This window comes from Lagenorhynchus albirostris, chromosome 4 (assembly GCF_949774975.1).
Source record: "Lagenorhynchus albirostris chromosome 4, mLagAlb1.1, whole genome shotgun sequence".
Classification (NCBI taxonomy): Eukaryota; Metazoa; Chordata; class Mammalia; order Artiodactyla; family Delphinidae; genus Lagenorhynchus; species Lagenorhynchus albirostris.
The window spans coordinates 82,407,507-82,551,685 of record NC_083098.1 but is presented as its reverse complement, the minus strand read 5'-3'; the positions used below and the strand labels follow the sequence as shown (position 1 = coordinate 82,551,685).

Genomic DNA, 144,179 nt, shown 5'->3' with positions numbered 1-144,179 from the left:
GCTCCGGACGCGCCGGCCCAGCAGCCATGGCTCACGGGCCCAGCCGCTCCGCGGCATGTGGGATCCTCCCGGACCCGGGCACAAACCCGCGTCCCCTGCATCGGCAGGCGGACTCCCAACCACTGCGCCACCAGGGAAGCCCCAAGAAAGCAATTTTGCAATCTTATTTTCTGCAGCGAGATCAGAAAGATCTTTCCTTTAGCATGATTGATTGAAAAAAATTGTTACTGATAATTTAGGAAATTTCCTTTCAGATTCATATGACATTCCTGGTAATTAAATTTTTACAATTATGGTCAAATCTGAGAAAACTGCAATCAAGTTTCTTTCATGTATGAACTATAAGAATATATGAAGGCCTTTGAAATAAGTGTTCTTATGTAGTGAGTCCATGATCCTTGAATCGAAACTCAAGGTAGTTGGACATTATTGAAACCGTGTGACTCAGTCTTTTAATTGAGATCACACACCTGGTCTCAGGACTTAATGAAGTTCAGGTTCTTGATGTCTCATCACAGGAAGAATTCAGTGAGAGACAAAGTGATAGGTAAGAAGTGGAATTATTTAGAGAGAAACACATTCCACAGACAGAGTATAGGCCATCTCAGAAGGCAAGAGGCCCCAACATATGGGGTGGTTAATTTTTAGGGACTGGGTAATTTCATAAGCTAATGAGTGGGAGGATTATTCCAACTATTTTGGGGAAGGGGTGGAGATTTCCAGGAACTGGGCCACTGCCCACTTTTTGATCTTTGATGGTTGGCCTTGGAACTGTCCTGGCGCTGGTGGGTGTGTCGTTTAGCATGCTAATGGATTACAATGAGTTTATAATGAGGCTCAAGGTCTACTGGAAGTTGACTCGTCTGCCATCTTGAACCTAGTTGATTGTAACCAGTTTTTGTCATGTCCTATGGCCATGTCATTCTTTTAAAAGTTGTGCCCTGCCCCCTTCCCTCCTGTTTCATTATGAGTTTTGTGTTATCTTCATTGACAGCAGTATTGCACATCCAAATAGCAAGAAATTTAAATTTAAATATTTTTCCAAAGTATCCATATGATTTACTCCTCTTCATTAATTAGCTTATTAAGTAATCTGTGGTGGCACATTTTTAATTGCATTAGCTGCATTATCAAGTGTGCTGCTGACAGGAGAGAAATTCCATTTCAACTAAGTCTTGACAAAAACCCAATCATTCACTTACAATTTTGCATGTCAGATGATTGGAAGAATTTTCCATGGAACAACAGAGAATAGTTCTGAAACTATGAGCCTCAGTATATGCTCACTGTAACACATCAGCAAGCTAAATGACACACCCACAGGCGCCGGTGACAGTTCCAAGGCCGACCATAAAGGTCAAAAAGTCGTCGGTGGCCCAATTTCTGGAAATCCCTCCCCCTTCCTGAAATAGCTGGAATACTCCTTCCACTCATTAGCCTATGAAATTACCCACCCCTATAAAAACTGACAACCCCATACCCTGGTGCCTCTCTCCTCTTCTGAGATGGGTCACACTCTGTCTGTGGAGTGTTTTTCTCTCTAAATAAATCCACTTCTTACCTATCACTTTGTCTCTCACTGAATTCTTTCTACAATGAGACATCAAGAACCTGAGCTTCATTAAGTCCTGAAACCAGGTGTGTGATCTCGGAAGACGGTGGGTTTTGGCTGGGTTCAAGACCCAGCCACATGGGTTCAAGTCCCAATCTGAGGTGCACGGTTTCAGTTCCACATATTTTAGCCTTTCTTTTACTGCAAGATGCTGTAAGTCATGTTCAGATCACCTCTACTCTTGCACCTTCATATCACAGCACTAGTAAGTCCACGCAGTGGTACGAATATTCTTGGAAGCCATTCCTAAGCCTGAATGTCTTAACATAACCAAATACCTATACATCAAGGTGACTAGGGACCACCTAACTATATCCCACTAAACCTAAACTAAGTGTGTTTGCAAGTCAACTTTCCTTTTGCTAGATTCTCAAAATTCCTGCAGCCACTAGGGCCCTTTGACACAAGGGAGATAAGAAGCTAGAATAGAAAGAGATAGTAGTCTTAACTGTAAACACAACGCAGGGTCTTGGAAAGAGCCCACACAAGTAAAGGAAACTGAAGCATAAACTTCTTTAACTTCACAGTAAATCCACTTCTGATGAAGACAGAGCTGCTTTGCAAAACTCAATGACCACATGTACTCCAAAGCAGGCCCTTTTCCCCACCGCTGTTCACGACAGAGTACTGGCATGTGAGCACTGGAAGGCTGGGAAGGACTGGAGGCTTAGCTGGACAATGCCCTTTGGCATGGACATTGAAGTTTGCACTAGGTACAGTGCCCAAGGCAGAGCTTTGCCAAAGAGGCTTTCAGGCAGAGGATTAGGATTACGGCAGCTGCTGTAAGGCAGAAATTCAGCCATGTGATGACTGAAGCTGATAGACTGGTTTGATAATAATGCTAATGATAATAGATAGATAGTGTTTGTTTTTACTTTCCCCAACTTGGCAAACAAGGAAACTCAGTTCTAAAAAGGGAATTACTGGGACTTCCCTGGTGGCGCAGTGGTTAAGACTCTGTGCTCCCAACGCAGGGGGCCCGGGTTTGCTCCCTGGTCAGGGAACTAGATCCCACATGCATGCCGCAACTAAGAGTTCACACGCCATAACTAAGGACCCTGCCTGCCACAACCAAGATCTGGTGCGATCAAATAAATAAGTAAATAAATATTTTTTAAAAAGGGAATTCCCTGGCAGTCCAGGGGTTAGGACTTGGCCCTGTCACTGCCAGGGGAACTAAGATCTCACAAGATGTGCACTGTGACCAAAATAAATAAATAAATAAATAAAATGGATAAAAGGTTTTTTCAAGTATAAGTGAGGTGTCCTTGGAGGATTTCCAGGCAGAACTGGTGAACATATTAAAAGCAAGAGTTTTAGTATACATGTGATACCTGTGCATAGAATAAAATTCTGGGACTATCTCTAGATAGGTTATGGTACCTCTTTTTTTTTTTTTTGGTCACTCCGTGTGGCTTGCAAGATGTCAGTTTCCCAACCAGGGACTGAACCCAGGCCATGGCATTGAAAGCCCAGAATCTTAACCACTGAGCCACCAGGGAATTCCCTATGGTAGCTTTTAATAATTATTATTGCTTATCTATTATGCCAAAATATTTTGCAAACAACATGCATCTCTTTTGTAGATTACTTTCAGAAACATGCTAATTGTTGTACATCTAAAAAGAAATGCATGGGTTTCTCCCAAAATATTAGGTAGTGCCTGTGGAAAGCTGAACTGGGAGATGTACCCAGAAATATCAGTGTGTGGGAAGATCCAGACCAAAGACCTAGAATCTGCCCCTCATTTACAGAAGTGGAAAACCATTTATGCCTTGTTAAGGCAATGCTGTCATGTTTCAGCCTCCTGTGGCAGCTCAACTAGAATGCAGGAGCATTATCAGGACGTGCTGCTAAACCAGCTTGGGGCCAGAGTAAGCCAATATGATTGACCCTTCCCTAGCTTACTGTGGGACAAGGTGAGACTATGGATAACAGGAATTTATCCGTGGCATAACACCTAATACTTATAGGTTTCCTTATTAGTCTACAAGCTGTGCAGAAAAATAGATTTCCCAGGTTTGGTTAATAGCCCAGAAAGGTAACCTGGAACCCTTGCAGTAGGGATGTCTTGGATTTAATTAACCATTTTCTGGTTTGTTCTCTCTCCCATGCATGCATTTGGCTTGTCTTTGGGCTTTTTGTTTTTTTAATTTATTTTTGACTGCGTTGGGTCCTTGTTGCTGCATGTGAGCTTTCTCTGGTTATGGTGAGCAGGAGCTACTCTTCGTTGCGGTGAGTGGGCTTTTCATTGCAGTGGCTTCTCTTGTTGCGGAGCACAGGCTCTAGGCGCGTGGGCTTCAGTAGTTGTGGCACGCGGGCTCAGTAGTTGTTGCACACGGGCTCTAGAGCACAGGCTCAGTAGTTGTGGCACACGGCCTTAGTTGCTCCACGGCATGTAGGATCTTCCCAGACCGGGGCTCGAACCTGTGTCCCCTGCATTGGCAGGCGGATTCTTAACCACTGAGCCACCAGGGAAGCCCTGTCTTTTGCGCTTTAATTCTTACTGTTCTTTTACACATATTCCACACATTAGCCAATGAACTACCACTAGTTCCCGTGCATGCTCACAATATACCCTCAGCCTGGAATGCCCACCTACCCAATCTCTGTAAGTTCAAATCTAAATATCTCTCAAGTGCTTGCTCAAATGTCCTCCATGAAATCCTCCCTGAGCTGTCATTCCTATGAAACTTCCAAAAGCACTCGATTGGTAATTTTTTATAGCACGTTCCTTTCTTATTTGCATTAGTTTCTGTATCACACATTGCCTACTAAAAACAAAGTTTAGCATTTTTTGTTAAATACCTAATTCTGTAAATAGATTAGGTGCTCAACAAATAACTTTTAAGGCTCAAAGACCTAAGTGTAAGAGCTAAAATTCTTAGAAGAAAAACTCTTAGAAGAAAACATAGGGGGAAAGCTTCATGACATTGGATTTGGTAATGATTTCTTAGATATGACATCAAAAGCACACAGAACAAAAGAAAAAATAGATAAATTGGACTTCATTAAAATTAAAAACTTTTGTGCATCAAAGGATACTATCAACAGAGTGAAAAGGCAACCCACTGATGGGAGAAAAATGTTTGCAAATCATGTATCTAATAAGAGATTAATATGTAGGATACATAAAAAAACTCTGACAACTCAAAAACAAATAATCAAACAACCCAATTTAAAAAATGGACAAAGGACTTATATATTAATTTGCCAGAGCTGCCATAACAAATACCACAGGCTAGGTAGCTTAAACAACAGAAATTTATTTTCTCACAGTGCTGGAGGCTGGAAGTCCAGGATCAAGGTGTCTACAGGGTTGGTTTCTCCCAAGGCCTCTCTCTTTGGTTTGCAGATGGCACCTCCTCCCTGTGTTCTTTTCTCTGTGCACAAACATCCCTGATATCTACCTGGTGTCTTCAAACCTCCGCTTCTTATAACCAGTCAGATTGGATTAGGGCCCACTCTAATGGCTTCGTTTTAACTTAGTTACCTTTTTAAAGGCTCTATTTACAAATACAGTCACATTCTTAGGAGGTGAGGGTTAGGGTTTCGACATATGAATTTTTTTTTTTGGTGGGGGGGACACACTTCAGGCCATAACAGACTTGACTAGACGTTTTTCCAAAGAAGATATATAAATGGCCAATAAGCACATGAAAAGATGCTTGACACCACTAATCATTAAGAAAATGTAAATCAAAGCCAAAATGAGATACCACTTCACATCCGTTAGGATGTTTGCTATTAAAAACAAAACAAAACAGAAAACAACAAGTGTTGGAAAGGATAGGGGGAAATTGGAACCCATATGCACTGCTGGTGGGAATGAAAAATGGTGCAGCCACTATGTAAGATAGTATGACATTTCCTCAAAAAATTAAACATAAAATTACTGTGTAATCCTACAATTTCATTTCCGGGTATATATCTGAAAGAATTAAAAGCAGGGACTCAAACAGATATTTGTACACCACTGTTCATGGTGGTGTCATTCACCATAGCCAAAAGATTGACACAGCCCAAATGTCCATTGATGGGTGAATAGATAAAATGGGGTATATATATACAATGCAATATGTAGCCTTAAAAAGGAATGAAATTCTGATACGTGCTACAACATGGATGAATCTTGAAGCATTATGCTAAATGAAACATACCAGATACAAAAGGACAAATAGTGTATTATTCCTTTTATTTTTTAATTAAATTTTTGGGGATCCGTATTTTTTTGTTGTTGTTTTACAATGTTGTGTTAGTTTCTGCTGTACAGCAAAGTGAATCTGTTACACATATAAATATACCCACTTTTTTTTAGATTCCTTTCCCATTTAGGTCACCACAGAGCATTGAGTAGAGTTCCCTGTGCTATACAGTAGGTTCTCATTAGTTACCTATTTTATATATAGTAGTGTATATATGTCAGTCCCAATCTCCCAATTCATCCCACCCTCCTCCCCCTTGGTAACTATGTTTGTTTTCTACATCTGTGACTCTATTTCTGTTTTGCAAATAAGTTCATCTGTACCATTTTTCAAGATTCCACATATAAGCGATGTTATATGATATTTGTCTTTCTCCTTCTGACTTAATCACTCTGTGTGACAATCTCTAGGTCCATCTGTGTCCCTGCAAATGGCGTTATTTCGTTCCTTTTTATGTCTGAGTAATATTCCACTGTAAATATGTACCACATATTCTTTATCCATTCCTCTATCAATGGACATTTAGGTTGCTTCCATGTCCTGGCTATTGTAAATAGTGCTGCAATGAACATTGGGGTGCATGTATCTTTTCAAATTATCGTTTCTCTGGATATATGCCCTCGAGCGGGATTGCTGGATTATATGGTAGCTCTACTTTTAGTTTTTTAAGGAACCTCCATACTGTTCTCCATAGTGGCTGTACCAATAGGATTCCTTTTATATAAGTTACATAGAATAGTCAAACTCATAGAGACAGAAAGAAGAATGATGGTTGCCAGTGGCTGAAGAGGAGGAATAGGGAGTTATTGTTTAGTGGGTACAGAGTTTCAATTTGGGAAGGTGAAGAATTTCTGGAGATGTATGGTGGTAATGGTTACACAACAATGTGAATGTATTTAATGCCACTGAAATGTACACTTAAAAATGGTAAATTTGGGACTTCCCTGGTGGTGCAGTGGTTAAGAATCTGCCTGCCAATGCAGGGGACATGGGTTCAAGCCCTGGTCCGGGAAGATTCCACATGCCACGGAGCAACTAAGCCCGTGTGCCACAACTACTGAGCCTGAGCTCTAGAGGCTGTGAGCCACAACTACTGAGTCCACATGCCACAACTACTGAAGCCCACACACCTAGAGCCTGTGCTCCTCAGCAAGAGAAGCCACTGCAACGAGAAGCCCGCGCACCACAACAAAGAGTAGCCACCGCTTGCCGCAACTAGAGAAAGCCCGCACGCAGCAACGAAGACCGAACGCAGCCAAAAAACATAGATAAATAAATTTATTTTTAAAAAACGGTAAATTTTATGTCATGTATATTTTACCACAGTAAAAAAATTTTTTTTGATTAGAGAGAATCATGAAGACAGGGCCTTGGATAGAGCCCCTCTGATTCACACCCCTCACCTTCAGGGGGAGTAAACTTGAGCAATCCTTAAAAACCAGGATTTATCTGGTTCATGAAAATTTGCCGGATGAGCATTTGTTGCCTTTGTTAACCCAGGATAGTCTTCTAGAGAGCTAACTTGAATTCTTCACAAATAGTTTCGTTTATTTCCTCTTTCCTTTTCCTTCCTTTCAAAAGGTATTTACTGAGGACCTCTCCTGTGTATTGCACTATTTGGGAGATATGGAGAAAGAATGGCAGTATAGATAGTAAATACACAGACTCTGGATTTAAATGCCAGTTTTGCCCCCCCATTATCTAATGGGCACATTACTGTGGGTACCTCAGCTCCCACATCTGTAAAATGGGCACAATAATACTACCCATTTCATAGAGTTTGTGTTGAATATCTTCTGTTTGTCCCTCCAGATCCACTCTCTACCTTTCTCTGCTCAGTTCTTAGCCCTGGGAAGCTGATTACATGAGCTGCATCAATGGTCACCCTTGCTCTTTAGCTGCAATTTGGATTTGGGCAATGCGGATCCCTGGTAGGAGATCAGAGGGAGATAGGAACAGAGTTGTTTTGTTTTGTTTTGTTTTTAATCCCTGGCTTTCTCCCTGTGGGGTTGCTGCAGAATGGCTGCCTCTTAGACCAAAGGTTATAGCTTTGACCAAGACAGCCCTCTCCACATGGCTCTCTTTTCCTGAGCTTCCATAAACATTCCCTCCCTTTACAACGTCAAGTCTAGTAGGAGGGGTCATGTTCATATTAACTAGCTACCACAGAGGACATGAGTGCCAAGAGAAGGGCAGTGCCTTTTGAGTAACTCAGCACAGTGTTCTGGTTCTTCATCATTAGCAGCCAGATCCCAGAGGGCATTGAATATGTCATAATAAATAGTTTGAAGACGACCCAGCCAGCCCTAGAATGAAAGCTGTAAGAGGACACGGCCCTCATCTCTTTTATTAACTATCCTCTCTCCAGTGTCTGGTACCTAGTTAGTGATCCTTCGATATTTAATGAATAAATGAATGAATATTGAAAAAACAGCTCTGAATAAAATGGAAGGAACTAGTGCTTAAAACTGACTTCCATTTTATGTTTGTATTATATGCTCAGTGCCTACTTTTACAAGCTGCTCTTACTAAGCTTATGGTCAGTGATCAATATATGTCTCTTGTTATACAATATGGGTAACAATGATACTGATGTCAAGGAAAAGGAGAATTTCTTATTGTCTTTAAAACTGTAGTTGAATTCATGGACAAATAGTCTAGTGATTTGCATTGAATTTTAAAGTTTTTTTTTTATTTTTTGGCTGCATTGGGTCTTTGTTGCTGTGCACGGGCTTTCTCTAGTTGCGGCGAGCAGGGGCTACTCTTCATTGCAGTGTGCGGGATTCTCATTGTGGTGGCTTCTCTTGTTGCGGAGCACGGGCTCTAGGTGCTCGGGCTTCAGTAGTTGTGGCACACAGGCTTAGTAGTTGTGGCTCAAAGCCTCTAGAGCGCAAGCTCAGTAGTTGTGGCGCCCGGGCTTAGTTGCTCCGCGGCATGTGGGATCTTCCCAATCAGGGCTCGAACCCGTGTCCCCTGCATTGGCAGGCAGATTCTTAACCACTGCACCACCAGGGAAGTCCCTGTTTGTTTGTTTTGTTTTTAAGGTTCTATTGCAGAATTTTTTCAATTAAAAAAATCTGAATTTTATATTTTGAAAATGTTAACTACAGAATTTTGTTCTTCTTATATGAATTATTTAATTATCAAGCAGTAATAAAAAATGAATAAATATCTTTTAAGCCACCATAACAGTCAAATTCCTATTATAGCCATAAAGATAACAAATATAACAATATTACTTAAACTATGGAATACCTAGCTGGTGAAATGCTAGGTAGCCAATAAAACTTAAGTAACAATGACATAGGATTGCTTATTGTATTACGTGAAAAGAGTAATATAAAAAAATTTTTATATGGATGAATATTACAATGTAAGAGAAAAGTCCAACAAACACTTAGGCATTAATAAAAGCTAATGGTTGTCTGGATGGTTGTACTGTAAATAATTTTTCCTCTTACTTTAAAATTTTTTTTCCAAATTTTCTAATATAAGCATATATTATTTTCATAGTGAAAAAATATTAAAGCATAGTAAGTCTATCATCTAAAATACAAATTATTTTCGTTACTAATGGAGAGAAGATATACAAATTAAAAAGAAATAAAAATTATTCCTTTCGACTCTGATGAAAAGGATAAATACACTTAAATACCATTTAGAACACAAACTGACTTTTTCAGGTTTCTAACAAGCCTGCAAATTCCATTATGTGATACTCATTTTACTATTATTATTATCATCATAATTTATTACTCATTTTTATTTTACTGAAATTTTGTTATAATTAAAGCACAGATGGGTAGGACAATCTTAATCTATAGAGCTACTGTCCAGTTCCTCTGTGTCAAAGTAGCAAATGAAAAGGATTTGGATTGGTAATGTTAGCCTAAAACAATAAAACAGCCAGTTATTTGACCAGCAAAACAGGTTTATGCAGGAGCAGGAAAAAATTGTTATTTGGGACATGCAAGTATGGTGAACTACATGCGAGCCCTTTAAAACAAAGGAGGGGAAACTCATAGAAGAGAAGGGGAAGTTAGGATAAGCTGTTATAAACAAAAAGTACATTACAGGAATTTGGGAGTTCGAGGTACAGTGGCCTTTCACTGGCTGAGTTGTGACAGTCCGTCACTGGATGAGCTCTTGCCAGGCAAGGAGAATATCTTTTTTCCTCTGGCTGATGGTGGTAAAGTAGTGTCACTTTCTGCTGGAGATGCGAAGTACATCTCTTCCTATTGGGATCAGTATTGATGTTGAGTGGTGTGTGCATGAGAGCTCCCCCTTCTGGCCTCCTGACTCCATTTTAGTGAGCTTTCCCTTTATTAATTTTCACACTAATAAGGTTACGTCGAGTTTATTGTCTCGTATTTTCCTTGTTTCTTCTAGACTACTGGAAATTTTGATCTACTGTGATGTTGTGTTTCAATAGGTAGGGTAAAGTAAGTTACTCTGTCAGGGTGAGTTTAGGTGCCTGAGATGAAAGAAAATAGAGCTAGGGTAATTGCTACTCATCAGAACAGAGAACTCTCCAACATCCTTGTGAAGAGTAACTGGACTTTACCAGTTTAAATTTTTACCCAGAAACGTTTACATTTTTTATTTAATCTTGCCGAAACACTATTTGTCAGTCAATGACTAGAGGTAGGGTGAAAGCTAATTGTCAGCTTTAAGATGTAGGTTTTAAAACTTCTGGGATCCAGGTAGAGTAACGAACAGATGATTTGAAACAATTCCCTTGAATTGATTGTTATACAAACGTGAGTTTCTTTCAGCATTAAATTAAATATGATCTTATTTTGTGCCTCAAAAAAAACAAAAAAACGTTTCACATGTCGGGGGAAGTAACCTGATCTTTGACTTTCAACCAGTAGGCAGTACAGTCCCAGCCAGGTCCATCTCCTGCCCATGCTGAAATTATAGGAAGATAGAAGAGGTGGTGGATATCCTCGTTTTCTGAAGCCCTAGAAAACATCTCTAGTGTGTATATATATGATCAGGCCACCCAAGATGGCTGTTCTCTTGCTCTCTGTCCATCCCCTGCTCGACCAGTGCCTGCTTCACCCTACTCACCTGACCGACCTTCCTACGTACTTGCCCCAGGCCCCAGCTAAAGATTGTTCTAACTTTAGCCACCAAGGTAGCATATCAAAGGGGTGGTGAGGGGCATACCCCTCTACTAGTTTCCCTGGTAAACGATGAGCCAACCTGATGTCAGCTCCCCCATAACTGGTAACCCCCAATCCCCTCCACGGTCCCCACCTCCAACCCCCCCCCCACCCGGAACACTACTGCCACGTCCTGCCCATTATCCACGGTAGGGGTGTCACTCCAGGACCTTGCTTCAGACATGTAAATCCCCCTGTCCATTAAACCAGTGAAGTCTCTGTTGCTGACTCCATGCTCTTTCTTCTATCTTAAAGCTGGGCAAGTGCAGGGCTTCCGAGCCTGTGGGGTGTAGCCCAACATATATATATATATATATATATATATATATATAAAATTTCTATCTCTAGTAGCTAAGTGTCTGATATATTTTCAAAACAAGGTAAAACTATGACATATTATAAATGTATAATATTTATAAAATAAGAAATTATGTCAAAGATTTTATGTCAAACATATGTCAAAGATTTTCTGTAGCTCATTAAGTGATGAGAGAACTGGGAAATTTCTTAAAAGTGGTTCAAAGGAGAAGTCAAATTTATATGGAGTAAAGAAATGTTGAATGAATTTACAAATGGAAGCAAAACTGGATTTTTCTACAGGAGTGGGTGGGTAGGGAAGTCAATCCCACCTCCATCCAGGCAGAATTTTTTACATGTCTGAGGATGTTAAAGGCAGAATAGTCCTTGCCTCCCCCTACCTCCAAGATGTCCACATTCTCATCCTTAGAACCTGTAAATATGTTAGGTTACATGGCGAAGGGGAATTAAGTTTGCAGATAGAATTAAGATGGCTAATCAGCTGACCTTAGTACAGAGAGAGTATCCTGGATTATCCAGGCGAGCCCAACACACACACACACACACACACACACACACACACACACACAAATTAAGACCTCGCACTATAACTGCAGAGCTTATGGAGCTTACTTTGGGGCAGCAAATAAAAGTAGGAATGTATTCCTAATGAGATGAGTGACTCAGCACTTACCAATTGCAAAAATGCTCTATCCAACCACAGGATCATTAATCACTGATGGAAGCAGAAATGAGCAAATTGATGACTTGATGGTTCAGTAGAATTCCCCTTGAAAACTGGGAAGAGCCAAATCATCAATAACTCTGGAATCAATTCTTGCTCCATCAGCCAATTTCTAGCCAAATGGAGTAATGGCCTCTTGGTAGCCAACTGCTTCAGCTACAGGGTTTGTGTTACAGCAGAATTTTCTTTCTTTCAATTAAAATAAGCTGGGTAAAACTTAGAACTTGACTCTCATCCTATGGAAACTCTTATCAAGTAGAAACTGACAGGCACTGAAAAAAAAAGCAAAAATATAAAAAGCAAGAGCTAAAAAAATGATGATTGAAGTGGAATTATATTGTTTTTGCTTTCCTGGCATTCATACCTCATTCTTTTCATAGCAACACACTCAGAGTTTCAGATGAGGCTGATGCCACACATATTCCTCTTACTACTCCATTTAAACAAAGGTGGGTGAATGACCCAAGCCTGGCCCTTCTGTCTCACCGATTGGTTTAAGAATTTATAGGACCAGACTTGACCTACTGAGAATCAAGCTTGGACCATTATTTGAAAGTACCAGGCAAGAAGCACTTTCTATGGGCTGGTCTTGCTAACCTGGTGGAATACGAATTGGAGTTAAGGGAGGATCAGCTTGACAATGAAGTCAACTCAGAAGTAAGCAGAAACCAGAACACAGATTCCTTTGATATCATTTGTACTCTTAGGCCCAGTCATGCCTGTTACAAGATCGTTTAACTCTGGTCTCTTCAAAGTAGCCAATTATCAATATTTTGTACCTTTTCCCGCTTAAGTCCATTTGGGCCTAATTTCTGTAACTTGCAATCAAGAGAGTCCTGACTAAGATGACCATGTAGATTTGGGAAGTTATCTCAGTACTGTTAAAAGATAAACTGAGGTATATTAAAAATGTTAAGAGTTTATTTCAGCAAAAATCAATTCTAATCCAGCACTGCCAAACCAGAAGTACTTAGAAGCTCCACTGACAGGAACTAGGGGAAAGGCTTTTATAGAAGAAGGGCAGAAGCAAAGCAAGGAAACAGCTTAAATGTTTGCCTTATTTGGAAAAGCTTAGTTGGCTGTTTGCAATTGGTTGTCCTTAGGTTTTGATTTCTTAACCTTGAGGTATGAACAGGCTTAGGTTTTGGTTTGCTTAGTAGGCTGATAAGGTATTAGAACCACCTTGGTCTAATGGTCTCCTTATTTAATTAACACTACCAAACAGATGGATGGAAGAAGAAAGTAAAGAAATACACTAGGGGAAAAAAAGACAAATTCCAAGTGTTAAAACAAAAACAAAGAAGGGGGTTAAATATCATTCATACATTAAACATAACACAAATCACAAAACTATTCACAATACTTCCCACAGAAGAGAAATGATAGATGTCACGGCATTCAATAGTCAACATTAACAGCGAAAGCTCTTACAGAACCAAATGCCTTGGCAAAGTGGTTTCAACTTCTCCCACTATGACCTCAGTATATTTTATGCTGTCCCTAAATTTCCTGAAACACTGTCCTGGGATCCATATCAGCATCTATAGTTTTGTTTGAAGTCTGGGGGAATGACGCAGAAATGGAGAAAATACAGTCTGACTTTGAGAGCCTTAAGCTCCAGGGAAAGACAATAGAAAAAGAAAATCTGTCACTAAAAGTGAGCACCATTTGTAAGAATGGTAGTTATCCCCTTATTTTTATCCATTCAAAAGAAATTATTTCTTCTTTGAAATCTTTCTAGAACCTCCATTGTAGGCTGTACATGTAGATGTAGATCTGTGGTCCTTTTTAGTGTATTTTCAGCACATCTGAGAATGCAGAAGAGGCAAAGAGAATGAAATCAAAATAACTCAATTGTTAGAATAATATGATTAAGTTGATTCAGTCAGGAAAACAAAGTCAAACTATTAAAAAGAGTTTTGATGGGGAATATCATCTTTCATAAATCAGCAAGATTTGGAAAGCAACCTTGTTTGTGCCCCCTTTTCATTTATCTTAATTTAGCAGCTTCATGGAGCCAGGCCTGGCAGTTTCTAGTTCAGCTTGGGGTCTAAGGTTGTGGGACAGATTGTTCCTCCATCCATCCCCCATGTATTCACTTAGTATTTTGATTCAGCTTTGAAAGGGAAAGGAAAATTTTCAACTCATAACAAAGGACTAGTACCAAAACATAATTTTAACATTTAAACATAAATTTTTAAAACTCCAACAAATAATAATGGATAATAATAATAAAAGACAAACAACACAATAGAAAAGAAGAAGAGAAAAAAGAAGAGAAAAAGAAGAGAAAACCTAAATGGCCAATAAAGTTGTGAAAAGATGCTCAACCTCATTGCTACTTAGGAAGATGCAAATTAAAACAATGATATGCCATTTCATACACATAAGATTGGTGAGAACTAAAAATAACAAGTGTTGGCAGGGATTAGGGATATTCTCATACACTAAGTACAACCACTCAGAGGAGTAAATTTGCAATTATTTTTATATGCAAGGTTGAAGATACCCTATGGCTTACCCATTCCACTTCAAATATTTACTCTAGGGCTTCCCTGGTGGCGCAGTGGTTGAGTCCGCCTGCCGACGCAGGGGAGACAGGTTCATGCCCCGGTCCAGGAAGATCCCACATGCCACGGAGCGGCTGGGTCCGTGAGCCATGGCCGCTGAGCCTGCGCGTCCGGAGCCTGTGCTCCACAACGGGAGAGGCCACAACAGTGAGAGGCCCACGTACCGCCAAAAAAAAAAAAAAAATTGTAGAAGGATACAAAACTGTACTGTATTTTATTCTCCATGTACCTAGGTAATAAATACATATGCAAGACAACTATAAAAACATGAACAGAAAGTTCAGTGAAGAGGTAGCTCTGGATAGTTAGGATAATGGAATGGGGATGGGTTTCAACTGTATATGTATTGTTTTATAAAAAAAGAAACAATATAAAGTAAATATGGCAAATGATTAACTTCTGTGACACATGTACCCCTGAGAGTACAAAAAGGTTTTCTAAAAGATATACTGGCACTGATAGTTTTAATGGAATGGACCAAACCATAACTTCCATGTACTTGTTTTCCTAAAAGTTATCTTTCTAAGAACTTGTCACGCTGGTTCTTTCTGACCTCCTTTTCACATTTTGAAAGGCATCTTACTCAATCTTCTGAGTCTCAGTAGCTGTCAAATTTTCTAGAGCACTGAACAAAGGGACAATTTAAAATATCAGGTTAGATACTGAGAAAAAATTTGACTCAGTAACCATGTAAACAAATCCTTTTGCAATCTGGGTGACTTTTGCATGGGAGGAAAAAAATCTTTTCCCTCTACCCTTGCTAGTTTCATTGGCTGGGGTCCTATAAATTAGACTGACAAAAAAGAGTAACAAGAAAAACAAACTGAAATTTCTTAACATGATTCATACACATGGGAGTAACTCAAAGGGGTGGTTAGAACTTGGGCTTATATAGCATCTCAACAAGAGAAGTGACAAAATAAAGGAAAAGGACTTTTGAGTTTCTAGGGTAGCAAATTGTGGGAAGGCAAATATATATGGGAACTAATGGAAAATAAGGGTTAGTTAGTAAAGTTTGTTATGTACAATAGATTGCTTTGGTGCCGTGTCTGGGCTGGTAAGGGTAACTTTTGTCCTTCCTGGTAGAGAGAGGAGGGGGAAGAACTTTACAAATTTATGTTCTGTTTTTAGACAAATGGAGGAGAGGGCAGAGAGCTTGTACCTGCTGCTTCTCAATTTCCTTCAGCTTAAAATAACCCTTATAGCAAAGTGGCATATTCTGCTGCTGTTCACTTTCAATTACTTGTTTTCAATACTAGTGGAGGACCAAATTGAGTTGTCAGTTGATTGATCGTTACATACAATACCTGATAATAAATTACTGTATGATTTTTGGCATATTAAAACTCAGAAGTCATTATATTGCTATAACAAAATACCTTCTGTTCTCTTCTAAACTTTTTTTTTTTTTTTTGGTCCTCGTCGTTGCGCACACCTTCTCCAGTTGCTGCGAGCGGGGCCACTCTTCGCTGCAGTGCACGGGCCTCCCATTGTGGTGGCCCCTTCCGTTGCAGAGCATGGGCTCTAGTCGCACGGGCCTCAGTAGTTGTGGCGTGTAGGCTCAGCAGTCATGGTGCACCGGCTCAGTTGCTCTGCGGCATGTGGGATCTTCAGGGACCAGGACTCAAACCCATGTCCCCTGCATTGGCAGGTGGACTTTTAACCACTGTGCAACAAGGAAAGTCCCTTCTAAACTTTTTAATATGGAAAATCTGAACACAGAGATGAAATCAGAGAATAAGAATGAATACTCATATCTTCCACTTTGATTGAACAATTGTTAACGTTTTGCTACATTTGCTTTTGTTCTATCTGTCCATCCATCTACCTAGTTTTTTTTTTCTTAAACTTTTGAATACAAGTTGCAGACATCCAGAAACTTTACCTGTAAATCACACACCCCTCAAAAATAATTAACAATAATCACATAATGTCATCTAATATCCATTCCATAATCAAATGTATATAATTGTCCCCAAATTTCTTTTATTGCTAGTTCCCAGTCTAGAATCTAGACAAACCACGCACTTGGCTATTATGACTTTGTACATGCTTTTAATTTGGAATAACTCTCCCACCTTTTATAATGATACTTACTTTTTAAAAAAGTTTTATTGGAGTATAAATGTTGTGTTAGTTTCTGCTGTACAGCAAAGTGAATCAGTTACACATTATACATATATGTACTCTTTTTTAGATTCTTTTCCCATATAGGCCATTACAGAGTATTGAGTAGACCTCCCTGTGCTATACAGTAGGTCCTTACAGTTATCTATTTTATTTATAGTAGTCTGTATATGTCAATCCCAATTTATCCCTCCCACTCTTTCCCCTCTGGTAACCATAACTTTGTTTTCTACATCTGTGACTCTATTTCTGTTTTGTAAATAAGTTCATTTGTACCATTTTTTTAGATTCCACAATAAGCGATATCATATGATATTTGTCTTTCTCTGTCTGACTTATTTCACTCAGTATGACAATCTCTAGGTCTATCCATGTTGCTGCAAATGGCATTATTTTGTTCTTTTTCATGGCTGAGTAATATTCCATTGTACATATGTACCACATCTTCTTTATCCATTCCTCTGTTGATGGACATTTAGGTTGCTTCCTGATACTTACTTTTTGAAGGGTTCAGGCCAGTTACTCTGTAGAAGGTACTTCATTTTGATTTTTATCTCATGGTGTTGTTTAACTTGTTACTCTCTTTACATTTTCTGTAAACTAAAAGTTAGGTTTAGATGGGCTGTATTTGATTTGGAGTAGATAATCTGTCAAGAATTTCTTTAGAAAATGTTGTGAATATTATGTCACATCAGGAGACAGTGTCAAGATAACCCACTACATTCATGGTGCTAAATTTAATCTCTTGATTAAGGTTTAACTGCCATGTTGCTCCATGGAAAAGATTCAATTTTTTTTTTTAACTAAGGAAAATTCTAATACCTAAAGGAAATGGGAGGAAAGGGCTGAGGGAATGTCATAAACAAAGATATATAGTGGTATGTAGGACCCAGCTCATACTGGCTTGCAAAAGCTGACTGTCAAGTTCTTAAGAACTGGTGAGCTGGCTTCTATGCACAGCTGCTATTAAAATTTTTAACTGTATACATTTACAATAAGTTATATTAAAAATAGATACTATTCAAAACTCAGTTCCTAATTATTTTTACTACAGCACTATATTGTATACCATTATCAATGTTAGATATTTTATTTATTTCTATAGTATCTACACAATGGAAATATTATATAATGGGGTGTAATGTTTGTCTCTTCCCAACTACATGTTCAGTGACATTATGTTGACAGTTTGAAATTGATCATGGTGGGAGCATTTACACCATGGAAATATCAGCAAACACCATAAATCAGGGGTTGATTTATTGTTTTGTTGATAGTCTAGACTTAAAAGTGATGAAGATAATGTTAATAATATAGATTAAACTTAAAAATGTGTTATGTCTGTAGCTGTTACATTGTGAATAGCATTAAAAAACTGAGTAAGCAGTCTTCCAATATTCAGAAACTATTATTCAAGTCAGCAAAGAAGCTGATCACATTACTTTTGAAAGAGTAAAGTTTCAATATATGTCACTTTCATCTTACTGCTTAAAAAAATATCAAGCAAAAAAAAAATATCAAGCAACGTTCATGGAACTACACTGGTTCATCAACTGCAACCATATGTTGCTATGTCTACAAGAGCTCAGCAAAAATCAACAGTATTCTGTGAGAATCAATTGGCTATATGGAATTTACAATAGAAGACACTTATATTTTAGTATTTTTATAATAAGAGGATCCTTTAAATCAGTAAAACATATATATGGACTGAACTGTGTCCCTCCAAAATTCATATGTTGAAGCCCTAACCCATAATGTGACTATATTTGGAGATAGGATTTTTAGGAGGTAATTAAGGGTAAGTGAGGTAATAAGGGTGGACCCCTAGTTTGATGGGACAGGGTGGCCTTATTAAAAAAGGAAGAGATCTCCCTCTCTCTCCGTCTCTCTTTCCCTCCCTCCCTCCCTCTCCTTACACATGCACCCACCTGGAAGGTCATGTGAGCACATAGTGAAAGGGCAGCCACTTACCAGTTAAGAGAAGAGGCCTCAGAATGAATCCTACCTGCCAGCACCTTGATCTCGGACTTATCAGCTTCCAGAACTGTGAGAAATAAATTTCTGTTGTTTAAGCCACCCAGCCTGATGTTTTGTTAGGGCAGATCAAGCTTAGAGACACACACATATATATACACACACACACATACACATGCACTCCTGGTAGGTACACAAATAATTATAAGAAATGTTAGAGAGTGATAACAATAGGGATGGAATAGGATAGTTATAAAGGTAGTTGTAGAAGTCCCACTAGGGGATTACAGATAGGAAAACCCAGGGAACTTTGGGAGACCACTGTTAATAATAATTATTAAGTTAATAATCGTTCAAGAAACATTGTGGGGACTTCCCTGGTGGCACAGTGGTTAAGAATCCGCCTGCCATGACATAAATCAAGGCAAGATCCTTTCTGACCCACTTCCTAGAGAAATGGAAATGAAAACAAAAATAAACAAGTGGGACCTAATGAAACTTCAAAGCTTTTGCACAGCAAAGAAAATCATAAACAAGACCAAAAGACAACCCTCAGAATGGGAGAAAATATTTGCAAATGAAGCAACTGACAAAGGATTAATCTCCAAAATTTACAAGAAGCTCATGCAGCTCAATAACAAAAAAACCAGGGGCTTCCCTGGTGGCGCAGTGGTTAAGAATCCACCTGCCAATGCAGGGGACATGGGTTCGAGCCCTGGTCCGGGAAGATCCCACATGCCGCGGGGCAACTAAGCCTGTGTGCCATAACTACTGAACCTGTGCTCTAGAGCCCACAAGCCACAACTACTGAGCCCATGTGCCACAACTACTGAAGCCTGTGTGCCTAAACCTGTCCTCCACAACAAGAGAAGCCACTGCAATGAGAAGCCCGTGCACCACAACAAAGAGTAGCCCCCACTCACCACAACTAGGGAAAGCCCACGTGCAGCAACAAATACCCAATGCAGCCAAAAATAAATTTTAAAAATTAAATTAAAAAAAATAATAAATAACAAAAAAACAAACAACCCAATCCAAAATTGGGCAGAAGACCTAAATAGACATTTCTCCAAAGAAGATATACAGATTGCCAACAAACACATGAAAGGGTACTCAACATCACTAATCATTAGAGAAATTCAAATCAAAACTACAATGAGATATCATCTCACACCGGTCAGAATGGCCATCATCAAAAAATCTAGAAACAATAAATGCTGGAGAGGGTGTGGAGAAAAGGGAACCCTCTTGCACTGTTGGTGGGAATGTAAATTGATACAGCCACTATGGAGAACAGAATGGAGGTTCCTTAAAAATCTACAAATAGAACTACCATACAACCCAGCAATCCCACTACTGGGCATATACCCTGAGAAAACCATAATTCAAAAAGAGTCATGTACCGGGCTTCCCTGGTGGCGCAGTGGTTGAGAGTCCGCCTGCCGATGCAGGGGACACGGGTTCGTGCCCTGGTCTGGGAAGATCCCACATGCCGCGGAGTGTTTGACCTCATAGGGTCAGACACTCTCCTGCTCCGTAAGAAGGAGGAACTGCTGATGTAAACCTGATGGCTACTCGAAGAATGAGGAAGAAGGGGGTCGTTTCTCCCTCCTCCACTTTCCTTTGATTATAAAAATGTAGCCCACTTAATCCTTGCGGCAAAGCTCCCTCGCCTACCTGCTTGCATCTCTCACAAAGGTCCTATATTAATAAAGCTACTTCTTGCCTATCACTTTGCCTCTCGATGAATTCCTTCTGCGCTGAGACACAAAGAACCTGAGCCTCAGTAAGTCCAGACATGAGTTGACTGATTCTAATTAAAAGTCTGTGGGTTCAAGTCCCATTCTGGGGTTAGGCTGGGTTCGAGTCCCAGCACATGGGTTCAAGTCCCAATCAGAGGTGAACCGTTTCAATAAGTGCTATAAAAATATGGAGTAAATGATATGTGAGGAGTGCAGAAGATGTGGCATTTTACCTTAGATGGGTAATCCAGGCTGAAGATCCTGAGGACTTGAACTTGGGCAGTGGCCTTAGAAAAACAGAAGTTTACTGCAGTTTCTTTTTTAAATATATATATATATATTTATTTATCTGTGGCTGCGTTGGGTCTTTGCTGCTGTGCATGGGCTTTCTCTAGTTGCAGTGAGCAGGGGCTACTTACTCTTCGTTGCGGTCTGTGGGTTTCTCATTGCGGTGGCTTCTCTTGTTGCTGAGCACGGGTTCTAGGTGCACGGGCTTCAGTAGTTGTGGCATGCAGGCTCAGTAGTTGTGGCTCGCGGGCTCTAGAGCACAGGCTCAGTAATTGTGGCGCATGGGCTTAGTAGCTCCGTGGCATGTGGGACCTTCCCGGACCCAGGCTCGAACCCATGTCCCCTGCATTGGCAGGCGGATTCTTAACCACTGCGCCACCTGGGAAGCCCCTACTTTGATTTCAAGATGGCACCATTTGACTTGTCAGCTACAGCAGACTAGCTCCTAAACTACTCATGGCTACTGGTGGAAATCTACACATCTAAGAGAAGTCAGAGTATTACAGAGTCATGGTTTTCAAGTGGGGTACCAGCTGCCTGTATATCTCTAGTCAGCTTCCTGCCCCCAAACCCCTCAGATTTTATTCTCAATGTCCTGCTCTTCTAAGTCTTCCTTCTCTACAGCTCTTCTCTAGGTCTCAAAAGATGACCTTCCGGGCTTCCCTGGTGGCGCAGTCGTTGAGAGTCCACCTGCCGATGCAGGGGACACAGGTTCGTGCCCCAGTCCGGGAAGATCCCACACGCCACGGAGTGGCTGGGCCCGTGAGCCATGGCCGCTGAGCCTGCGCGTCCGGAGCCTGTGCTCCACAACGGGAGAGGCCGCAACAGTGAGAGGCCCGCGTACCACAAAAAAAAAAAAAAAAAAAAAGACCTTCCTTCTCCAGCACACCCATATCTAGTCAGTCATCAAATCTTGGATGGCCTCTCCAAGTCATCTTTCCTCTTCTCTTCCCCCATAACACTGCCTGGCTCAGAATCCCATCACTTCTCTGCTATATATATGCAATGGCCTCCCTATTAAGCACGAAGCTTTTGATTTGCCTCTCTGATCATCCTCTTATCCTGCTTCCAGAGTCATCTTTTTATGTCTCACAATGTCACACTTCTTAAAATTGTACCATGGTTCTCCGGATTTCGGGTCAAGTTCAGATCCTCTCTTTAGCACACCTGCTGGCCTCTCTAACCCAGATCTTGCACAATGCACATCCTCCCCAGAACACACACACACACACACACACACACACACACACACACACACACACGCCTCCCGCGCCCATCCCCGCCTCCACTGGCATGTTCATTGTGGTTATACTGAACAAGTTCTCTGTCCTGTTGCTTCACGCGCTTTCTGTTGCCGTCTGCAATACCCTCCCCCATGTAGCTACCTTCTCCTTGAACCACCTCAGAACCTAGGGCCAGAATTAGATTTTCCAGGAACCCTTCCCAGACCCCTCTGATTAGGGCCTCCTGTGATTAACTCGGCCTCTCTGCACAGGACACAAGCAGTGTGCTGTGATTTCATCTTGCCTATCTCTCCCGCAGTCTGTGTCACAACCATCTTTTTATCCTCCTTGCCAAGTATGGAGCCTGTCACACAGCAGGCCTCAGGAAGTGCTTGCTGAAAGAACTAATGTTAGAAGTAGCACCACAGGGCCTTGCGAGCCCCTGGAACAAAACAGCAAAGAAGACATTTCTGAGGCTTCTATATCAGGGAGTAGAGAGCCTTCGTGGTTTGCCATGGGCAGGGAGGACCATCTTTGAGCTGTAACGATGAGACAAAAGCTGCTTGGCCAGCCCCGCTTCTTAGCTTACAGTGCAACTGGCGTGCACGACACGGAAAGCCGAAGCCAGAAAAACGACACTTCCCGTCATGCCTCAGGGCACCGCTGCGGGTTTCCCCTCTGCGTCACCGCCTCTTCCCCACGGAAGTGAAAGGAGCACCTCCGGGTTCGGCAATAACCTGGAGCCGGCGGCCTTACCTCGGCCCTGTAGGGCCTTGTTCCGAAGCTCCGCCTTCTCTCCGCTCTTTCTAGAAACCCAGCTTTGCTCTTGGCGGTGCCGGACAGGTATTTCCTGGCCGCTGCGGGTACCCGTGGGACAGTCCGTTGCACTGAAGCGGCGAGTCCTTTGCTCTGAGGAGGCTCGGAAGCTCCCGCCGGGAGCAGGAAAGCCAGTTCCCGGAGTCGCGGACCCGGCGCTGACCTTCCTTCGCTCTTTTCCCTTTCCGATTGCAGCGTCCCAGACGCGTGTGTGAGACCCCCATGGCGGATACGGCCCCGAACGGCCCCCGAGGGGCGGGCGCAGTGGTAAGTGACCGGGCAGGGCCGTGTGGCTTGATTTGCAAGTTAGGAAGGAGCAGGAAGTGTTGGAAGTCGGGTCCGAGGCGTTGCAGAGGCTCCTTGCTTTGAGGACTGGGATTACTGGTGCGGGTGGGGGTGGGGAGAGGGCCGATCGTGAGCGAAGACGTTAGAGGGAGCTACAGGTTTCTGTTTCTGAAGCGACACCAGGCCGGCCTGGAGCAGGTGGTGCTCACCTGCATGCCCACCTGTATGCTGCGGAAATTGAGCCTTCTTGCTTCTTCCCACCCCTCGGTCCCTGTCCTGTGTCCTAAGGTTGAAGATGCCACCTGAGGTCGAGGCGTGACACACGCCTTGTTCCGCACACGCGTGTTGGCCCAGAACCGTTGTGCCCGTTTTTAAGCAGAAAGAGGGGAGCGGTCGTTCTCTTTTCCTTTCGTCGTTTTACGAAGAGAAATGTTACTATGCTTTTGTAACTTTTTTATTTTTAAGTTGCAGGCCTGCTGCTTACTAGTTTCTTGTACCAGAAGCATAATTGTTCTCTGATTTTAAACACTAAGTATGTGAACTGAGCCGAGTGACTTTTTTCTTTTCAGACATTTGCAACGTCTGTTTATATGCACACTTTTTCTTTTTTTCTTCCCTTAATTTTGCTGAACCATTTGAGAGTTGCTTACATCATGATCATTAACCCATAAGTACTTCAGTATTCTTCTACGTGACCACAGTGCAGTTATCACAGCAATTTTTGCAGTTAAATTTGGGAAATTTAACGTTGATACGTGTTATCAACCTAATACACAATTTATATTCAGATTTCCTCAGTTGTCATTTAAAGCTTCTTCCTCCTTATCCAGACTCAATCAGGAAGTGTGCATTGTGTTTCCTGGCCTTTGGTCCCTTTTAGTCTGGAACAGTTTCCTTGTCCTCCTCCCATTTTTGTCTTTCGAGAGTTGAGACCTGTTGTTTTGCAGAACGCTTCTCAAATTGGAGTTGTCTGATTCCCACCCCCCCTCCCCCTACAGATGACTAGGTTCAGGTTAAACATTTTGGTAGGAATATTAAATAAGTGATATTCCGTTCTTCTCAGGGCATTATATATATCAGGAAACATTTTATGTTGATTTATCTCATCATTGGAGATAAGTTTGATCGTTTGGTTAAGGTGGTGTCCACCAGAGTTTCTGTTGTAAAGATAACTTGTTTCCCTTTATAAATAAAAAGTGTTCTATGTCATGATACTGTAAGATTGTGTGAATAATTTTTCACCTCAATAGTTTTTTCACCCAAAGATGCATTATATTTTTTGCCTGAATTATTTGTAACATGGTCAGTCAGTTCACTCTTAAAATGTAAACCAATACGCTTTTTTAAACCTTTTTTAAATTGTGTAGTAAAATGCACATGCATAAAAGTGTACAAGATGAAATGCACAGTTTAGTGATTTATCACCAAATGAACACCGTAAACAAATAGGTTTTAAAGAAAATGTTCTAAAATTAAATTTCAAACTATCACGTAGAATCTGAATATTTGTAGAGAAACTGAGCATTGTAAGCTGGATTCATCCTTCCACTTGACTACTGGTGATCATTTAAATTTAGAAGAGTAACAGTAGTAGGATTGGGTAGAATAAAGTGGAGGCATATACCTGAAATTACCTGCATACTGTTTGAAAGCATGCAATAAAATTAAATAAAAAGCATCCTTGAATTTTAAAAGATACTTGCATTTTTCCCCAAAACTTTTTTTATATCTTCTTTCAAATGATAAATAAGTTAGATTGCTCTGAGCAGTGTTTAAGACTCCAGGTTAAGACCAATTAGTGAGATTTGAAATCCTTTTCATGGAAACACTGTTTATAAAACATTAAATAGAATACAAAATACCAAAATTTATCACACATAGTAAAGATAAATATTGTTTTTGTGAGATTTTTGTTTATTTTATATACTCACATATGTTTGTATTGGGTCTTGATGTAAAAATTGTTTGTGTAGGTTCTATCAAAAAATGTAAAAGCCACTTTAGAATTTGAATACACAATATAGTTTGAATGAGAAAACTGATTTTAAGTTATTGCATTCGTGATGATGGACACATCTGTTGGCAAAATGAAGCAAAAGAAAAGATAGAATGAGGAAAAAATGGAGAAGAAAGTGATATATGGAAGTTTAATCCAGGGCCGCAGAAACCAGGCTAAGACTTGTCAGGGAGCTTCAAGAGGATGAAGAAAGTCATAAAATCGGAGGTGAGAATAATGGCACAATGTCACGTGCCATTAACACCTGACAGCCATATTTTGAGCCCCTACAGTATGCCAGGCTTTTGTGTGTACGTTGGCAAATCATCCAGAGGCTAAGTGACTATTACCATGGTTTTACATTTCTCCTTTGTAAGGCTGATATAGTCCAAATTGGCTTTGTGTGATGCCTTTTTACTCAGACCTGAGACTTGCCTGTTTGAATTTGAGATTTTTTCCTAAGAATAAGCATTATGGTTCTCTTGAGAGCAATTAATTCTTATTTAATGTTCTTTTAAAGTAGGTGAAGCCAGTATTACAAGTGTTGAAGGAATACAGACAATTGTAGTTAAATTTTTCTTGCCTAATTAGTCTTTTTTTTTTAATGTCAACTGGTATTTTTCTATTTAAGTACTTCCTATCCTTTCCATATCAAAACTATAAGGAGGGGACTTCCCTGGTGGCGCAGTGGTTCAGAATCTGCCTGCCAGCGCAGGGGACACAGGTTCGAGCTCTGGCGCTGGAAGATCCCACATGCCGCGGAGCAACTAAGCCTGTGCGCCACAACTACTGAGCCTGCGCTCTAGAGCCCACGAGTCACAACTACTGAGCCCACGTGCCACAACTACTGAAGCCTGTGCACCTAGAGCCCATGCTTCACAGCAGCGAAGCCACCACAAACAGACAAACTTATAAAAAAAAAAACGATAGGGAGTTTGGCTTTGTTACTGAGCATATACATGAAACAGTTGCCCTAAGAGTTTACACTTAATGATCTTAAAAAAAAATTGCTACAGGGGCATTGAGACATTTTGAATAGGAATAAAACTACATAATATTCATCCTTAAAAACATAATTTGCAAGCTTAATTTACTACAGTATTTTTCTTTTTACATTCAGCAATTCTTGATGGCCAATAAACTGGACACGGCAATGTGGCTTTCTCGCTTGTTCACAGTTTACTGCTCTGCTTTGTTTGTTCTGCCTCTTCTTGGGTATGTATTATACATGTTTCTGCCTTTGGTATTCACTTGTTCACTTTTTCTGGAATACCTTTTAGGTGTCATACTTGTTAAACTGCAAGGGGTTCAGGGACAACTAAGACACAGGTCTCATCCTTAAGGCACTAATATTCTAGTAATACCAACTGGAGGTATATTTTATATCATGTGCTTTGTGAAAAGTAACATCACATTGAAAATTGAGAGAAAATGGATGTGGGGATGAGATAAGTTCATGGTTTTTTGCATTTTTGATTGTTAAAAGGAAGAATGACTGCTTTATAAAATTCAGTGGGGTATTGTACATCAACTATGCTTCAAAAGAAATAAATAAAAATTCAGTTGGGTATATATATAAAGTGATGCTTCTAAAAAGGTATAGTAGGGTCAAGCAATTTTTTTTTCTATTGAGAAGTAATAAATTTAGGTATTGTGCAATTATGATGCAATTCACAAAGGAGGAAGAGACACAGTAGTTGTTTACATCTCATGATAACCTCTCCCCTGGTAATTTGCAGGTTGCATGAAGCAGCAAGCTTTTACCAACGTGCTTTGCTGGCAAATGCTCTGACTAGTGCTCTGAGACTGCACCAAAGATTACCACACTTCCAGTTAAGCAGAGCATTCCTGGCCCAGGCTTTGTTAGAGGACAGCTGCCACTACCTGTTGTATTCACTCATCTTTGTCAATTCCTACCCTGTTACAAGTATCCTTTTGTACCTTTTTGACAGTGAAATTGCCTACTGAGTATAGGAGATCTCTTCTTATTATTTTTTGCTACAGGAAGGATTCAGCAATGAGGGTGTTCCGTGAAGCCTGGGTTGGTTGGTTTGTTGGCGCTTCATTTGAATGAAGATACATTAAGTGTAAGAATTTCTGACTCTGAAATGTGAAGTCCAAATTTTGAAGAGCTGATTGGGAATTTTAAACTTTGTATCTTTGATCTTGCCTCTTGTAAGCCTCTTTATTAGCAATGGGTATTTAAAAATTCAGATTCAAAGCACAAGCCTATGGAGGACTTATTTTAATATATGTTTCTTTCATTTAATTCACACATTCTTTGGGAAAATGCCCAGATGCCTTGCCTTAAGAAAAGAGAAGTCATCAGCTCTTTCTTTCAACTCCCAGTGAGCTAGAAACAAATGGAAATTAATCAAGAAATAACTTACTTAAGCTGAGAATGGGATAATTAATAAGATAAATAGAAATTAGTATTTACTATGGATAGAGTAGAATATAAGGACACATGGATACTCTCTGGAGCCAATGAGAATTAAATAACTCATTTGGAATTTGTATGTTTATACATTTCAAAAATATGTTGTGGGATAAAAGTAGGTATTCTTAAAAAGGAGGGGAAGGGATTCTGCAGTTTGGTATGTTTGGGAAGCAATAGGTTAAACATTGTTAAATAGATTTCTTTACTGTAGGACCTTTGATATGGTAGTGTGCATTGTGAGACCTAAGAGTTATCAGTGTTCCCTAAACTTAATCATTTTAATAGGTTGTCCACCCCCCCACCCCTGCCCCCCTATGAATCATCCCTCAGAGGAGTATTCTGTACTTTCAAAAGTACTGTTCTTAAGTGTTCTTGAATAATTATGATACAATTGTACATAATGGAAAGCACTATAAAATATATCTCTAACACTAAATACTGCCTATTTAGATAATATTTTCTATGTTCATGAAGTATCAAATTTTAAATAGATTGTTTATAAGTTTTAAGGAAAAGAGAATAGGAGGAAAGTGACATTTTTTTGAACACCTATTTTGCCAGTATATACAGACTTGACATACTTAATCCTTGCAACACTCTGAAAAAAATTATGGTGAGCATTATATTATTGATAAGGCTAGTGAGACTCAAAGAGTTTAAAGTAACTTGCCTGGCATCACATTGGCAAGTGAGTAATGTAGGTAAAACTCACTAGGTAATTGTTGTACTACAACTGTAAATGATAAGCACGTTTGTTTGGCATATCATCGTGTTGACCTGCTTTTGTCAGCCACATTCATTGAGGTCCTTTATAATCACCAATATTAAAATTCTTGCTTTTCTGAGATATAATGGGAAATTATATAGAGGTTCATATTTCTGCCCTTACTAGCTTAAAATTTCTTTGAAAAGAAAAACAAATGATAGAAGCTGTGTTTTCTAGATAATTAATGTAGAGCAAATTGAATACATCAATACTGACCTCTGGGACAGTTTTATTGAGTGAATCCTGAGACGGTGCCAAATGACTCATGACAGTGAAGACAACCTCTCTGCCTTGTCTATGCAATTAGTTATTTGCTAGGCCATCTCTAGGGAATGTTGGAGATTAAGGATTTAATGTTCTTTGAATTCTTACAGGGAGGGGAGCGGGGAGTATGCAGTGGGAATAACAAACTATTAATTGGCAAGAAATACTAATCTGATTGCTAAAGTAGTTGGGTATTATGTTTATAAAGGTGATCCCAAAGTCATGTTGTGATCTTTGCTCTTAGAAAGATGTTGTATTGTCCTTTTTCTATTGTACACTCTTCACCCCTTGTGTTTTCTAAATAGTTTAAATGTAACAATGAATGCTAAGGTTATGAATCTCTTATCAAGGATTTGTGAACTATAGAATGTTAGAGATGTAAGACTCATTAGAAATCCCTAGGTTTGATCGCTGCAAATTCATATGACAGAAGATGGAACTTGGCCTAGGGAAATGAAGTTAGTGTCAGAGCCAAGAGTGAAACCCAGATATCTTGACTCTGAATTAAGGATTCTGTTAAAAGTGTAAAACTCTGTGTGTGTGTGTGTGTGTGTGTCTGTGTGTGTGTGTGTGTGTCTGTGTGTGTATGATCTCTACTCAGGAGATTGGCATTTTACTTAAATTTTATGAATGGCACAGGAGAATTAGTGAGGATATTAATTGGAGAACATTTATATTAGAGAGTTAGGATTTTTATAATACTTGGCTATAGGTCATTGTTTACTAGCCACCTGGAACTTAGGAACCTTTGGGTCTTAAATGATGAGTTGTGGTTATAATGAATTTGATACTCAGGTTATGCTGTAGTGGTCATTTCCCTCACACCAAGCTTTCAGTTGGTGTAGAAAAATATAATGGTTTATTTCTTAGAAATTGCTACTATTTTTAGGACAAGTATTTTTGCCCTTCATAATTAACTGTCTATATCATTTCATGGAAATAACTTGGCCAAGTGGGGTTTTTTTGTTATCAACCTAGCAGAAATTGGTGTAAAGTCTTTTGAGCAATTTCCATTTTTCAGAAAGCTGAATGAAAATTGTATATTTTATGTATGACATAAAGCCAAACAGTGAAACTCAAATATAAGGATTCTTTGCTCACATCTGTAATTAAACTGATGAGACGCAATTGACTATATACAAAACCAAATATACACTGTCTTTTTTATTTGTACAAATTGAGAACACATTAACTGTAAAAGCTTGATTGGAACAGTATCTCAAAATAATGGGGTCCTTGTAGGAAAGAAAGAATTAAACATCTTTAGTTGAGGAAAATTTGAGAACTACTCTTTAAACCACTTACTCTATACTCTTTCCTAAGCAACTGAGTTGATGAAAGCAGTACAAAAGACTATTTTGGTATTTGAAGGCTAAGTTATTCTGTCCAGGATGACCATTGTAGGGTTAAAAGCTGTATTACTTAACGCTTTGAGATGGCCTAGATTTCAACTTAATTTAGCCAATGTTCGCAATATTTTATCCAATAGGAATAGGTGAAAAAGCTTTTTTCACTATTTTCTTCATAAAAAGAACTATGAGGTTTAAAAAATGCAAGTTGACTTTCTTCTTTACAGATTAAAAAAACCTTCATTTTATAAAGTGTATCAGTAGACCAAAAGCCATCACTGAACTCATTTTAGCAGATGCCATTTTAGATCTGTATATTTGAACATAATACATAGCCTGTTTTGCAAAGTGCTTGATGAATTTTTAATGTTTTCCTTAATTATTTTCTTCAGTGAGTATTTTCCCAGTCTTGCTATTTTCTTTACTTCATGCTGCCACATACACGAAAAAGGTCCTTGATGTAAGTAAAATTGTGCTGGCTTTGTTTTTTGTTTTTGACTCCTGGATTTACAGATAGTTAACACAAATTTGAGTTTTAAGACATTTGGGCATTTGTCACAAAAAGGTCCTGTATTCCGTACAAACTTGCTCTAAATTCGTGATTTGAAAGTTTTGGTATTTTTTACTGTTTAAGTTTCGATAAAATAGTACATTTTGTAGATAAGGGGTTGTATTCAAGTTTACCCCCCAGTTCCTGGAGTAATTTCTGAAGTTTGAAATAGATCTTTTTATTTAAAAAAAAATCATATATTTTTGATTTGATAAGTTGTCAGAGATCTCTTGTTCTGTCAGTAATTTTAACATACCGTGTGTGTAGAGTGTACCAAATTTCTTTTACACTGACGTTCAGTACTGCTACTTTCCTAGAATTTTTTTCTTATTACTGGGTTGGATCATTAAGCCTAATAACTGCAGTGTGCCAGGCAGATTGACTGCATGTGCACTGAAATTTGAATTAAAATATCCAGAATTGTGCCTTGTGTTGGCCGCCTTATTTATCCCTATAGCTCTTGGATCACAGCAGTAATTGGACTCTGTAATTTCTACCTTTAATCAACTAAGGAGTCACAGATACTTTAACTGTATTTCTGGGTAGCCAGGTTTTGTTATGGTTGGAGAGAAATAACCACCACTTTTCTTGAAATAAGGAAGATAAAGTGTCTATGAATGAAAAGGACTTTTATTGAAGTTGTTTCTCTATTTAACTCTACAAATATAGAAAATACAATAAAGCAGGAAAATACGTTAACTGTTGTCCCTAAATAATTTGTACATTTTTATATCATCATTTTCAAATAATTGTCTTTTGGTTGTATTGTGTATTGGATATGCAATTTATCTAAAGAAAGAAAATAATTGAGTGATCGAAAATTCTTTTGTTATTTCTAATGTTTGTTTTCTTATGTTTTAGGCAAAGGGTTCAAATAGTTTACCTCTGCTGAGATCTCTCTTGGATAAATTAAGCACTAATCAACAGAATATTCTGAAATTCATTGCTTGTAATGAAATATTCTTGATGCCTGCTACAGTTTTTATGCTTTTTAGGTAAGAATAAAAATATACTTATTTTAGGAGGCTGGTGTCTAAGTGAACATAATAAATGTATCAACTCAAATTTTATCCTGCTTACATGTGTTGAAGTACATACTGAGATTCAGAGCTTAAGATGGATTTTAGCAATCATCTTTTCAGATGATAGTAGAGAACCTGAGAGGATAGTAAACTCCTGTAGTTTACTATGATAAACCTAGGCATTTGTCTTCTTTATTATTCCTTGTGATTTATCATTTAACATTTTGAAAATTAATTTCAGAATAACTACTTTTGAAAGAATCTTAGGAAGGCTAGTTTAGTCCATTCTAACATTATTGAGATGATTTTTCCCATACTAGAGAAAAATCTGAAAAATTAAGGTCTGGTATTATTAGTTGCTTACTACCACCTCCATATTTTGTTCGTATGTTAATTATAGAAGGAATGCATGAATAAAGAAAGCCTTCCTTTTTTTTTTTTTTTTTGTGGTACACGGGCCTCTCACTGTTGTGGCCTCTCCCGTTGCGGAGCACAGGCTCCGGACACGCAGGCTCAGAGGCCATGGCTCACGGGCCCAGCCGCTCCGCGGCATGTGGGATCCTCCCGGACCGGGGCACGAACCCGTGTCCCCTGCATCGGCAGGCAGACTCTCAACCACTGCACCACCAGGGAAGCCCTTTTGGGTTTTTTTTAATAAATTTATTTTATTTTTGGCTGCATTGGGTCTTCGTTGCTGTGCGCAGGCTTCCTCTAGTTGAGGCGAGCGGGGGCTACTCTTTGTTGTGGTGTGCTGGCTTCTCATTGCGGTGGCTTCTTTTGTTGCAGAGCACGGGCTCTAGGTGTGCAGGCTTCAGTAGTTGCAGCATGTGGGCTCAGTAGTTGTGGCACACAGGCTTAGTTGCTCCGTGGCATGTGGGATTTTCCTGGATCAGGGCTCAAACCCATGTCCCCTGCATTGGCAGGTGGATTCTTAAGCACTGCGCCACCTGGGAAGTCCCTTTGTTTAGTTTTTATTTTATATCAAAGGCATCAGTTGTCTGCATCTTGCTTTTTTCGTTCATACAGTATGTTTTCATGACCTATTTATATGACATTCATATTTCTGGTTTGTTTCACTTAATGGCTGTATAGTGTTCCATCATATTATTATGCTATATTTTATTACCCATTCCCCTGTTGATGGCCATTTGTTTCCAGATTTTTACTTTTCCAAATGTTGATGCAGTAAACATTTTTTTTACCTGTCTGCTTATACTTTTGTGCGAGTCTGTACTTTTGCTGAGTCTAAGCTAGGTGCATTTTATATTTAATAGACCATACCAAATTGTCCTCTAATAGGTCTGTATTACCTGTTTTCCATAATCTCATTAATTGGTAACAAACTTGTTTTTGTCTATGAAATATTTCATTTTAATGTTCATTGCCTTGGTTAACTAGTTAGGTTTTTATATACCTGACAGTTAACTCCTTTCTTTAGCAGTCTTTCTTTAAGCTGGTAATAGAGTTTTCTAGATTTCCTCATAAATGCATCTGTACCATTCTTATAAATAACATCTTTCTCTGAAAACTCCAGGATCACCACATGTTGCTTAAGTTGTGGGGTTCAAAACTAGATAATATAATCTAAATAGGGTCCTGGAATGATACAATGGGAAGACTTCTTATTGGGTGTTTGGGAGCTGGATTCTAGTTGATTTGACCACTAACTTAGCCTTCTGGGCCTTGATTTTCTACACTTAAAAAATTAGTAGTAGTTGAAATAAGTAATTGCCAAAACTCCTTCTAGTTGTAACGTACCATGAATGTTGGGTATAGAATTTGATGCAACTGTATTTGTCGATTATTCCACTCTGAAATTTTCACCCTAGAAGTTAGTTCATCTCTTTTTTGTGATCCTGATCATACACTTAAACATTTTAATTGGTAAAAGGAACCTTTTGCCCTCTTACTTTCTTGCTCATTTTTCTTTTTCTTGGGTCATCTGGTCTTGAGTCACATGAGGTTCTGTGATTTGTTTCATGTACCTGGGTGAAAGTTAAAATGTAGCTACCAAAACTAACTCTTTATGTGGAGGTAATTGGTGACTATATCTGAAACCGCCACATTCTGGTTAATAAACAAAATAATTTGTTCTCCTTTTAGGTAAGCTTAAGAGAATTATAATGAAATGCTGAGATGCCAGGCACACTTAAACAAAAACCTCATTTTTGGGACTTCCCTGGTGGTGCAGTGGTTAAGACTCTGCCTGCCAATGCAGGGGACACAGGTTTGATCCCTGGTGTGGGAAGATCCCACGGGCCGCGGAGCAGCTAAGCCCGTGCACCACAGCTACTGAGCCTGCACTCTAGAGCCCGTGAGCCACAACTTAAAAGCCCACACACCACAACGAAGAGTAGCCCCGCTCGCTGCAACTAGAGAAAGCCTGTGCACAGCAGTGAAGACCCAACACAGCCCTCCCCCACAAAAAAAAAAGCCTCATTTTTGGAACTGCAGTGAATTTTTTGTTGGAGCACCAAGTTTTGACTATACTGGTATATTAAGTCAATTGTGCTACTTAATCTTTTATTTAAACACTTATTATGTACAAGTTGATTTTAATTTTTAAGATTGTAAAGGAAATGAGAATTTACCAAAAATATTTAAATAGGGGAATCACTTTGTTATTCTAAAAAATTAAAATTAAGTAATAAAGTTTTATTCTATCCCTAATAAGAAAAGCTATTCATGTTTCAAGTGTGTCACTTGACTACAACGCAAACTGTAAAATTAAAAACAATTTTAAGTCATTATTCCTTAAATGCTACCTTTCATGATAGAAACACAGTCTGATATTAGAAGGCTTTATTAAGTTAAACTTGTAGCAGTAATGCATAAAGCTCTGTATTTAAAAGTGAACATTCTATGAGTTTTCTTATACATGTAGTGTATGAGTTTATCTTACATATACACACACACATGTGCAAAGACAAGTAAAAGGATGATCGTTGTAGTTTTATTCATTAGTAGAGAGCTTGTTACATAATAGTACATGCATAAGATGGAATATTTGAAGCTGTGAAAAGAATGAGGTAATTTATGTGTTGTGATAGGGGATGATCTCCAAGATATAATAAGTTTAAAAGTGGTTGAGAACTGTGTAGGGTATTCCCCATTTATATTTTGGGGTGTGTGTGTTTAAAGACATGTATATTTCTTTCTGCCTCAGTTTCTTCATCTTTAAAATCAGAATGATAATACCACTTCCCTCCTAGAGTTAAATGGATTCAGTGCATTACAAAATGAGCACTGTGTGTTAGTCATTATGTACACTTGTTTATGTAAATTTCTGGAAGGATGCTATGACTTTGAGGAAGGAACTAACTTGGCTGATGGAAAATTTGTTTTTCATTGAATATTCTTTTCTACTTAACGTTTTCTGTAATATGTGAATTTCTCAATTTAAAGAGTTAAAGTTTTATATGATTTATTGGGGAAGGTGGATATTACATTTAGTTATAAGTTTGTAATCATGTAAATTTTTTATTATGACAGTAATATCACATAGTTTAGGGAAAAAAAGGCTAAAAAAGGGAATTCCCTGGCGGTCCAGTGGTTGGGACTCCACGCTTCCACTGCAGGGGCCCAGGTTTGATCCCTGTTTGGGGAACTAAGATCCCGCAAGCCTCATGGTGCGGCCAAAAATAAAAAAGGGGTGGGGGGTGAGGGGTGGGACTAAAAAAAATTAACCTAAAAAACAAACCATATTTAGCATCTTAGTGCATTTATTCCCCAAAAAAGTTTTAAAATATAGTTGTAGTAATATGTATAGCTTTATATTCTGCTTTCTTCAGAGTTACTGTGTAGTTTTCATAGTCAAGATTTTAAGTAGTTGCATACCAGGTCCATCAAACATACGATTTACTTAGCCCTGCTACCTAACTATCCATGTTAGTTTGTTGCTGCATTTTATCTGTAGTTATTTTAGTGAATATCTTAAGATAGTTTTTCCTAGGAAAGTATTCCAGACTTAGAATTTCATAAACATATATATGACTGTTGAGGTATTGTCATTGTTTTTTAAATGAAGAAAAATAGTGTAGGCTATGTAAATTTACTAGTGACCCTGTGTGCTTTTATTAGTTTTCTTATTTGCTTATATAAAATAAATTACTTTTCGTTTTAAATATCTTATAAAGTTTTAAAACTTTATTATCAGTTATTAGTGGTAATTGTTGAAGCATTTATTTAGTATTTGCTGGTTTATTTAAAAGCTTTTAAAAATTTAAAAAAGTAATACCTACATAAATACATGAATAACTTGGATTTAGATATGATAGATAATACTGTGACCATTTGATGAATGAAGACACACACATTCTCCAATTAAATTGCCTTTAAATTTTGAGAGTGTACATATGAATTGATGATGTGTATTTATTGCCCTTGTATTTGTTTATTTCAGTGGTCAAGGAAGTTTGCTCCAGCCTTTTATATACTATAGATTCCTTACTCTTCGATACTCCTCTCGAAGAAATCCATATTGTCGGTAAGCTGGTGACTAGTTTAAACCAGTTTTATTTATTAAGAGTATTGTGAAATACAGTATTTGTAACTTTAAGAGTTGTTTAACTTTTATATTAGAATTTAGAAGCAAGCAGTGTTTTTGTGAATTTAAGTTTTGGCCTTAGAACTACCTAGGATTGATGAGGAGGTGGTTGTACTTCTTTTCAGACACTAAGACTAGACTTTTCTTGACCACTTCTAAAACAGTGCTAAAGCTTAAGGAGTTTTAAAATGTGTAGGACATAAGTCCCACTCTCAAGGCACTTTCCTAGTTGAAGAAACAAAAAACACATGTCAAATAATAAGAAAGGAAGCAGTAGTTTAGGATATGGTATTCACGTGTCAATCTATGATGAATTGTCATGTTTATTCTACTATATCGGTACTATAGTCCACAACAGGGGAGAGATCATTGAGCCAGAAGAGAGAAGAGCCCAGGAAAGTTTCACAAAATAGAGATTTTAATTTGTTCTAGAAGGATTAAAGCCTTTGAATAGACAGAATAAGGAAAAGCATTTTAGGTAGGAAAACAGAACAAGTTCAGAGGCAAGAAGATAAAAGCAGAGTTTAAGGGGCATTGAGTAGACCTATTTGACTATAAGGGAAATTCTGAATGGTGAGTGCTTGGAGCAAAGATTTAAAAGGTATATTGGAGTCATATCATAAAACTTCTTGAGTTTCAGGGTAAGAAGTTTGGAACTTACTTTTTGGATGTATAGGAATGATAGTTTTGACATGATCATAATAGTTTTCTGATAGCCTGTGCAGAATTGTTTGGAGTGGAAAAATGAAACAGAGAAATACTTTAGTAAATTATCATAATATTGAGGAACGGAGGCTTAAATTAATGTACAATAAATTGTGCCTTCTGATCTCAAAAATTAGAAGAAAACAAAAATGAATAGCTTTTCTTTTTTTAAAAATATATTTATTTATTTATTTTGGTGGGCTTTTCATCATGGTGGCTTCTCTTGCAGAGCACGGACTCTAGGCGCGTGGGCTCAATAGTTGTGGCTCACAGGCTCTAGAGCGCGTGCTCAGTAGTTGTGGCACACGGGCTTAGTTGCTCTGCGGCATGTGGGATCTTCCCGGACCAGGGCTCAAATCCATGTCCCCTGCATTGGCAGGCGGATTCTTTAACCACTGTGCCACCAGGGAAGTCCCTGAATAGCTGTTTTTAATAGCTTCTTAAATATGTTACTCAGATACTAATGTTAACATAGTTTTTGTTTTCACGTTTAAAATAAATTCATCATGTAGTAGAATTCAGCCAGAAATCCAGTGAGTGTGTTAGCATGATCTCTATTATATTTTCACAAGCAAAGTAAAAACTGAATTTGAATGCTGGTCCATCATTTGCCAGGTCCATCATTACGACTTCAGGCGAATTACTTAAATTTTAATTTCTTCACTGACAGAGAGAAAAACCTCCTTCTGGAGGTGAAATGAAGTAGTGTTTTTAAAAGTGCTTAGATTCTATTAGGTTCTTAATAGTTTATTTTCCTTTTTTTATGCTTCTTATTCTCCTTTGAAGGGGTTTTTATGTTCTCACAAACAATGTCTTTTTCACAGTACTTCCTAAAATAGAGCTTATTTTCTTTAGACATAGGTTCTTAATGAGTTCCTAGTCAAAAATAAACCTTTAATTTTACTTGATTCCATGAGTTTTTCCCTTTTTCTTTCTGGTTCTTGTATTCATTTTAGACATCATATTCTGGTTCCCTACACTGGCATCCAGTTTTCATCAGTAGATTTGTTTTTCTCTGCTTCTTTATATCCTCTTCTTCTCTACTCCTGTTTTCTCCACATATCCTTAAATCATATCATTACCTATAAAAATGTAGAAGTATTCAGTGGAATAGAAAAGAAAGGATAGCAGTGCTATAAGATAACCCAAATATGTGCTAATAAACATCTCGCATTAGTACACATTTTAATCAAAACAGTGGAAAGGTAACGAAAAATATTTGGGCTTATAAATATTGATAAGCAGGCTATAAAACTACATTTTCTACACTATACTTTTTTTTTGTTAAGGGTTATGAGACAGTCTATATAGCCAGTTTGTACCATGTTCACTTATCACGATATTTATTCTCAAGTTAGCCGTATGAGTCCTTTGTTCATGTCTAGTGTAGATTGTGCAGAGCTGTGCTAATAGAACAGCCACTAGCCACATTGACCATTTAAATTTAAATTAATTAAAATTCATAAAATTTAAAACTCAGTTCCTGAGTCAACACTAACCATATTGTTAAGTGCTCAGAAGCCATGCGTGGCTGATGGCCGCTGCATTGGACAAACAGACATTTTCATCACCACTGAAAGTGCTGTTGTTTATGCCAGGGATAGAACCATGAATACGAGAACGAGGCATGCCTCATCGGTAACCTGAAGGGGTTTAACTAGAGTGTTTTCAGGATGCCCTCTAACTTGATTCATTAGCCTCATTTATTCTGAAGACAGTGATTGTGTGTTGATGATAACAAGTTTAGTGTGGGATTGAAATACCTGCGTTCTAGGGACTTAGAGCTGAGTGAATTACATAGCTACATAAGTCAGTATGATGATGAAGGTGCTGTGAAGGCACACAGTGCAGAGGGAGACAGATGAGAATTCACGGAGGAGGTGGTAATAGAAGGCCAAGCCTTTTGAAGTCTGAGTTCTGGCATGTGGGTGCCTGAATGCGCTTGGCATGCCAGTAGTTGTCACTTGAGTTGAGGAGGTATATAGGGAAGTAGTGAAGATCTGTGCCCAGAAAGGGAGACAGGAACTAGATCATGTGGAAGGGTTTGGACTTTATTCTAAGGTAGGAAGAGCATTTGAAGTTTGTAATGTGGAGGGGTTGAGAACACGATAAGGTCTGATTTAGAAATACTATTCCAGAAGATGGATTTCAGGCTCACCAAAAGGACAAAAAGACCAATTTGGAAACTGTTAGAGAAGTCCAGAGCCTGAACTAATTCAGTGGTAAAAAAGGGATAAATTTGAAAGCTATTTAGGAGGGTTGGAACTTGGGGCTTAGGGAAGAAGAATAATATAAAGAAGACCTCCAGGTTTCTGGCCTGGGAACCTTGGAGAGTCATGAGTAATGCGGCTGTCACAAAGGTAGGAGATACAAGAAGAAGGTCAGGTTTTTAGATAAATGTGCATCTTTCCAAATTTCCTTCCTGTTTTTATGTGAGAGTGTATTACATCCTTTTAAAAAACAGATTATTGCCTTCTCCTAACCATAAAAATAACACAGAGCATACAAAAAGGTAGAAGTTGTGTCTTTATGTAGGATGAGTCAGCACATAAAAATATGAACAGCCAAAATTATCCTTGATGATTCTTTAAAGCACTTATAAATTACAGTACAGTATACATGATTTTGTGTCTACTAACCTGTACAATATGTGTGATGTGTGTGTGATTACAGTATGTAATAAAGAGTACTTCGTAGGCAAGTGACACAGTTAAGGCAAAGTCGTGATCCACAGGCAGCGTAACATGGGCATCATGGCAGAGAGTGGTAGGAGATGAAGCAGGAAAATTCAACTGAGACAAGATTGCAAAAGGCACGGGATGTTGAGGAGGTGGGATTTAGTCTGAAGGCAAACAAGAGCTTATTTGATCAATGGAATGATCCAGTTGGGAGGTAACATTTATTGAGCATCTTCCGTATTGTCTCATTTAAACTTCACTGTGACTCCAATAAGTACGTAGCCCCATTTTTCAGATGAGGAAAGCTCTAAGAGGCAGTATGTTCTTTTAAGGAAATAGTAGGTGGGATTGCTCATATTATATAATTTTCACTTTCTTGGTCTCTTTTTTAGAACTAGTTGAATTTGCCTAAGTCAAATATGAAAATTATGTGACTCAACTGTAAAGAAGATACAGATCATCCCTAATCTCAGCCCTCAGAGAGAGCCATTTATTAAATGCTTTTGTTAAATGATTTTTTTCCCCAAAAAAGGAAACAGGTGATTTGGGGAATTTTATTTTGTATGCTCCCTACAGTGCATCCTGGTTACTTTTACTTCATATTCTTTAATGGCTGTTGGAAAGTCCTTCATTAGCATTTGCTCTTGCATTACGTTGCTTTTTCATTGGGTTCCTGAAAGAAAACTGTTTTATGTTGCAGGACCTTGTTTAATGAACTGAGGATTGTTGTTGAACATCTAATAATGAAACCTGCTTGCCCACTGTTTGTGAGAAGACTTTGTCTCCAGAGCATTGCCTTTATAAGCAGACTGGCACCAACAGTTGCATAGTTTAACATCCAGCTAAGTTATATATAATATAAATAAGCATTGTTAGCTGCTGGTACTTCTGCTATGGATGGTTAATTCCAGGTGTAAAACTGACCTCAATGCAATTTACATAATTTACATAAATGCATCTCGAAAGAAAAATGATCATTTTCCTGGCATGTTAAATCAAGCCTTTTAAACACTTTCTGAGAAACTTTATTGTAATGTATTGTTAATAGTTAGGGAAGTTTGAATCTTGTGATAAATGTATCAAAAATTCTTTAGATGCTGCTGTGCCTTTATCATGAAGTACATTTATTTCTCTGGTAAAAATAGCTCTAAAATTTGTTTTCATCTAATTGGTAACCTGAATTTATATCTGGCATGAGTTCATTATAGTAACATTAACATGTAAATTCAGTATATTTTGAGACAGTATTCTTTTGCCATTCAGTAATTTTGGTTGATGATTTGAACAAAAACACTTCCCACTGTATTTAATTTCAAATTGCTTTTAAATTGATTTTGTGCTGCTTTGTTAGGACAGATTTATTTTAGATGTACCATTATAATAGGAATTCTATATGTATCTTATACTATGACCTTCCAAAATTTTATTTTCATAATTACTTCTGTGGCTTTGAATATTTTTTTTTTTAAAAGGCCCAACTGAAAGCTTGTTAACCAATTGGGTAAATATTTGTGGTCACCTAAGCGTTTTACATCAGAGAGCAATACAGTAGTCGGACAGTTTTCCTTTCACAGACCCATTGAGTAACATTTCTCAAATAGGAAATCCTTCTTTTAGAAATGTGGATACATAGGTTTTAGTATTACTGTAGTTTATACAATTACTTAGATCAGATTCTTGACTGTGAGTTTTCTCGGTTTCTTAGGCTTGATTTTCATAGACAGTTGCAGCAATTCAGATGCCTTTTGAAAGGAATGTAACTGAAGATTGAGCGCATGATTAAACTTTGTATCTGTTCTGAAATAATAATGAAGATTATACATACTTACCCATCAAATCTGACTTAAAAGGTTAAATAGAAAGGTTTATAGGAAAGGTTATTGCCTGGGAATGGAGCCAGGGGAGGAGTTGTGGGGGAAATAGTACACGTTTTGGTGGTGTAACGCACAGCTGTATTTGGGGGGGTTGGATGTATTATGCAACTGTGATTTGAGTTGTATAATATGTTAAATGTGTTCGTTGAGCTTCCATTAACTCCTTTTTAAAATTCATTCTGATCTTTATTGTTGCATGATTGGACATGTTTAAAACCTTGCAAAATGTAAATACAGAGTAATGTAACGGTTTTTTGTGACCAGTTTTCTTCTATGTGCATGTAACTCGGATTTCTCCAGTATACTCTGACTTATCAGTAACATCAGTTTTCTTTTTCAACTTTTTGATCTATAGAAATGTGATACCTACTTGATAGCTCAACTGTCACCAGCTATTTTTGTAATTTTGTAATATTTATCTACTAAGTTAGAGAAGCCTCGTAGTATACAGTTGATTGTAGGGGTGGGGCAGTCTCACTATCACTATGTATCACTATCTGATGGTTTTAAAAACTAAACTTTCTAGAGCAATAAAGTAATTATAAGGTTAAGTAAACAATATATTATTGATTTCTAATGACGTTTTTAAAAATTTGAATTGTATCAAGAAATTTTGGCAGCTGAAGGCATACTTTTAAGTTACTAGGTGTTTTTGTTTGCTTTTACAATTTTTTTTAATCTTGAGATAATTTTAGATTTGTAGAAGAGTTGTAAAAAATAGTAAAGAGAGTTCCTATATACCCTTTACTCAGCTTCTCCTTGTGTTAACAGCTTCCATAACTATACAACATTTATTAAAACTAAGAAATTAACCCTGGAGCAATGCTATTAACTATTAAGGTACAGAACTTATTCACATTTCACCAGTTTTTCCATTTATTAATTTTCTTTTTGTGTGCTCTGTTTCTACCATGATGTTTCTTTGAATGATCTATAAGTATGCCTCTGTTTTTGGTTTTTCCTCTTTATGTTGAAAATTACTATTGGTCAAAAGGATTTTCCTAAAGGAAATAATTCATGTTTAACAAAAAGAATATAACATTAATACTATTACAATTTAAAACCCTCTGTGCTTCAAAAGTCAATGCTTTTATCACATAATGGAGTTATATTTCTGATATGCTCATGTTCTTTAAAGGAAGGCTTGATTTATAAACAAAATACTACTAAACTCATGAAAAAATAAATCTTACAATTTGAGCATTACTAGATGTTTAGTTAGCATGAACATGTAGTTAGGAATTTTGCAGTATGAATACATACAACTAGCTAATTTGACATCTGAAATTATAGGGTAACTTGCATATCTATCAAATTAAAATTAAGGAAATAGAGTATATAGAATGAATGTACTAGGAGAAGTTATAGCTGCATAGCTGAATTTATTTTTACTTACAGGTTTAAAAAAAAGTTGATTTAACATCCAGAATATCTAATTCTTTAGGAAGTGGTATAATGCTGCTGTTCTTCTAGTACTTTTAGATATTAAACCTTCTTGGACAGGTGGAACAAAATCTACTTTATTTCTAACAAAGATTCTATATTCCATTTGTATACTTGATTCCTCATGAATTTTAACTAACATCAGTCTAAAGAGAAATTTCATAAATAACAATTAATATTTAAATTATCTTGGCGTAAAATTCACGAAGGTAGATGCTCCTAGAAGAAGTAAGCAAGAAAAAAAGCTAACCTTTTTTTTTCCCCCGGAACGCCAGCCCCTCACTGCTGCGGCCTCTCCCGTTGCGGAGCACAGGCTCCGGACGTGCAGGCCCGGCGGCCACGGCTCACTGGGCCCAGCCGCTCTGCGGCATGTGGGATCCTCCTGGACCGGGGCACGAACCCACATCCCCTGCATGGGCAGGCGGCCTCTGAACCACTGCATCACCAGGGAAGCCCAAAAGCTAACCTTTTTTAAAAAAGAAAATGAATTTAGTTATTTAGGAACCTCCCTTACGGGGAAAATCAAGGCATGCTTAACATTAAACCAGAAGTTGTGAAGGATTTATGGTCTGTTGTATAACTAAGAATTGTAAAGCTATCAAAATACTTCTTTTCCTCCTAAAAATCAGGATCAAAAATCAGTTTAGGTTTGTGAGTTTAGGACATGAATATTATTCATCCGAAAAAGGAAAATAAGTGTGTATATAATGCTACGAGCAGAACTGAGAGTTTTTGTTCTTTTTAAGTTTGAGATAAGAATAAGATAAGAATAAAATTAATTTTGAGGGATTGTGGTAAAGATCCTTATCTAATGCTAAGGAATCTGTTTTAATTAATATAGTTCTGAAGCTCCCATCCACCCATCTACCCAAATCCCCTTTTGATCTGCTACCCTCAGTGCTGTCACCCATATTGAGACTGATTTTTATTCTGTAATGAAAACCTCAAGGGAGAAAGTAACCACAGTTATGTTTATGAGCAGTAGGTGGCACTCTTTCCTCAAGTAGTCCTCAGCTGTTTTACGGGCCATGTTGGAAGGTTAAATGCCACTAAATCCTGAGTCAGCATACAACTAAGGACCTGAATTCCATGACTCTTTAATATGTAATTATTCAATATTCAGTAAATATTTAGTAAGCATTTATTATGAGTACATTTTAAAAATATTGAAATGTTCAAAAGCTGGAAGAAGTACACTGTTAATATCTGCTTCCTAGGTAAATAGTAGAATAGGCCACAATTATTGGTGTTATTCAGATCATGGTCTCTCTGCGTTTTTTTGTTTTCATAAGTGCCTAAATTACCTAAACACATCAATTATAAAATTGTTCTTTCTCCTTCATTTCAGGTATGTAGAAAAATGGTACTTAAAATTTGTTCATGGTCATTTTGTAGGTGTACAAGGTGTAACTAGTTCCATCTCTTAAAATTTAGACTTTTCACAATAATACAAAAGCATATTGAAATTTTTGGATATTAGGAAGGGTACCTAGATTTGTAAATTCAGTTTGAGTTACAGAGACAACTGTTGATAGTTTCACTTATCATCTCGTTGGAATTTCTCTAGAGTTAAGAGAATTCTACATAGGTTATATGATAGTGTAGCTCAACAGATAATATACCAAAGGCATATACGTTTTATAAATCCAGGAGTTATTTCCAGAGATTGTTGTAATGGGCAGGCCTGTTATAATATTCTGGGTGGAAAGTTGTGACTGGATCTGATACTAAGGATAAGAAAGGAGCTGCTAAAAGTTTGGGAGGTTTCCTGGTAGTAATTACTCTATGACATGTTTATCTTCAGAGGTGGTATTTGGGAGGGTTCTTAGAAAGGAACACATCCCTGTGTGAGGGATTAACTATAGAGTAGTCTCTCTCCTGTTGTGCAGCACAAATAGGAAAACTGACCTGCACTGAATTTGAGTTGATGTGACAAGAGATAAAGTACAGTATTTTTTTAGTCTAAAACAGATTCTTTTTCTTAGAAAATGATAGAGAAAAGTTATTATTGGGTATCTTTGCTGGAACCTAAAAATTAGCTCACATTCCAGAGGAAGGAAAGGCCCAAGAATCATTTCACTTTTTCCATCATAGTTTTCCCGAGCTACTTTTTTGATATGCTCAGTACTTTTAAACTAACCATTTTTTTTTCTTGGTTCATGAGAGTTTAGTTCCAACCTAGACTATTTTCTTTTGTAACTTTAAAATAAGACAAATGCTTTTGATATGAATTTTTGCTTGCGTATGTATCTGTAAGTTGAGACCAAATGGGCAAAGTCTTGGGCAGATAACATTTGTGATATGTATATATTGAAACAAATGTAAAAGGGTCACAAGGATTAGAAAGAGAGTCATAAAAAACTGCTTGATATATAAATGCATTACTTCTGGTGCTCTATATAATGGGATATATTGAACTAAAAAATCTGTATACACAGTATGTCAGCATTTCTTAGTAACTTCTTTTGAATCCATTTTTAATATCTAATATTATACAGGTTGGGGAGTTACATACTCTTCAGGCCAATACTATCCAGACTGTATAAATTTATAAAATAAATTGAAAAATTCATCATTCCCCTGTATTCAAGATCAAAGCACATAAATGCTAATGTAGGGCTCAGAGGGGACATAATATTGCTCCTGAATATTTGAGAAAATGTGAACTCCTTTCAAGAAAATCTAATAAACATAATAATCCTAGCCTGCTGACACTAAGGAAAAAGGACCTCATTCACTCTTTCTTTTATGCAGTGATTTACTGGTCCCTACTGATTCTCAAATTGAATCACCATACTAAATTATCTGTGCTGGTACCTGTGAAAGTAAGCCCTGGGATCCATATTTGTTTTGTGTTCTGCTTAAATCAGCAAGAATGATAAATTTGATGGTGTGAAATTGGAAGTGTCAAGGGCTTTCTTTGGTGATTGAGCAAAATAATGTCTCCACTTGTAATTTATTGTGACCCTTTTTCACTGTATTTGCTTTGTATATCTAATATTTATTTCAATACAAATTAAATTGTTGTTCCCTCATCTGTATTGTTATATCTAAGATTTTATTGATGTAAAAATCAAATTGCGTAATAAAAAAAATTTTCTCTGGATTTAAGCTGATTTGAAAATGTTATGTTGCAAAAAAACATTTAGCATTTAGCTTTCCATTGCTCTTCCTTGCCTTATTGTTAGAATAAGGTGAATTTGAACTTCTTTTTTTGTCTTCAGCTCATCGCAAACAATAGAACTGGTGTAATTTTGTGATCTAGTATGAAACTGGAAAAAAAAATGTGGGCTAAGGTGAAACTGGAAAGAAAAGAAAAATTGTAGTGCATCTCTCGGCTGTTCACTTGCTTGCTCTCCTGTACTTCTTTGTCTAGTGAAATTTACAGCCTAGTGGCTGAATTATTTGTAACCCTAAAATGATTCACAATACACAGTATATTCAGAGTCATAAATCAACACAGGATAACATAGAGGAATATATTTCCCTTCCAGATGTTTAGAGTTGGCAGATATTTTGTGTGGCAATTTTAATAACTGGTACTAAGCAAAACACTGAAGAAGCGAGTTAAATCCTTGTCCACTTAGAGATTGTAGTCTAAGAGGCATTATGGAAATCAGTTGTATAAAGGCAATTTTGAGAGGTGAATAAATATTGAATTCGTAAATGAGTTGTCCTTGTAAGGGGAAAAATGTTTGATAGCTCAATAAATTGAGTGTTAGGAGAATTGATTTCCTAAAGATTCAGTGGTATAGGCTCTTAGGAACATATATTGTTAATTCATAATGCTCGTTCCCTGAGCATATGGGGATATTTGAAGCTGTTTAGGAAATAATTCTGAGCTTTGGGGAGAGAAAGGTCATGTCATTCCCTAAGCCTGGTTGAATGGAGTGACTGCTCAAGGAAGTGGTCAGCCATTGCTTATCGGGGAAGGAGAGTTTCGAAAGCAGAAAAAAGGAGCAGTCAAGAAACAATAGTGCAGCTGTGGGGCAGGGTCCTGGTTCCTCCTTAAGGAATAGAACAATATCTTTGAGTTCTGTAGGAACTATGGCCCCCACTTGGGTGGAGAATGGTAACTTAAGGCCGAGCACAAGATTCCTTGAACACGGCTCTGTTACCTCACCATAGACCAATCAGAAGAAAGTGCACACGGGAAGTCAGATCCCTCTTCCCCAAATGATTCTCCCTTAAAAAACTTTCATAGTCAAGCAGAATCTTCAAAGTTGATTTTTGGATACCAGTCCGTCTTCTCCCCAGATTGCTTCCTGAATAAAGCAACTTTTCCTTTCCAACCAGCACTCTCATCTCTTGAGTATTGGCATTCCAGCGGCGAGCAGCAGAACCTGAGTTCGGTAACAACACCATCTTCCTCCTGGGAGAAGAAGCTGGAGATTGAGTTAATAATTGATCATGCCTATATAATGAAGCCTCCATGAAAATCCCTGAACTGTGAGCTTTGGAGAGCTGCCAGACTGGTGAACATACTCGTGCTGGGAGGGTGGCGCAACCCAAATCCATGGGGACAGAACCTCCTACACTTGGAACCCTTCTGGACTTCCATGATGTCTCTTCATCTAGCTGTTCATCCATATCCTTTATTATATGATAAACGTAAACACATTTCCCTGAGTTCTGTGAGCTGTTCTAGCAAAGTATCAAACCTGAGGTGGTGATTGTGGGAATGCTGAATTATAGTCAGCCAGTCAGAAGAGTAGGCGACAACCTGGGACTTGCAATTGGCGTCTGAAGTGGGGACAGCACCATGAGCCTGAGCCCGTAACTTGTGGGATCAGATGGATGGTGTCAGACTGAACTGAACTGTAGGACACCCAGTTGGTGTCTGTAGAATATCGCAGCATTGCTTGGTGTAGGAAACCCCACACATCTGGCATCTTAAGTATTATGAGTGTGAGTAAAGGAAGAAGTAGTGTTTGTTTTCCTTTCAGTGGACACAGTTAAGTAATGGCATAGGTAAATAACATATCCAGAGTACAATACGAAAGAATGAGGAGGCTCTGTGATGTACTGATGTGGAAAAATCTTTAAGATATAAGATTAAGAGAGAAGCAGATGTATAGTGGCATGTCTGTGTATAGATTTGTTGCCTACCCTGGGGACTAAGGTGAGGGTAATTTCATTACTATTTTATAAATCATGAATTTTCCATCATGCATTATACTACTGATGTATACATTATAGGCAAATAAAATTTAATAAAAATAATATAAACATTAAAAAAAAAGTTGTCAGCCAAGATCCCCGAGTTATCAGTCTAAACAGGCGATTTGTCAACAAAGGTTTGGTTCTTTTTAAACTTCTTATGGTGAGTTTTGAACATACATAAAAATAGAATAGTATGATGAACTTCCATATTATTATCACCCAGCCCTCATTAAATCCTCCACCATGGCTACCCCAGTCTATTCACCTCTATTTACTTTTTCTTCTTGTTTAAATAATTCACATTATTCTATACCACTGAGTAAAAATTACATTGTGTTTCTAAAAGATAAGGATCCTGGGACTTCCCTGGTGGCACAGTGGTTGGGAATCCACCTGCCAATGCAGGGGACACGGGTTCAAGCCCTGGTCCGGGAAAGATCCCACATGCCACGGAGCAGCTGAGCCTGTGTGCCACAACTACTGAGCCTGTGCTCTGGAGCCCGTGAGCCACAACTCCTGAGCCCATGTGCCACAACTACTGAAGCCCACGAGCCTAGAGCCTGTGCTTCGCAACAAGAGAAGCCACCGCAATGAGAAGCCTGTGCACCGCAACAAAGAGTAGCCCCCGCTCGCTGCAACTAGAGAAAGCCTGTGCGCAGCAACGAAGACCCAACACAGCCAAAAATAAATAAATTTATTTTTAAAAAATAAAAGATAAGGATCCTTTTGAATATCAGTATTAAAAAATTAACAGTAACATAGGTCTTTTAGATTGGGTGTCTAGAAGTGATTGACTAACAGTAACACTCTGACATGAAAAAGGCTTAACACAATTTTATAACAATAAGCATAACATAAGGGAAAGGGAAAATTCTAGTGTTTTTCAGTGAAAGGAAGACTTTTTCCCCTGTGTTGCTGCCCTCAGAGAAAGACACAGAAACCACCACCCTTTAGGGAAAGAGGTAGGGAAGATTTTGCCTTCCCACTTCACTTTCTCCCTGCAAAAGGAGATAGTGTGTCCAAGGATTTTTTTCCTTGAAAACATGGAGAGTGTGGGACTTTGGCAGTCTTACTGGAAACAGAGAGGGGTTAGGTCATTGCTTCAAAGGAAGGGAGTGCTGTTAACCAAAGATGGAGATAAATAACATTAGAACCATTGTTCTTATTAAATTACCTTTAAAACTATAGATATTTCCAAATAATTAAATAGTGGAATTCAGGTCAATTTATTCCCAATTTTTAAAAAATGATAGCCTTTAAAAAGAAAACAGTAGTTTATAGTATTTTTTCATTTAAATTATTTAAATTTGGAGCTCTACAATTATTTATTCCTAGACTTCCAAGAGTAATAGGCCATTTCATTTAAGTAACAAACTACAAACCCTCAAGACAAAGAAATGAAACTTGCAGTGATCCAGAATAAAATGGGTATCATTTTTTGTCATTAACTTATAAAAAATACAGTTGTATGTGCAGGATTCTCTGATCTGAAATAATGGTCCTTGATACTGTGAATTATCAGGTTCATGTTTTACAGTTCCATTTAGTAATATACAAAGTACGTAGTTCATCTTTTGAGGTATTTACAAATTACCTTTGTCTGAAAGGCTAAACTTCCCTTTAGGGCTTACTGTATTATTAGACTTAGTTTGAACTGAAGTTTTTAATATGAACTTTATATTTTCCTTTCCTGAGGATGATCCTCAATTTCAAAATAAAAGCAGAACATTTCTTACAAAAATGTTGGAACAGTTTTTAGAAAAATATTTTAATTTGGGCTCTGATATTTTTAGTTATATGGATATATTGCTGGGAATAAAATATTCTTTCAAAGTGAGTAATTAAACATTTACCCTTATAATTAGAACCTACCAGAGGGCTTTTTTTCTTTCTTTTTTTTTCTTAACAGAAAGGATATTAACTTACTGTGGTAAAAATCAAAGAATCTGTAAGGTTTATTACAACTCCATTTGAGCTTTTATGTTCATTATACTTGCTCTAAAGTGGTTTTGTGCAGCTATAATTAACTATACATATTTATATAGTACTGATATGCTTTTTAAAATATTTATTTATTTGGCTGCACTGGGTCTTAGTTGCAGCATGCGAGATCTTTGTTGCAGCATGCAAGATCTTTGCTGCCGCATAAAGGCTGTTAGCTGCGGTATGCGGGATCTAGTTCCCTGACCAGGGATCGAACCCTGGCCCCCTGCATTGGGAGCACGGAAGCTTAACCACTGGACCACCAGGGAAGTCCCTGAAATGCTTTTGATAACATCCATATCTTTTAACCTTTCTATAATAAGATGCACAAGCAACTTTGAAGTTAGTTTATAAAATCATTCCTACTCTATTTTCTATATACTGGTAGTTATCAGATTCTCAAATTTTAAAACTTTAGAATCTTATTTTAATTACACTACAAGCAAAGTGCCCCTTGGTGGCAAGTTTTTGGAGAAATAATTCTATTGGCTCTCATTTTGCCTGTAATAAAAAGCCATGGGCAAGGGGTGGAGGGAGAGAAACATTGCTTGACTCTTGATTTTATTTCCAGTGGTTTTTACATTAAACTCCCAATCAAGGATATAAAGGCCTTCTTACTAATGATTTCTACCTTTTAATGTTAAAAAAAAGTTTTTAGACCATTTTCATTGGTTAATAATCACTATTAGTTTCCAAGGTACCTAAGTGAGCTAATGAATTTTTCCATTATATTTATGAAACAAGTAGACTTTTTATCTCTGTTTTATGGCTGAGAAACCGAATTTCCACAGACAGGTCAGTGGGAATTCCTGACTGATAATTTGTGAAGGAAATCATTAGAGCCCTCATTCAGCCCACGTTCACTGAGTGAGTGCACATTTTTATAGTCTAAGTAACAGTCTTGTGACAACTTATGGATGTTCTTTGGGATACCATCATAATTTGGGTATCATAAGATTAGTTCTTTTTTAAAATTTTGTAAAATAGGGACTTCCATGGTGGCCCAGTGGGTAAGATTCTGCGCTCCCAATGCAGGAGGCCCAGGTTCGATCCCTGGTCAGGGAACTAGATCACGCATGCATGCCACAACTAAAAAGAGCCCACATGCCACAATTAAGAAGTCAGCATGCCGCAACTAAAGATCCTGCATGCTGCAACTAAACCCAGCGCAGCCAAAGTAAATAAATATATATCTTTAAATAAAACAAAAATTTATAGAATAAATGGTTCGATACTTAGGAGATGCCTCCGTACATGGGCTGTTTGTCCAACCTTAAGGAGGTCATCTTGGACACTCTTACGTGTCTTCAAAGTTTTGAGCAAGGATAAGAGGAGGTAGATGCTCTTCTTCTGTAAGTGAACTGTTTTTGGTTGTCATAGGATTCTCTTATAAATGGATCTCCTAACTACCATGCCAGGAAAAAAGTATTGCATATTAATTACACCAAATACCCATTTTTTTTAACCTTGAAATAATACATTATCACTCACAGACATCAGTAGAACTTAACACTGGTTAGTTATTTCAGTGTCATTTCCATATAATCTTTTAGTTAAGACTGTGTAGCCCATCTCCTATATTTTCATTGTTTATTCTTACCATTAAATGGAATATAAAAAAGCCCTTTGAAAAATGCAAAATTAATTTGGGTTGTAATTAACCACTTAGTAAACCTGGTTGTAAATCACAGTGCAAAGTCACATAGAATCTTTTGAGGATTTTTTGTTTGGTTTTGGTTTTTATTGTTGCTACTGATGTTGATCAAGGCTTTTAAAAAGAAACAGATGGCCAGGATCCCAGGTTTTCAACTCAGTATTTACTGTTACCCAAGGAAAATAAACGGAAGGGATAATGCCACAAACACCAATGTATTTAAGTTTCCTAACAAGAATAGGTGAATTGGCCAGTGACAGGAATGTCAGGAGGAGTGGGAAGACTGAACTGAGACAGAAAGTACCCGTAACGACATTCAAATTCAAGTTAAGAAAACGTTCTAAACACTGCCAGTCTCACACTGTGGACCCAATTTAGCTATGGGCCACCAGCTTGTGGTCTCTTCCTGGGCCAGTTCACACTGTTAATAGTAATGGGTTCTGTACTAGACCCATTTGACTTCCGGTCCTGGTGAGTTGGGCTGGATTACGTTAACCCCAAGAACTCATTCATTTTGCTGACGAAAACAGGCTTAAAGATCTTCTCTATCTCTTTCCTTTGTGCTCCACCCTTGTCACAGGCCTTGTCCCGACTCAGATGCCTTTTGTGAGAGAAAATACCTAGGTTTGAACTCTATAATGCTTCAATCTTCTTCATACTCTCTTGCCAATAATTCTCAATTTTGACCAGAGAGAGGAGGGGAAGGGAAAGGAGAGTAGGCACCTCTTAAGTAAGGAGAGATCCTCAGGCCCCTGTGGCCTAAGGCTTAGTTGAGTGACTCCATGACACCTTTCCCCTTTATACTCTGAGGTACAGAAAGACAAATCAGGAAGAAAGAACTTCTCTCTAAGCCTAGAGCTCAGCTTAGGTGAAAAGCCCACCAGCACACTTGGAAGGCCAATGGGCGAAACATCATTCCACAGGCAGTCCTACTTTTTCCCTCTTCTCACCTTATCCTTGTCTTTATTTCCTTTTTCTCCAAGCACGTTGACATCATTTGAACCTTTCTTTTGGCAGTGTCCTCAACACTTGCCCCATGGTCCTGCTGTATCCACCTGGCAAAACCTCAACCTCTAATCTAAGATAATACCTAATACCTCCCCAGCTTCTCTTTCACAGCACAGTATTTTTCCTTTACACTTTTTATTAGTGTTGTTCAATCTCGTATATTCTTTCTTATTTCTCATCTGCTTTTACTATTATTCGAAAAGGTATGTCAGAGTCTCTCACTGTGATAACAGATTTGTCAATTTCTCCTGGTAATCCTCTCAATTTTTGCCTTGTGTATTTTAAGGCTATATTATTAGGTGTAGGCAACTTTAGAATTTTATCCTCCAGTTGAACATTTTATATCATGGCCCTCTAACTCTAGAAAACAACTTTTGCTTTAAAATCTGTTTTGTTTGATTTTAATCAAGTACATCAGGTTTCTTTTGCTTAGTTTTTGCCTGACGTGTCTGTTCCCACTCCTGTTCTTTATGCTTTAGATGTGTCTCTTATAAACAGTTATTCTGGATTGTTCTATCGTCAGCTCAATCAAGCTGGGAACTACATTTTCCCAGAATTTCCTTTTCTGGGTTAGACTTGGCTCCCAAAAGGAATTTGTATGAGAATTGACAGGTAGATGTGAAGGAGTGGCCTTTACTTTGAAGGTTTGTAGACAGGGTGATGAGTAACTGCAACAGATGCCCAGCAGGGTCCAGTGTGTTTTTCTCTTTGTGCTCCTTACAGCTCTTCCTCCTGAAGGCTGCTCCAGGTCGGCCTCCACTGCTTGGCTGCGGACCCAGAGGTGGTAGACTCACAGGGGCAATAACTTCCCATAGAACTCTCCACAAATTCCTATTCCATATCCGCTTCGTGATAGATGGGATACGCTTTGTTTCTCATTTTTTCCTTATAGTATTCAACACGCATGGCAGTGCTTAGGAGACTAGTCAGTATCTTTGATTATCTCCCCTTTCTGGATATTGAGGTCTCCACCTCCTCCCCCAATTGTATAAAATCTACTTTCAGTATAAATTCCTTGTCTCGTCACGCAAAGTTCTGCTTCCCTGACTGAAACGTGACTAGCAATAATATATAGCTAAACTTTTAAAAATGGTTTGATAACTTTGTTTTTTAACTGCATAGTTTAGTCCACTTATAATTACTGTTATTACTGATATATGTGGGTTTATTTCTAGAGTCTTATTTTGTGCTATTTGTTCTGCCTTTTGTTTCTTTTTTCCTCCTTTTTTTTTAAAAAAATTATTTATTTATTTTTGGCTGTGTTGGGTCTTCGTTTCTGTGCGAGGGCTTTCTCTAGTTGCGGCGAGCTTCATCGCAGTGCGCGGGCCTCTCACTATCGCGGCCTCTTTTGTTGCGGAGCACAGGCTCCAGACGCGCAGGCTCAGTGGCCATGGCTTACAGGCCCAGTTGCTCCGCGGCATGTGGGATCTTCCCAGACCAGGGCTCGAACCCGTGTTCCCTGTATTGGCAGGCAGATTCTCAACTACTGCACCACAAGGGAAGCCCTTTTCCTCTTTTCTTGTTTGTGTCTTTCGTTGTTTGTTTGTGTGGTTTTTTCCCTTAGATTTTTTTTTTTCAACCCATTTTTCCCACTCTACTATTTTGGAATTTATACACACTTGCCTTTTTTTTGTCTTTTTCTTTTTCTCCCCATTAAACTTTAGAAATTCGAGCATGCAACAGAGTTTTGGGTTAAAAGGATTTAAATTTGCTTCTGCCAGGTGCCTTGGGGCATTACACACTGGGACCACTTAAACTCAATTCTTAGCTCTTAGCTCTTTTTTTTCCCCACACAGGAAGTGTAAATTTAGGGTACAAATGTTATGAATACTGGCTTGTGGTTACGAATTCTTAGGGAAGATTTTTCTTCCCTCCACCTGACACCAAGGTAGAAAAAGCCAACTTTCCTAGCTGTCTCTAGACTTCAAATGCAGTTGTTTGTTATGCAAACTTCTGTTAGATTGCCCTCCTTGCGTGGGGCCTCTTCTTTACCTCCTGCCTTTAGTGTCCTGTTCTGGCTCCCACCCCTTACCCTAAGTTTACCAGGAACTGGAATAGATTACCTGTGTGTATTCACTCATTCTGAAAATTCTTTACATTTTGCCATTTTGGGGTTGCTTTTAAGGTGTGTGTGAGGGGGGGAATTTTTTTTCCTGTTTAACATGATTTTTTTAGGTTGATTTGAGAACTAGTCAGCATTAACAAGAGAAAAATGAAAAAAAGGTTCCTTTGGTGGTGTTTCATTCTGAAAAATCTGAAGGACCCAAAGCCTCCTTCCCAGATAGATGGAAACTAAAGGCTCCTTTATTGCCAGTCCAAGATAATGGGAGGCAGGAGATAGCGAAAGATTTGGGAGAAGGGATGAATAGAGAGGGAAAGTGATGGTGGAGAGGTAGAATCTATGCTATGATAGGATGAAAAACTCCATGGGAAAAGTAAATAAAGGCTTTGCCACATACTCTGGCCTCTTTTTTATTCAGGATGTCTCTGGTTTTCTTTTTGGTGATGGATTCAGGTGACATACTAGCTCACATGTTAAAACATAATGAAGGAGTTAAAATACATGCAACATCAGGAGTAATGTCAAAAAGTCCACACACGGTGGTTCCAATCTTTACAGACATTCTTTTAATTTCCTTGGGCCTCAATTTCCTAATTTGTATAATACGGCCAGTAGAGGATTATTTTGAGGATTGTTTGAGGTGAACTTGTACACTGTGAAGTTTTGTACAAATAGCTACATTTTATATTATGCTTCTCGTTTTACCTTAGGAGATTCTGGGACTCCTGGAATTTAAAGAACTTTCTTCAAAATCCTACTTGATGAGTCAGTGTTGATTAAAATTTATGTTGCCATGTTTTAAGTCAGCACCTTTCAGGGAAAAAAAGAAACTCTGGACCCTTTAAGAGAATGTTGTTCTGTTTCCCTTATTAAAGTAGAAAGCCTTATGTTGATAGGTGGATTTTTTTTTTTAACCTCTCACAATTCCAGGGACATAAAAGTTTATGCAAGGGACAGAAAGCAAAACTGCTATTACTTGGCAAAGTCAGATCAGCCTCTGTAATTGCAAGAGTTCTCTCCAGAAGTACTTCTTCAAAATCAGTAAATGATTGAAAGTCCTCTCCAAAACATGCTCTTTCTAAACGATCCCAAATGAATTCTTAAGAAGGATGGAAAAATAGTCTAAGAAATGCTCGAAACTAAATTTATCTGTTAATGTGCAGAGAATGATGCCCAGAATTACAATTTTATTTTCTTTAGATATGGGTATGACCTGAGACACATAGGAAGTAGCAGAGATAAGATCACTGGAAAGGGCTTCCCTGCTGGCGCAGTGGTTGGGAGTCCACCTGCCGATGCAAGGGATTCAGGTTCGTGCCCCAGTCTGGGAGGATCCCACATGCTGCGGAGTGGCTGGGCCCGTGAGCCATGGCCGCTGAGCCTGCACGTCCGGAGCCTGTGCGATCACTGGAAAGCAGTAGAGCATGGCCAGGATCTAGGGCTCTGAGATCAGACAGACCTGGTTTCAGTCACTTCTTAGCTGTGTGATTTCTGTTTCTCCTGTAAAATGGGGATAATAATATCCTATCCATTGTGAAATGATACAATGAGCTCAAGCATATAGAGTGTTTAGCATAGTGCTTCACATAAAGGGCTCAAAACATTTTGGCTGTCATCGTCGTCATCTATAATTTAGGACAATTCTGTGGAGTGCTATACTGAATAAACTGAATAGTTGTTAACATAATTTCCCACTTATTTATATCCCAAATAGTCAGAAAATAACTATAATTATTTTCCAGGTACTGTTTAGTAATAATTGATGTTTGTAACAATGACCACCTCCCATTTTCTCCCCTACCCAGGTACTGTAAAATTTTGAATTGTCACTAAATTTTGGAGATTACATGATATTGTGATATAATGGTAAGAGAACAGAATAAAGCTCAGAACCGGGGTTTCAGTACTAACTACTTCTACAGATCTATGACCTTGGGAATCCATTTAAACACTTTCCACATATGTTCCTCTTTTGAAGAACAGAGGGTAATATAGGATCCAGATCACTAATGTATGTATGACAGGACTGGGTTTTCTTCCCTACCACTTCCTTCCATTTTTCTAGAATATTGAATTCTAAAGCCTACATTATTAATAGAAGGGTTAAGGTTTTTTTTTTTTTTTTTTTTTTTTTTTTTTTTTTTTTTTTGCGGTACACGGGCCTCCCAATGCCGTGGCCTCTCCCGTTGCGGAGCATAGGCTCCGGACGCGCAGGCTCAGCGGCCATGGCTCACGGGCCCAGCCGCTCCGCGGCATGTGGGATCTTCCCGGACCAGGGCACGAAGCCGTGTCCCCTGCATCGGCAGGCGGACTCTCAACCACTGCGCCACCAGGGAAGGCCCAAGGTTTTTTGTTTTTTGTGGTTTTGTTGTTAGTTTATTTTCCCAAATAAAGTTCATCTTTTTTTTTTTCTTCTGTAGAAGAGTGTTTTTAAAATGTTACCTAAGGCAATGAAGGAGAACAAGTATCAGTGCAATGAGGAAAGTTCTAACTGCAATAGATATTTTATCTGGGAATCAGACCCCCGTGAGGACTACCCCCCCACCTCAAGCATACTCAAGTTTTGAAACCTGATCACTATCAAAAGCAGAACCACTTGGAGCAGAGAAAGATTGACAGCATCCTTTGAAGGCAAGACCCGGGAAAAACTGGAGCTGAGACTTTAAGGAAAGAGTGAATGTATCAGAAGGAGTAAGAGGGACTTCCCTGGTGGCGCAGTGGTTAAGAATCCGCTTGCCAATGCAGGGGACTCGGGTTCGGGCCCTGGTCTGGGAAGATCCCACATGTCACGGAGCAACTGAGCCCATGCAGCACAACTACTGAGTCTGTGCTCTAGAGCCCGCGAGCCACAACTACTGAGCCTGCGTGCCACAACTACTGACGGCCACATGCCTAAAGCCCGTGCTCCGAAACAAGAGAAGACACAACTTTGAGAAGCCCGCACACCGCAACGAAGAGTAGCCCCCGCTCGCTGCAACTAGAGGAAGCCCGCGTGCAGCAACAAAAACTCAACACAGCCAAGAGACTGCGTGTGTGTATGGAGCGGCACTGTCCAATAGGAATATAATGCAAGGCACACATGCAAGCCACATATATAATTTTAAATGTTCTAGTAGTTGGGAATTCCGTGACGGTCCAGTGGCTGAGAATTCCTGCTCCCAATGCAGGGGGCCTGGGTTTGATCCCTGGTCAGGGAGCTAGATCCCACATACATGCCACAACTAAGTGTTCGCATGCCACAACTAAAGATCCTGCATGCCGCAATGAAGATCCCACATGCCACAACTAAGACGGGGCTCAGCCTAAATAAATAAATATTTTAAAAATGATAAAAATAAAATGTTCTAATAGCATATTAAACCAGTAAAAAGAAACAGGTGAAATTAATTTTTTTAATATGTTTTATTTAACCCACTATATCTAAAACATTATCAACAGTTATTAATTATTAATAATTTTACATTCTTTTTTTCATATTAAGCCTTCAATATATATTTTATTCTTACAGCACATCTCAATTCAGACTAGCCATATATCAAAGGCTCACTCTCCACATATGACTACTGGTTAGTGTATTTAACAACACAGATATGGAAGGTATGAAGGAGATTGTCAAAGATTCTCTGGTGACCTTGGTGTTACCACATGCTGTTCCCCCAGAGTCTGGGACTAAGACTTCATGACTGTGAATGGAGCTTAGGGACAAGTTGAACAGATTAAAACACTCCACTGGCTTGTGTACTTATGGACTTTGTGTTGTTTGGATTGCATGGCCTGAAAATGAAGTGCGATTGAACATCCTTTAGGATTTTGTGTGTATATTAAATTGACCAACATTAAGACTGCTTTATTATAGAGTAAACCACCTTGCTCTTCCATTATATGGTGTATTAGTCTGCTCAGGATGCCATAACAAAATATCACAAACTAGGTGACTTAAACAACAGAAATTTATTTTCTCACAGTTCTGCAGGTTGGGAATTCCAAGGTCAAGGTGCCAGCAAAGTAGATTTCATTCTGAGGCCTCTTGGTAGCCACCATCTCACTGTATGGTCAGGTGGCCTTTCTTTGATGTGTGTACTTGGAGGGAGAGAGAGAAGGATATTTCTCTCTTCCTCCTCTTATAAAGCCACCTATTGGCTTAGGGCCCTAACCTTATGACCTCATTTAACCTTAATTCCCTCCTAAAGGTCCTGTCTCCAAATACAGTCACATTGGGGGTAGGACTTTAACATAAAAATTTGAACAAAATCCACCCCAGTTAGTTAAACAGAAAAGGATTTTTTTGAAAGGATATTGGGCAGCTAACAGCATTTTTTAAAAGGAGGGGAGACTCAGGCTTGGAAGCTCTATAACCAGGAAACGACACAGCTTCCTATTTCAGTTTCCATTGACACGGTCACTATTGCTGGGACACGCCCCTGGGCTTCTGTCTCTACTGCCTCTGAATTTGTGTATTTGTGCCTCACATCTCTTCCCTCGTCAAAACGTGTTCCATGAGATGCCATGCTTTTCCCATTATTTTCTTGCAAGTTGAGGCCTCTCACAGATTTCTGATGGTTGGTTGGAGCCTCTGTCACATCTGTGGGCCCTAGCTGGAAAGGAGCCTGGGAAAGCAAATGCCAGCCTTCCACCTTGGGGAGTTAAACCCACAAGGTGGGAGATTCTCCAGATATTGGGAGTGTGTTCAAACTATGCTGGGCAGCCACAAAATATAAATGTCCTTCACTGGCACTGAGTTCTATCATTCGAAAAAATATTCCAGGTCAAGAGGCCTAAATTTAGTTTAAAAAACTTTGTTTAATCCAGAATTTGTTTCCAATAACAACTGTTAAACAATCTGTCTGCTTTCAAATTTACTTTTCTTTATTCCTGACCTTGCTTCTAAGCTTTATCAGTTGCATATTTTCTCATTTGACATGTTGGTAAGTAACAGCCAAAACCCATTGCCTCGGTTTCATCATGGACTGGGGGGTGGAGTATGGAAAAGGAATAAGAGTGTGAGCCCATTATCAAAAAAACAGCAGGGGTGTAAGATATTGGGCCATCTCAGAGCGTCATGCCTATTACCATAAAATCCACAGTATTCAGCAGCAAGGTCCGTGAGAAGCCTGTTGCCCAGTTCAAATGGTATATTAGATTCTATGACTAGTCTTGAAACCCCATAACCACTTTTTCGATAACCTTTAATATTTCTTTCCTTTTCTTTTTTTTTTTTTGAAAGCAGGAATGACCCTGCTAAATTATTAGATATTTAAGTTTAGAATTCACTGTCATTTCTGCACAATTCAGTTGCTGAAATAACATGTAGCAGATGCTACAGTGCAAGTTAATGAATAATTATTTTTTGTACTATGGCCTCTGACTGTAACATCTGTCACAACCCTGTGGGTTTAGTAATTATTCTTTTGACACTTTCTCAATTTTTTTTTGGCGGAGCCGAGCCGCATGCAGGATCTTAGTTCCCAGACCGGGGATGGAACCGGCGTCCCCTGCCGTGGAAGCACAGAGTCTTTACCACAGGACGGCCAAGGAAGTCCTCTAAAATGTTTTTAGCTTTAAAAAAAAAACCAAAACACATTGTTTTTTAATGTTTTGCTGCAGTCTTTAAATTTTGCTTTTGTTTGTTTAATTATTTTCTATCTATTAAATTCTTCCATTTGTCCTAATTCTTCAGAAAGTGTAGTGGCTCTTTATGGTCTACTTTTGTAGAGGAATGTGAAATTCTTCAATTGATTTTTTTCTTATTGTAAATAAGCCAAACCCAGGGTCAAGCTTATTTACCATTTCTGGGGCACAGTTTAGCCTTCAGCTCTCAAGGGCATTATTTTCAGCTTGTTACAAGCTATGCTTTGGCTTCCCTTCTTCAAAGTTGGCTCTTTCTTAACTAGGAAACAGGGCAGAGACAGGATTATTTTCTTCCCATTTCAGTTTCTCTATAACTGCTGTGTCCAGAAGTAAATATGGCATAGCCAAAATTAATACCAGAATTGACTCAATCCAACCTCTTTTTAAAAAAAGGCTAAAAATAAAGGCCTGGATATTTTTAGAAAGATCAAATAATCAGTGTCAAATTTCACAGAAATCTGATATATATATAGATTGATGTCACGCAAAAGTATTTCCAGCAAGCTACTGAAAGACAAAAGAACAAATGTTGGAGGTGTTAGGAGATAGTGGAGTGAAGTTGATGGGAACAAAGTGGCTGTAATGAAGCATGTCCACGCTGCTGAAATATTTGGAGGATGGGTTCACAAGAGGCTGAGAATAAAACAAAGCTAGAATCTAGTCCTGTGTATCTTTTTACCTTCCCATCCCCACTTGCATAGATATTGGAGGCAAGAAGATGAGGAGTACTCCCTGTTCCTCTCTCCCTAATTCCCACCAGTGATGCTGAAATGGGGAAGTGGCTTCAGACATGGACAGACCTGGTGGATGGGAAAACCTGTCAGTATCAAGATGCATATGTGAGGATTTAGGAGTTAAAAAAATACACACACAGGGCCTTCCCTTGTGGTGCAGTGGTTAAGAATCCGCCTGCCGACATGGGGGACCGGGGTTTGAGTCCTGGTCTGGGAAGATCCCATGTGCCATGGAGCAACTAAGCGCGTGAGCCACAACTACTGAGCCCGCGTGCCACAACTACTGAAGCCTGCGCGCCTAGAGCCCGTGCTCCGCAACAAGAGAAGCCACCGCAATGAGAAACCCACGCACCGCAACAAGGAGTAGCCCCCGCTCGCCACAACTAGAGAAAGCCCGTGTACAGCAACAAAGACCCAACACAGCCAAAAGTAAATAAATAAAAATAAATAAATTTAAAAAAAGAAAAAGGACATCTTTATAGAAAAAAAATACAAACACACACGCACATTTGGTAGAAGCTGATGGGCATTGCCTTTACTATGTCATTTCGAATTGTGACTCAGAAGCAGAGTTTTTCAACTGCAGCTCTGTTGACGTTTCAAGGAGTCTAATTCGTTGTCGTGACAGGCTACCCTGCTTATTGTAGGATGTTTGGCAGCATCTTTGACCTCTACCCACTAGATGCCAGTAGTTACCAGTTGTGAGAACCGAAATGTCTCTAGACGTTGCCACTGGTTGAGAATGACTGCGGCAAAGCCAGCATGATGTGGTTAGGCGGGAGAACATGGGACTGAGCTGGGGCGGGCGGGCTGGTAAGGTTGGAGGGGCAGAATTGTGAAAGATGGGAGGAGGTGGTGGATGAGGAAATTGAGTGGAATGCTGGGGATGGAGCAAGTTGTTTCTTAAAAGAGAGGGAAAATATCCTAGAGGCTGAGGAGCCTTTTAGGAATGTAACCAAAAGTCATGTAACATTTAAGGGGAAGGGCTGCTTGCTCTTCCGATGGTGGGGTCAGGAGGTCAAGAAGGCTAAAGGGCAATACCTTAAGTATTGCCTAACTGTGGTAAGGTTGCTGTCCCCTTTCTGTAGGTCAGTGCGGCTTATCTTGCTCACTGTCAGTGAGGATGAATGGGGATCCCAACAGGCCCCGCTGAGGAGAAACTCGGTCCCAAGAGCCCCCTATTCTTTGGTAGCTCCTTGCAAGTCTTGCTGTATCTGTCAGCTCACTCCCAGCTGGCAGTGGTGAGCTACATTCATCTGAAACATACATACCTCTTGCCCCATGTTGTGTTCCGTGGCAAGTCTGCAGGCCTCAATCTCATTTACTCTCGGTGATTCCAGCTCTGAGTTCTGTAGCATCAGACGGGATCCATAGTCTATATATCACAGAAATTCTCTCTAGTCGCTGTACCATCTCTCTGCAATGCTCAAAAGTTTCCTCCAAATTCATAGCATCGGGACAGGTCAGTAAGCTTGGTGGCTAAGCAAACATCCAAATGGCGATGGAGATATGTCTCCTCTTCTTTTTTTTTCTTTTGCGGTACGCGGGCCCCTCACTGTTGTGGCCTCTCCCGTTGCGGAGCACAGGCTCCGGACGCGCAGGCTCAGCAGCCATGGCTCACGGGCCCAGCCGCTCGGCGGCACATGGGATCCTCCCGGACCGGGGCACGAACCCGCGTCCCCTGCATCGGCAGGCGGACTCTCAACCACTGCGCCACCAGGGAAGACCTGTCTCCTCTTCTTGAAGACACCCAAGAAGACATCTTATTCTTGCATGGAAGTGGCAAAGAGTGAACCTAAGTTTAATGGTAGTGGAGTACTCTATGGTCATTTCACAAATAATTGAGAAAAAAAGCCCCCACAAGTACCTTCATAGAATAATGCTGGGGGAAAACCCATAAACCTCTGTCTCTCCACCACCTTCACTCAAGTGTATAACACAGATTTGGAGTCGGAGGGCCTGAGTCTGACTCCAGGTTCTAGCACATCCTTGCTGAGTGATCTTGGGAAAATCAGTCACCTTTTCTGAAAAATGGAGATGAAAGTTAGCAAACTGGTCAGAAACCATGTCAATTCCACATTTCACTTCCTGTGCTTCGGCAGGAGAGGTTTGCCTATACACGCAACGTGTGTCTGTGCAGACCCCCATTGCTTCTGACCTTGGTTGTATAGCAGGCAATGACACCCTTGGTGTGGTCATTTTCTTTTTGAAGTGTTCAGATAGGCAAACTCCCTCCTTTCTCAACTTCACAGGGAAAAACATCATGACACCAACAAATACATCCGTGTTCAAAATTAAATTTGTGTTCTCGGTAAGCCTCAGGATAAAGCCGCTGACTTTATCTTGTAATGGATTATCTAAGTTTTCCAGATAAACAGTTAAGTTGGTCTCATGATCAGAATCATTATTTTCCCAACGCTATCGACAGGATGAAACCAAGGAATAGTCAGCTCAACTATAGAAGCTGTAAGATGTGGAATTTCTGTAAGATGTGGAACTTCTTCAGAGTTAATGGAAAATGTTGCAGGAGTTGTGGTTAATGATAATAATCAAATGACACTTCCCATTTTTCTACTTCTATTTCCATCTATCTGACTTAGTATTCCCTATATTTAGGCATCTATTTATAACAAAAATTCTCATGAAACAGACAAATTAATATCATGTTGCTCACACAAAAAAATGGGATATAAAATCTGGGGAAATGCTCTCTCTTGACCTACTGTTCAGAAAACAGCAAAAGACCTTATATTTTCTTCCAAAGGACAAAACCCACTGGCTTAGAAAGTAAAGTTTGGTAGTTAAGAGAGAGACGTGCCTTGGTTTCCTCATCTATAACTTGCTAAGGTGTTATGAATGAGATAATGCAAATAGAGGGTGTGGCAATTAGTAAATGATCAATATTGCTACTACTACTATCACTATTTGAAACTATATGTGTTTATTTTTAAATTTTCTGTCTCCTCCAATAGAAAATAAGCTCCATGATGCTTACCTGTTTAGTACATATGGGCACCTGCTGAATGTGTCTCAATTTGAGCATTAAAGTAAAGGAAGGATGAGAGTCCTCAAAGAATTTAGGGTCAGTGGAAATTCCCCTAAGGAACTCTAAAACTGATGCTGTTACTGAAACCATGCAACTCAGACTGGGACTTGAACCCACGGGCAGGGACTCAAACCCAGCCCAAACCCAGATTGGGACTTGAACCTAAGATCTTTTAACTGAGATTGCATACCTGGTCTCAGGACTTAATGATGCTCAGGTTCTTGATGTCTCATCACAGGAAGAATTTAGTGAGAGGCAAAGTGATAGGTAAGAAGTGGATTTATTTAGAGAGAAACACACTCCACAGACAGAGTGTTGTCCATCTCAGAAGTTGAAAGCAGCACCAGGGTATGGGATTGTCAGTTTTTATAAGGGTGGGTAATTTCATAGGCTAATGATTCGGAGGAGTATTCCAGCTATTTTGGGGAAAGGGTGGGGATTTCCAGGAATTGGGCCACCGCCTACTTTTTGACCTTTATGGTTGCCCTTGGAACTGTCATGGCGCCTGTGGGTGTGTTACAATGAGCGTCTGTATACTGAGGCTCAAGGTCTAGTGGAAATCAACTTGTCTGCCATCTTGGACCTATTTGGTTCTAATCAGTTTATGTCATGTCCTTGGGCTATGTCATTCTTTTAAAAGTTGTCATTCTTTTAAAAGCCCTGCCCCCTTCCCTCCTGTTTCATTACCTGAAAACTGGGTTTGCTTCTTGGTGGGTGTCCATCCAAGAGACACAACCAAGCCAAAGAGGGGGAGAAGGAAGGATTTATTACTTGCAGCAAGTAAGGAGAACACTGAGGATCCTTTCCAAAGCAGTGTCTCCCTGAACAGCAAAATTGGGGAATTTTTTAGCTAAGGATACATGCATGTTCATGAAGGGGCTTGAGCAGAGGAGAATTCAGTATAGAATTGGGGCAAAGGTTGACAGAGTCCAAACTTGAGTTGATTGAAGTCACGAGGGTCAGGAAAGTTCATCATCTTTCCATCCTCCACCTAGGTGGGGGCCTTAGTGCCTACAGAACTCAAAGATAAGTATCAGATTGTTATATAAATCCCTTGAGGAGAAACTAGGACTCTGTTTTATCACTGGACTATTGTTTTTTGACTGTTTTTCTTTTGTTTCTGCATTCCCTCGAGATCATTAATTACTAAGACCTGTTCAAGGGCAAGCATCGTGACCAGGCTTAGAGCACACGATGGCTTAGGCCAAAAATGTCATCTCTTATGTCAAGAAAGCCATTCCTAGTTCTCTTTTTCCAGGGGCTCCCCGACTCTGACTGCTTACATTGCCTCAATTTTCAGCACTTGGGGAAATTTTTGAGTCTATCCAGCAAGACGAATATATGATGACAATATAGGTGTAAATACCAAGACAAGTGCAGAAGTATTTTAATACAAGTCCATGGAGAACTTATTATGTGATACAGCATTGTGAGGGTTAAAAAAGATAACACAGCATGATTCACTTTATTCTTGAAACTTTTGGCAAGTCAAGTCTTCTAGAGGTTTATTAAAATTAATACAGTGTCTGTAAGTCGAGTTATACAATGCTATATTGCCCAGCTATATCAGGGGAAAGGAGGGTAGGAAAAAACTAGCACATGGTGAAATTGTGCTATACACCAGCAATACGTTCTTCACATCACACAGCTGTTATTAAAATTATTTTAACAACCCTGCAAAAGAATGTATTTAAAAAATGTTTCTTATCACAAAAGGAATGAATATTCCTCTAAGAATTATTAGAAAATACATATAAAGAAAAATTAAAATCCTATTGTACATAAAAGTAAATCCTATGAAGTTTTGACCAGTCTTGATTAAAATGATAGTTGAAACTAGGGGCCAACTTTAAGAATCCAAAGCATTTAAGTTAGCAATATAGTAAAGGCTAATGCAACATATAGTTACCATAAAATTAGAGTTAAGCCTTTATGTATTTTATATCATAATGCTGGATTTCTGCTAAAATCTACTTATAAGGAAAGGATAAGAACTTTCCAGTAATATTCAGATTTTTCAGTAATCTTGAGGTTATAAATATTTAAGGAACAGCATTTTTTTAAAAAAAATTATTAATTTCTTTATTTTTGGCTGCGTTGAGTCTTTGTTGCTGCGCACGGGCTTTTTCTAGTTGCGGCGAGCGGGGGCTACTCTTTGTTGTGGTGCGCGGGCTTCTCATTGCGGTGGCTTCTCTTGTCGTGGAGCACGTGGCACATGGGCTCAGTAGTTGTGGCGCACGGGCTTAGTTCCTCTGCAGCATGTGGGATCTTCCCGGACCAGGGCTCGCACCCGTGTCCCCTACATTGGCAGGTGCATTCTTAACCACTGCGCCACCTGGGAAGTCCCAGGAACAGCATTTTTTAATGTTTAACCACTTAATGTTTTAATCTATGTTTGTCATAGGAAGTTAAATTGCTTACCATTCTTGTGATAATTTAATCACTGTCACCTCACTGGTTGTAGTTTCTCAATCAGCATAAAAGACTGTGTTGATTCTCTTAAAATTGGGAACATAGTAATTTATTTCCCCTTGAATTAGTTATTTTGTAGTGAAACTGAGCAGGACCCTGTGGGGCCTTTCCATGTCCCCTGTCTCTTACTTATAGGAAAAAGGCTACAGCCTCCCAGACCCTCTCCAAGTTACGAGTTATTCAAAGTTACTAATTAGGGAAGTGAAGGAATGCAGAAACAAAGGAGGAGCGGTCAAGAAACAATGGTGCAACAATAAAGCAGGGTCCTGGTTCCTACTCAGTAGATAGACATAACAATATATCTCTGAGTTCTACAGGAACTAAGGATCCCCACCCAGGTGGAGGTAACTTCCGGCTGAGCACAAGCCACGTGGACCCTGGACTGGTTGGAACCAGAAGGCTGATGATTGAGATTCTTGGAATCTCAATCGCAACCTGCTACCTCACCACCAACCAATCAGAGGAAGGTCACACACCCTGCAGACCTTCATCCGAATTTTGCCCGTAGAAACTCTTCCTTGAAAACATTCAGGGAGTTACGGCTTTGCTTGGCCCTGCAATAAACCCTTCTCTGCTCCAGACTCTTACGTCTTGGTTTGTTTGGCCTCTTTGTGCATAGGACACACGAACTTGGGTTCGACAACAGTAATACTACAGTTAAATGACTCATTAATTTTAAAACAAACCATCATGCATTCCATTCGATTAATTTATTTGTGTCAGGCACTGTTTTAGCCCCTGGAAACAGCAGTGTGCAAAACACAAGATTCCAGCATCACGATGTTTATTTTTTATTGAGAGACAAAATAAAAAAATAAATACATATATAATTTCAAATATCTATAGACATTTTGAAGAAAAGTATACAGGGCAACAGGGTAGATAATAAACAGGCCTATTATAGCGTCGGGAGGAAGAAATTTTCCTCTACCCTTCTAAGTTCTAGTGTTACTGAGTCCAACCTCGCTCTCTGCTCACCGCACAACAGGCCAATATATCAGAGACAAGGCGTTGAGGCAAGGAACACGACTTTATTCGGAAAGCTGGCAGACGGAGAAGATGGCAGACTAGTGTCTCAAAATAACCACCTTATGGTATCTGGATGTAAGTTTCTTTTATAGAGTCAGAGAGGGAAGTAAAGTAAAAAGGCAGAATAGAGAGGGAGAGGTGGGAAGGAAGTAAAGTAAAAAGGGCCATCAGTCTTGCAAAACATCTCCTGGAATGGCCAGGCTCGGGGACATTCACAGGTGGGTAGGGTTCCCTGAGGCAGGCCATCATGTATGATTTTAATAACAAAAGCAACGAAAAGCAAAGGCTAAAGTCAAAGAAACAGATCCAACATGGAGTCAAAATTGGCTCTTCCCTGTTACACTAGCTGGTCTAAGAATTAAATTAACATGAGACAGATTAACAAGAGAAAATCAAACGAAAGTTTAATAACATATATACATGGGAGAGACCCAGGAAAACTGACTAACTCTCCAAAATGGCCCAAACCCTCACCGTGAATACCATCTTCAGCTAAAGAAAAAAGAGGATGTTGGGGGTAGTAGTTCGGGGCTTCCAAGGGGAGGAAGGCAACTGGTAAGGAGACAAAAAAGCCAATGTTTGGTAAACAAATGTTTGCTGCGCCCACAGAGACAAGAGGACAGAGAGGAATTTTAACAAGCGACTTTGCTAGGTTCCTCCCTGTCTATATACCTAGTGTGTACTACAGTTATCTATGGTGATAGCTCCCTTCTTGGAACAAGTTCTCTATCTATATTCTTTTAGGCAGGTAGGGGAAAGGTCAAAGGTGATGAGTCTTTTGGGCCTTAAAAAAAAAAATCAGCCTAAATTAATTATCTTGCCAAAGAAACCCATTTTGGGGTGGCAAATTTTTCTCCCTTACAATAGCTAGGGTGGTCAAGACAGGCCTCATTCCAGTTTGAGCTAAGACCTGAATGAGCATGTCAGATAAACAACATAGTTAATGCTTGGTGAATATTGTTCTCGTCTCCTTCTCCCTGGGGCCAAACTGACTCCTATTTGCATGTCTGCACATCTGCTTTTACCCAGACAAATCCTGAACGTTTAAGTCTTAGTACTGTATATTACAGACAGGAACCCGAGGTTCAGACGTTACTAGGGCAAGTTAACTGATTCTGTGGGTACTTGCCTTCACGGTAATGCCTACACAACGCTGTTGTGATGTACTGTGTTCCAGGTCCCGAGGGCACTGAGGACAAATTAGCCTAGGCTTGGGATTATCCAGAAAGGCTCTGGAGAGGGAGAGGCTCAGAAGGCCACTGTCCTTCCTTCCCACCTTACTTCCCATTTCCAACACCATGGCCCAGGATCTGAGCCCAGAAAAAAGAAAAAGGCAGAGCCCTCAACGGCTGTCACGTCTGCCAAGGCTTTCCTGGCGGTTAAGAAGCAAACAATTAACTTGTAGATATCCAAGCAAGGTGCAAACGCAATACCGCGTTAAGACAAAGCGAACACGCCAAACTTTCTGCGCACCCACGCCCTACCAAGCTCTTCCGGGGCAAGATCTCGCGATTCGCGCTCTGCGTGTACGTCATTTCCGCTGCCTCCGCGGCCAGGTCATTAAATAATGTTACCATTTCCGAGTTCGCTAAGGCCGCCTGCGGCGGCGCAGGCGTTGGTGTTCGGTAGTGTCCGGTCTATGGAGTCAGTTGGTTTTGGCGGCGGAGCGGAGGTAGCAAGCGGTGTTCGAGTGGGGGCCTTTGCCCCGCCAGGATGTTACCGGGCTTGGCCGCCGCCGCCGCGGCCCACAGATGTAGCTGGTCTTCCCTTTGCCGGCTCCGTCTGCGCTGCAGGGCGGCAGCCTGCGGCTCCAGCGACCTCCAGGGTGAGTGTCCTGCGCCGGCCTCTGACTCTGCGGAAGCCGGACTGGAAGACAAGGCCGGGCTCGGCGCCGGGCGCCTCGCCTCGGGAGTATGCCGCCTTGCCCTTTCCCAACCCCAGAACCTTCTTGTCGGACCTCCGCCTTTGCAGTTCAGCCTGCTCAGCCGGCGGCGGCCCCTACAGGCCTCCCTGATCCTGGTCTCGCCCACGGTCCCCGCGGGCATTTGGGGGCAATTCTCGGGCCGGGTCGCATCCATGAAACGGACCACTTCGTTTCAGATAAAACATTACGTGAGCATGGCAGTGCCCGGCGGTGACCGCCCGCCTCCTCCCGCAGCCAGTGCGAAATTGCTGACTCCACAAAGTTCCAGGGTCTTTTGAGCTCACCGCCTTACCTTTTTTGAGCACTTTGACCAAATAGATTTTCTTACCCTGTTCCTTTTCTCGTACTCCCAACCTGTGTTATTAAATTTTCTAAGGAGGAATTTGGGGGTTGCTACGCAACATTTACGAGACATCCTTTAAGATGGGGGTATGACCATCCTACAGTTGTTGAATGAGACCAGTTCGGTTGAACAATCTTTTTGGTGAAAAAGTGTCCACTGGAGCTGAACTCAGAAAAAAGTGGTTGTCGGGAGGTTTTATCCCTCTTTTTCAGATGTCGTTTCTGACTCAAATTTAAATTGACAATTTACAAAATAATCTTGAACTTGCAAGTTTTAATTAGGCTTACCTCCGTTTTTGCCGTCATTGGCATGCCATAGGTTGCTTGACACTTGGGAACTGTTAGGAACAATGAGGGAAGAGACAGAACCAAATCCACCCCTAATCTAATCCCCCAGGGTCTTGGGGATGAATAGAGTGTTTACAGAAACATTTACCCAAAATTTATGTTTGAAAAAACTTGTAGCATGTTTGTGACCTTGCAGTAGAAATTGGAAGTCGTAGTCATTCAAGTTTATAAGTAACATAAGCTAAAATAATGCCTATTCTGTGCAATTATTTTAGAATATGGTCCTTTTATTTGCAATAAATATAAAAACTGGCTTTTAAGATTTCGGAAGGGTTAATTTTAACAGCACTATTTTGGGTGCTTTTTGGTAGTGATAAAAACGTGTAACTGTGGATTTTTCCTATAATGGAAATGTACCTGATTCTCTTGTGAACAAAATGATTCATCTGGTTGTACTGTACTCCAAAATCCCCAGTTAAACTTTCTGGCCTAGTTGCTTTTATTGACCAAGCAGTTTCGGCATTTTACACTTAAATTACGTGGAGTGACTGTTGAATTTAGTCTAAACTGCCCTTTAAGGATGGGTAAAAAGAAGTTGAAATAGTGTAATTTGTAATCCATTATTGTCTGTCGCTGTCAAGTCGAAAATTATGTGCTCTTTGTCTCATCCCTCTGTGAACTACAGATAATAATCACCTGTCTCACCAGTCGGAATGACTGCAAAGTTGTTTGCAGTGTTTATTACCAAAAAATTAAAATGTGTTTTCATGCTTAAAAACAGTAGATGTAAAAAGTAACCTTGTTTGTGCAAATTTAGTTTCAAAAATACTGAAACAGTTTTTAAAAGGGCAACCATAATTATGATAAAGCTTAAAAAATTTATTTAGAAAAAGTACTAATTTAGAAAAAGAGTACTAAGTACTCTTTAGAGTACTAAGAGTACTAACTAAAAAGAGTACTAAGTTGGATGCATGTAAGAAGAAAACATTTGCAGAACTTTTGAGAAAGAATTCTAAAAATAAATATTTTTCTTTGTCAAATATTTTTATTGTCAAATAAAGTTTAGTTTATGCTTCTGAAACTGCTGTGTGGCTGGGAAAAACTTATAAAGAATAAGTTGAGGAGGAAATCTTGAAGGAAACAACTGCTTCATTTGTATACTTAAAAATGAGAAATGTCTGTGGGTCAAACTAACACTGAAAACATTTAAAGGCAAAAAGCAAGACAATATTCTAGAGCAGATCTGTCAGAAAGAAATATAATGTGAACCATGTATGTTATTTTGCTTTGATAGCCATATTTTAGAAAGTAAAAACAGATGAAATTAATTTTATTAATATATTTTATCCAGTATATTCAAAGTATTTCAACACGTAATCAATATAAAAATTATTGAGATATTTTACATTATCTTTTCTTACCATCTCTGCAGTTTACACTTACAGCACAACTTAGTTCAGACTCCACATTTCAAGTGCTCAGTAAACAGTGAGTACTGTATTGCACAGTGCACTTATAAAGTTAGTATCCCTAATTTATAAAGAATTTTTACAAACCAACGTACATTCCAGTAGAAAAATGGGCAAAGGAAATGAATGGTTTCATAAAGTCATTCGAGTAGCCAATAAAAATGCAAAAATGTTCCATACTTACTAATAAGCATAGAAATATAAGTCTAAAGGATTTACTACTCATTGTCTCATATTAGCTAAGTTTTTCATAGTGATTCTTCATATTGAGGATGCAGGAAAGCAGGAACTCTCTTACTACTGATTGGGACATATAGTTAGTTGAACAGTGTTTTGGAAGTCAGTTATTCTTTATATTAAAAATAACTTTAGGACTTCCCTGGTAGTTCAGTGGTTAAGAATCCGCCTGCCAATGCAGCGGACACGGGTTAGAGCTCTGGTCTGGGAAGATCCCACATGCCACGGAGCAACTAAGCCTGTGTGCCACAACTACTGAGCCTGCGCTCTAGAGCCAGCGAGCCACAACTACTGAATTCCGCATGCCTAGAGCCCATGCTCTGCAACAAGAGAAGCCTCCGCAATAAGCCACACACCGCAGCGAAGAGTAGCTCCCACTCGCTGCAACTAGAGAAAGCCCGCGTGCAGCAATGAAGACCCAGTGCAGCCAAAAGATAAATAAGTAATAAATAAATAAAACCTTACTTAAAAAAAAAAAACTTTATGGGGGCTTCCCTGGTGGCGCAGTGGTTGAGAGTCTGCCTGCCGATGCAGGGAACACGGGTTCGTGCCCCGGTTTGGGAAGATCCCACGTGCCGCGGAGCGGCTGGGCCCGTGAGCCATGGCCGCTGGGCCTGCGCGTCCGGAGCCTGTGTTCCACAACGGGAGAGGCCACAACAGTGAGAGGCCCGCGTACCGCAAAAAAAAAAAAAAAAAAGAACTTTAAAGGTATATGCCTTCTCACCCAACAATTCTATTTAAAGGGATTTGCTTTCAAGAAATAATCAGATACATATTAAAATCTGTGCACAAGTTTATTATTAATAGTGGTAAATAGGTAACGTTTACAGTTATGAAGAATAGGAAATGTTATGGTACAATTATTATTTTATTTTTATAAATTTATTTTTGACTGGTTGGGTCTTCGTTGCTGTGTGCAGGCTTTCTCTTATTGCGGTGAGTGGGGGCTACTCTTCGTTGTGGTGTGCTGGCTTCTCATTGCAGTGGCTTCTCTTGTGGAGCACGGGCTCTAGACACACGGACTCAGTAGTTGCGGCTCACAGGCTGTAGAGCGCAGGCTCAGTAGTTGTGGCACACGGGCTTAGTTGCTCCGCGGCATGTGGGATCTTCCCAGACCAGGGCTCGAACCCGTGTCCTCTGCATTGGCAGGTGGATGCTTAACCACTGCGCCACCAGGGAAGCCCTGGTACAGTTATTAAGGGCTGGTGATAGATGCAAACATTTTTTTTTTAAATCATAATTTAGAAGAATATTTAGTGATGTGGGAAAATGCTCTTGAAACTAGAAAAAATGTAGTAAGAATATATACTATGATATTACCAGTGACTTTCTCTAGAAAATTTTTTAAATTAACTTTAATGTTTTTCAAATGATCTACACAAACATATACTTCTAAATAATAAAAATATTACTTAGTTTCTCTAGTAAATATGCCCTTTTTTAAAAAAGTTCTTTTGGCTTTGCATAAGCACTTATTTTATTTGTTCACGTATTTATGTCTTGCCTCATTTGACAATGATTTGAGATGGGAAGATGCTCCTTTAAGGACTACATGCCAAATCAACAGATATGTGCTTTTGCTTAAGTCCGAGATTGATAAAAGTATAGTTTTTAAATATAAATATAGAAATTGACCTTTGTATTTTTAAATTTCTGTCTGCAATCTGCTAGTATTACCATATGAAAAGTAGAGTGGGAATTTAACCCCTTAAATAACTAATAGGAACATTGACAGTTATAAAAGACCATTTTGGCAGGCTGACAGCATGATTCTGTGTAGTTCAGGTTAATAATAGGGTTACCTGTAAAATGAGGTTAACCACAGTATGTGCTTCATAGGGTTTTTGTGAGTGAGGATCATTCAGGAAGGAGGTACCAGGCATTGTAGTTGCTGGTGGTACAGTACTGAACAAGACAGACACAGTTTCCACCTTTTTTGGAAATGAGGAATGAGAAAACATATCTAAATGCTATAAAGGAAATAAGCAGAGTGATGGGCTAGAAGGTAGCCAGCAGGGGCCATTTCATTAGCTGTGCTGGCCTGGGACTCCAGCTTTCCTGAGGAGGTGGAAACTGAGCCAAGGCATGAAAAATGAAATGAGCAAGCCAAGTGAACATCTGGGGCAAAGAGCAATCCAGGCAGAGCAAATAGAAACCCTAGAGACTAGACTTGTATTCAGGCGCAGGAGGAAACGTGCTGTGGCTGGAGTGTGGTTGGAAGGGGGGGGAGGGGTGTGTGAAAGGAGATTGGGGAGGCATCATAGCCTTTTGGGTTGTAGGTTTTAAAAAAAAGCAAGTGTTTAAAAAATATCATTCTGACTACTGTGTAGAGAATGGATTGGAAAGGGAAGAGTGTAAATAAGGAGATCACTGGGGGCTATTAATTAGAGTTACCTACGCAAACAGGATTGTGGTTGGGCCATGGTACTTAGCAATGGAGATGGAGAGATGTAGATGGCTTTGAGGTATGTTTTGGGATATAAATTATAGTGTGATAATACAGGTAAAAGCATTTAGTACAGTGGCACTTGGCAAATCCTTAATGTATTTGATATTTTTTCCCCCTTTTCCTAAGCAAATATTTACAAGAATTAAGGCAGCAGAGTTGGTGTGCCAAGATGCAGTGCAGGAAGTTGTATATTCTTTACATACTCCAAAAAAAAAAAAAAAGAAAAGGATTCCCTATTGCTTACTCTGTTCTGGTGAAAAATCACATCAGCAATAGTCCTGAAGGTTGAGCCACCTGGTCTAGGTCACACTTTTGCTTGCCAGATGATTAGACATAAGAGGGATTTTCCTGCATTTTTTGTTAGCTGAAAGCATAAAAGTAAACTAAAGATAGTCAGTGTGTTACTATTATCAGTATAATATTTGAAGTAATTTAACAATGGATGTATTTTTAATTTAAAATTTTAGGCATTTGGGGAACATACAGAAAAGTATAAGGTATAGAGTAAAAATTATGCATAATCCAGATATTTCACCAGTAGCATTTTTGAATAGCTGAAACCAAGCTGTATTAGTTTGTCTCCTGCTTTTTTTAATGCAACATCATGACTCAGTTATACACACACACGTATATTCTTTTTCAGAATGTATATTTTTCAGAATATACATATATATATATTCTTTCTTAGATTCTTTTCCATGGTAGGTTATTACAAGGTATTGAATATAGTTCCCTGTGCTATACAGTAGGTCCTTGTTGTTTATCTGTTTTATGTTTAGTAGTGTATATATGTTAATCTCAAGGTCCTAATTTATCCCTACCCTCTTTTCCCCTTTGGTAACCATAAGTATGTTTTCTATATTTGTGAGTCTGTTTCTGTTTTGTAAATAAGTTTATTTGTATCATTTTTTAGGTTCCACATATAAGTGATATCATACGATATTTGTCTTTCTCTGTCTGACTTCACTTGGTATGATAATTTCTAGGTCCATCAATCTGCAATGGTCTCTCTTTTTAAAAAAAATATTTATTTATTTGGCTGTGCTGGGTATTAGTTGCGTGCTGCAGGGTCTTCATTGCTGCCTCCGGGATCTTTAGTTGTGGCATGCGGGATCTAGTTCCCTGACCGGGGGTCGAATCTGGTTCCCCTGCATCCGGAGCACGGAGTCTTAACCACTGGACCACCAGGGAAGTCCCTGCAATGGTCTCTTAAGAAAAGAGACTGGGGCTCCCCTGATGGCGCAGTGGTTGAGAGTCCGCCTGCCGATGCAGGGGACACGGGTTCGTGCCCCGGTCCGGGAAGATCCCACATGCCGCGGAGTGGCTAGGCCCGTGAGCCATGGCCGCTGAGCCTGCGCATCCGGAGCCTGTGCTCCGCAGCGGGAGAGGCCCGCGTACCGCAAAAAAAAAAAAAAAAAAAAGACGACGACTTAGGTGCAGGTTTGTCTCTGGTTCTGAAATTAGCCTGAAGCAAAACATTTCAAACCGTTAAGAAATCTTTTTGTTTGTTTTTAGTTATTATTATTGCAGAAGCAACATACACAGTAGACAGAATTGTCAGTTTGCGTGGGAGAAAAAGTTTTTTGTATTGTTGTATTTGTATTGTTTTTGTATTGTTTGTATTTTGTATTGTTGTAGTATGAAAAGGCTAAATTTCCTCCAAAAGCCAGAGTAAGTGGTAGGTGACAAACAAGATTGGAGAGAGGACAAAGGGTGATCAGTAGCAATGTTATTAGGAGTTGCAGAGGCAGTAACAGTAAAATAAAAGCAGAGAAAAGTGATTGTTTCGACTAGACTGATAAGATAACAGTAGCTCTGCAGTCTCGATGAACAGCCTTGTATATGCAGCAATGAGAAGTTCCTTGTCCAGGCCCATAGAGTAGTGAGCACCAAACTAAAGACTAATCTAACCATAACATAGCTTATTTTAGAAGTCACCTTGAAGAAAGGGTATGAATGGTGGTTACTTTTTTTTACTGTCTTTCTGCCTTCTAGAATTAATTAACAAATTCAGTAATTTATTCAACAAATGGTTGAGTTTCTACTGCTGTGTGTTAGGTATTCTGTTTTATTGAATCAAATGTGGTCTTGTGTATTTTTTAGAATATAAAATGTTAAAGGTAGAAACATTATGCAATTTCTGTGTAATTTTCAATCTTGTGTTCATGGCAAATGTGTACTTTTAAAGCTGATACCTAGCGGCTTCCCTGGTGGCGCAGTGGTTGGGAGTCCGCCTGCTGATGCGGGGGACACGGGTTCGTGCCCCCGTCTGGGAGGATCTCGCATGTCGCGGAGCGGCTGGGCCCGTGGGTCTTGGCCGCTGAGCCTGCGCCTGGAGCCTGTGCTCCGCAGCGGGAGAGGCCACAGCAGTGAGAGGCCCACATGCCGCAAAAAAAAAAAAAAAAAAAAAAATTAAAGCTGATACCTAAAATTCTTCTAAAGTTAAAAAGTAATTACTTTTTGAAACGGTGAGCAAGGAAGCTATCAAGATTACTAAGATAGTGTCAAAGGACACAGGAGTTGGGAATTCCCTGGTGGTCCAGTGGTTAGGACTCTGTGCTTTCACTGTTGAAGTTAAGGGTTCGATCCCTGGTCAGGGAACTAAGATCCCACAAGCCGCGGGGAGAGGCCAAAAACAAAAAGGACACAGGAGTCAATTTGAAGAGACCCCTACTGGCCCAAAACGGGATGGACAGTTTGGACATAAATCAGGATAATGACTAAAATGGATTGATATACATCAAATAATGTTTAAATCTATGGAATCATAGTGATACATACACATGCAAATTATTGTGTCACTATTGCAGGATGGTAGGTAGTGAACTCATTATTCTGAGAACTGGTAAATGGAAAAAATTAAGCATACAGCCTGACTTTCTTATATGAACTATACTGCTGGATAACCAAATACATGAAGGGAATTTTCTCTTTGTAGAAGTATTCTGACTAAAAAATGAAGGATAAAACTATAATATCACCATTTTGTAACCACCTGAGGAATAAATGATTCTAGGCATTGAACAACAGCAGACACTATCACAAATAGAGATAACCAAATATTATGTGGCTCCTGGTTAAAGAACACATCACCACTTATCAAGTAGTGTTGTCCTAATAAAAAGGAACCTGAATTTGGATAAAGCCTTTATATCCATCGATTTATAGAACACATAGAAGTACAGGTTAAACAACACCATGGGAATTAAATCAGTAAAATTCAGACTGGAAAACAGGACAAAAATTTAGTACAAACAGCTGGTTTCTTCAATATAAAAATTGCTCTAAAACACATGTCCTGTAGAAAAGAGACTTAAAAGACATCTCATTCAATTGTAGTATGTGCACCAAATTAAGATCTGTTCACATACACAAAAATTATGACTTGTAATAGTGGAAATTGGAAATTGAGGATATTTGATGATAGTAAGGATTTTTTTTTTACTTGCGATGGTGGTATGGCTATGTTTTAAAAAGTTCTTATCTCTTAGAATGCATACTGAAATATTTATGAATGAAATTATTTTATGTCTGAGATTTACATCAAATTAATATGTAGGTGGGGAGATGCAGGTGCAGGCAGAGGTGAAACAAGTTTGGCCATGAGTTGATAATTGTTGAAGTAATGAGTATGTGTACGTTTATTGTACTGTTTTTTTCTACCTTTGCATATAATTGAAATTTTCTGTAATAACGTTTTAAAAATTAAGGAGAACCTTGAAAAAGATCTAGGATCAAGTCACGAAAACATTGTCCTCTTCTGAGGAAGGATTTTTAGACTGTAGTAATCCCTCTTTAAACACCTTAGCAGAGTCTCTATAGAAGTGTTTCATCAGTGGGTAAAAAAAATGTTGGTGTCATAGTGTTTTTGTTAGGTAATAATCACAAAAGATATTTTGAATAGGGCTGACAAGTCGGAACACCAGTGGCTGTGGTGAAGAAGATGCTTTCCTGGAGGGTGGGTTTCTTAGGAGAATTTGCTTTAACCCTTTCTTCACTAATTTTGCTGGTAGGTTACATATTTTTATTTATTTATTTATTTTTTGTGGTACGCAGGCCTCTCACTGTTGTGGCCTCTCCCGTTGCAGAGCACAGGTTCCAGACGCGCAGGCTCAGCGGCCATGGCTCACGGGCCCAGCGACTCTGCGGCATGTGGGATCTTTCCAGACCGGGGCACGAACCCGTGTCCCCCTGCATCGGCAGGCGGACTCTCAACCACTGCGCCACCAGGGAAGCTACATATTTTAACGTGCAAGAAGATACATTGTTATATTCACTTTACTCAGCCTTTAATAAGTAGAGGCAAATGATCAAAAAAACATGCTGGGGGACTTCCCTGGTGGCACAGTGGTTAAGAATCTGCCTGCCAATCAGGGGACACGGGTTTGATCCCTGGTTCTGGAAGATCCCACATGCCATGGAGCAAGTAAGCCTGTGCACCGCAACTACTGAGCCTGCACTCTAGAGCATGCGAGCCACAGCTGCTGAGCCCATGTGCCACAACTACTGAAGCCCACGTGCCTAGAGCTCGTGCTCCTCAACAAGAGAAGCCACTGCAATGAAAAGCCCGCGCACTGCAACAAAGACTGGCCCCCGCTCGCCGCAACTAGAGAAAGCCTGCACGCAGCAAGGAAGACCCAACACAGCCAAAAATAAATAAATTTATTAAAAACAACAAAAACAAAAAAAACATACTTGGCCTTCAACAAATATTTGCCAAATAAATGAAAGAGTAAGTTGGCATCAGAAAGTTTTTGAAGAAAACAAGTTCTAAGCCTGAAATTTGAGTGAATACTTATGCTGCCTTATGTCCTCATGCTTTTCAGATTATCTTCAGTGTTCACAATAATTGTTGTTCCTGATGAATTCTCTGAGCCATTAAAAAATTTATTTTTCTTGATTTTGGCAGGCAATCTACACATGCACATACATGAATTAACATTTTGGGAAGATCATTATTAAGCAGTTAGAAAAGTTTCAACTTTTTTTTTTATGTTGTGGGTTTTTGTTGTTTGTTTTTTTTATAAATTTATTCATTTATTTATTTTTGGCTGTGTTGGGTCTTTGTTGCGGTGTGTGGGCTTCTCATTGCAGTGGCTTCTCTTGTTGCGGAGCACAGGCTCTAGGCGCATGGGCTTCAGTAGTTGCAGCACATGGGCCCAGTAGTTGTGGCTCACGGGCTTAGTTGCTCCGTGGCATGTGGGATCTTCCCGGACCAGGGCTCGAACCCATGTCCCCTGCATTGGCAGGTGGATTCCCAACCACTGCGCCACCAGGGAAGCCCCAGAAAAGTTTCAACTCTTAAGTGCTTAACCCTCCACTCTTGGAGAAACTTGACTGTTTCTAATGATATAATTTCATTATTTCACCTAAAACTTTAGAAAATATATAAATTATACCTAAACAAGATTTTCGAGTTTTAAGTACTCAGCATCAAAAAATAAAAGCAAGAGGGTCACATGAGAGTAGAGACAGATAGATTTACTTTTCTACCACTTTGATGCAAATGTGGAATATATTTTCCTTCTGTATTTCAGCCCTCTAAAGCTCACAGTCAACCCAGATGCAACAGCTAAACTGCTTTATAATTAGTCTTCTATTCTTCCCTCAATTAGAATTCCCAAATACCGAGAAATCTCACCAAATGTTGATCTAATTATCTGATTTAAAAACATCAGTGACAGTATGAATGACTGATTAATATAATTCACATATTGATTGTGAAATGAAAGATGACTCAGTCTCCATCTAGCAGAAGGAAGATGCAGGGTAGTTTTGAGTAGGGACACCCTCCTGACCTTCCCCTTCTCAGAGTTCTTATTCTGAAAAGTACATTATGCCATTTTTTTAATCATGCAACCAGCATACAAAATAAAGAATATCTTTTAAATGCCAGAGACCTTTCAGAACAGCTGAATAATACAAATATTTTGATTTTATATAATTTTAAAAGTTACCATATAAATAAATTTGCAAATTAGGGGAAAAATATTTTCTTTTCCTTTACAAAATATAGACCCTGTATACCTAGGGCTCAATGAAACACCTCCATGGAAAGGGTGGCTTAGCATTGTGCATTTGGATATTTAACAGGATGAAAGTTTTACTGTTATTCTATAAAATTATTCTCTTATCATAGGTATGTTTTATTGGGTATAAAAATCCTTATTTGAAATTTGTTTGAAATTAAAATTTTTTTCTTTTAGAATGGCAGAATTTAGTGACATTTGGGAGGTTTTCAAATATTGTTCCCTGTTGCACACTGAATCAAGTAAAGTCGTATTCCACAAATGTTCGGAAAGAAGGACAGGGATCACAAACTCACAAAATGGAAAAAGTACCATCATTTGATGAAGCAGGTATGTATAAATCTTTTAAACTAGTTTTCTTCTGTATACTGGGATAGTTTGCATAAGATTATTTGTTCCTTGAATGTTTGACAGAACTTACATGTAAAACCATCTGGACTAGTGTTTTCTTGGTGAGGAGTCATTAAACTGCTAACTTAATTTCTTTTAATTTTTCTATTTCTTTTTGACTAAATTTTGGTAAGTTCTGTTTTTTTCTAGCAATTTATCCACTTCAACTAAACTTTTAATTTATTGGCATGAAGTTTATGGTACTCTCTGTATACTTGTAGCAGCATATGTAGTTACACCCTTTTTTCCATTCCTAGTGGTGTTTGTCTTATTTTCTTGATTAATTTTGCCAAAACTTTGTCTATTTTATTATTTTTCCAAGTATTTTTTTTTACTTTGAATCTATATCATATGTTTGTCTCTTATTTCATTAATTTCCACTCTTACCTTAAATATATTCTCTTTTCTGCTTCCTTTGTATTTACTTTGTTATTCATTTTTAAACTATCATATCAGTTAGCTATTTTGCTCATTAATTTTGAACCTTTCTTCTTAAAGTAGGAATTTAAGCCATAGTTTTATTGGGTATAAAAATCCTTATTATTAGTTTGTTTGAAATTAAAAAACTTTTTTTCTTTTAGAATGGCAGAATTTAGTGACATTTGGAAGCTTTTCAAATACTGTTCCCTGTTGCACACTGAATCAAGTAAAGTTGTACTTGAAAGTTGTACTTTCTTTTAGTTTTACCTAAAATTTTGCATTATGTGTTTTGAAGCTATGTTGTTAGATGCATACACATGTAGAATTGTTACGTAACACTGATGAATTAGACCTTTTATTGTTATGTAACAACTCTTTTTTTTTTTTTTAGTGACATCTTCACCAGATTTCATTGGTATTTGCCAATGAAATGGCAAATGGTGTAATTTTTCCTGTCCTTTGGCTTTAACCTTTTTTTGTCCTAATTTGATAATCTTTGTCTTTTAACTGAAAATTTAGTCTGTTTACATTTACTGTAATAATCGATATGTTTGGACATATTTCTGCCCATTGTATCATGTGCTTCCCTGTGCGTTTATTATTTTTTTTAATTCCTTTTTTGCCTTCTAAAAAGAACTTTTTTTTCTCATTCCATTATCCCCTCTCCCTCATACACAGAGACAACACACACTTGCTTGGGAGTTATATACTTTATGTCTGTACTAAAGTCTAAAGGTAATTGAAAAGTTTACTTTCCTTCTGAAAAATACAAAGAACTTAGAATGTTTTAACTCTGGTCACCCCCTCCAAACTCACATGTGATTTGTTTGCTAGTATTTTGTGTCTATTCTGCTCTCTTTTCCTTCTGTAAAATAAACATTGCTATTTGTTCAAATTTATCTAAAATCTTTGTTAACCATCTTTTCTTATTTCTCTGCTCTTTCTGTCTGATGTAGAATACATCCTATAGAAATTCCTTTAGGTCAGGATCTTTCATGGTAAAGGCACATTTTAATATCTTATTCCACTGTCTTTTGGCTTTCACTGTTGCTGTTGAGAAGTCAGATATTTTGCCTTTGTTTCCATGTCTTTTCTGTTTGTCTGCTTTTTAAATTTGATTAACTGTATTTTGAAAGTCTTTTTCTTTGGTGTAAACTGCAGTTTTACTATGAAGTGACTGGGTGTGTATTTCTTTGCATTTACCCTTCCTGAGATTTGTTGGGCTTCCTGGATCTGAGAATTGGCATTTTTCTATCAATACAATTCTGGAATTCTACGATTCTCTGTCACTGTCCCTTGAAGTATGTATTACCCCCTCTCATTTCTCTTTTATCTCCTTTTGGAACTCTAGTTAGAAATATTTTGGATCTTCTTGCTTTATTTTCCATGTCTCTAAACCTCTCTGACATACTTTGTATTTCTTTATATTTCTGGCCTAGATCCTGGGTTATTTCCTTAGGCCTACCTAGTTCACTAATTCCCTCTTTAGTTGCCTCTAATCTGCTGGTTGGTACATCTGTTGGGTTTTTAATTTTAATGATTATATTTTTCATTTCTAGAAATTACTTCTATTTTTCATCTTGCTTGGTTGGTCTCTTGCTCCTTGCTTATGTTTTCAGACTTCTTTATTATTAGGCGTATTAAACATAGCTATTTTATAATCTGGGACTGAAAATTCTGCTCTCTGAAATCTTTTGGTTCTTACTGTGTTATCTTTTTCCTCCGTTTCTTGCTCTCGTTCATGATGCCCTATCTGTTTTTAAACTGAGAAGTGTTCATTTTCCATGTAGTTTTATATCTTGGAACTATTTGATGTCTCTTATTGAGGATGTGGTCCTGCATAGAGAGTTTGCATTTGCCTCTGTTAGCTGCTGGGGACACAACTTGGGACCACATTAAATTAAAGTCAGCTTAAGATTTTTGGACCACGTTGGTAGCATGAATCCAGACTATAAACTTGTATGAGCTGCCTTATCCTTAGGATTTTCAGGGGAGTTTTTCTCTTCTCCACTATGTGACACCAGAGTAGGTGCAGGCTTGCTTCCTTGCTATCCCCTTCTCTGTATGTTTTTTCTAGGTCACAGTAATGCCAGGTGTCTAGCTTTTTTTCTGGGTATCTCCTGTTAGACTCTCCATCTCTAGCAGAACCTAGTTTTATTCTTTGTTCTCCCATGCCACTTGCAGCTGTGGAAGTAGAATCTCAAAGAATGTAAGCTTCAACAGAAATCATCAGGGAAAAAACTGGCTTTGGTCTGCTCTCTTATTATACAGAGGTCCTGCTTTCCCTTCATTTTTGCCCTCTTCACATCATTTTGCTAGCTTAGCAATGCATTTGAAGAGTTTTTTTTTTCCTAGTCTGCTGTGCAGCATTAAAAAGAAGTCCTTGGGGCTTCCCTGGTGGCGCAGTGGTTGAGAGTCTGCTTGCCGATGCAGGGGATGCGGGTTCATGCCCCGGTCCAGGAGGATCCTACATGCCGCAGAGCGGCTGGGCCCGTGAGCCATGGCCGCTGAGCCTGCGTGTCCGGAGCCTGTGCGCCTCAACAGGAGAGGCCGCAACAGCGAGAGACCTGCGTACTGCAAAAAAAAAAAAAAAAAAAAAAAAGTCCTTTATTTATTCATTTATTCATTAATTTATTCAAGGAGTATTTATTGAGCACTTTTTATATGGCAGCAAATGAGAATGACTCTGAGTTTATATTCTCTTTATTACTAAAATACAAAATTAAGCAAAAAAAGTATAGTAAGTACTGTGATAGAAGAAATACTGTGTGCTGGAGGGGCACCTAACTGAGTCTTGAGTGGTTGAGGAAGGTTTCCTTAGGAAATGATATCTAATTAGTGACCTGAAAGTAGGCATTGGTGTGATGAATGGTGGAGAAAAAAGGTAACACTGCAAGTAACTTAGTGTGTCTAGACTAGTGAGTAGAGGATCTCGTGGTGGGGTTGGTAGTTTTGAAAGTACAAGTGGTGAAACTCAAGAGGTAAACAGTAGTCTGATTAGGGTTTTGTTTAGGAGTTTGGGCTGTTTTGTAGGCAGTGGGAATCTATTGGAGTATTTTAAGTAGAGGAAGTACTTAATCAGATTTAAGATTTTAGAAAGATAACTAGATGCAGACTGGAAAACAGATTGCAAAGGAGGGAGACTGGAAACAGTAATACAAATGAGGCTGTAGTCTAGGTTAATGTCAATGATTTTTTTAAGGGAGTAGGTGAACGCAAGAGATTTAGGAGCTGAGTAATTAAGACCTGGTGATTGAATTTGGGGGACTGAAAGAGAGAGGGTCAAGTAAAGGACAGTGCATGGTTACTGAATTGGATTGGGTGATTGTGTCGGTGATTTCATTGATTTCTAAAATTAAGGGACTTCTCTGGTGGTGCAGTGGTTAAGAATCTGCCTGCCAATGCAGGGGACGTGGGTTGATCCTTGGTCTGGGAAGATCCCACATGCCGCAGGGCAACTAAGCCTGTGCTCCACAACTACTGAGCCTGTGTTCTAGAGCCTGTGAGCCACAGCTACTGAGCCTGCATACTGCAACTACTGAAGCCCGTGTGCCTAGAGCCCGTGCTCCGCAACAAGAGAAGCCACCGCAATGAGAAGCCTGTGTACTGCAACGAAGAGTAGCCCCCACTCGCCGCAACTAGAGAAAGCCCGCACGCAGCAACGAAGACCCAGCACAGCCAAAAGTAAATAAATAAAATAATTAATCTATAAAAAAATAAAATTAGGAATACCAAAGCTGGAGTATATATTAATGAGAAGGTGAGGATTCATTCTTGGACATCTGAATCATAGGTGCCTCTGGGGCATCTTAGCAGATGACTAGTAGGCAGCTGGTTATACTACTTTTCTACTGTGAGACATGATCTTTTGGCTGGATTAGTGCAGTAGCCTCTCCTGGGGCTCCTTAATTCCACTCTTACTTTCTCATTATATTTCAGCCAAACCAGTCTCCTTTTGGTTCTTAGAAAATACCAAACTTATTCTTGTTTTAGGGTGTGTGCTCTAGTTGCTTTTTCTTTCCAAGATGCCCTTCTTCATGTGGCTGACCGTTTTGGTCATTTACATCTTTTTAAAAATATAAATAAATAAATAAACTTATTTATTTATTTATTTGCTTAATTAATTAATTAATTTATTTACGGTACGCGGGCCTCTCACTGCTGCGGCCTCTTCCGCTGCGGAGCACAGGCTCCGGACGCGCAGGCTCAGTGGCCATGGCTCATGGGCCCAGCCGCTCTGCGGCATGTGGGATCCTCCCGGACCAGGGCACGACCCCGCGTCCCCTGCATCGGCAGGCAGACTCTCAACCACTGCGCCACCAGGGAAGCCCTATTTTTAAATTTATTTTATTTTTGGCTGCGTTGTTTCTTTGTTGTTGCGCGCCGGCTTTCTCTGGTTGTGGTGAGTGGGGGCTACTCTTCGTTGCGGTGCGCGGGCTTCTCATTGCGGTGGCTTCTCATTGTGGAGCACGGGCTCTAGGCTCGCGGCTTGAGTAGTTGCAACACGCAGGCTCAGTAGTTGTGGCTTGTGGGCTCTAGAGCACAGGCTCAGTAGTTGTGCACAGGCTTAGTTGCCCTGCGGCATGTGGGATCTTCCTGGACCAGGGCTTGAACCCATGTCCCCTGCATTGGCAGGTGAATTCATAACCGTTGTACCACCAGGGAAGTCCTGGTCATTTACATCTTAAATGACATGTCAGCTCTGCACACCCAGTCAGTCTTTAATATTACACTCATTTTAATTCTCTGTGTAGTTAGCACTTATTACTGACTGATATTTTCAGTATCTGCTTTATTTTTCCCCCCGTTTACAAGCCTCGTGATAGCAGGAACTTCAGTGCCTAGAGCAGTGGCTTGCCCATAGTAGGGGTTTAATATTTTGTAAATAAGTGAATGCATAGAGTTCTAACCTGGGGATAGAGATTTAGGAGTTATTAGCTACACCCAGGTGGTAACTGAAGTCATGAGTGTGTTTGAGACAGTATAGGGAGAGAGTTTAGATTGGGGAGATAAGAGCTAGTACAGAATCCCCAGTGAGTAAGGGACAAGTGGAAGAGGAGGAGCTTGCAAAGAATACTTGAGGAGGTGCAGTCTGGAGAGGTAAAAGAAAAGCCAAGCAGAGTATGGTGTTAGGAGAAGAGAGTATTTGAAGAAGAATAATAAGCATTTCAAGACTGTCTTTCCTGTAGTCGGATGTCTTTCACAGGGAAGATTTTACAGATTCCTTGAGAAACCTGTGTTTATGTTTATGATGCCTGTTTTTCATCCTTTTCCCTAAGCCTCATCTTCTTTTGGGCTTACTATGCAGTTTTAGCCAGTTTCTTCTCTTTTCCTTGTGGTGATGGAGAGCTGCTGGGGTAAATATTGATTGAGAGTTTGATATTAGAGGATGAAGGAATGGAGGGTGTCATGAGCTCCTAAGTTCCAGAAATAAGCATATTTATTAGAACATTGAAATGGGAGAAGAAACAGATGATGAAATAATATAATTAAAGGTAAAACATGTTATAATGCTTTTCTGAGATGAACATCGACTCAGGCAAAAATATTTAATGTTGGTTCCACTATACAGAAGGCTTGAAATTGAAATCTGTGACAAGGTTTCTTTTTTCTCTGCTGACTGAAATTAAGATGTTAGTTTATTTTATTATATTCGGAGTACATTGTTTATTGATTGTTTTATTTTGGGCTCAAGTTTTCAGAATTTGCTTAGGCCAAATTAGACCTTGTTAACCATCAGATAGACAGCAAGTAATTGCTTGATTGAAAGATAATTTGTATATTTAAGAGTTTGAGATCGACTTCTGAATAATTCAGATCACATGATAGTCAGAAACAGCTCATTAAGAGGCAGAGACTTGCTAAGGAATCCTTAAGTTTTTAAGGAGCATTCAAATGTTTTAAATTTTAGTAAAATCAGTTTTAATTTTGCTAATGACAGCAGATGTGTGGCAAACAGCCAGGGCTTGAGCTTAAAACAAACTTCTAGAGATATTCATGGATAGAATGTCTGGTTACTTATTGAAATCATAAAGATTCTACTCCAGTGATCCAGTGTAAGTTTATTAAGATGGTGGTGTGCAAAAAAAGTATTCATACATGTGTTTGAGCCATTTACTAGCATTTCTTGTTTGTGATTCTTTTTTGCTGCACTGGGTGGCTTGTGGGATCTCAGTTCCCCAACCAGGGATTGAACCTGGGCCATGTCAGTGAAAGCCCAGAACCCTAACCACTAGGCAACCAGGAACCTCCCTGTGATTCGTAACACTATATAATTAGTAATGTCTAGACAGTTTGTGGTGAGAAGAATATCCAGAAGTATCAGTTTTAGGGCTTCCCAGGTGGCGCAGTGGTTGAGAGTCTGCCTGCCGATGCAGGGGACGTGGGTTCGTGCCCCGGTCCGGGAAGATCCCACATGCCGTGGAGTGGCTGGGCCCATGAGCCATGGCCGCTGAGCCTGCGTGTCTGGAGTCTGTGCTCTGCAACGGGAGAGGCCACAACAGTGAGAGGCCCGCATACCGCAAAAAAAAAAAAAAAAAAAAGTACCAATTTTAGAGCAACTTATTTTATGTGATTTGTTTGAATGACTTTGATCATTGTAGAAAGGATGGTTGTCTGTGAAACTTTAGACAGTAGATTTCAGTTGTTCAGACACTAGGTGAGTGTTGAAAGCTTATTATTCTACCACTCTGTCCCTTCACTTTTCTCTGCCCAGGGCTGTATTCCCCAAAACAAAATTTTTAAGTAATTGATATATAGATTCTATAGATAAAGATACTTTAGAATTAGTTTGCTGTGTAGGTAGACAAAAATAAAATATCAGTTATTTAACTGATCAATGTCAAATGTTATAAGCCATAGTTATTAATTAATTAAATAGAAGTGTTTTTAAGCCTTTTTTTTTTTTAACTAATATGCCATCATAACCTACTTAGGATCTGATGAATAGTTAAAATAAAGCCTTTTGGGATTTTCTGCACATTTTGGTTATCAAAACATACCATGTAGGAAGCAACCTAAGTGTCCATCAACAAGATGAATGGATAAAGAAGATGTGGCACATATATACAATGGAATATTACTCAGCCATAAAAAGGAACGAAATTGAGTTATTTGTAGTGAGGTGGATGGACCTAGAGTCTGTCATACAGAGTGAAGTAAGTCAGAAAGAGAAAAACAAATACCGTATGTTAACACACATATGGAATCTGAAAAAAAAATGGTTCTGATGAACGTAGGGGCAGGACAGGAATAGAGACACAGACAGGGGCAGGACAGAATAGAGACATAGACGTAGAGAATGGACTTGAGGAGTACTCATATTTTGAAACACAAACTGGCAGAAATAAAAGCAGAACAAGGAAATCTGGGAAAGAACCAACTATAGAGCTTACAAATAAAAGTGTGATCACTAAAGTAAGAATTTAATAGATTAAATAGCCATAGTCAAGTAGAGAATTAGTAAATTGAAATTCACCCTGAATGAGCATAGGAAAGCAAAAAGATATTCCAAGAAAATGAAAAAGCTTTAAAAAGGCATGAAGCTCTAGCCTATATTTAATAGGCATTTCAGAGAGAGAGAGAGAGAATAGAGAAATGGTGTAGAAATTATATATAAAGAGATAATGGATGAGAATTTTTCAGAATTTGAGAAAAACAAGGATCTTCGGATCAAAAATACACTTTTAGTACTAAACAGGGTAAATGAAAAGAAACCCATAGATTTCAAAACTGAAACAAGAAACAACCCAACTTAAAAGTTGCCAAAGAGAAAGTCAGCCTGCTATCAGTACAATTGTTGCTCTCTTGAAGTAGACTTTTTATCTGCAACAATATGCAGAAAATAAGGGAGGAGTATTTGGAGTGATAGCCATGAAAGGGTAAGAGGAAAAATAAATGTTACCCTAGAATTTTATACTTGTCTAAATAACCATTCTAGAGGGAAGGCAAAATAAAAACATTTCACATATATAAAGATGACTATCATTTACTACTAACCTACCCACATTAAAAAAAAAACTCTTCAAATATGTATTTCCATAAGATGCAGAGTAAACTCAGGGAAAGAAGCGTTGGGATATAAAAGGGACAGTGAAAAGCAAGAAGTGGATAAAATGTGTTGGAAAGTTAATTATTGATAGTAAAAATCATAAACATTTTATACTAAATGCTACAATTTTAGTCAAGAGTAATAAGATAGAAGAAGTTTTCAGTGGTTAAAGGTTTTTTTCTTGTTCAGAGGAAGGTAGAGATGGGGAATAACAGATGGTTAGAAAGATTTATAGGAAAGTTATGTATGTTAAATTTCTAAATGGAATCATGAAAACAGTAGAACTATAATCTTATAAATTTGAAACCAGCATGGGCGTGGGGTGAGAGGAGGTTATAGAAAACTTTATAAATCTAACAGATGGCAAGAAAGGCAAAAGAAAAATAAAAGCAAAGGAAAAAAAGTATGGTAAACCGAAGTCAGACGATAAGGTGGCAGAAGTCTAAATCAGGTAACCAAGTAGTCAGTCAGCTTTCATGGTGTTGCCTATCATTTATATATACTCATATTCTAAATATGTAGAAATGGTTCATTTCCATTTATTTCATCATTTCCACCTCTATATAAAATAAAATCAATATTTCCTTGATTCCATCCTCTTTTCTAGCTCTTACTAAAGTCCAGATATTGCTTTCACTTCCTCATCTCCCATTCTCACCTCAACCTGTTGCTCTGTCCCTACTCTTCCTGCTGAAACTGCTGTTGTCAGAAGGTTGCCAGTGATCTTCATGTTGCTGATCCAGTTTTCACTTCTATCCTCTTTTCCCAAAAATACACAAATATCTACTTATAAATCAATTATTATTTTAAACATAGAGGTAATGTAGGAAAGTGGTTAAGAGAGGAGACTAATCGAAATGACTTGGGTTTCAATCCTGACTGTGCTTCCATGTTTAAAATACTAGCTGTGTGACTTTGAGGGAAGTTCCAAAACTTCCTGAATAAGATGAAGATAATAATAGTACTTACCTCAGAGCAGTTTTGTGAGGATTAAATGAAATAATGCAGGTAAAACACATAGTGTACTGTATGTGGCACATGGCACATACTTAGTAAATGTTAGCTATTGTTAATAAGCTCCAAAATGTTATATTATTGAATGAAGATATGATAAAAGGTTTTAAGGGTGAGATTTTTATTACAAAATATTTGATACATATAAAAGAATACATGCTATGTATATGTAAGTTAGAAAGCATAATAAAATCAACGCCTGGGAATTTACCACCTAACCTGAGAACCTTGCATTCTTCTTTTTAAAACCTTTTTATTTTATTTATTTATTTATTGTTTATTTGCAAGCTGCATGCGGGCTTCCTCTAGTTGTGGGGAGCGGGGACTACTCTTCATTGCGGTATGCGGGCTTCTCATTGCGGTGACTTCTCTTGTTGCAGAGCACGGGCTCTAGGCACGTGGGCTTCAGTAGTTGTGGCACACGGGCTCAGTAATTGTGGCTCGTGGGGTCTAGAGCGCAGGCTCAGTAGTTGTGGTGCACGGGTTTAGTTGCTCCGCAGCATGTGGGATCTTCCCGGACCAGGGCTCGAACCCGTGTCCCCTGCATTGGCAGGTGGATTCTTTTTTTTCTTTTTGAGGTACGCGGGCCTCTCACTGTTGTGACCTCTCCCGTTGCGTAGCACAGGCTCCGGATGCGCAGGCTCAGTGGCCATGGCTCACGGGCCCAGCCACTCCGCGGCATGTGGGATCTTCCCGGACGGGGGCACGAACCCGTGTCCCCTGCATCGGCAGGCGGACTCTCAACCACTGCGCCACCAGGGAAGCCCGAGGCTATCATCTCTTCATATGTTTATTGGTTATTTGTATTTCCTTTCCTGTGCAAGTTTGTTCTTGTCTTCTGCCCTTATTTTTTCTAATGGGTTGTCTTTTTGTTAATAGATCTGGAGGAATTCTTAAATATTCTTGATAGTTATCCTTTGTTGATTATATTTGCTGGATATATCTTCACCTATTTAAGTCATGAATTTACCTGGAATTGGTTGTTTATGGTGTGAGGTAGATTACAGTTTTCTTTCATTAAATTTTTTGGAGGGGAGGGAGTTGTACAGTTGTTCCAATAACCACTTAATCGTCATCCTTTCTTCATTGAATAGTATCTATAGAACAGTTTTGGGTGGAAGAATCGACAGCATGTGCCCTTGTTTTAAAGTGATGCATCTAAATTTTCACCATTGAATGCAATATTTGTTATAGGTTTGCTTTACCCTTTAAGGAAGTTCCTTTTTGTCCTAATTTTCTTAAAAAGGTTTGAAACTTGTATGGGTGCTGAATTTTATTAAATGCTCTTTGTTTAGCTCCTGAAATGATTCTATAGTTTTTCTCCTTCAATCTGTTAATGAGGGGAATTAATAGCTTTTCCAATGTTTAACTACTCTTTCATTCCTAGGATAAATCCAACTTGGTCTGTGATAATATTATCTTTTTTTTTTTTTTTGGTGGTACACGGGCCTCTCACTGTTGTGGCCTCTCCCCTTGCGGAGCACAGGCTCCAGATGCACAGGCTCAGCGGCCATGGCTCATGGGCCTAGCCGCTCCGCAGCATGTGGGATCTTCCCGGACCAGGGCACGAACCCATGTCCCCTGCATCGGCAGGCAGACTCTCAACCACTGCGCCACCAGGGAAGCCCATGTGATAATATTATCTTTTTTATACATTGCCAGATTGTCAGCTAATATTAATTAAGTTTATGGGTTTGTATGAAAACAACTGCTTAATATCTTTTTAAAAATGAACTTTACAGCAGAGAATATTGGTACAGAACTGAAAGCTCCACTTATTAAGCAAGAACCTCTCCAAGTAAGAGGTAAATATATTTTATTCTATTTTTTATTATAATGGTGTTTTGAATTAAATATATAAAGTTAGTTTATATAGAGCTCTTTATAGTTATAAGGGTATGTTCATTTTTCTTTAAATATATTGACCATAACAATTTATTCTATTTATAAACTAATTTTCTACTGAAGTTTACTTTGCATTTTAGTCATAAATTTTATGCAAGTTCTTTTTTCAAAAGCCCAAAGAAAGGAGTAATGGCAAATAAAAATCATCAATTGCTTTATCATTTTTAGAAAAGTAATGTGATTAATAAAGAAAAAGAGGCCAACACCTACAGCTTGTTCAAATCCAGGTAGAGTTTGGACATTCTTGTCTGATTTCCTTTTCTGGGAGTGATTGAGTGATGAAGGAATTCTTGTTTGTAGCTCTCTTCTTTATAACGCGCTATGGCTTCCATCTCCAAAGTAGCATGTTTCATGGAGTTACTAATTCTGTGATTAGGAGCACCATGGCTTTGGTGTCAGATAAAAGTGGATTCAATTTGTAACTTCAGGACATACTAGCTGTATGACTTTGGGCAGTTTACTTTATTTCTCTGAGCCTTAGTTTCCTCCCTATAAGATTGTGCTAAAAATGGGACTTCTTTTCTAGGATAACTTTGGAGATGATAGTGTACAGTCACAATTAAGACTACTTAATGTTGTCTTATCATCAGTAATCTGGGCTAGGACAGGCCAACAGGGATTTCTAGCTACTTTGAAGAAATTATTAAAAAGTAATGTAAAAAAAAAACCTAATCTTTTTGAAGAGCAATGTAATTCTCCTCTCTGATCCAGAGAAGTTTATTTGGACTTAGAATTTTAAGATTTTTAGAGTAAGGTAGTTTAGAGAAACTCATGCAAAAAGAAACCTGAACTTCTTTATATACTTTTTTTCAAATAAGGTTTTGGTTTTTATATTGAACTTTTATTTTTGAAATGTTCTTGTTAACTATTATTTGTGCCTTTGATTTTAATAGTTCGTGTGTTATTTTAAGATTCTTTTTACCTACTGTAGTGATGGATAATTTTAGTCTTAATTTATTCTTTCAACTTGTAAGTACAATAGAAAACTCAATAGTTACTAGACATTAGAATAGAATATGAAGTGGCTAGGTAACAATTTTCAGAGGTTTGCTTATGTTATTTGTGTTTTGTGACCAAAAGTCTCACTATAAAAATGAACAGACCAATGTTGACTGTAATTTTTAATTCATAGACTATAATTGATGCCAAATTGGTATTTTATTTTATTATTGATGTCTCTGGCTTTTTTATGAACAGGTTGATACTTGATAACAGGAAAAATTTAGAAGGCAGTATTTTACCTATAGTCTATAATTAACTTCCTATAATTTTTAACTGATAAAAATGTTCCTTATAGTTACTTCATCTTCGTTACATTATGTGAAATTGCCCAATGACTTTCAGACTTTTTTGACTGCAACCCACTTCAGAAATACTAATGATCTAGTATATATATAGATTACTATATGTAACTGAAACAAGTTTTCACAAAAAGTGCTTGTTCTTCATTATGTGCAGTACTCTTTGATTACTTTCTATTTTCATTTTTTATAAAATGCTGGTTTCACCAGTGTTTGTAAAACACCAAACCAATGTCTAATTTTTTATTGAAACTTCAGTTCATTTTCATTTAGACCCTAAGCAATTTAAATTGTACTGGTACGATTTAAACAGACCAGTAATACCTATATAAGGTATCGTTTAGACAAAGGGTTGACATTTTGTCATCAGTTACTGATGAACTATGGAGATAAAGCTGGGTGGGTACAAGTGTAATTCTGTCCTGTTCTGTACTTGGAGTAAACTTCTTTTTTTCTGACGCCATTCAGTGCATCACGAAAAACAGTTTTCTATGGAATTCATTAGTGAATCCACTTAAAACTCAGCATATGTTCATCTTCAAATGTGACTTCCAATGTACATATTTAGTATGTTTTCCTATATTTTTGGTTTTAGTCAAAGCAGTCCTTAAAAAGAGGGAATATGGACCAAAGTACACTCAGAATAATTTCATCACTGGAGTCAGAGCAATGAATGAGTTCTGCCTCAAATCCAGGTACAGTAATTTTTTAAAAATGGGTAGTTCTATCTAAATCTAAATAACCAGTTATTTCCTAGAATTTGTTAACCCGCTAACATCCATGTGGAAACTTTACCATGGCTCCTTCCTAAATTGAAGAAGTATTTTTATTCAGTTAAAAAAATGTTACAATTTTGGGGCTTCCCTGGTGGCGCAGTGGTTGAGAGTCCGCCTGCTGATGCAGGGGATGTGGGTTCGTGCCCCGGTCTGGGAAGATCCCACATGCTGCGGAGCGGCTGGGCCCGTGAGCCATGGCCGCTGGGCCTGTGCGTCCGGAGCCTGTGCTCTGCAATGGGAGAGGCCACAACAGTGAGAGGACCGCGTACCGTGAAAAAAAAAAAAAAAAAGTTACAATTTTTAGCTTACTAAACTGAAGGCTGCTCCAGCACGAGCAGTTCCAGTGTTTCTTGGTTCCTTTAACTCAAAAAGGTAGGTTCTTCAATATCTTTGTGTCACACAAGAACCTTAGGAGTTTATTGTTATGTTAATATGTAGTAAAATTATCAATAAGTTTATTTGCATATTTGTATAACTTTAAAATTTTGGGTTTTTTGGTACAGCAGTTTTATTATGTTTATGTTCACACTCCAGCTGTGATTCACGTTGAGTATAAATTATTTTCCTTCTCTCTGGTATCTTGTTATTAATTTTCTTGTAATTAAAGAGATTTAGTGAGGTATTTTCCACAAATTTAAACTTTTCCCCCTCTTTTGTGTCTTTACCTAGAAAAACCATATTTATGTGCAAGATACCTTGGTAATTTTAACATCAGATGATCTAGCCTCCCTCACCCCACCCCACCCCCAGCCCATGGTCATATGATCTATGGTATAATATCAAGAAATAAGGATTCCTGTAATCAGTTTTATAACTTCCATAACTATTGAAACAACAACCAATTATAATAATGATATAAAACTATATTCTGTTTCACATACAACAATTTTGTGAGTTAAGTAGGTTAAGTATTGCTATCTCCACATCATAGGCCAGGGAACATAATAAAGAGTGATGATGTAGCTTACTTAGTGAGTCAGTGACAGAGAGGGAACCAGAGTATATATCTTTTGTTACTTGGTACAGACTTTTTTTTTTCTTTTTTTTTTTTTGCGGTACGTGGGCCTCTTGTGGCCTCTCCCGTTGCGGAGCACAGGCTCCGGACGCGCAGGCTCAGCGGCCATGGCTCACGGACCCAGCCGTTACGCAGCATGTGGGATCTTCCCGGACCGGGGCACGAACCCGCGTCCCCTGCATCAGCAGGCGGACTCTCAACCACTGCGCCACCAGGGAAGCCCCAGACTTTTTTTTGATGTGTGATAGTTGATTGTTAAACTTACTTTATTTTATTTTTACTTTTTATTTATTTATTTTTTGACTGCACCACGCAGCTTGCAGGATCTTATCCCTGACCAGGGATTGAACCCAGGCCACAGCAGTGAGAGCCTGGAATCCTAACTATTAGGCCACCAGGATACGCCCCAGATTTTTATTTATAGGTCTTTTCGTTGCTATTACAAACTTTCCTTAGGAAGACCAATGATCAAATTTAGTATGACTATTTAGCAGTGACTTGATGAATGTATTAACCTTTCAGAATTTAAGAGAAAGGAAAATAATTAAATAGCATGAAATTGACACATATTCTTTATAACTTGGTATCTATGAATGATATTACCACTTAGTATTAATCTGGATATAAACAAATGACTGTAAATTTTAAATTTAAATTCTTAAATAGAGGGATAATACTCTAATCCATGTTCTTTCCACTTTTCACTTTCTTTCTTCATACATCAGACATTGCAATGGTGTGTCCCTAGCAGATAAAATGCAAGCACTAATAAAGGAATTGACTCTCTACATATTATGTTATGGTATCTATATTGAGCATCAAGAATAATTCTTAGTGTTTCAGCTGTCTCTAAGTCACTTTTGTGTACAAAATGTCATCTTTAAACTGCTTTTTATAGGCTATACAGATTTAGCTATTAAAATGAGGATCAGTGTAGTGGCTTTTATCTGCCCTTAATCCTTTTAAGTACATGAACCATATGAACCTTGTCTGAATAAATTCAACATATTTCTTTCTTCAGTGATCTAGAACAACTTCGAAAAATCAGACGACGAAGTCCTCATGAAGATACCGAGTCCTTTACTGTATACTTGAGATCAGATGTGGAGGCAAAGTAAGAATATTGTTCTTTTAGAATAAAAATACAAGCTGAATTTGGGATTAATAAAAATGTATTTTAGACAGACTTAGAATTTTTAAAATGCATGTTTTAAAAGCAGAATATTTTTACATTTCTAAATTTATCTGAGTTACTAGTATGTACTAGTTAGCAAAAAAAGTCATAATTTATGAGAAAATTTGCTGTTGAATTCACTCTTACTGTTTAGATTTAATTTAGAAAAATTTAAGTGCTTTATATTTTTCCTAAAGGACCTTATGCTTTGTTGTTAAATTCTCATATAGTTTTAGTTATCTAGATTTAAATATGATTATAATAAAGTCATTAAAATTGTCATTGTTGGTGGTCGTGTGTACATAGATCTTTGGAAGTTTGGGGAAGCCCTGAAGCTCTTGCCAGAGAGAAAAAACTTCGTAAGGAAGCAGAAATAGAATATAGAGAAAGTAAGTATATTAAATTTACAGCTGAGTTAACTGAAAAGCAACTTGTAAGCAAGACTTGTGCCTATAATAACTATGCCCTCCCTAGTGGTTGCCCACCTCTTGGCTTTGGCTTTGTTGCTTCTAGCAAATACCAGTTTTCATTTTGGGATTCAATTATTTTATAAAAACAGTATTATTTGTTTTCTCCTCTATAGCTTTTTAAAGATCATGAGAGCAAGCAAAGGTAGTTTGTGGTTTCTATAAGATATATGAATATTAAAACTTAGGGTCTGATTTGAAGATTGTACCTGTTTAAAGGTAAATCCTAGTTTCTAAGGGGTTTTGGCCTCTCAGAAGCAGACAGCTGTTGAGCATCTTTATATTCACAGATATGCTAAGGAGAGCTGCACTTAAATCCACAGGAATGAAATGTTTAGTTTCTTTTTTTAAAATTTGTTTTTCAGTGAGGTAACATTGGTTTATAACATATATTTCATGTGTACAACATTATATTTCTACTTCTGTTTACCCTACAGTGTGATCACCACCAAAAATTTAGTTTTCATCTGTTACTGTACAGTTGATCCATTTTACCCGTTTCACCCTCAAGTAACCACTACTGTTTTCTGTATCTACATTTTTGGTTTGCTTTGGATTGTTCATTTATTTCATTTGTTTGTTTGTTTTTTATATTCCACATATGAGTGAAATCATATGGTATTTACATCTCTCCATCTGACTTGTCTCACTTAGCAGATGGTAAGAGTTCACCTTTTTTATGACTGAGTAGTATTCCATTGAGTAAAAATACCACATCTTTATCCATTCATCTGTTGTTGGGGGCTTAGGTTGTTTCCATATCTTGGGTATTGAAAATAAATGCTACAATGAACATAGAGGTGCGTATATCTTTTCTAATTAGTGTTTTCATATTCTTTGGATTAAATACCCAAAAATGGGATAGCTGGATCATATGGTAATTTTATTCTTAATTTTTTGAGGAATCTCCGTACTGTTTTCCTTAGTAAGCTGCACTAATTTGCATTCCCATCAACAGTGCATATGGTTTTCCTTTTCTCCACATCCTCACCAACACTTGTTTTTTCTTACCTTTTTGATACTAGCCATTCGAACAGGCGTGAGGTGATGTCTCATTGTGTTTTGATTTACATTTCCCTAATAATTAGTGATGTTGAACATCTTTTCATATTCTGTTGGCCATCTGTATGAAAAAATGTCTTTGGAAAAAATGTCTATTCAGCTCCCCTGCTTTTTTTTTTTTTTTTTTGCGGTATGTAGGCCTCTCACTGCTGTGGCCTCTCCCGTTGCGGAGCACAGGCTCCGGACGCGCAGGCTCAGCGGCCATGGCTCACAGGCCCAGCCGCTCCGTGGCATGTGGGATCTTCCCGGACCGGGGCACGAACCCGTGTCCCCTGCATCAGCAGGAGGACTCTCAACCACTGCGCCACCAGGGAAGCCCTCCCCTGCATTTTTTAATTGGGTTCTTTTTGTTGTTGTTGTTTAATTGGGTTGTCTGTATTTTTTGGATATTAACCCCTTATCAGATATTTCATTTCTTTTCCCATTCATTAGGTTGGTTGTCTTTTCATTTTGTTGATGTTTTTTTTTGCTGCGTAGGAGCTTTTTAGTTTGATGTAGTCCTGTTGGTTTATTTTTGCTTTTGTTTCCCTTACCTGAGGAGGTATAGCTAGAAAGATAGAGTGAAGACCGATGTCAGGGTGTACTGCTGCTTATGTTTTCTTCTAGGAGTTTTATGGTTTCAGGCCTTACATTGAGGTCTTTAATCTGTTTTGTGTTGATTTTTGTTTAAGGTGTGAGATAATGGCCTAGTTTCATCTTTTTGCATGTAACTGTCCCATTGTCCCAATTTTCCCAACTAATGAGTTGAAGAGACTGTCCTTCTTCCATTGTATGATGTTTGCTCCTTTGTCATAAATTAATTGTCCATATATGTGTGGGTTTCTTTCTGGGCTCTAAATTCTGTTCCACTGATGTATGTCTCGTTTTCTGCCAATACCATGCTGTTTTGATCACTATGGCTTTGTAATTTAGTTTGAAATCAGGGCATGTGATACCTCCAGCTTTATTCTTTTCTCTCAGTATTGCTTTGGCTATTTGGGGTCTTTTGTGGTTTCATAAAACTTCTAGAATTTTTTGGTTCTATTTCTGTGAAAAATGTCCTTGGGGTTTTGATAGGGATGTGTTGAGTCTGTAGCTGAAATGTATTTTTTTTTTAAATTGGGGTATAGTTGTTTTACAATGTTGTGTTAGTTTCTACTGTACAGCAAAGTGAAGTAGAGTTCCCTGTGCTATACAGCAGGTTCTCATTAGTTGTTTTATACATATTAGTGTATATATGTCAATCCCAATCTCCCAATTCATCTCATCCCTCCTTTTCCCCCTTGGTGTCCATACATTTGTTCTCTATGTGTGTCTCTATTTCTGCCTTGCAAACAGGTTCATCTGTACCATTTTTCTAGATTCTGCATATATGCATTCATATACAATATTTGTTTTTCTCTTTCCGACTTACTTCACTCTGTATGACAGTCTCTAGGTCCATTCACATCTCTACAAATGACCCGGTTTCATTCCTTTTTATGGCTGAGTAATATTCCATTGTATATATGTACCATATCTTCTTTATCCATTCGTCTATCAATGGGCTTTTAGGTTGTTTCCATGACCTGGCTATTGTAAATAGTGCCACAATGAACATTGGGGTGCATGTTTCTTTTTTTTTTTTTTTAATAAATTTATTTATTTTATTTATTTGTTTTTGGCTCCTTTGGGTCTTGGTTGTGGTGCATGGGCTTCTCATTGCAGTGGCTTCTCTTGTTGCCAAGCACGGGCTGTAGGCACATGGGCTCAGTAGTTGTGGCTCATGGGCTCTAGAGCACAGGCTCAGTAGTTGTGGCACACAGGCTTAGTTGCTCCATGGCATGTGGGATCTTCCTGGACCAGGGTTCGAACCCATGTCCCCTGCATTGGCAGGCGGATTCTTAACCAGTGCGCATCGGCAGGCGGACTCTCAACCACTGTGCCACCAGGGAAGCCCTATTTTTAGTTTTTTTAAGGAACCTCCATACTGTTCTCCATAGCGGTTGTATCAATTTACATTCCACCAACAGTGCAAGAGGGTTCCCTTTTCTCTGCACCCTCTCCTGTAGCTGAAATGTTTACTTTTTTTTTTTTTTTGGCTGCACTGCACGGCTTGTGGAATCTTAGTTCCCTGACCAGAGATTGAACCTGTGCCCTCTGTAGTGGAAGTGCAGAGTCCTAACCACTGGACCACTAGGGAATTCCATGAAATGTTTACTTTTTTTTTTTTCTTTGCGGTACGTGGGCCTCTCACTGTTGTAGTCGCTCCCGTTGCGGAGCACAGGCTCCGGACGCGCAGGCTCAGCGGCCATGGCTCACGGGCCCAGCCCCTCCGCGGCATGTGGGATCTTCCCGGACCGGGGCACGAACCCTCATCTCCTGCATCGGCAGGCGAACTCTTAACCACTGCGCCACCAGGGAAGCCTGAAATGTTTACTTTTGATGAAAGAAATACATGTGGGTGTCAGGGAGCCCCAGAATTGTGGTATCACTATTCAGTTAATGGCTTCCATTGGGTTTCTTTATAGGCAATACAGGTGCTAATATAGGATATGATGAAATCTTCGAGTAGGGCGTAATCCATTGGGGAATTAGATACTTGTACTACAGTTACAGTTCTGTTACTCTGTGGAACTGAACAGTAATGTGGCAGGATTAAAGTAGAGATAGACGTGCTAGTATTTGCAAAAATTCGACTTTTTTTTTGGTCAGGCTTTATTTAGGAGGATTCTGACTTCTTTAACTATATTTCTAAGTTCTGCATAGGACCAAGGCTTAAAGGTGACAATATTTCCTTCTCATGAGTTGGTGAAATTTCTAGGTGGAAATTATGAAACAGTTGTGGTCAGTAGCACAGGAAGAAAAGGGGTTGGGAGAGTGTTTTAAGTGTGTGGGTGTTCAGTGTCAAGAGGGACAGCAGTGGGTAGGAAGGAGATCAGGAGATCGGAAGAGCATGAAGAAGACTTGCAGGGAAGGAAAGAACAAAGTAGGCAAAGTCGTAGTGCTCAATTTCACTTTGGCCAGTGGAAACATCTCACATTGGCTCCGAAGTCCTTTTGTCATAATCCAGGTACTGTTGTAGCATCCTTGCTTTTAAGTACAATAAGATATTTCAGGTTTATTTAGTATATTTCCTGCCCCAGATTGGGAATCAGCCATTTCTAATAGGAGACCCTTTCCTTTTAATAGGAAATAAAATTGAGAGACCTATGGGCATTAGGGATACTCATTCTTAACAGGTTGATGTATTTTTAAGGTCTTTTCAGTGGGCAGAGCTAGGAAGTACTTTTTGTTTCTTAAGAAACAACACATAGGTTATTCTGATAAACATTGTTTCTTTTCTTTTTGTATCTCTTACACTGAAAATCTTATTTCTTAATTCATTAACATAATTAATTACATTTTTGGTTTGTTCTTATGTGGGTATACACACATAGAGAGAGAATACAGTGTAGTTTCAAACTAACAGGATCGATATTGCTATCAAGGTGTTTTAAGATTTCTGTTTTTTTTTTTGTCATCATTATATATCCCATGAGGGAGATATATAGTCAAATGTCTATCCTTTAAAGTCACTTTTAATTTCTCATTGTATGGATAAACCATCTAACAGATGTAAAATTAGCTTCATTTGTTTCATTTTGCTTTACATTTTGAGAAATTACTTTTATTTTATCATTTTGTAAAATGTTTACACAATTCCAAAGCGACCTTTACCAGACAAAACACTTCAGAGAAGTTTAGCTCCCATCCCTGTCTTCTCTACCCTACTCCCTCTCTCTAACATGGGTAACTGTTTAAAAAATTAGTTTGGGGTCTTTCCTGGTGGTGCAGTGGTTAAGCATCCACCTGCCAATGCAGGGGACATGGATTCAAGTCCCGGTCTGGGAAGATCCCACATGCCGCAGAGCAGCTAAGCCCGTGCACCACAGCTACTGATCCTGCGCTCTAGAGCCCGCGAGCCACAGCTACTGAAGCCCGCGCGTCTATAGCGTGTGCTCCATAACAAGAGAAGCCACCGCAGTGAGAAGCCCGCACACCACAACAAAGAGTAGCCCCCGCTTGCTGCAACTAGAAAGCCCATGCACATCAACAAAAACCCAACACAACCAAAAATAAATAAAATAAAATAAAATAAATTAATTAAAAAAAATTTAGTTTGGGGGTTATTTTTTTCGTTTAAAAATTGCAGGGCTTCCCTGGTGGCGCAGTGGTTGAGAGTCTGCCTGCCGATGCAGGGGACGCGGGTTCGTGCCCCAGTCCGGGAGGATCCCACATGCTGCGGAGCGGCTGGGCCCGTGAGCCATGGCCGCTGAGCCTGCGCATCTGGAGCCTGTGCTCCACAACGGGAGAGGCCACGACAGTGAGAGGCCCATGTTCCGCAAAAAAAAAAAAGCAATAAAATAGCATACATACTGGTAATTTAGACTCCCCTTTTCATAAATAAGGCATACTATGCATACTTCCTGTGCTTGCTTTTTTTTTTTTTTTTTTACTTGATAATATGTCCTGGAGAATATTCCATAGCAGGAAATAGAGACATTTCTTCATTTCTTTTATAATACTCCATTTTGGGGGGTGCAGCATAGTTTATTCAGTTATTTCCTCCTTCTGTCATTTCCAGTTTTTTGCTAGTAAAATAATGATATTTGCTAGTAAAATAATGCTAGTAAAATAAAGTACAGAATTTGATAAAGCACGGTAATAGAAAAATATTTTTTCCTGTATTTTTAAACTTTGAGCTAACAATGAAGAATTGGTTCTTGTATTTTTTAGTTAATACTGAGAAGAGACTCTTAGCAAACTGCCTTTATCTCATTGAAAAAATACAACATAAAATTTATCATTTTAACTGTTTTTATGTGTACAGTTCAGAAGTGCTAAGTGTATTCACATTGTTATGAAACATTTCCAGAAAATGTTCTTCTGGAACCTTTTTCATCTTGCAAAACTGAAACTATACATGTTAAACAATTCCCTTCTCCCTCTCCCTCGAGCCCCTAGTAACTACTATTCTTTTTTCTGCTTCTATGAATTTGACTACTGTAGATACCTCACATAAATGGAATCATACAGTATTTGTCTTTTTGACTAAGTTATTTCACTTAGCATAATGTCCTCAAGGTTCATCCATGTGACAGGATTTACTTCCTCATAAAGTCTAAATAATATTCCATTATATGCATATACCACATTTTGTTTATCCATTTATTCGTCCATGGATGTTTTGGTTGCTTTCACTTCTTGCCCATTGTGAATGGTGCTGCTGTGTGCTGCTGTGAATTTGGGTGTGAAAATACCTCTTTGAGACTGTGCTTTCATTTTTTTTGCGTATATACCCAGAAGTGGGATTGCTAGATCATATGGTAGTTTTTTTTCTTTCCAAGAAGATGTTGGGGGTAAGAGTTTTATTAATTAATTAATTTATTTTTGCTGTGTCCGGTCTTCGTTTCTGTGCGAGTGCTATCTCTTGTTGTGGCAAGCGGGGGCCGCTCTTCATCGCGGTGCACGGGCCTCTCACTATCGCGGCCTCTCTTGTTTCAGAGCACAGGCTCCAAAGCGCAGGCTCAGTAGTTGTGGCTCACGGGCCTAGTTGCTCCACGGCATGTGGGATCCTCCCAGACCAGGGATCGAACCCGTGTCCCCTGCATTAGCAGGCAGATTCTCAACCACTGCGCCACCAGGGAAACCCCATATAGTAGTTTTTAATTGTTTTGAGGAACCTCCATGTTTTCCATGGCAGTTGCAATATTTTATAATCCTACCAACATACTCAAGATTTCCAATTTCTCTACATCCTTGCCTTTACTTGTTACTGTTATTATTATTTTTTTGACTGTGCTCTGTGGCGTGCGGGATCTTAGTTCCCTGACCAGTGATCAAACCTGTGCTCCCTACATTGGGAGTGTGGAGTCTTAACCACTGGACCACCAGGGAAGTCCCTATACTTGTTATTTTCTGTTGGTTTTTTTTTGTTTTTGTTTTTTTTTGATAGTAGCCATTCTGATGGGTGTGAAGTGATACCTCGTTGTGGTTTTGATTTGCATTTCTCTGATGATTAGTGATACGAGCATCTTTTCATGCACCTGTTGGCCATCTGTATATCATCTTTGGAGAAAAATATTCAAATCCTTTGCCTGTTTTTTAATCAAGTTGCAAATTCAGATTTCTTCTGATAACATTTTTGTTGGTAGCTAGTAGAAGATGATTTAACATAGTCTTAGAATAATTGTGTTAATCTAAAATGTGACCGATAAGAATATGTATGACCTAAATGTATTGTGTAATTCTTTTCTTATAGGGCTATTTAGAAACCAAAAAGTATTGAGAGAATATAGAGAGTTTCTGGGAAATACCAAGGTAAGGATATCTTTCTGTTAATGTTATATGTGTATGTGTTGCACAGAAAATCCTAGTATCAGTCCATGGTGAAAATCTAGCATGTCTGTGATCCTATACCAAGATTTTCTTAAGTAGATTGTAATTTACTGAATTACAGTCTCTTTGCTTCTGTCTGTTTTTCTTAAAATTAAAAAAATTGGGACATAAGTTCTCTTTAAATTCATAACTGTGTTATACACATAAGCATATAGATATAGATGATTCATTTTGTTAGATTTTTAGCAAGATTTAACTCTTGTATACACCTTTAATTTCCTTTATTCTTTTTCCTTCTACTCTTAACCTTGTTTAACATTCAAAGTGCTAATCCTCTGCTTGTACCCAAGAAGCTCAGCCCTTAGAGGAGAAAATTGCACAGCCATTTTGATGATTTTTTTTCTTTATTATATAAGTGTACAAAATCTATGGACACTCAATATTTGTCAGTCTTACTAAACTTCCATAGTACGTTCACTCTTCCATTCTGTGAGATACTTACTGCATACCTTTTCCTCTCTTCCCAAACTTCCTGCAGACTCGCTTTCCCTCTTCAGCTGATGACCTTGTTTTATATTTCATTGAAAAAATCTAATCTGGTAGAAGTACCTTATCTTTCCATTAGCAGACTTACTACCTTATTGACAAGTGTGCCAGAGTAGCTCTTTTCCTTCCCATCAGAAGGAAATTAATACTGGGACCAGTACAGAAAGTTTACCTTTACTCTCCCACTTCTTTATTTTATTTTTTTTAAACTAGATTGCCTGTTTATTATTAAAGGATATATAGTTCAGGAACGGCCGGATGGAGGAGGTGCAGGAGGCAAGGCATGTGGGAAGGGGGTCAGAACTTCCATGCTCTCTGGGCAGCCACTCTCCCTGAATCTCCGCACATTCACCAAACCCCCTCCTTTCAGGGTTTTACAGAGGCTTCATTACATAAGCATGACCGATTAAACCACTGGCCATTGGAGGCTGAACTCAATCTCCAGCCTCTTTCTCAGCACTGGAGGTTGGAAAGTTATAACCCTTTAATTACATGGTTGGCTCCTCTGGTGACCAGCCCCAAATCTTACTTTCTTTTTTTTTTTTTTCAACTAATTTTTATTGGAGTATAGTTGCTTTACAGTGTTGTGTTAGTTTCTGCTGTACAGCAAAGTGAATCAGCTATACGTAGACATATATCCCCTCTTTTTTGGATTTCCTTCCCATTTAGGTCACCACAGAGCACTGAGTAGAGTTCTCTGTGCTATACAGTACGTTCTCACTAGTTATCTATTGATATTTTATATATAGTAGTGTATATATGTCAATCACAATCTTCCAATTCATCCCACCCCACCCCTTCCCTGCTTGGCGTCCATACGTTTGTTCTCTACATCTGTGTCTCTATTTTTGCTTTCAAATAAGTTCATCTGTATCATTTTCATAGATTCCACATATAAGCGATACTATACAATATTTGTTTTTCTCTTTCTGACTTACTTCACCCTGTATGACAGTCTCTGGGCCCATCCACGTCTCTGCAAATGGCACGATTTCATTCCTTTTTATGGTTGAGTGATATTCCATTCTCTATATATACCACATCTTTTTTATCCATCCCTCTGTTGATAGACGTTTAGGTTGCTTCCATGTCCTGGCTATTGTAAATAGTGCTGCAATGAACATTGGGGGGTGCATGTATCTTTTTGAATTATGGTTCTCTCTGGGTTTATGCCCAGGAGTGGGATTGCTGGGTATATGGTAGTTCTATTTTTAATTTTTTAAAAATTTTTATTTATTTATTTATTTATTTATGGCTGCGTTGGGTCCTTGTTGCTGTGCACGGGCTTTCTTTAGTTTCGGGGGCTACTCATCGTTTTGGTGCACGAGCTTCTCATTGCAGTGGCTTCTCTTGTTGTGGAGCACGGGCGATGTGCGGGCTTCAGTAGTTGCAGCACGTGCGCTCAGTAGTTGTGGTTTGTGAGCTCAGTAGTTGTGGCTTGTGGGCTCTAGAGCGCAGGCTCAGTAGTTGTGGCGCATGGGCTTAGTTGCTCTGCGGCATGTGGGATCTTCCCGGATCAGGACTCAAACCCTTGTCCCCTGAATTGGCAGGTGGATTCTTAACCACTGTGCGAACAGGGAAATCACCAGCCTTGTTTTTGTCCATTCTTCACACGAAACTTACTTCTGTTTCAGAATCTTTGAGTGTGTTGTATACTCTGCCTCAACCATTTTTCTTCCAGATTTTTCATGGTTACCTCCTTCTCATCGTTGAACTTCTTTCCCTCACTATTCTAACTAAAATAACCCTCTCCATCATACCCCCCCAATACTATTCTCTTAGTCTCTGTTTTAGTTTCTTTATTATATTTATCACTATCAGATATGACAGACTTATTCTCTATCTTCCTATACTAGGCAGTGAGATCTATGAAGGCAGGGACTCTGTTTTGTTTACTGTTGTGCCCCAGCATCTAGAACTGTGCCAGGCATATAGTACTTGTACAGTAAATATTTCTTGAATAAATTACATAAGGCAGAATATATGACGTACTTCAATAGAAAAGTAAAGTACAATAATAAATGTGTAGCAGAGTGAGTATTCTCTGTGGGGGACCAAGGAAGGCTTTACGTAGAAAGCTGACACTTGGCCAGATATACAAGAAGATGAGTAAAGCTTGCCCAGGCTGCAGTGGAAGATGATAGCATTCCAAGGAGAGGAAAGAGCAGGTGGAGAAACACAGAAAGTATAAATTCAAGGAATAGCAGAAGAACATTTGACTGAAGAAAAATATTTTCCCTGAATATGTTCTTGTTTGATTTACTTTTGTTTTGGTGTGTTTTGAAATTAAACACATTGTTAACACTTGATGTCTTTGGTCTTTAGAGAACAGTCATGAGTTAAATTAGAGCAACAAACTTGTTGGCTTTGGCTGTTCCTTGTACTATAAGTTAAGAAGTTGCTCAAGAAATGGGAAAATTTTAGAGTATTTCAGTGCAGTACATTTTTATCACTTTACTTCTGGTTTTTATGTAACCAACTCAGATTTTTTCCTGAAGTAGGCAGGAAATGAATTACAAGGAAATAAACAATTAAGGTTCTGCAAAAGGACCCACATGTACTTTCAATTTCCGTCTTCTCACATCTTAAACAGGAAATTCTAGAGAAAAAGAATTAAATAAGTAAATCTAGTTGTTTAGAGGCATTGATAAAGGAGGTATTTTCTGGTGTGTCAAGAGTCACTTATTAGCGTCACAGTGCTTCTCTGGGAAATGTTAAGAGATTTTTTGTTTCTGTTTTTGTCTTATAGCCACGCTCTAGAACAACATCAGTTTTTTTTAAGGGGCCAGGAAAGGTGGTGATGGTTGCCATTTGCATGTAAGTACTGAAATATAAGCCTTTTAAAATAGAAATATTTTTAATGTATATATCCTTGAATGTATAATTTATTACTTGGTATCTAGATAAAGATAAAGGTGCTATCTTTTTTTTTTTTTTAGAAGTCTTTTTTAAAAAGTTGAATTGGCCAAGGTTATTTTTAGAGTAACTAAAGCAACCTGGGTTATAACTACTGAAGAGTACCTGCGCTTTTATTTTTCTCCCACTTAACCTTGGTAGAACATAATTAATGCTTTTGCCTCTTTCTTTTTTCCTCTTTCTTCTTTTTTTTTTTTAACTTTTTATTTTATATTGGAGTATAGGCAGTTAACAATGTTGTGATAGTTTCAGGTGCACAGCAAAGCGACTCAGCCATACATATACATGTATCCATTCTCCCCGCAAACTCCCCTCCCATCCAGGCTGCCAGATAACACTGAGCAGAGTTCCCTGTGCTATACAGTAGGTTATTGATTTTAAATATAGCAGTGAAGTACTCCTCTTTCTTCTTGATTCCTGTTACTTTGCCTACCTTTTATCTATTTTACTGAATAATCTAATTTTGTATGTTTGAGCATTAATTCCATAATTCATTAGTTTGTTCTTTTATTTCTAAAATACATATGTTACATGTGTCAGGAATTTTGATATGGTCTGGAAATGTAAAGGTAAAATACATAATTCTTATCTTCAAGGATTGGAGGGACACTAGACTAGAAGAAGTCATTTGTAATAATACAGAAAAGATAGTGATAGTAGGGATGGAGAGTCACGGTTAGTTTCAAAAAGTATTTAGGTGGTCTGGTTAGCGATGGTGCCCAGGTTTCTGATTTGGACAATTGGATAGATATTGCACCATCACTGAGAGAAGGAATGCTGGAAGGAGGGGGCAGGGTGGGCGTAAAGGAAATAATGAGTTCCTTTTTGAGTTTGAGTTGTTTATAGGGCATCCAAGGGGAGTTGGTCAGCAGAATTAATTCTTTTCATTAATAAAACAGGATTAACAGTGAAAGCTTTTTACATTGGAGGAATGTATGTAATGTATATAAACTGCTTAGCATAGTACCTGTTACATAATATGTACTTAATAATTATTATTGTATTATTGTATTATTAGTATATATGGCTCCGAAGCTCAGGAGGGATTAGAGATATAGAATCAAGAGTTATTAGTATATAGATGATAATTAAAGCCATAGGAGTAGTTAAGATCACCTGGAGAATGTGTATATAGTGTATGAGGAAGGAGAAGCTCTTGAGAAAAAACCTTGAAGAACGCTAACATTTAAGAAACGGGTAGAAGAAAAAGAGCCTGCAGAAGAGACTGAGGAAGAGTAAAGAGAAAGGTAGGAAGAAAACCAGTAGTATTGTGGAAATCAAGGAAGACAGTGTTTTCAGAAAATAGTGGCAAATGCTTCTGTGAGATTAAGGAAAATATTAAAATGTTTTCAGGAATTTTATAGCAAGAAACAGTTGATATATTGATAAAAACAATCTTATGAGGTGTTAGTGGCAGAAGCCACTGTTTAGTGGATTGAAGACTGAGTGCAAAGTGAGGAAAACTGAGACAGCAAGAGTGGATATAATTCTTTCAAGAAATTATTTGAAATGGAGGAGAGGAGAAAAGGGTAGCTGGAAGGGGATGTACAGTTTCCTCATTTATAAAATGAGGATGAAGTAACTACTACAATGTTAGCATTTGCATAATAGAATTATAATAAAACATGGTAAGTGACTATAGTATAGTGCCTGAGATAAATTATACTAGTTATTACTGTTGGAATCTGAGTACAGCTGGCTTCCTCAGAGCTAACCATGTTTATTTTAGCATGTATGGCCTTCTCATATGACAGACTATTTGGTCTAGTTTTGTCTTCACCTCTGGCATCTGCCTAATTAAATAAACCGACCTTCACCAACGTCTTCCCTTTGACACTGGCCTACTGAACAATACCAAGTGCACATAAGACACATAATTTCCTTTCTGATTCCATTTTGTTCATATGTAGAACCCCCTCTTTTCTCATCTTCTCAAAACGTACTTAAGTAATTTGCTGGCACGTATCATGCCTCTTTCATTTAAATATTTAATGAAACCATAATCTATGTTCTTCAAATTCGTACTCCTGTTACCTAAAACATAGTAAATCTTAAAGACTAGGGATTCTTTCTAATTTACTTTGAACAGAATCTAGTGTGTGTGTGTGTGTGTGTGTGTGTAAATTAAGTAAGCTTTTAATGGGAATTTTTATTTAAACCTATGCTAAGTTATTTTCTCTTTCTTTCCTAGCAATGGATTAAACTGTTTCTTCAAATTTCTTGCCTGGATTTATACGGGTTCAGCAAGTATGTTCTCAGAAGCTATACACTCTTTATCTGATACTTGTAATCAGGTGAGGGGTAAAAGCTTCTTTCTTATTAAAGTAATATATTTTTTGAGGCTTTGGTCTAAAAGTTGACATATTTAAAAACATAATGATTCCTATAGTTGGGTTGTAGAAGAAAGTGAAAGTTGTTTTACTTTTGAATGATGACGTACATAGAAATACGACATAGTATTTGAAAGCAGTTTGTTACACTTTAAAAACTTTTAATAATCAAATATGAAGTGTAAGATTATCAGTCACAGAGGCTATATTGTAGAAGAGATTCTTATATTAGGTAGAAATTTGGTCTGTGAATATGAGTTCTTATAACTGTAAGAGCCGGTGGATTTAAGTGTTTTGAATAAAGATATAAAATAGTCACATGTGATTGATGAATTATAATGATTTTCACCTTAGACTAGTATTTTGATTTTAAATACTACAAATCTAAGCCTTTTTTAAGAACACAACATTTCTACTTGTATATCATTTCACATTTTAAAGAATGTGGCCTGTTAAGGAGAAAACCTTTTTAGTATTTATTTATTTATTTATACTCCTGTTATGTAAGAACAGATTTGGGAGAACTTACAATAAAAGACATAGGCATAATAAGAATATTTAAGACAAAGTTAAAAATAATAATAAAATGGTAAGAAGCAGGGAGAGCAATCTTAATAAAATTAAACCTGAGAACTCATGTAACTCACTGTCAAATGGATTAAAACGTTTTGTAAAAGTAAGGAAACAATACAGGCATTTGCTATTAGTACTAACAGTCATTCTCTTGAATTAAATTTTTATACTCAGTAAATATTTAATAACTACTATTATATAATATTTTGCCTGTTGAGTCGGGGGAGAGGAGGGTGGGAGAGATATGACACACAGTACCTATTTTGTTGAAAGCTTATGGCTTATGTGAACATAAGAAAATTAAAATGTGAAAATATTTGTACATTTGGCCAAGGAGATATGTACATATTATTAATTTTAGTATTAGTTATTTAAAACATTGAAGACAATTTTTTAAAAATTTATTTTATTTTTGGCTGCATTGGGTCTTTGTTGCTGCACATGGGCTTTCTCTAGTTGTGGAGAGCGGGGGCTGCTCTTCGCTGCAGTGCATGGGCTTCTCATTTGCAGTGGCTTCTCTTTTGGCACAAGGTGCGCAGGCTTCAGTAGTTGTCGCAGACGGGCTTAGTTGCTCCGCGGCATGTGGGATCTTCCTGGACCAGGGCTTGTACCCGTGTCCCCTGCATTGGCAGGCGGATTCTTACCCACTGTGCCACCAGGGAAGCCCTGAATACAATTTTTAAGTGTTTGTACTCTGAAATACTATTTAGGGATTTAAAAGCATGTGGTAGATAGCTATGTACTGATCTGGAATAATAACCGTGATATGAATAAAAAAATGAAGTTGTAAAACATTATGTACAGAACTTATGTTTCTAGCCATGATGGACTAATGAGGATTGGACTTTAGTCTTTTGCTATATAAACAGCTAAAAAACTAGACAAAATATATTAAACAACATTTTCAAACATTGGACAATAGCAATGCAAGACCATGATCCCTGAGGAAGGGGAACAGGTGAATTGAACTCTGTGATTTCTCTGGTGTTTCGCTTGGAGGCGCATTTGTGATAGTGGAACAGGGTGGGAGACCCATCATAGAGTTGAGAAGGTAGAAATTAGGGTTAGTGAGTCTGAAGTGGCTAGAAATTACAAGGCTACCGAAGTCTACATAGGGTTTTCCTTGAGTTGAATCTTTGCTGAGTGTTAGATTACACATGTGTAGGGTAAAGCTCCATGAGACCAGGCAAAGAACCAGCAGGGAGCGTTAAGCTGAGTAATTCCTAGAGTTCACATCGGGCTTGGATTAATTCAGTTCTGACGTTCTGAGATAGAGAGTCCTGATTGATTACCCAGGCCAGTAGAAGGCTCAGACCTTAGTAGTAGGGCTAAATTATCTTAGTTGTAAAGACTATTCTAGAACAGGGGTCCCCAACCCCCAGGCCACTGACCAGTACCTATCCTCGGCCTGTTAGGAACTGGTCCACACAGCAGGAGGTGAGTAGCGAGCGAGCAAAGCTGCACCTGCCGCCCCCCATCACTTGCATCACCGCCTGAACCATCTCCACCCCACCCCCCACCGTAGAAAACATTCATACTAAAACTAGAGTGAAAAGAGACTAAAAAAGATGAAGGGAGCCTTAGACCTGTGGGACATTATCAAGAGAATTCTATCAAACATTTAACGAAGAAATAATGCCAGTAGTACACAGACTTTCAAATATAGAGTAGAAGGAAACACTTCTCAACTCCTCTAGTAAGGCTATCATAACCCTGATACCAAAACCTTAAAGTTATTCCAAGAAAAAAAAAATACAAACCAGTATCTCTCATGAACATAGATGCAAAAATCCTTAAGATATAATCATGTTGAATCTAGCAGTACACAAAAATGGTAATACATCATAATCAAGTGAGTATTATTCCAAGAAGCATGGTTAGTTTAACATTCAAAATCAATAGAAGGTTAATGTACAAAAGTCAGTTGCAGGTGCTTCCCTGGTGGCGCAGTGGTTAAGAATCTGCCAATGCAGGAGACACGAGTTCGAGCCCTGGTCCGGGAAGATCCCACATGCTGTGGAGCAACTAAGCCCGTGCGCCACAATTACTGAGCCTGCGTTCTAGAGCCTGCGAGCCACAGCTACTGAGGCCCGCGCGCCTAGAGCCTGTGCTCCGCAACAAGAGAAGCCACCACGATGAGAAGCCAGCGCACCGCAACGAAGAGTAGTCCCCGCTCGCGGCAACTAGAGAAAGCCACGCACAGCAACGAAGACCCAACACAGCCAAAAATAAGTAAATAAATAAATTTATTTAAAAAAAAATCAATTGCATTTTTACTATCAGGAAACAAATGGAGAGTGAAATTTTTAATAATTTCCATTTATGATGTTAAATACTTAGGAGTAAATTTAACAAAAAATGTGTAAGACTTTAACACTGGAATCTTAAAATGTAACTAGGGGAGATTAAAGATGACCTAAGGGGCTTCCCTGCTGGCTCAGTGGTTCAGAGTCCGCCTGCCGATGCAGGGGACACGGGTTCGTGCCCCGGTCCAGGAAGATCCCACATGCTGCGGAGCGGCTGGGCCCGTGAGCCATGGCCGCTGAGTCTTTACGTCCAGAGCCTGTGCTCCGCAACAGGAGAGGCCACGACAGTGAGAGGCCCGCGTACCGCAAAAAAAAAGACCTAAGGAGGTAGAGAGAGATACCATGATCATGGATTTGATAACCGCGTTAATATGTCAAATTTCCCTAAATTAATCTATAGATTTCATATAATCCAGCAGATTCTTTTGTAGAAATTGACAAACTGATTAAATTCTAAAATTTATATGGAGGGACTTCCCTGGCAGTCCAGTGGTTAAGACTCCACTCTTCCACTGCAGAGGGTATGGGTTTGATCCCTGGTTGGGGAACTAAAATCCCGCATGCCGCATGGCGTGGCCAAAAAAATAATAATAAATAAAATTTATATGGAAATGTAAAGAACCTGGAATATTCAAAGCAATCTAAAAATAAATGAAAGAAATTTGGAGGGCTTTAAAAGTTATTTCAGAGCACAGTAATTAAGACAGTGCGGTATTGGCACAAGGACTGACAGACCAGTGGAACAGAATAGAGGGTCCAGCAACAGACCCTCAGTTACATAGTCAGTTGATTTTTGACAAAGGCACCAAAGCAATTCAGTGAAGAAAAGAAACTCTTCAACAAATGGTATGGGAAAGGCTGGATATCCACATGGATTAAAAAATGAAGGACCTTGATTCTCACTCATGCCGTGTACAAATTTAAGGTGGGTCGTAGACCCAGATGTACAAGCTAAAACTATGAAAATACTAGAAGGAAACCTAGGAGAATATCTTCTAAGCCTTTGGGTAGGCAGAGATTTCTTAAACAGAACACAGAAACAAAACCATAAAATAAAAAAATTTACAAATTAAACTTCATCAAAATTAAATACTCTTACTTATTAAAGGACACTTTTTTTTTGGCTGCGTTGGGGCTTTGTTGCTGCACATGGGCTTTCTCTAGTTGCAGCGAGCAAGGACTACTCTTCATTGCGGTGCACAGGCTTCTCATTGCAGTGGCTTCTCATTGCGGAGCACAGGCTCTAGGTGCGCAGGCTTCAGTAGTTGCGGCATGTGGGCTCAGTTGTTGCGGCACGCAGGCCCTAGAGCGCGTGGGCTTCAGTAGTTGCAATGCATGGGCCCAGTAGTTGTGGCACGTGGGCTCAGTAGTTGTGGCTTGTGGGCTCTAGAGCGCAGACCCAGTGGTTGTGGCACATGGGCTTAGTTGCTCCGTGGCATGTGGGATCTTCCTGGACCAGGGATTGAACCTGTGTCCCCTGCATTGGCAGGTGGACTCTTATTTATTTATTTAATTAGTTTATTTATGGCTGTGTTGGGTCTTTGTTGCTGCATGCAGGCTTCTTTAGTTGTGGCAGGTGGGGGCTACTCTTTGTCGTGGTGCCGGGGCTTCTCATTGCGGTGACTTCTCTTGTTGCAGAGCACGGGCTCTAAGCACATGGGCTTCAGTAGTTGTGGCACGCAGGCACAGTAGTTGTGGCTTGCAGGCTCTAGAGCGCAGGCTCTAGTAGTTGTGGTGCATGGGCTTAGTTGCTCTGCGGCATGTGGGATCTTCTCAGACCAGGGCTTGAACCCGTGTCCCCTGCATTGGCAGACGGATTCTTAACCACTGCGCCACCAGGGAAGTCCCTAAAGAATACTTTTAAGGCAATAAATAAGCAAGCTGCTCTTAGGGAGAAAATATTCACAAAGCATATAATCTGACAAAGGACTGGTATCCAGGATAAATAAAGAACTTGTATAACTCAATATTAAAAAGACAGTCCAGTCTTTTTAACAAGCTGAAGACTTGGAAAGGTACTTCACAATGATACCTGAATGTGGTTGATGGACACACAAAAAGGTGCTCAACACTATTAATCATCAGGAAATGTATATTGTAACCCCAACAAGACATCTCTACACATCCGCTATTATGGCTAAAATTTAAGAGCCTGACAATCAAATATTGGTGAAGATGTAAAGCACCCAGACTTTTTAGACGTTGCTGGTGGAGTATAAAATGTTACAGCCACTCTTAAATTTGTCAGTTTCTTGTAAACATATGCCTACTGTTTGACTTAGCAATTCCACTCCTAAGTATTTATCCAAGAGTAATGTGAACAAATGTCCACAAAGACTTGTATAAGAATGTTTCTAGCACCATAAAGGTGCTATAATGGGCAAAAAACTGGAATCAACCCAAATGTCCATCAACAGTGGGATAAACAAGTTGTATAGTCATACAATAGAATATTATCTAGAAATAAAAAGAAATACTTATCTGTATCATATAAGCATCTCTAACAGTATGTTGAATAAAAGAAGGCAAATACAAAAGAGTAGTTACTGTGTGATGCCATTTATATTAAGTTCTAGAATAGAACTTTGGCTTTAATCTTTGGGGGAGAACAGGATTAGCGATAGTCTATGATATCTTATTTTTATAAGAAGAACTAATAAATAATGGCCCATATTCAACTTATGAAACATTTGTTATCTCACACTTCATTGCACAGCCAACCTGAATATTAAGTATTTTAAAAATAATTGAACACTCATTGACTATTATGTAAACATTATAAACACAGATACATATATAGTGTGAATTGATAATGAATATTTCAGTTTTAATATACAGATTTTAAAATTATATGTTCTTAATTTACTCTCATTCTCTTAGTTTAATTCACTGAAAAGCCATCATCTATGTTTTAGGTAGTTTTGACTCTCTTTTCCTTTGGAATCCAGTAGAAAAAAACTTGTAATATTCTGTATATTTTGGATTGGATTTCTGATATCAAAACTTAAAAGTCAGTATATATTTGTTTTAGCCTTTCATTTATTTATTTTTTTGGCTGTGCCGCAAGGCATGTATTGTAGTTCTCTGACCAGGGATCGAACCCGCACTCCCTGCATTGGAAGTGTGGAGTCTTAACCACTGGACCACCAGGGAAGTCCCTGAATGGACTAGCCATTTGCAAGGTGGTATAATCCCCATGTATTTTACAAGAGGGAATGTTTCTATAAATGCCCAGTAACCTACAGAGAAACTTCATCCATGAAGAATTTGGTAATCTTGAAGACTTACCTGTTTGATTATTTGATACAATACTGAAAAAATGCAAAAACCCCAGCTTAGTCAAAAAAAATCACATAGGGTATTCACTCAGGCTTTGTGTTTTTATTAAATAAATAATTCTAGTGTAATCTTTTTCAGATTTCTAAATTTACATCAAATTAAGAGAAAGGATACTAAGTGCAAGCATAATATTGAGCGGTACCAGTGGATAACTCTTTTTAACAAAAGATACAATCAAAAAAAGAAACAAACAAAAAAAAAAAGAAACAGAAATAAAAGGAAGAAAAAATGAAGGCAAGGGAGGAAGGAAGGAGAGAAAGGTGGTAACTAGGATTAAAGACTTACATTTTTGTTATATTTACTTTAGACTTTTTTTCCCTAGAGAAATAAAATTGTAGTTATAACTAGTCTTCCATCTTTATTTCTTCCTTCCACACCCCAGATAGTCACTGCTCTGTATACATTGATGTGTATACTTCATGCGCATGGTTTTGCAGTTTTACTAGAAATGTAAATGTATCATGTCCATATACAGTTTGTACTCACTCTTACTGTCTTTGGGACTTGCCTGGCGGTCCAATGGTTGAGACTTCGCCTTCCAGTGCAGGTGGTGCGGGTTCGGTCCCTGGTCGGGAAACTAAGATCCCACATGCCTTGCAGCCAAAAAACCAAAACATAAAACAGAAGCAATATTGTAACAAATTCAATAAAGACTTAAAAAAAAAAATTGTCCACATCAAAAAAAAAACCAAAAAACTTTTACTGTCTTTTATTTGTGCAGCTATACAAGTTATTCTTCCTGTAAAAAATCAGATATTACAGACCACGCTAAACCTACTTCTCTCCTCAGAGGTATAAACAGAATTAAATGTGAGTTCTTTCAGACCTTTTCCTGTGCTTTACATTATATGTCATTTACAAAAACTACAAAACTAAGTTCTTTTGTATTGTACGTGCGGTTCCTAAACTTGCTTTTTTCCCGTCCACTGAATGGTACGTCTAGGAGCTTTCACCATGTCAGTACAGAGAGCTCTATTCCCTTTTACACTGTTGTAGAAGTAATTTATGGTTTGGTTATACCATGATTTATTTTGCCACTCCCCATTGAAGGAGTTTTAGGTTGCTTTCACATTTTACATAATTATTCAGTGTTGTTTTGAACCCCTTTCGGTTCACCTTTATTTCTCTGTGGTAAGTACTGGAAATAAGAATTGCTGGGCTATTGGACATACACATGTTAAGTACTTCTTTGTCATTGTCAGGTTGTGCCCTCCAGACTGGCTTATTATATTCCCTTGCTAATGATTATTTACCTTCTTTTCTCCATAGGCCTTACTAGCATTGGGCATCAGTAAGTCTGTTCAAACACCAGATCCTACTCATCCGTAAGGACGTTGTCTTTATTTTGTTTTCATGTGTTTTGGCAGCAAGTAGTTGAATTATAGAAATCTCTTGCAGTTTATAGACCTGCAGTTTTGTGTTAAAGATTTGGTCATTTCTTCTGCTGTTGTATCTAAAATGCAGGACTCAACCTCTGTGTCAAAGTAAATTCAAGATATAATTTGAAAATGAGGTTCAAATTATTTTTATGCTTTGTAACATAGCAAAGAGATCCTGTCCTCTTTGTATTTGATAGTTAATAACAAAGCACGTGTTTTGATCTTAGAGTTCTGTTTTATTTGGTCAAAGGAGATATATATATTTCACATTTGGACTAATAGGCCACTCAATCTAAAATTTTAGTGGTAATTTCTATTAAATTTATGCTTAATGTATTTTAATCCCCCTGTTGTGATTTGGAAATAGGATTCTATTAATATTTCAAAATTACTTATTTGTAAAATGAGTATGCTCTTTAGGGTATATTATTTTGAATTATATTAGTTATTTGATACAAAGACTTTTTTTCTGTTGCTTCCACTAACATAACCAGGTGAAAATTTTGAATTCCACATGTATTATTTTGTTTTTAACGAGCTTCTGTAGTAGAATTTGAGCAGTCAAATTTGCCTCAAGGCAAAAAAAATACACTTTTATTTCCATAAAGGAATCTGCCTCTGTGCTTTATATAAATGCCTTTCTTTACTTGAAAGCCAGGCACTCCTGTTTTCATATAAATAATAGCATATTATTGAATATCCTGTAACTATCAGTAAGCTCGTACAGAGAACAGCTACCTTTCTAGTCTGCTAATTACACGTTATCATAGTATTTTACTCTGTCAAAAACAATTTTTCCTGACCAGTTTTATATGCCAAAAATTTAAAAACAGGGTAAAATTTAAAAGTTTTAGGTTGTAAAGATTTCTTCTTAAGATATTTTCAACAACCTACTTTAGTACTGCCCAATAGAATTTTCTACAATAATAGAAATATTTATTTATATCTGTTCATTGTGATAGTCACTAGCTGTATGTGGCTGTTGAGCACTTGAAATGTGGCTAGTGCGACTGAAGAACTGTATTAAAATTTTATCTAGTTTTAAGTAATTTAAATTTAAATAGTCTTATGTAGCTAGCGACTTATATTGGACAGTGCAGATCTACATAGTTAAAAATTTTAGGGACTTCCCTGGTGGCGCAGTGATTAAGACTCTGCGGGCTCCCAATGCAAGGGGCCTGGGTTTGATCCTGGGCCCAGTACTAGATCCCGCATGCATACCACAGCTAAGAGCTTGCATGCCACAACTAAGACCCCATGCAACCAAAAAAAAAATTTTTTTTAATGAGAATCTCCAAATTCCTTGAAAACACATAAAATGAAAGTAATGCCATTTAATTTAGATCTTAATTTACCTTAACTTAAATAAATAAATAAGTATATCTCCTTTCTTAATTTGAGGGGGAAGCTTTAGAAGAATATAAATTGTTCTAAATCAGGCTGATAGAACACCATCACATCTATAAACTGATAATTTCCTATGGCAAGATTACATATTTGCAAAAAGAATTCAAAAAGCAATTTTAATTCAGAACTCTTGTTTAAATTTGCATCTGCTAGAAGGGTGCCATAGAGTTTGGGTTTGGGAGTAAATTTCCCGGAAAATACTTTTATTAATGAATGATCCTTTTCCTCTTGTAGTATCCCATATTTTTAAATTTCATATTACTCAGTATTTTATTGGTACCTATAGTAATACAGAATAATGCACACATTGACCAAAAGACTTTTAAAAACCCCTGAGATTTAACAAAAAAAAATTACCATAAAAACACCCAGAAAACTGAAGCTCTTAGTCTTTTAATGATGGTAATTAGTGGCACTTCCCTGGCGGTCCTGTGGTTAAGACTCCGCACTTGCACTGCAGGGGGCGTGGGTTCGATCCCCGGTCTGGGATTTAAGGTCCCACATGCTGCTGCTCGGTGCAGCCAAAAAAAAAAAAGATAATAGTTGGTTACTGTGTGTTACACTATACAGAAACAGCAAAAAGTATCTAGCGTCAAATTATAAGTAATATAAATTGTAGGAAATATAAATTATAGAAGACAAATATTCAATTAGAAGCTGCGTTACAAGTAAATATAAATGTTACCATCTTCATTAAACATCTGAATGCATTTAAAAAATAAATTTTGCCTGCATTTGTGTTACATAAAAGTAAAGTTGCTCTAGTAAATCAAAGCAAATATATGAAAGAGGGGTTAGAAAATACCTGAATTAAATCATATTCACTCTCTTTTTATATAGTTTCAAAGATCTTGCAGTTTTTTCCACTTTATGTATTGATTTTCTGATTAGATTTGAGTTTGGCACTTACATTTTACTTAAATATAAAATCATAACATCATGATGTTATAAGAAGTTTTTTTTTTTCATTGACCTGTTAAACATTTTGAGAGGAAATCATTTGTATTTCTTGTAAACTATATTATCTTTTTTATTTTTCAGGTATGGATTTTCAAATATGCGCTATATTGCTTCACTAATTAGTGGTGTTGGTATTTTCATGATGGGTGCAGGATTATCTTGGTACCATGGAGTCATGGGATTGCTTAATCCTCAACCAATAGAATCTCTTCTATGGGTAATCTTCTCCCCTCCTCCCCCCTCAGTTTTGAAGTAATATGAAATAGTGATTAGGTACAGTAGAATGCCTTTGTCATATTGATGTTAAAGAATGGGACGAAATATACCTTTTTTTTTTTTTTTTTTTTTTTTTGCGGTATGCGGGCCTCTCACTGTTGTGGCCTCTCCCGTTGCGGAGCACAGGCTCCGGATGTGCAGGCTCAGTGGCCATGGCTCACGGGCCCAGCCGCTCCGCGGCATGTGGGATCTTCCCAGACCGGGGCACAAACCTGTGTCCCCTGCATCGGCAGGCGGACTCTCAACCACTGCGCCACCAGGGAAGCCCGAAATATACCTTCTTGACTGTAATATAGGGTTATGTATCTGTAGTTGTGTTTTTTAGAATGTGACTGGACATGACCTCTAAATCCGTATGATTCAGTGATGTTGAGCAAGAGTATCTCTGTAGGTACAGTTGTTAAACACTTTGTCCGTGGTTAAAATTTTGGGTAATTCTGTTAATTTCTGCTGTTACTTTTGAAAAGCAAGACCTCTGTTCACTTTTAGTCCCAAGAATAAGTGTCCTATCAGTAGTTAAAATAACCATTCCTTTGTAACAGTCATATGTTAAAATTTTATTTAAAGTTAAACCTTCTCCTTTCCCTCATTCTGGTAGGAAGCCTACATTGAGAGAATGGGAGTGTGGTTCCCTTCTGTATTTTTTCACTTAAGGGCTTCTCTTCTCTCCTACTCCATAGATTGCCTCTGGCAGCACTTAAGGTAGAGATAGGGGACAGAAAGGTACTACTTTACTGGCACCAACGTCATCTTGCACTGGTTTCCACTGGCCTTTGTAGATACTTAAAGCTGTCTTCTTTTCCTCTCATGGAAACTTCTTGGAGATTACTCTGCTTGGCAGCTCTGACTGTAGCTCCCTTGACAAGTGCAAATTGGGCATGTGGCACCCCTGTCAGCTTCTGTATCTCACAGTGTAGCTCCAGACTATTTTTGCTGATGTTGCCAGTAAGATTCAGTGGAAAGAGCCTAAAATTGAGTTAGGAAAACCTGTATTCTAGTTCTTATTCCAATACCATTTCTATTTACTCAAGCAAACCACACAGCCTTGGAAATCTCAGTTTCCTTGACAGAATTAGAAGAGTGTTGGACTGGGTTCAAAATTTTTAAACCTCTGTTTCAGGGAAGCCTAGGGTTCCGAAAAGGTAATATTGAAAATTCTATAGATATTTGATTTGAATTTCACTTAAAATTTTAAAAAATTTGTGTTGATTATTTCTATATATCTTGGATTAAAGCTATTCTTGGTATCTTTATCTAATTCAAGAGTGTCTGGGATTGTAAGGAAAGTGGTGTTATCTTCCTCCCCCAAATTGTTTACTTTTTATAACTGCTTATCTTTCTGAATGAGGACTGAGGAAGGATTCTCTTGGTGCTGGGCAAACAAACAAAATTGAAAGTTACTGGGTATGGTTGTGTATCTTACTGCATCTGGTATCCACAACCCTAGATTTCAAATGCTGTGTTCATTTTGAAGTTCAAATTTTTTTTTTTTTACTAATTAAGTAATTCTTTTATATCATGAATTTAACTTTAGTCATGGCATAACATTCTACGCTGGGGGGTGCGTGTGTGTATTACTTTTTCAAGTATTAAAAAATGAGATGGCCATCAAATTTTTAACTTTTGATTGTTTCTTCTTATGAAGATACCATCTATCTTGTCCTCATTTGAACTGTTTCCCATTAAAATCCTTATCTGGCTAGGATTTGAATTTATGTTTCCATCTTAAACATTAAGTTTATGCATGAACTGTTGTAATTCTTTAGTGAGATATCAACTTATGCTTTATTTTTATATTTCCTAGGCATATTGTATTTTAGCAGGATCATTAGTATCTGAAGGAGGTATGTACTGTCACAGAATCTTTTTATTCTTAGTAATATATATTCAGCAGTCTATTTTTATAGATTGCTAAGTTCTCTTGATTAAAGAAAGCTGTGGAAATAGGAATATACGTTTTATCTTCTTTGAGGGAAGAAATTCTTTGTATAATGTACTATGGTTGTTCCTGTAAGATGGGGCAAGTTTGGAAAAGCTTTTTATTTTGTTCTTGAGTATCATATCATTTGAAATGAAGTATAAAAACATAACTAACTATATACTGAGGTTTTTTCTTTTTTTGGAAAGTAAAAAACATTTTTATTTTTTTATACAGCAGGTTCTTATTAGTTATCTATTTTATACATATTAGTCTATATATGTCAATCCCAATCTCCCAATTCATCACACCACCACCCCACCCACTGCTTCCCCATTTTGGTGTCCATACATTTGTTCGCTACATCTGTCTCTATTTCTGCCTTGCAAACCTGTTCATCTGTACCATTTTTCTAGATTCCACATGTATGCGTTAATAAACGATATTTTTCTCTTTCTGACTTAACTTCACTCTGTATGACAGTCTCTAGGTCCATGGAGTATAAAAACATAACTAACTATATACTGAGTTTTTAAAAATCAGGTTTTAGTAACGTTTATCAGGGAGGACTGTCTTTTTGCAGTACAAATATGTTAATGTTTCTGAAAGTTTCAGCCATAGCAGTATTATGACAGAGAAGTGCTAATATCATGTATGAAACTGCCTAATTCACTGCTGTACTCACAGTATGCTTACTTCTAAAACATTGTCATTTTTTATGCATCATCCTTTCATCTTTGGCAGTCTTATAAAATGGTGATAGCACCACCTGCCTCAAAAGGTTGGCAGGATCAAAGTGATTGTGCTTAGTGTGGTGCCTGCCAGCTAGTAGCTGTCTAATAAATTGAGGCTGTTGTGGTGGTAATGATATTTAAATTATTGTGGTTTAGAAATATGGGATTCATTATATCATAATGATTAATTGGGGTCTTGATAATGACTGGTTTAATATAGAACTTTTCCTTATTGACAGCCCTTAGCATTAAAGTGTTGTGCCTATTTATCTTTTGAGATGCCATCTTTAAAGTTTGGAGGCATGAAGTTTCTTCCTTGCTGATATGAATGCTTTTCTTTCAGCAACACTTCTTGTTGCTGTAAATGAGCTTCGTAGGAGTGCTCGGGCCAAAGGAATGTCACTTTACAAGTATGGTATGTATTTTAGAAACCTAGGTGTATTATTTCATCTTCTTTGTTTCCTTAAAATTGCCTAGTGCTATTATTGCTTTGTTCCATATAGATGTGTACAAAATATATCTCAGTGTCTTCCCTATGTGGCTCTTACTTATATATCAGCTCTTTTAAAAGAGAAATGTAGTGTAATTTGAACAGCAGTACTTTATATTTGGATTTAACTTATGTGAACTACAGTATTTCTGTGTATGCTTATATAACTTGAGAAAGTAATTTGACTTTAAATATCTGTTATTGTTAACATTTAAACCAAGAAATTATATTTATATTGAACAGGTTTTAAAAATCAGGATCTCATACATTTTTTAATCTTAATTTTTTTTTTTTTTTTTGGCTGCACTGCACAGCTTGAGGCATCTCAGTTCCCTGACCAGGGATTGAACCCTAGTCACAGCAGTGAAAGCCTGTAATCCTAACACTAGGCCACTAGGGAACGCCTTCTTAATCTTAATTTAATTAAATTAATGGATACTTATTAAAATGTTATCTGATAGTATTAAATTAAGATTTCAAAAGTTTCTTTTCTTGTCTCTACCCCAATGATTAAGTAATGGAAAGTCGTGATCCTAGTACAAATGTTATATTATTGGAGGATACTGCAGCAGTGTTGGGAGTGACAATAGCAGCCACTTGTATGGGCCTTACTTCTATAACAGGTAAATATTTCTCAAATTACAGGTGCTTTATTTGTGCTACTAAAATAATTCTCTAATATGTGGGAATTTTCCTTTATATCATTGAATAATTTTAAGCCAATAGATTGTTAAATGTGAATTTCATACTAACCATTTGTTTGTATAAGACAAATAAGATGGTAAAAGTGTTCAGATTTTTGAATTAGAAATTTCTTAGAAATAAAGAAGGCTGCTAATAGAGCATTTCTGTAATGCTCGAAGCCTTTCTAGCTGTGACTTAATAAGTTACACAACTATACAGAGCTTTAAGTTCTTTACCTATAAAGATATTAATAATATTTGTCCTAGTGACCTTACAGGTTTAAGATAATATATGAGAGAGAACTTTAATAAACTCTGAAGTTTAAAATAAATATACATTGTAGCTCTTGTCCATTTGTCTTTTTCTACTATTAGTACCAATAATAACTGCTGTTGCTTTCCTGTTTCCTTGATTCTTTAGTTGCTTCCATCCTCATTTTGGTAGCTAGATAAATGTTTTGAAGGCCAGTACAGCACAGGCGGATAAGAAGACAAAAACCATTTTATTTTTATTTTCTAAGACAAAGGAACCATTTAGTATGAAAAGACTCAATTTCTGAGGTTGGAATTCTCTTGAAATGGTACTACCATTCTTACCTGTTTGTCCTAGCGTATTTTAAATAATTTTAGGTGATGAGCTTCCACAGTTCTGCAGTATTTCTTAAAATAGCCTGAAATATGAATAGGTCTTTCTCATTTTGAATGTATATTTTAAGAGTAAACTAGCATTCTCTGATGTTCACTGTGATCCAAAATATTTCTAATTGTTTTGATCGTTTTTCTGGTTGACCTTACCATTTTAGACATTTTTTTAGACCTAAATTATTACTTAGCAAAATTTTAGGCTTAAGGAAAGTGTGACTTGATAGGTAAGTTGACTTTTAATAGATTTTTTTTTAACGTAGTATTATAAACCAGTCAAATCAAACTTATAAAAAGTTTTGTTTCAAGAAAGTTTCACAATTATTTTTATTTAATTATTTAAATTGTCATTTAAATTAAATAACATGCCAAGAAATAAATAAAATATTTTCCAGCTAATAATTCTGTGATTTCTGTAGGATTATTAATAGATGTGTATTTTAAAATGAAAATAATTAATTAAATTTGGACTTCTAAAGAGCAATATTTGATTTTGAACTCTGTAATTACAAACTTGCTAGTGGATTATGTTTTACAAATGGATATGTTTTTACACTTTAGTAATACAAAATAAGTCATTCAGTTTTTAGTGTTATATTTTGACTAAATGTTAATAAAACTAATGTAAATTGCGATTTTTTTAGTAAAACAAAAAATACTTTATCAAGCATTAAGAGAGTTAAATTTAATATTGACATTTGATCTTTGGAATAAAAAGACTTCATTATAAAAGCCTTGTGTGTAAAATTTATTATAAAGATTTAAAGTATAATATTTATTTATGTCTGTTATATAAATATTAACCTATGCATTCATAGATAGTAAATCAACTCTTCTCATTGGTTCTGGAAGAGAATAAAGCGCTAATAACCTAAGGCAAACTTTAGAATCAGAATCATCTGGCAGGATTGGGAAGGCACATAATGCTAGACCCACACCCACCCCACCGCGAACCCCAGATTTCTGATGTAGAAGGTCTTGAGCGAGGCCTGAGAATTTGCATTACTACCGTGTTCTTGAGTGATGCTGACGCTGCTGGTCAAAGGACTGCACTTTGAGAACCACTGCTCTGAGGTAGCCATTAGAGGCAAGGAATTAACTTCCTTTTTTTTTTAAATCTAGAATGGTACTAGCTATGTATCATTCTTGGTTGAATGAGATAAGAGTACCTCATATAATTTTTTGTATGGGTTAGTTCTTTCACAGAATCTTGGTAAGAATAAGACATAAAAATGGTTATTTCTTTTAGCTTTTGATTTTACAATTATTTTGTCAACTTGAGATAGGAAAAGTGCTACTGATATATCAAAAAGAAATGGACTCTTCATTGTATTATTAGTATGTCTCTCATTTGAAAATGCTCTGAACCCTCACCCATGTGACCAGGTGCAAGAAACAGATCATAAGTAATTCAACTGCCTAGAATAGTAAAACTATTAGGAGGAAGTCATTAAAGGAATTAGAAATGAATTTACAGTCCCTTGATTTACTAATTCTGGTTCTTTGCTCACTAAAGCTCATTGAAATAATAGAAAATGTTAATTTACTGACTTCTTTTGTGCTTTTATTTAGGCAATCCACTGTATGACAGCCTAGGTTCTTTGGGTGTGGGCACCTTATTAGGTGTGGTCTCAGCATTCCTCATCTACACTAACACAGAAGCACTCTTAGGGCGATCCATCCAGCCAGAACAAGTACAACGGCTTACTGAACTCCTGGAGAACGACCCATCAGTAAGGTCAGCTTATTCCAGTGATGCTGTTAAGGTTTACAAAAACGTATTAAGAAATAGAAATGCTTGTTTTGTAAATACTTCCAGAAGAGGTTTTGAATTCCTAGCCTTTAGAACTTTTTTTTTTCTTTTTTTTGGCGGTACGCGGGCCTCTCACTGCTGTGGCCTCTCCCGTTGCAGAGCACAGGCTCCGGACGCTCAGGGTCAGCGGCCATGGCTCACGGGCCTAGCTGCTCCACGGCACGTGGGATCTTCCCAGACCAGGACACGAACCCGTGTTCCCTGCATCGGCAGGCGGCCTCTCAACCACTGCGCCACCAGGGAAGCCCTAGAACTTTTTAATCTTATTACTTTGCAGCATGGCAACCTTACAAGAAAGCAAGTGAAAGCATGTAGGACACTCCCTAAGTTTCCTTTTAAATTTGTATATCTTTAATTTTTAGAATAAGGAACAGTTAGATGATGTAATGGGAACAGAAGTTTGTAAAGTATTTGCCTCTTTAATGTGGAACCACTTATATGAAACCTTCATATTTGTGTTTGCCTTATATTTGTATTATAATTCCAAATTAAATATATTAAACTTAAGATTTTTATTCATGGGGATATGATTACCAAGTTGAATATAATTTATACTTTTTTTGAAAATAGACTTCTTGTTTTAGATTATATTAAATGTTTTTTCCATATAATCTTTATCTTTAAATGATATACAAATAAAGAATTGAAGAGTTAGGAGGTAATCAGAAGAGATGTAAAGTTCTATTCTAATAGGACTTTTTATTGAACTTCAGCAGCAGTGTAGTTTCAGAATGAAGGGGAAGGAACAGTCCTTTAAAATCCTGCTTTTGGGGACTTCCCTGGCAGTCCAGCAGTTAAGACTTCACCCTGGTTGGGGAGCTAAGATCCCACATGCCTCGCAGCCAAAAAACCAAAACATAAAACAGAGCAGTATTGTAACAAATTCAATGAAGACTTTAAAAATGGTCCACATCCAAAAAAATCCTGATTTTTCTACTACTTACCTACATATGCATATATAAACTTTAAAATAAGAATGTATTTTTCCTAATTAAAATCTTTAAGTTAAATCTTTTAAGAATGACCTCTAGGACTTCCCTGGTGGCACTGTGGTTAAGAATCCACCTGCCAATGCAGGGGACAGGGGTTCAAGCCCTGGTCCAGGAAGATCCCACATGCCGCAGAGCAGCTAAGCCCATGAGCCACAACTACTGAGCCCATGAGCCACAACTACTGAGCCCATGTGCCACAACTACTGAAGCCCATGCGCCTAGAGCCAGTGCTCTGCAACAAGAGAAGCCACCGCAATGGGAAGCACACGCACTGCAGTGACGAGTAGCCCCTGCTCACCACAACTAGAGAAAGTCCGTGTGCAGCAAGGAAGACACAACACAGCCAAAAATAAATAAATAAATTAAAAAAAAACAAATGACCTCTATATCTTCAGTAGAACAAGTGAGTATGTGAGTAGTAGATTTATATTCTAAGCTCTATATGTTTACTCTTAAGAAGTAATTACCTACTGGATCAAGATTTGAAATTGAGCATTCTTAGAATCAGTATTAGGCTTAGTAACTTAATGTGAGATACTCTATATTAATATCCTTCCCTTGTGATGTCTTTGTCTGATTTTGTTATCAAGGTAATACTGACCTTATAGAATGAATTGGGAAATGTTTCCTCCTCTTCTGTTTTTTTAGAAGAGTTTATAAAGAATTGTTATTATTTCTTCTTTAAATGTTTGGTAGAATTCAGCAGTGATGCCATCTGGACATGGGCTTTTCTGCATGGTTAGTTTTTTGATTACTCATTCTATCTCTTGTTATTAGTTTATTCGGATTATCTATTTCTTCTTGTGTCAGTTTCAGTAGTTTGTGTCTTTCTAGAAATTTGTCCATTACTTCTAAGTTATCTAATTTGTTGGTGTACAGCTGTTCCTAGTATTCCTTTGTAATCCTTTTTATTCGTTTAGGTTTGGTACTAATGTCTCCTCTTTCGTTTCTGATTCTGGTAATTTGAGTGTTCTTTCTTTTTTCTCTTGGTCAGTCCAGCTAAAGATTTTTCAATTTTCTTGGTCTTTTCAGAGAACTAACTTTTGGTTTAATTGATTTTCTTTGTTTTTCTCTTCTCTGTTTCATGAGTTCCTCCTCTAATCCGTATTATTTCCTTCCTTCTGCTTGCTTTAGGTTTAGTTTGCTCTTTTTCCAGTGTCTTAAGGTGGTAGGTTAAGTTTTTTATTTGATATCCATCTTCTTTTTTAATATAGGCTTTTACATTTATAAACATCCTTCTAAGCCCTGCTTTCACTGCATCCTATAAATTTTAGTATGTTGTGTCTTCATTTTCATTCACTTCAAAATATATTCTAATTTCACTTTAGATTTCTTCTTTGGCCATTGGTTAATTAGGGGAGTGTTGTTTAATTCCACATATTTGTGAGTTTCTCAAATGTCTTTGTTACTTCTTACTTCATTCCATTGTGGTTGCCGAACATTCTTTTTATTATTTCTGTCATTTTAAATTTACTGAGGTTTGTTTTATGGCCTAGCATATGATCTGTCTTGGATAATGTTCCATGTGTACTTGAGAATAATGTATATTCTTCTGTTGTATGGAGCATTGTGTCTGTTAGATTTTATAGTGCTCACGTTTTCTAGTTCCCTGTTGATCTTCTTGCCTAGTTGTTCTATCCATTATTGAAAGTAGGATGTTAAAGTCTCCTGCTGTTATTGTTGAATTGCCTATTTCTCCTTTCATTTCTCTCAGTTTTTGCTTCATGTATTTTGGTACCCATTTGATAGGTATATGTGTGTTTATAATTTTGCATATATTGTTTATAATTAAATTCTAAAAAAAGAACTGTAAATGGAAAGACTCACTGTGGCAAATTTGAAATTTTCTGGAATAGTGATGATCTGTAGATTAAATTGTTGGAAAAAATAAATGTTAGTATTCCAGGAAGTTCATACAGTTTTTTAATCAATGTATTAGTTATCTATATTGCTCTGTGACAAATTACCCCAAAACTTTGTGATTTAAAACAACATTTATTACCTCACAGTCTCTGTGGGTCAGGAATCTGGGCACGGTTTACCTAGGTCTCTACCTTAGGGTTTCTCATAGACTGCAGTCAAGGTGTTGGCTGGGACTACAGTCATCTCCTGGGGAAGGATCAGCTTCTAAGCTTTCTCATGTAGTTATCAACAGGATTTAGTTCCTTGCCATGTGGGACTGTCCAACATGGTAGCTTGCTTAATCAAAGTATGCAGATTGAGAAGACAATAGATATTGAGTATGAACACGATAAAAGTCACAGGTTCATCATCTAATCTTGGAAATGACATATCATCATTTTGCCGTGTTCTGTTGGTTAGGAGCAAATCGCTAAGTCTAGCCCACAGTTGAAGGAGAGAGGGTTGCACAAGGGCCTGAACACAGGAGGGGGTTGTGGGGGGGTCATTGGGAACCATGATAGAAGCTGCCTATCACAGTTTTCTGTCTGCAGTTAGTTATGTGTAAGAACATAGGGAAGAAGTATATCAGAACATTTTTATTAACTGCTAATTAAGCATTAGTCAGATCATGAGTATTTTAAATCTTTTGTTAAGACTGAGTTAGATATGCTTTTTTTAAATGAATAAATTATATAACCTCTTACCAATCTGGACAAGTTCTATTTCAGTCTGGGCATACATCATAAATATAAAATCATTAATTCTTATTTTCATCTATACTTCTTTATTCACATAGATAAAGAATTTTAGACTCAGTATTTAGTAACTTGCTTAAGATCTCTCAGAAATTAGTCAGATGTTTTAAGAGTACTTGGATTCTCACTTAGGCTTGTTTTCCCAGTAGGATATCTCTATGTCCTCAGAATTCAGAGTGTTTATAATTTTCTTATGTATCCTCTAAAGAAAAGATATTATAATGATTACTCTAGAAAGAAAGGAATTTCTCAGTAGTTTTCTGGAGAAAATTGATTCCTGAGGATTAGGGCAGGAGGTATGGAAAAGCAATTATGCTTGAGCGTCTGCTTCCTTTTCTGGAAGGCAGAATGGTATAATGGAAAGACCACTAGGTTTGGGTATCTAAAGATCTGGGGGTGAGTCCTGGCTTTCCTGTTGCCTAGATGAGTTACCTTAGGCAGGTCACTTATGCCCCTCTGGGATTGTTTTATCTGTAAAGTAAAGATGCCATCTTAATCTACTTCATGAATGTCATTGATTAAATGCCTGCTGTGTAATTGGTAGCATATTAAACATTTTATATATGTTGGTTCATCATTCCCCACATCAGTCCCATTAGGTAGTTATTATCAACCTCATGCTAATGGAGTACTTCACAGAGTTGTATGAAGACTTTTAAAGAAGCTATTGAAAAAGGGAAAAAAGGATTATAAGATAAAATGACAACATTGTAGAAAAGCAATTTTTTTTGTTTTTTAGAAAAGCAATTTAGAGTTGATTTTTTAATCCACAAACTATGTAGTTCATATATATACAAATTACCATAAAATAGTATTTATTGTTTACACCTTCGTATGGCATTATGCAAAAAGAGCTAAATGAACATTTGTTTGGAAAATGATAGGTGGTGCTTAATGGCGAACACTCTGAAAGCCATCTTAGTCCATTTTTCATCACTGGTAGTAAAAAACAAGAATTCTAGACTTTTTGCCATTAAAATGTATGTCTGTGTATATAAATTTGTATGTATTGTTATTGGTTGCAGGGCAATTCATGACGTTAAAGCCACAGATCTAGGATTAGGGAAAGTAAGATTTAAGGCAGAAGTAGATTTCGATGGACGAGTTGTTACGAGATCGTATTTGGAAAAACAAGATTTTGACCAAATGCTACAAGTAAGTTAAAGTATTTATTGATTTCTTCTTATATAGCCAAGGGTTATAAAAATTACTTCCTAAGTAAATAAAACTTTTTCTTTTATAAGTCTTAAAAGTCACTTCAGGTTTCAACTGATTCAGACAGTAGAAGAGGTAACTTATTAAAGTGCTTGTTCTGTGCCAGGCGTTTTATATATGTTACTTTATTTACTGTCAACAACCTGTGAGGTAAAAAAATAATATTTTCATTTTTATATATAGGCCAATTCAGGCACAGAAAAATTAAGTAACTTGCCTAAAATTGCAGAGCCATCATATGGAATCAGATGTGAATTCAGATCTCTCTGACTCCAGAATCCATGCTTTTTTTATTAAGAGTCCTTTAAAAGAAAATTTATACAGGATAATATAATGAACAGAGCAGAAGCTACCGCTTGCCTTTGTCGAATATTAACATTTTACTGTACTGTACTTGCTTAAGATCTTAAAAAAAGAAAGAAATCATTACAAAAATATTACAGCCCTTGTTTCTCCTTATAGATCCCATTCTCTTTTCTCCATCCCCAGAACTCACAATTATCTTGAATTTAGTACCTGTCATTTCCATTCAGTTTTTTATACTTTTCAACATATTTTTCTTAGCGTAATATGTAACATTTTAGATGTTTAAAAATTGGTATAAATTGTATCATAATGGTTTCCTCTGTAAGTTGCTAAACAGCATGTTTTTGAGATTCCTCCTCCGTGTTAATATATATACCTCTAATTAATTTACTTGCTATTTAATAGTCCATCTTACTAATATGCTGCAGTTTGCTTATCCAGTCCCTACTTCACGGACAATTATATTGTTTCAAGTATTAAACTATTGGAAACAGTGCCACAGTGGCATTCTTATAGATGTTTCCTTGTTTGCATGTGCAAGAATTTCTTTAGGGCATTACATAGCTAGATTTAAAGTATAGGTGGGCCATTGGATGAACATATCTTCAACTTCCTTAGATATTGGCAAATTGTTCTCCAAAGTGTGTCAATTTAACTCCCACCATCAATGTATCAAAGTTTCTATTGCTTCATATTTTCGCTAGATTGTATTGACAGTTTTGAAATTTTTATCATTATGATAGATATGAAATAGTATCCTGTTGATTTAATTTATATTTCCCTGGTAGTAGTGAGGTTAATAAACATAGAAATTTATTGACCATTGGGATTTCCTGTACTTGCTTTGTTCGCTTAATTTCTGTTGTTCTGACAGATTTATAAATGTTTTATTTTTAATATGCTAGATACTAATCCTTCCTCAGTTGTGTATATGCAGATAACTTTCTAGTTTATAATTTATCATTCCACTTTGTTGTTGTACAGAAGACTTAATGTAGTTTTTAATTTTATGTCAAATTTGTAATCTTTATGCTTTTTATTATCTTTCTTGAGGAACCCTTCTGTATCCCATTATCATAAAAATATTCTGGTTTTCTTCTAAAAATTTTAAGGTTTGTTTTTTACCGTTAGGTTTTCAATCCACTTAGAATTACTTGTTTAATGGTCTGAGGTAGGGATTTAGTAATTTTTTCCTCTAAAAAAATAACTTCCCCAGCACTATTTATTGATTGTCTATCCTTTTCCCACTGATTTTGCAGTGCTACGGTCTGTAGACCGTTGTACTCAATTTTTTCTCAAATTGAGTTTTGTTTTTGAAATATGTGGTCTATTGCCTATGGCTTGAAAGTTTTTCATTTTTTATTAAACTTAACGGTGTTGGTTATAATTTTTAAAAGAAATTATCAGTGTACCACTATGACTTTCTTAAGAATCTGTTTCATTTTTCTGCTATCATTTTCTTTATAGGAAATTCAAGAAGTGAAGACTCCTGAAGAACTAGAGACCTTTATGCTTAAACATGGAGAAAATATTATTGATACTTTAGGAGCTGAAGTAGATAGGCTTGAGAAGGAACTGAAAGTAAGATATATTCATAATAATAATATAATACAGTGTCAGCTACTTTTTGAGTACTTATCTATGTCAGGCACTATGCTAATTGCATCAGTTGTGTGCTTTTATTTTCTCAGTAACCCCATGATGTATCAGTAGTTATGGGCAAGAAAATGATTGGGTTAGAGAAGTTGGATTCAGGGTAGTATAGGACTTGCGATTTGAACCTTTGCTGTTCAATTTCAAATTCCATACTTTTAACCACTATTCTATACTGCTTGCTTAGTTTCTAAAATAATCGTTTTTTTTCTTGTTTGTTTTTCTTTAAATAAGAAGCGTTTCTAACATTTCTAGAGAAAGGTAAAAGGGAAACTTTAGACTCTGTTCTAAAGTTAAAAAAGAGTGTGACCTTAAACATATACATACATACTGCTTTAGCCCGTCTGACATTATTTTATATTTTCTGTTTGTTTCTGTTCAGTTGGAGATCATTACAACCTGTTGGTTTTTTACTGAAATATTACCTAACCAGACTGCCTTTAAAAAAGTGTCAGTGCTCTCAAATTGCCATTTATTGACATTTGAATTCTAATTGTTTGCAATGAAGAAAACTTGTAAATGATCTTTAACGTTTATAACTTGTTGAAGGCAATGTATTTTCTTTAGCTGATGTTGATTTTTGTTTAATTTTGTTAAAAATTGAAGAGAAACAAAGACAAAAATTGAAGGGAAACGTTTCTATCACTATTTTACTATCTTTTAGAATCTAGATATGTGATCAGATTAATAGAAGCACTTCAAAAGAGATGATTTTGTTAATGTTAATATTATAGTTCATGAGCTTATCAGGCATGATTTTCAGAATTTCTAGATGAACAATTCTCGATATTTTGGTATTAGGATTCTTAAAAATTATTGAGGACTCAAAGAGTTTTTTTTAGTTATATTTATTTATATTTACCAAATTATTAATTAAAATTGAGAAATTTAAAAATATTCATTTAGAAAACATAATAAATGTATTTCATATTAATATAAATAACAGTTTGAAGTAAAGTAACTATAGTTTCCAAAATGAAATAAATAGAAGAGTGGTATTTTACATTTTTACAAAAATCTAAGACAGCTAGATTCCCATTTGTGCTTCTGCATTCAGTCTATTACCATACGTTATTTTGGTTGAAGAATATGAAGAAAAAGGAGGAGCCTTTTTAAGTATTCTTATAGTCTTTCCAGATACTTGGTATTCTCTTTTAATATTACACCAAAACCTGACAACCGGTAACCTCTTAAAGCATAGTTGTGCTGTGAAATCTGAAACCATATCGATGAACTTTTCATATACTGTTTGTGAAGTTAGGGGGCACAGTCCAGAAGACCACCTTCATTTCTAACACCAGTTGCAAAGTTCAGGTGGTTCCTAAGACCACCCTCAGGTTTGATAATTCACTAGGAGGACTCACAGAACTCACTGAATGGTTTATTATAATGAAAGGATACAGATTAAAACTAGCCAAAGGAAGAGATGCATAGGGCAGAGTTCCAAACCTGGAGTTTCACTTGTCCTCTCCCCATGGAGTCATGGACGGTGTTATTTTCCTGACAGTGGTGTGTGACAGTTTGCATGGAGTATTGCCAACCACAGAAGCTCAACCGAGCCTTGGTGTCCAGAAATGTTCTTGGGGCTCTGTAGTTGACTGCTTGAGTGGATGACCTTTCATCTCCAGCCCCTCTCAGGAAGAGCCGACACCTTTAGTTTCCACCCGCTTCTGGAGGTAGAGCAGATACTGTGTGGACAAAGATAAACAAAGACATAATTATCAGGCAGAATATTCCAAGGACCTAGAGATTACCTCCCAATAGCCAAGAGCAAAGGCCAGACCTCGCTTTGAGTATGATTAGCAGTCTCCTATACACTATTATATTAAAATCTGTTGGTCTGTCTTTATACTCTGATTGAATCTTTTTTTTTTAACATCTTTATTGTCTGATTGAATCTTTGTAACCCATGCTTGACTCTTTAACATTATGAATTGGTCATTTGGAAAATACTGGCTCACTGAATTTGTGCACATCATGCAAATGTTGATACATTTCTAAGTAGTGGGAAGCTGTCAGGCTTATGGTGGTGGATATGAGTTTTTCAACATTCTAATTTTGACTTGAAAGCTTGCATTTTATTATTAGCAACAAATACTGTTGTTTTCCTTGAAGTAGTAGACTCATTTTGTTTATTTCTTAAGAAGATGCCTGCCAAATACCCAAATTTGAATAACCATAGTTTGTTAGTTATTCTTTCAAGTAAAAAGGGTGTTGAGATAAAAACCGTCTGATTGAGCTCATTCAAGCAATCACAGGGATGCTTTTCCTTGTGACAACATCAGACTTCAGCGTGAAGCACAGCTTCCCATTTTGTCACCGAATATTTTTTTAAAGTGTATTCAAGGGTTGAAGTTTAATAAATCAATACTTTTTACTACTTCATGAAGGACATTTTAAAGTGAAACTGGCTTTTTTTTAAAAAAAAAACCAACTGGGTGGCAATAAAGGAACACAATGACTACCAGTATGATTTGGTGCAAGTTGCCTTGAGTTGTGTGAAGGTGCCAGCAGTTTTATCCATGCCATCAGAGGAAATGTCAGCATAGTAAAAAAAGGCAAAAAATACCTTACTGTAATTATGAGAATAGTTTTGACCTCGGAGTCCCCCCTGAAAATGTCTCAGTAACCCAGTAATCCTTGAACCATGCTTTGAATACCATTGTTCTCCATAAAATGTGAGATGATTATTTTTTTGCAAGGTGATTGGAGAATGAATAAATGTTGCATTTCCATTCTATCTGTTTTTATTTCCCTGGCAAGGAAAATAATGGACTTTTAAAACTAACTATTTTGGCTTTACTCTTTAATAGAAACAGTGTCAGAAGCCGATTTAAGAATAATCAACAAGTTGGCCATTCTTAATTGTATTTATTACTCTTATCACAATCAGATATGCTTATTATTATTTTTTAAGCTAATTTTGTGCTTTAACTAGAAGCTATTAAATCATTAATAGACTGAATTATCTCGTGTTTTTGAATTATATAAGTCTTTCAAACCAAGAAGCCACATTTTGCCTACACTTTCAGGTGGAAACATCCCTAAGGTGGTAATAAGGTAAATTAATCTCAAGTGAAAAGAAAGTTCTTCATAGTTAAGGTACCAGACCGAGAGAATGCATGAAAATAAGCTGATTTTCTTTTGAAAACAAAAACTTTGTACATTGGTATTTTCGCTCCTTTTTAGTATCTAAGCATAGTTGCCTTCTAAGTTTAAATTTTAATAATTATTGAATTACTTTGGAAGGTCACACTCAGTGATAAAATTCTGCAGGATTATAGCCATCTCTTTGAGTAAATGCCATTGATCTGAGTGTTAGAACAGGCGATATTTTTGGCTTGAAGTCTGTAACTTATAGTGCTATGTTACAAATAATAGAGGCTAATTTATAAAGTCCCATATTATAATGTGAAATACATCTTGTTCTTATTTTGAAATTGTTTGAATTGTTAACGTAGATTTTTGTTGTTGTTCTACCTCTATATTCAATCAGTAGATAGGCTCTTGTCCTATATCTCCATGAAGTTTTTTTGTTTGGGGGGAAATAATTCTATCGGAAATTAATTCAGTGGGAAGATGCCATAGCAAATTTCTAATAAATTCCAGTTAAATGCTCTGCCCTTTACTATGTCTTTTGAATCTCTAATTACATCCTCCTGTAGTATTTTCTTTACTTGAGTCTACAGCATTGTAAAATAAATTATGTAATTTGGTTTTTATCTCTGTATAATATGAGTGTTGGAAAAAAATCTGTGATGTGTAAAATATTCCAATTCGCATTGAACAGTGCCTGGGACATAATAGACCAATAAGTATTTGGTGAAAAAATGAATGAAAATTATAAGTTGGACACCAATTATTGATTTTCAGTTCTATTTAACAGTTATATATTCATGAATATATGAATATATTAATTTCTACTATGCACATGATATCTTGTTACACACTAAACATTAAATTTTAAGGATATTAATCCTATTTTCTCATTCATTCAGCAAACACATTGTGTGTGTCTGCTTTGTAATGGACACATACATTTTAGGAATTTGGTTAATTTTCTCTCTGAAAACTTGATTTTAAAAAGCAGAGTAAATTAACTTTTTAGTTTCTTTTTCTTAAGATCAGATTTTTTATTAGTATACATTTGTTATATAGTGCTTTTTAGATTGAATAATTTTAAACTTTCCATGAGCAGCTAAAATTTTTCAAGTCATATTGGGATGAGTAAGGGTTGATTGGAATGGGAAAACAAAATTCAATTTCATTTCTGTTTGAGGCAGTCTTTTTTATTCCATATTGAATTTAAGAAATTCTAGACAGAGGGAATAGTTTAAGATAAAGAAAACACTGAGAACAAAAGTGTCATCCGCCACCCCCTTGTGGGGTCCCTGGTCACTCTTACCTTGGGACCCAAGAGGAAAGCACCCCTAGGTACAGTTGACCAGCACTAGTTGTAAGAAAAATCCCAGTGCACACTAAACAGAATGAGTGCTGTAACTGGAGCTACACTCCAGTATTATACCAGGTTTTTGTCTTTATAATTAAATTTGTGTAACATGAATAGTATGCAGATGTTCCTGGGATATTATTTTTTAAGCTAGGAGTTATTAATCCTGACTGATTATTAGAATCCCTTAGAAGAGCTTTTTCCCCCTTGTTGATTTATTTATACGGGTTTTATCAAATAATACAGTTTACAAAATCAGAACTGAAAAGCTTATTATACAAAAGTGTCACCTGCCTCGCCTTCCTCAATCGTTAGTTCTACATTTTAGAGAGAACCATTTTTAATACTTTTAGTATTTTATATTTACTGCCGTATTTCTACGTAAGATTCTGACATTGCTCCTCCTAACTTAAACATTTCCTCTTAGGTAGGTATAGGTTTAGTTATTTTATAAGTCTCTTCTGTCCTGCAGTCTCACAATATCATTATATTCACTTTATTAAACTTTTAATTCCCCCCCACACATTGTGTTAGATGTCCTTCCTTTATGTATCCATAGAGGAAAAATCCCCTCAAATCTTTACTTTGCTCTGTAGTAGGAGACTATTACAATCGCCTGCTTACTTACCTGTATTTCCTCACTAGAGATAAGTTCATTCAAGGCAAGTGCTGTTTATTTCCCGTTCATTTTTGTATACTTCAGTGCTTGGTACAGTGTAGGCATATAATAAAGATATTTTTAGGGACTTCCCTGGTGGTCCATTGGCTAAGACTCTGCGCTCCCAATGCAGGGGGCCCAGGTTCGATCCCTGGTCAGGGAACTAGATCCCACATGTTGCAACTAAAGATCCCACACGTGGCAACAAAGATCCCACGTGCTGCAACTAAGACCTGGAGCAGCCAAATAAATATTTTTTTAAAAAGATGTTTTTCATCGTTAATGAAATTCCTTAAGGTTTTTCACAATCTGGCTTCTGCCTGTCTTTCCAACCTCATTGCTTTTTGCAGCTGCTGTTCTAACTATACCATACTGCTAGTGCATACTTTCCAGGCTCTCTTGACTTTGCTCATGCTATTTCTTTCGTCTAGTCCCTTTTCATCATTTATCTGGAAAATTCACCGTATTCAAACCTTGTTTAGATACTATATCCTCTGTGAATTCTTTCTGGATCTCATGAGCAAAAGTAATCTCATGTTTTTGTTTCCAGAGTTATTATTTAGTACATTAAAATAGTTAGGAGCCTTGGGGTCTGGAGTCAGGCCTGGAATCTATCCTGGCTCCATCACTTACTAGCTGTGTGACTTTGGACAGGTTAATTTCTTTAACCTTCATTTTTCCCATATGTAAAATGGAAATAATTGGGTTATTATGAGGATTTTAAAACACACACTTCCCGTGAACCCCCTTACTTATTATTAGCATAGTACTTGACACAAGAGTAACCGCTCAATATATGTTAACTGGTTATTATTATTAGCTATAATGCTTTTTTTTTTTGGCTGTGCCAGGTCTTAGTTGTGGCAGGCAGCCTCCTTAGTTACGGCTCATGGGTTCCTTAGTTGTGGCATGCAAACTCTTAGTTGTGTTGCGGCATGCATGTGGGATCTAGTTCCCTGACCAGGGATCAAACCCAGGCCCCCTGCGGTGGGAGTGTGGAGTCTTAACTACTGGACCATCAGGGAAGTCCCTATTAGCTATAATGCTTTTGCTCGTAGAGGTTATTCATACACTTTTCTCTCTGGCTAAACTGAGTCCCTCAGGGTAAGGAGCAGAGTCTTATTTAATAATCATAGCTCTACTTTCTAGCACAGTGCTAGATCAAGACTATATGGAGTGTTACTAGAACATATAAAATAAGTTAATATCAGTTTAGTCTTTCAATTATTATTATTGCTTTGCAGTGATTTTCACCACAAATGAGCATATTTCCAGTGCTTTGCAGTGCTTGGCACATACTAGATTCTTAATCCATTATTGTATTAATGAACATATGGACAAAACTCAGGGAGGCTGGACTACTTACTATATATTTTATAGTGTATAACTGGCCTGTTCATCTATTGATCTTATGTTTTTCCCTCTGTAAATATTTCTCTTGCTAGTATGCTACAATGAAATAGTTTGACCAAATGTTTTCATTGGCTTTAGTGACCAAAAGGAATAAAAGGAAACAGAAAATTGTCTTTTGCTATTAATAACGTAGCGGTGATTTTTTTCCTTCCAGAAACGAAATCCTGAAGTTCGACATGTAGATCTGGAGATATTATAGACTTGATGGAATGAATCACCTTGGAGGGAGTCTTGGAAACAAGTTTGCCAAGACTGCTTTCCCACACTGAAGGAGTCAATGCCATTCAGAAGCCGTTTTTTTTTTTTTTTAAGATGGAGGAAATATTTATGTAAAGAGCAATTCAACAGTCCACAGAACTAAAACAACTTCTTCTAAGAGACATATTACAAGTTGAATCAATTTGAAAATCATGTTTTTATGTTTCAGCAGGAAACATTTTGGTTACTTAAATTGTTCATAATTTCTTATTTTAGCCTGTCATTGTGTATTGTACCTTATAATCATGTTTCCTTTCTTCACATTGGTAAAAAATAAGCAGCATCTGTAAGATTATGATTTTTAATTTTATTGCCAGTGAAGATTTCACTCCGTCAAAACCTGTCAATCTTGAACATTCTGGCTAAATCTTGGTTTGCGGTTTTTAAAACAGTCACTCCATTTCAAAGTCTGTCTTTCCTTATAGAATGTAGACATTATTTTAACGTACCTTGTGTTTTTTGCCCTGAGCACGAAGAGGAACACTTTCCAAACCTAGTTATCCATAAACGTTCATTCCAGAAAGGGCTTTGTTACTGAATGGAAGGAAGAGATTTCAGTACACTCTTTTTAGGTCATGCTACTTGCCATTTTGTAAAATTTCTTTTCTCTTCTTTGCTTTTTTTTTCCTTATTTAGTTTAAGTTTCCTAGTGATAGGAAATATAAAATAGCCCTAGATATTTCCATGGGCCAGTGTGATGACTGGTTTTTTGTTTTTTAACTGGCTTCAGTCCCATAATGTGTATTTACTAGGAGATAATGCATTTATAAGCATTTTAACATGTAAAGTGGACTAGAAATATTTATAATTTCACAGAAAAGACAGCATTTTATTTTTAATTTATTTTAAAAGAGGCACTACTTGTGTAAATCTGAACTGTGGGATAGTTCTTTCTTTGAGAGATAGAGAAGTAAACCTCTTATGCAGAAACTTGTGGCCATGACTTTTGTATAATATCATAAGACAGTAGTGTGTCTGTAACATGAGTTTCTTGCAGTTACAAATGGGCATTTAGCATACTGTATGATTATAATATTATGTGATAAGTAGCTTTCTAATGATCATAAGGTATCAAGATGAAAAAACATGCAATTCAGTAATTGAAAATTTAGTGCAAAACTACAGCTGTGTCTCCATTCATCAAAAGAATTCATATGCACTGTAAATTGTTCAGGTACCAGTGAGCATTGTCCATGCAAGAGTGGTAGCTGGGTGAATAATCTCTTTGCTAGGTAAGTGAGTGCTTAAGAACCTAGGTCAGTGTCTAAAAACTTACTTAGATTGAAGTTTATGAGTTATAGCAAGTTACAATGCTGGAAACAAAAAATAAACATTTGATTAAAGGGTTTGTAATAGTAATTTTTTGATTCAGAACTGTTATTTACTGGAAAATTGTGAAAATTTACATTGGTGTACACTTTTTACCACTACAAAACATTTTGTGTGCTGTACATTTTAAGTGAAATAACATTCCAATTTTATTTTTTAAGATATGAAATTGTTTTATACATATATATGTACATACATGCACACAATTTGGTTTTTTTGTTTGTTTGTTTGTTTTTGTTTTTTTGCGATACGCGGGCCTCTCACTGTTGTGGCCTCTCCCGTAGCGGAACACAGGCTCCGGACGCTCAGGCTCCGCGGCCATGGCTCATGGGCCCGGCCGCTCCGCGGCATGTGGGATCTTCCCGGACCGGGGCACGAACCTGTGTCCCCTGCATGGCAGGCGGATTGTCAACCACTGTGCCACCAGGGAAGCCCAATTTGTTCTTATGGTTTCAAATTCTTCACTCCTACTTTTTAAAAAACTTTTTTACCCATTATAATTAACTCTACTTTCTGTGTCTTCCTCCTTCCCCTTTCCCACCTGCCATTTTGTTTATTCCATGTCAGTGTGCCATGTGGGAAGGTACCAAATTATATCCAATTTCCTCCTAGTAAAATTACTCTAAAAATTTTCACATAGACAAGAATATTAACTCATTTAAAAAAAAAACCCAAAAGCTGATGTGCAGTAGTTTTCCAAATGGTAGATTTTTTTAAAGGACTCCCTGAAAGAGGCCAATTCCTGATATTTCTTTGGGTTTTCTAACCTTATTTTGATTGAAGTCATACCTATTCTTAAATAAAAATTGAAGGCTTATGTTTCTGTCCTTTCACTGCAGTTCTGTTCTGCACTGATACCTTAAAGTTTGTTTAAGTGAAATTTGACGTAAAGAAGTACAGCCTATCTAGGAATTTAATGTATGACATCACTGGTCCGTTTTTTTTTTTTTTCCTTCCTTTTAAACTAGAGTCAAGTTTGAATTTTGAAACCAGGGAATTTGGTCCCCTTTCTTTAAAAATAAGATAATATCTAGTTGTTCAGGTTTCTTATTTTTGTTGTTTTTCCAAATTAATACTTCTTACTTTGTCTTACCCTTATGCATAGTGTTCGAATATTTAAGCATATAAATCTTAATATTTTTAAGGAAGATAGCTTCTGTAGTAGAATAATTGCAAAAGTAATGTTGGACAGAGAAGAGGTCAGTCAAGGCCATGACTCCTGTTTGTATTAAGCTGAAATCTGGAAACCAGCAAAGGTGAAGTATATTTGTTTTCAGCTCTGGCTGTAAGTAACAGGGCCCAAACTGGAAGCTGGTACATTTTTTAGACCATGGCAGATGGGGGATGAGGGGTGGAGATCTATTTTTAAGTGGACCATGTTGGTGGCCAGTAAGTAGTATTCAGTTCCAAAGAGGGAGATTCCTGAACATACACTGAGGAAACTGTAAGATAGAATCAGATTGGAAATTTTTCAGGTTTTTTCAAAAACAAAGTTAATATCTGCATACATCCTCCTACACACCAAATAACCCAGAACAACAAAAGGGCATTAGGCTTGAATTTTGGGTGTATGATTTTAGTGTTACCTTAATTATCCTGTACTTTGGACAATGGTTTTTGCTAAAATTATATCATATAAAGGAAGCGGCTTAAGTTTTAAATGTGATAACTTTGGGGTAGAATGCTAGGAACTACAGAAAATTGCACAGGCATTTGGAATTTATACTGTTGTTCTTAGATGCATTTGTCAAGCTTTGGCATTTCCTTTAAATGTGATGACCCCCAATTTGCCAAACTGTCAGAAGTCAGTGAAGCAAAGAATTGAAGATAAAATGTTGATTCAAAGATTGTCCCCCCTAAATCCCTCATCCTGGTCTCTGAAATGGAAGTTGGGAAGGCAGTTATATAGAAGATTGGTCTGGCAGCCTTTATATTTGCATTTAAGTTTACTAGCATCCCTAATCTTGGTTTTATGGAAAAGAGAAAATTTTTGTTTCTGTTACATTGTATTTCATCTGTCTGATTTCTGTGGCAGGTTAAGATTTTCCTGGTCCATCAGGGTGCATTTTTCCTTAATAAATGCTGTATGTAAATAAGAGCAGTTCACTTCTTAGTTTGGGATATTTTCTGCTGATAAATGTTTGTTAAACACTTCTTTACCTCACGTGCTAACCTTTAAAAATCATGCCTTTGTTTTTGAACAGAATTTATTATTCCTTGAGTATGCTTGTTAGTTTGTGGGTGTCCTCATTTTACAAAACCAAGATATAAAAACTCTTAATTGTTTTATGATCCACTTTAAGTATAGAGAGAACTATTATTAATATACCATTAGGATGTCATGTAGGTTGGTAAAGTGCAAATTCAAAAAGTTATATCCCTTAGTGACACAGTATATGATTACACTTTGACAAAATAAGATTATTTAAACATGTTAGTTGGATTATTTCTTTTGGGACTGTGTCTATATAGTATAGTATATTTGGGGAAAAAATACAAAATTAAAAACACCGAAAGGTAGAACCTAGAGCCAGCCTGCGGAGGGATCCAGGTTGAATTCTATACTAATCCTGTAGGAATTGCAACTGTGTTTTCTTTTTCACAAGAAACTAAACCAAAGTAATTTGGTATTTTGAGAGGGCATATTTCCCACCCCAAAATCAAAATGTATTGAAAATAGAAGCACTGTAGTTTAGAATTTGTGTAGCAAAATACAGAATTGTGTCTGTGTCTTTAAGGGCTTGTAGAGGTTTTAAAATAGACTTAAAAGTAAAAAAAAAAAAAAAATTGTATATAATAGCTATCAACAGGATAATTT

At 37.8% G+C, this 144,179-nt stretch overlaps 2 protein-coding genes across 10 annotated transcripts; both read left to right on the top strand.

Annotated features, from left to right (window-relative positions):
• The first annotated feature begins 22,689 nt into the window (after positions 1 to 22,689).
• TMEM33 (transmembrane protein 33) lies at positions 22,690 to 58,607 on the top strand. 6 transcript variants are annotated; one of them, XR_009540345.1, is made up of 9 exons: positions 22,690 to 22,849; positions 22,966 to 23,037; positions 26,172 to 26,266; positions 26,791 to 26,978; positions 30,263 to 30,330; positions 31,282 to 31,415; positions 35,845 to 35,928; positions 56,364 to 56,666; positions 56,904 to 58,607. XR_009540345.1 is itself a non-coding variant. In XM_060148272.1 (9 exons), the coding sequence occupies exons 2-8, from the start codon at positions 22,993 to 22,995 to the stop codon at positions 56,389 to 56,391; spliced, it is 642 nt and encodes a 213-aa protein (XP_060004255.1). In that variant the 5' UTR covers positions 22,690 to 22,849; positions 22,966 to 22,992; the 3' UTR covers positions 56,392 to 56,424; positions 56,979 to 58,607. The 6 variants fall into 6 exon arrangements, 5 of the variants coding, with proteins under 5 accessions (XP_060004255.1, XP_060004253.1, XP_060004256.1 ...); XM_060148272.1 differs by having other exon boundaries at positions 56,364 to 56,424; positions 56,979 to 58,607; XM_060148270.1 differs by lacking the exons at positions 56,364 to 56,666; positions 56,904 to 58,607 and adding an exon at positions 55,269 to 55,429.
• Positions 58,608 to 69,056: 10,449 nt separating this feature from the next.
• SLC30A9 (solute carrier family 30 member 9) lies at positions 69,057 to 141,375 on the top strand. Of its 4 annotated transcripts, none has more exons than XM_060148263.1 (18): positions 69,057 to 69,292; positions 80,383 to 80,535; positions 91,822 to 91,884; positions 93,881 to 93,980; positions 96,098 to 96,190; positions 96,557 to 96,639; positions 104,042 to 104,100; positions 107,414 to 107,481; positions 109,772 to 109,874; positions 117,398 to 117,453; positions 119,956 to 120,091; positions 121,955 to 121,994; positions 123,146 to 123,217; positions 123,808 to 123,915; positions 126,190 to 126,355; positions 131,105 to 131,234; positions 133,068 to 133,181; positions 139,929 to 141,375. In XM_060148263.1, the coding sequence occupies exons 1-18, from the start codon at positions 69,181 to 69,183 to the stop codon at positions 139,971 to 139,973; spliced, it is 1,701 nt and encodes a 566-aa protein (XP_060004246.1). In that variant the 5' UTR covers positions 69,057 to 69,180; the 3' UTR covers positions 139,974 to 141,375. The 4 variants fall into 4 exon arrangements, with proteins under 4 accessions (XP_060004246.1, XP_060004245.1, XP_060004247.1 ...); XM_060148262.1 differs by having other exon boundaries at positions 96,098 to 96,192; positions 96,541 to 96,639; XM_060148264.1 differs by lacking the exon at positions 133,068 to 133,181 and having other exon boundaries at positions 96,098 to 96,192; positions 96,541 to 96,639.
• Positions 141,376 to 144,179: the final 2,804 nt, after the last annotated feature.

Coding starts and splice junctions, on each gene's coding strand:
- TMEM33 (XM_060148268.1), top strand. CDS start 22,993: ATGGCGGATACGGCCCCGAACGGCCCCCGAGGGGCGGGCGCAGTG. Junction 26,267..26,790: donor TTTGTTCTGCCTCTTCTTGG/GTATGTATTATA, acceptor GGTAATTTGCAG/GTTGCATGAAGCAGCAAGCT. Junction 31,416..35,844: donor ACAGTTTTTATGCTTTTTAG/GTAAGAATAAAA, acceptor TGTTTATTTCAG/TGGTCAAGGAAGTTTGCTCC.
- SLC30A9 (XM_060148262.1), top strand. CDS start 69,181: ATGTTACCGGGCTTGGCCGCCGCCGCCGCGGCCCACAGATGTAGCTGG. Junction 93,981..96,097: donor GAGTTCTGCCTCAAATCCAG/GTACAGTAATTT, acceptor TTCTTTCTTCAG/TGATCTAGAACAACTTCGAA. Junction 96,640..104,041: donor AGAAATAGAATATAGAGAAA/GTAAGTATATTA, acceptor CTTTTCTTATAG/GGCTATTTAGAAACCAAAAA.